Source organism: Megalops cyprinoides, chromosome 24 (assembly GCF_013368585.1).
Source record: "Megalops cyprinoides isolate fMegCyp1 chromosome 24, fMegCyp1.pri, whole genome shotgun sequence".
NCBI lineage: Eukaryota > Metazoa > Chordata > Actinopteri > Elopiformes > Megalopidae > Megalops > Megalops cyprinoides.
In genome coordinates, this window is record NC_050606.1 from 19,443,577 (window position 1) to 19,587,755 (window position 144,179).

Sequence of the window (144,179 nt, forward strand, 5' to 3'; positions counted from 1 at the left end):
TGCTATGCTGGCACAAGCAGTTGGAAGCCATGCCTGGTACAGCTCTGCCTGGTGGTGGTGGTTGGAGGCTCTTCAGAAGAACTGCAGGTGGTCAAACCTGGTGACTGCCTTTGGCCTCCCGAGGAGCAGTTTTGTGGGGTTCCAGGACTAGCTACGCTGGAGACAGCTGAAGAGTGACCTGAAGCTAGGCTGCTAGCTGCTGACGTTCAGTGGCTAGCTAGCTGGTTGTTTTGAGACCTGCCCAAAGCCTCCAAAGATGGGCTGACTCCTTCCTCTGGGGTCTGCTGCTAATGTGGTGGCAATAGCTAGTCAGAGTGACCAACCCAGTTGGCCTGGACATTAGCACTTCAGAGTGCAGAGGAGACAGTGGCCATCCTGCACAATGACAGCAGGCTCAGCTCACTTCACATGGCTACAATGTCCAGGGAATGAGAATGAAAGAGCTGGAGGATGAAGCAGTGGCAGTCATCTCTGGTATGAGTTGCTTGTCAGTGCCTAGTTAGTTAAGATGACAGCTCAACATGAACTCAGAGTTAATGTAGTTAATGAGTTAATGAAGTGTTAATGCAGATAACTTGGGTCACATCTGTTAAACTGCTGTACATTAAAAGCTAATAAGTTGGGTTACTTGGAGTGCGCCGATGTGTGTGGGGAAAGAAATCTGACTATCTTCTCCTATTGAAGTCCAGTTTCTAGCTGTTAATGCTGCGCTTCATTGTGCAACACTGTGACAATAAAAGACTCAGTTTTACCCTGGTAACTTTGATTCCCATCCATTTTTTGGTCCACGTTAACATACATGAAGGATGTTACTAAACTTGTAGCAATACCACTAAAACACTGAAAATTTTGTTCATATGACAAATACTGTTTGACATGGGGGTGAACTGCGAGTAAATTGCGACTGGATTGGGATTGAAATGTCATATCAAGCAGGCATTAGTAAAAATCAAGAAGTAACAGTGAGACATGTAGATGTAGATGGTGAATGTCAGAGTTACCGTAATTCTCATATTTATGAGCTACTGATCAAATCATTTCTCTATTCTTCTGCTGGTTAATTTAAGTCTCATGCCACCTTTTATAGCAGTGTCACGTTACCCATCTAATGGACAGATTGGATAATAACACAATTCCCTGATGGGACTTTTCCACAGTTGGTATCCTCCTGATAGCATGGTTGAGGCTATTGTATAAAGCATATACAAAAAAAGAATCTTTTTTCACTCCTTGAGCACACCTGTTCACAGGTGCTTAGTCTACAGTATCCCCACCTGCCCTCTCAGCCTTTGTGAAAACAGATCTTGTGGTTTATAGAAGGGCAGTCCCATTATCAACACAGGTCATGTGAGGAAGATGATATTATCTCTTACAAGGCTAAATTCAGAGTGTGACATCCACCAGCGAGGTTGAAGTCCATCATGCGCTTCCTTGTGTAATGGAGAGTGTCTGCACTCTTGAAAATATCTGTCAATTTTTCTATTCAAAACAAGTGATCTCAAGGAGAGTTTGTGCATGCTGTTGGGCCAAATTCAGTGTAAAGAATGAGAAGTCAGATTAAACACTACGTGTTCTTGCATGCGTGCTTGACGATTTGAGGAGTTTAAGACTATGTCCATGAATAGTTTGGTAACAAGATATTTCCAGTCTCATGATATTGGTTCACGTGTGTGTTTACGTGCAAGTGCATTCAAATTTCAAACTGTTTTCATAGCGTTTTGCTGTTATTCACAGAAAGGGATACACTCTACAGATAATGAATTATCAAGATATGCCTAAATGTGGCATTACTGTGTACTCAGTAACGCGAATCACCGGAACCTTTTGCTCTGTAGTCGTGGGGGCACGGGAACACGCTTCTCTGAACACGCTCTAGCGACGTAGCTAATTTATGTGTTCCCCTTTACTGCAGCAGCAGTAGCAACAGCGAGTACAACGCGTCAGCTAGCTACTGCTACCGAGTGGGGGGACAGAGGAGGGATCGGGGTGTTTTTTGTAATAGGAAACAGAATCCCGATTCAGTCAACAGTCGAGTGAAGAAAACCCACAACTACTCGAAACCGAGCCGCTTTCCATGATTCGGAGTAAGGGACAGGCGGCGTCTGAACAATGGTAAAAACCCGGACTGATCATCAATATACCGTTCTTTGCTAAAATTAGCTAGCATTAGCTAGCTAGCCTGTTCTTTTGCTTTCTGCCTTTGGTGTTTGGTAGAAGATGTTTTGTGAATAATCCTGACTCACCGAGTAGATGAGGAGGCCATGTTGTGATACTGTTAGGTGGTTTGCTTGCTAACTGCGGGTACCTAGTTATTAAAGACTAGCTGCCTCGCTAGTTAGTAATGCACAACGTTAGCTCGATAAGGAAGGATCTCTTACCACGGTTGCAGGCCTCAAACGCTAGTGAACTAACTACTTAGCTAATTAGGCGAACTACAGTTAACCGCATCTAGACCTATTTAATGTTAGCTAACTTGTCTAACCTTGGCATCAGATTGCTTTCTGGCTTGGTAGCATTAGTTGGTCTGTGTGGCTAGGCTAACGCTTGAAATTGTGAATGAGTAGATCCAAGGCAGACCTTGTAGTTAAACAACAAGCTATCGAGTTAGCGCCACAGCTAATGTAACTAGAAACCCCCGACATCGCTGCCTAAGGACCAGTACTTATTTAAAAGGAAATTTTTAATAGCTAGCATGTGTGCGTCCTCGGTTTATGCAACGTTGTTCAATTGTAACCACTTGTACCGCCAGCCAAAGGCCGTCATCGAGGGGAAAAGGGCAGATCAGATAGACATACGGTCGCCAGTATATAGCTTGCTGGCTACCGTTTATTTGAGGCTTTTACTCCCTTGTGATAGAATATCGTGTGGTACGTCTACTCTAAACAGTAACTAGCGACAGCTGTCTCACATTAGCTTAGCAATAATAAACATGCTTTTTATAAACGTAAAAAGTGGCAGTATTATTGGGACATTAACAACAACCTAGTGCATGCAAACACTGAGGGATACATATCAAGCCACATTTGCTAACAAGCTAGCCGTCACCAGCTACATTGTTAAAGTGATACCCGGAAAGCGTTTTCAAAGCGGATGTAATGCTAGCAGGTTAGCTTAGTAGTTAGTTGAGATTGAGTAGCCGTAGCCTTCGCCTGGGTTGAGGAATCTGGGCCTCAAATCTGGGTTTGTTTCTCCTGTTGAGATTATGACGCAGGTTTATTTTGATATGGTTTCATTGCGACACATTTAGCCGATGGTGCGGCGATCATGTCCCTAAAATGACAACGTACCAGTGCTCTGTCGTGCTAAAGCAGATAACCATATTGGTGTATAGTTTCCCAACTTCGTTCATGTAAATCTGAATGATTCTCAACTGGCGTATTTAATAGGAGGTTGGCAAACTTGCAGTCTAGCTAACAGGATGGTAGCTGGCTAACTCAGTAGGCGGGATTTTGTTGCTGACCATAACTTCCTCAATCACAGAAAGTTCATTGCCTCAGATGTTCAAATGAATGTTTAGTGTTTTGATTATGCAACTTGCTGTTTATTGCAATTATATGGTGCAGCGTTCTCGCTGCATTTTTTTCACGCAGGTCAAGCAGTTGCATTTTAATCGCTCTAAGGTGCTATGGTTGGGAGCAAATGAAATGCTGTCCTCCCTGTGTAGTAAATTGTATATGCTAATCGTCTGTAATCATATGACTTAATTGGAGCAGTCTTACAGTACTAACAGCACGCAGTTTGACAAGTGAAATGGATGGCAAACAAAACTACATGAGTTTAATTCCCTGGAAAGTTGTGTTCCTGAGTAATGTTTTGAAAACCAGCTTGGATCCACATCAAAACCATGACCAATCCCATTATGCAAGCTTGGTGTGAGGACCTTGGTGTAATTTAGTGTTTAGCTGGACATGCTGAACATCACAGGTTCAGATGTCAAATTGAGTATTATTAAGGTGTGCTTAAGGAAGCAACTTACCCCTGAATTGCTCATGGTAATATTCAGGTGTGTAAATACATAGTATGCAGTGTAAAAGATAAACTTGCCATTCAGTGTCATTTAAACTCGTATTGTATTATGTAAGTAAGATACATGCATCGGAAAACAACAGTGTTCGTCTGGGAAGAACTGTTTGTCCTTTGTCATTTGTGTTTTTTTTTTTCCTTTGTCATTGCCACCTCTGCGTATTTTACTCACAAGTCAAAGATTTCAGTGATAGCAAATATCTGAAATAGGCACACCTGAGCTCCTTGTATCATCTTACAGTAATTTTGTCACGAGCAACATGACACTGACGTTACATAAGCAGATACAGATGTAACTGAGTTGCTACCTTTGTTTACTGTGTTATCAGAGCCTATTCATTTTTTAGGCACAACAGTAGGAAATTTTAGGGTTTATTCCATGGGTTGCATAAAAAGTATGAATTTTAAGACCAGTAATAATATTGAATGAAGGCTCTGTATCATGACGAGAGACTGCAAATTACTTAGGTGGCCAAATGCTGTACACGTGATTATTAACTGAGAAATATTTGATTAATTGTCTCTGGTCTTTAAATGTTCTTCTACCATGTGGTCTTCTTAGGCCTTGTGGTAATTCATTTGGCCTCTTGGACTGCAGCCCATAGAGGTGCCCAAGGCTTAGAGGCATATCTCTCTTCATATCAGTGTGATTTACCATCTTCATTTCTTTACAGGATCAAGGTGTGACATTTGACACTACCACCACAGGTTACCTTGTCTGAGGCTGGTTTAGCAATTCTTTTTAATCATGTTTCCATTTGTGTGTGTCGTAACTAGTAACTATAGTTACTGAATAACAATAGAGACTTAATAATAACAATAATGAGATACCGAGATGCATTTACGTTACATGTAGACTTAGCTCATTACATTTACCTCTTATCCAGGGCAACTTACAAGGGTACATACAAGAAGGTAACATGCAAGCTATAAGATGCCAGTGTGTAATGATTGTCCTGGTTCTTGCAAACCCTCTCATAAGCTAAAGTGTGATCCATCAGTAGTAATGTGTAGATGTGCGTACTCAGCTGTGCTTATCCTCATCGTTGTGCTGGATGTCATCAGCCTGAACATATTGAGGCCACATCTAGTGCATGACTGACTGTTTCTGAGATAACCCAGAACAGCCTTTACAGAATGAATCCGCAACTGATGCTTTGTATTGACAAACGCCAGGTTTGCCATTTTGGGAGATGCGCATTTGTCCCTCTGTGTTGCCTGAAATACCCCAAAAGTTTTATTAATGGCATAATTAGTCTCAGTCATGGTCATAGGATGTGTAAGGTAACCCCAGTCCTGCTTTTTTATACACCTTAAAAATGTACTCTAGTATTCAAAATGGTATGTTTAAAATAAGTCCACATGAGTTTTGTGTATCAGGAAACCCAGGACATGTACACAGTACTGATTGGCAGCCTCGGCCGTGCCGTCTGGCCAGTTTGCTCATTAGTGGTAATATGCTGGTATTCAAAGAAATGTCGCTCTTTTCTGCTTCATTGATATTTGCCTTTGTTTCCAGAGCACTTAAGGTATTGGAAAATCTCCTAGGTGTCCTTGGCTGGTTCTTTCTGAAATCAGTGTGTGTTAGTCAGCATTGTTTGTTCACCAGCACATTCGGTAAGCATAACCCTTGAGCATTTTAATGACATCAGAGGTTGAGCTGGAAGAGAAAAACATTAGTTTGTATGTCAGTGGAGGATGAAATTCGATTTGAAATTCAGTGTAGTTTTGAAATGAAGCTCCTGGAGAAAGTGTTTACTTGTAAAGCGCGTACCAGGTCAGTTGCTCTTACGTGGACTCGTTAGATGCTCGGAGCATCCAGCCAGACGCTATTTTCTGATAGCTTTGAAGGTGCCTAGAGCCACTCTGGTTGACAGAGTGGTTGTTTCTTCCTCCTAGTTCTGAGATCGGCTTGCAGGACTGCTGTATGCCACGCTTGGGTTTTTGAAATGTGCTGACACCAGTTCACGTGGCTTCTTTCCCACCTGTCGCAGGCGTGTCTTTTTAAAAGCACAGCTCCGTAGCCCTTGTCCCCGCTACGCCCTCTCCTCGCTGCATGCGCCCATGCCCCTCTGAGGTCGAGCAGAAAGAAGAACGCCCCTCCGTCGGCCTCGCGGTGACCCAGTTTCTGGTGCGTCGCGAGGCTGCAGAATCCAGGTGGAGCATAGAGGCTTACACCGCCGACAGAGGCTCGGTCATGTGAACGGGGTGTAAATTATGCCTCCAGGTGTCTACCTCAGAGAGTGAACCAAGCGTGTTTTAATGGGCAAAGGTGCGTCATTGCTTTTTTTTTGTATAAAGGCCCAGTTGTGTCTTGCTTGAACAGGGAAGCGCGCTCCATAGCTCAAAGTAAGTTGTTTGTGAAGAGTCGTGGAAAAAAAAAATTATACGTGAAAACGGGAAACCCGAGACCAGGGTTTGGAAGGCAACCACACGCATGTCCTCTCTATGTAAGACCCAGTTTCGGATTCCTTTCGTTTGTTATGAACAGAAGTCCTCTCTTGTGCTTTTTTTTCCCTTTAACACGGCCTTGTTGTGGAATCTCAAACTGCTTATGAGGCTTGTCTCACCACAAAAACCTCTGCAGTCATGCAGAAACACTGAAGCCGAGAGAAATCCAGCCTATTAGAGGCAAGTGCCTGACTGACTGAGCCACTCAAGAGCACATGAAAAGAATTCTGCTAATTATCTGCCAGGCAGATAGGCAGTAACCGTGAATAAGGACTATAGTGGTATTCGTAAAGAGAAGCGTGCTGGAATGCAGTGCTGTGCCAGTGTAACCCCAGAGGGCAGATGAGCGTTCCTCTTCCGGCTGAATTAGGCACAGACTGCACTGTGGCAGGAAGCACTGCTGAACTGAATCTACAGGCCTGTGTGTGGATCCTACAGTTTGAGCACTGCCATCACCGGTCAGACCAGAGGGGCCAATGAGAGGAGTTACAGTCGAGGGTTCGGAACTGTATCAGGTCATGATCAGAGGCCGCTGTAAGCTGGAGAGTACGTTCACTGAGAGGAGGGGTTCAGGTGTTTGACAGATGATGGGAGCTTTGAGACTTTGAAATGGGACCTCAGGGTAAGTGAATTGCAGGGCACTGATAAAGCAGTCCTCCCTACAGTGAGACACGTCTGCTGAAGTGCCACTGAAGCATTTGAATAAATCATTCAGTGTAAGAGGCCCCGCCTTTAGCGTCCGTGCAACGCTGACAGGCCCAGTGTTGAAAGGAAAACCACATTTAAAAGCCTCATTTTGTTGACAATCATTGAGTGGTTGGTGCCAACAGCATTGCAGTATTGTATCCAGAGTATAGTAAGTGCTAAATGATAAACAGAATGATTGTGCCTTGACACCTCACTGATTCCACAATCATATTCCGCCTCTCCAGAGTACACCAAGTCTCATGGGAAGTTGTAATTAATTCAGATGTGCAATCTGTGTGCAAAACAGTTTTCAGGTTGGACCAGTACTGTAATGCACTTAACCCCATCTAAGATGCCAGCATATCTCTGTATAAGCAATCCATCTTGATGTTTGTTCTCGTGTGTTGGCAGTGCTGACAAAAGAAGCGTGCTTAATTCTCCTTTGGCGTATCCCTCCCTGCCTCCCAAACCATGGCTTTGTGGTAGCTCATGCTGTGAGGTTTGCATTGTGTGTCAGTGCTAGAAATTCCTAAGGCAGGCAGTTTTGTAGCAGGTGCATGAGACATGTTTTACAACATGGCCGCCAACGCAAAGTCCACCTGCATCCCATGAGGCTGCAGGAGGAGTTATGTATTATTGAGGCAGAAATGGCCAAGCCGTGGGACAAAGCACACTGTCTGACGTTTTGTAGGGAGAGAGTTACATCCAGACAGCTGGTGAGATGTAGAAGATAACTGACTGTAAGGAAATGGGGAATTTTTAATGCAGTCAAGCCCACCCCTTGGTGTGGAAGGTGAGGCAGAGTCTGTGACTCTGTGTGACTCTGTGTGACTCTGTGTGACTCTGTGTGACTCTGTGTGACTCTGTGTGACTCTGTGTGACTCTGTGTGACTCTGTGTGACTCTGTGTGTGTGACTCTGTGTGTGTGACTGTGTGTGTGTGACTGTGTGTGTGTGTCTGTGTGTGTCTGTGTGTGTCTGTGTGTGTCTGTGTGTGTCTGTGTGTGTGTGTGTGTCTGTGTCTGTGTCTGTGTCTGTGTGTGCGCACACGGGCTCATGCTGTGAGGGCGAGACATTAGTGTTGGTTCCGCAGGCAGGAAGCAGAGTTGTACTTCAGCTTTCGTCTTAAAAGGAAAGCACGTGCTCCATGAGGAAATAGTACCCTGTTTAGATGACATACTGTCGCAGGCTTTTTTAAAGTCCGCTATTTACGAACCATAAAAAGCCTAAATGTTTAAATGTGGCCAGCCTTTATCGGAGCCTCCCGCTTTCTGCTGTGCCCCTCGAGAGCGGTCTCTAGGGACCCAGCGATTGTGAAACCTGCTCACCCTGGCTAACCCGGCTCGTGCTTCACGGTAGGGGAGAATTTACGATGTTACACCACCTGTCTCTATCGTTGTTACCCCGGCTGCTTTTAACTGACACTAGATTAGCTGTAGGAAACGCCATGTCTCGCTCTCAGACGAGGAAGGGAGTAAACATTTGAGAAGTATTCTTGGACTAGGGATGTGTTGTGGGAACATGCAATGTTTGCCTTGTCACTACAACCCTTTTCCACTTGATGTCATGGCTGACCTATTTGTTAACTGTAGTGTCCTCTCCTCTGATTGCGCACCTCTGCACAGCTGCTGAGAGGGAACAAGTGTTCCCTCGCCATGTACCGTGGCTAGAGCAGTAGCAACCGTGTTTTTTATTTAGTCTGCAGCTGTCTGCATCACCGCAAAGTAAACTTCTGCAGTTCTGTGCATGTATGCACTTTTGTCACATTTAAATTCTTCTCTGTAGGTTTTGCCCGAGGTTTCCACCACAATGTTTAAATGGTTTCATGTTTCACTTCATGGTTTGTGGGAGTATGTCAGGTGAAGGACTGAGACTTTTTTTTTGTCAGGATATAGAGCTTTCATGTGTGAGCAATAATTACCTTAACGATGATATACGTAATGCATTCAGTGTAATCATTAGTTCCACTGTATTGACACAAATCTCTTAAGATCTTTAATTTTAGAGCTGTACAAAGAATCTATTTAGCTGTATTTTTCCTTTTTTCTGTGCTTTTCTTCTCCCTTCCAATTAGTACATTTTTCAGTGTCCACTCAATAGAAAATGTTGACAGAAAACTGCCAGTAAATTGAATTAAGTTTCCAGAGCTCTTGGTATATTGGGTGCGTCTGAGGATAATTTGACAGAAATTGAGATTGTCTGCCTTAGAATAGTGCTAGATGAAGCTACAGAAGCTCTTAAACTCACTCATCGGCTGTTTCGTGATTAAATGATTACTTACTTAGATAATTCCGAATATTTCTACAAAGTGATAAAAACCTTATTTACAAGATGATTTCTTGAGAGAAATGTGTGTTTGAAAGAACAATTGTCTAAAGTACAATTGTTTAGTAAAGGACATGACAAGTCCAGAAACCAGGGAGAATTGTACTTTATATGTTTTCTGTGTTCTTGTAGTAGGTAACTAAAACTAGCGGCTGCAGTCCACTGAGTTTCCAATGCAGTTCTTTCAAAGGACTTCAGAGGAATCTAGTTTTAATTAGTGTTATGAAATAGTTTCAGAAGGTATCATTTTGACATCTATGATCGCTGCAAAATATTTTCCAATAGCTCCTTTGTCAAAGTCTTGCTGCCTTTTAAAGCACATAACAAACAATGACCTATATCTTTACTGCTTGTTCTGCATCCTCTTTGGACACTGAGGCTGTAGAAGCAACTTTTTTGATTATGAATTCCTTTGAAGTAATCTAATCCCTAGTTTGTCATTGATCTCTAATGTTTGATCTGCTTTGGAACAAAATGTACTGAATTCTACTTTCCTGAGAAGTCTTTAGCTAATCATTCAATGTTAAGTGTGCAGGAATCTGTGTTTGTATGGTTTTTGCCTGCTCTGAAAATAATCATGCAAGATTGGTTTGGGTTAGTTGGGCTGTACATAAACGAATTCTTTCCGTTTAAGGGATGGGGAAAGATATTTTTCCCACAGCTTTTCCGAACATTCTGCTAATTAATTTGAGCTAGATAACCACATGAATGGAGGTGTTTTCGACCCTCTCGAGCAAAACTGTAAGCTTAGCTACATTAGAGAAGTTTTAGTTGATTGTTTATTTTTAGCTAGCTAGCCAGTCAGCTGCCATTCTGCACAGTATATAAACTGACATTACTGTTGTCTGACTGACTTGTTTTATCCTGGGCTTTATTGCTTGTATTGTTACTACTGTTTTGATTCTTATTAGAACTAGCGATTCATAGGTCTCCCACGTAACTCTGATGGTTAAGGTGCTCATTTGCAGCAAAAGCTCAGTGGCCCAGCTGCCATGGCCCAGGTTTGAGAGGGAACTCTCAACAGCAGAGCAAATCAAGCATCCCACTGCGCTGAAATCTGAAGGAAACCAAATCTGACAGGGGGAGCTAAATCTGATGCAACTCTGGAACAAGTGAGAAGGCGTCTTGTGTGTCCGCTCTCAGCGTATGCGTCTTCATAACAGGAGCATATATATCTGTTCTCCTGCGCCCTCGGCTCTGTTGCCATGGTTACTAGGGTTCACCTGGCTATAATGAAACATGGCAGTAATCACCCTGGAAATAGATTCTCAGTGTGTCTGACAAGGTGTTGTTTGGGACCGCTTAAATTAGTGCCTAAAATAAGTGATGCACACTTGGATGTATCACGGTCACATGTATGGATCTTGTTGGAATTTTTTTGGGGGGATTTTTTTAAGCGTTTGTGTCAAGAGGTACATGTGGATCCCCCTGAAAATGGTCAGTACTATGCTTAGCTAGACTAAATGATAAAATTATGTGGTCATCACTGCCCCAGAGCTATTGCCATCAAAACCAGTAATTAGACCAATGTAGGAATTTAAGCTTTTTGTTTTCAGTATCTTCAGAGTTGGTGTGCTTACCAGAGACTTTGGTGGTACGGGGTTCTGTAACCAGCTCAAATTCCTTACACACACACACACACACACACACACACACACACACACACACACACACACACACACAAACACACACACATATTAAAGGCCTGTTTCCTCTCCAGTGGGCTTTTGAGCTCATAGGCGGGCAGTTTGTTGTCATCTTGCCTTTGCGTAAGTGCAGCTGGGCCTCCTGGGGAGAGAGGGTCATGTCTGCTCTACTCAGTTCCTGTAGTCACCACAAAAGGTGGGTCTTTTCTGGCAAAGAGAGAGTGAGAGGCTATGCTTTGTCAAACCAACTGAAACATCGTTGTCCTCAGGTATTACATTTGGTGGCAGCAGTGGTAACGGTGGTATGTTTTAGACACCTCTCTGTAAATGGACCCCCCCCCCACGTAGGACAGACCCAGTGGACACATCCTGATTGCTGTGACTGTAAGAAGTTAAAGTAACTCTCCAAAAGGGCATCCCAATACATTAAACGGCTTCCTAGCTATACATGTTTAATAAATCCTGGGTACAAGCATTGTCTTCAGTATCAGTTTTCAGAGCTGTTACATTTCCGTTTAAAAAGTTAACAATATATCAGATCGTTTTATAAACCAGATGAATTGACCTACAACCGTTGTCCGGTTTTGTTTCCATTTCCGGCTTTGTTTCATTTCGATTTGTGATTGTGTTCCGGTCACTTTTCCGTAAGGTGTACCGGGTTGGAGTGTGCAGTAGTACGGCTCCGCTAAAAGGCCGAGATGGTGCCCTGTCCACTCCCTCTTTCAGGCGGTCGGGGTTCCGAAAGCGTGGCACTCTCAGCGTAGCTCTGCTGCTTCTATGCATAATTCAGCAGGCCTGAATAATTCCTCTCAGCACTGCGCCCTGCCCACCAGTGATACACAGCGGAGGGCTCTAGTGAGTGGCTTTCTGTATCTATATTTAGCTGGAGGAAAGCCCGCAACGGCAGGCCGTATGCCCCCTCACTCCCCCCCCCCCAACTGCTCTATATGAATCCTCAGGACACGGCGAAGCGTTTAGGGTCGAATCCCAGGCTAGGCGTTAACCTCTGCCATTCAGGGACAGCAAGCATCACCACACTCACTCACCAGTGACCTTCACACCCAGCTCTGTCCTTAGCGTAGGCCTGTCACCTCTGTTCTGTGCTGCGCTACCCAAGAACAGCAAGGTGGAGGTGTGGGGGGGTCATGAGTGCTAAAGGTCAAAGTCCTGTTAGTGCGGAAAGTCTGTCTGGGATTACGCGGAAGATGCTTCAGAATATCTTGTCATGTTCAACACTTTTAACGGCTCGTTAAGACAGATTCTCGCTCATAACTCGGCGGCGTCAAATTTCTCAGCCTTTGTTGAGGCCCGCTTTTGTCGAACAGCTTGTTGAAGTGGTGAAAAGTGATCTTGGTACACCCTTAAAAGTTTAATAAAGCCGTCGGTCAGGGGAAAGGGTGTCGCCTGCGAGTTCGATTTCTCAGTGTAACATTAGTAGTTATGTGGTGCCCCATAATTTCACTCATCTATACTTGTGTGCTTCCACTGTTTTGACCTCCATTATGTTGTGTTTTTCTGAAAAGTTTTTTTTAAATTTAAAGACAGTTAACCATCAAATCATGGAATGCAAAAGCAGCTTATTGAAACAGTTCTGAGCAAATATGGCAATATTGTTGGCAGATGATGAAAATAATTTGGCAGTGTTCCTTGAACACGTAGGCGAATGAATTTCCTAGGCTGCTGACTAGAATATACTTCAGTGTTTATCCATTTGAGGACAGCGAAAATATTGTTGCAGGAATCGGCACATCTTCAGTCAATTAAAAATGGCATAGTGTTCTGTTTACTACAGACAGTTGCATAATGGTCCTGTCAAACAAATAGGTTTGTCTTATCTACAACAGTGGTGGATTTTCGAGTTTAACAAGCTCTGATTGGGTAGCCATCTCCTGTCAGGTCATCTGAGTGTCGCTGGTTCATTAGCAACGCGACACAGCACCGGTCTGTCCAGATATCGCGACTCACGGCGGTGTTTGTGTTCCAGGTATTTGGGCGCGGCTGTCTCCCAATCCCTGCCTGACTGGTAACGGACCCTTCCGGAGGAGAGAGGATCCTCGCCCCCCCCATTTCCCCATCGGACCCCCGATTCCCAAAACGCTGTCCCCCATGGAGGAGTAGGTGTAACCGTTTCCTTTGAAAGATATTGAAAAGAATCAAACCCGGAGAGGAGGACGGTTTTGCAAGACGCTCGGGCGAGGACACGATGTCGTCCAACCGCAGCCAGAACCCGCACGGTCTGAAGCAGATTGGCCTGGACCAGATCTGGGACGACCTGCGAGCGGGGATCCAGCAGGTGTACACCCGCCAGAGCATGGCCAAATCCCGCTACATGGAACTCTACACGTATCCCACGCGGGGTTTGGGGGGAGAGGCTGGGGGATGAGCTCGCTTCACTTTGTCCACCAGCACTGAGAAGCCACACCAAGGCCAGGTGCACATGCCTCAGGGTTTCATAGTGCACGCTGGTTAGCATAAATGTTTGAATGTCAGCGTAAGGCTGACTAAATCATTGTATCATTGCATCATTGCATAAGCCTGGCATTTCTCTTAAAGTATTGCATTTAGGGCTGCTTCCCATGTCCTCCGTCTTACCATAAGAGCTTTCATGGAGATGGAGACTTCCATGGATCATGGAGACTTCAGAGTATAGAAGGTAAAAAAGGACCTTAACATGTCAGTGTTCAGTCTGTCAGGTGACTCAGTATGTTAAACCAACTACACGGCCAAAGTGTTACTGTTGCAGTACTGCATAGCTTAGCAGGTGCTCTTAGCTAGAATGACTTGCATAGCTTACAGTTTTTTTTTAAACATATCTTTACACAAAACTGGATATTTACTGAGGCCAATTAGGTTAAACACCTAGCTCAAGGATGCCACGGTGATGCTCCACTGGGGAGCTGAACTGGTGTCCTTTGCATGGGCAGTAAAGAACAGCAGGTTGCTGTAGTTGTTTGGTTTTTTTGGCCAGAGTGGCTACAAGGCTGTGGAGAGTAAGCGGAGTAAGCTGAGGCTGTATAGGTCAGTTGCCAAGGATGAAATGCCCCAACCTGGATTTGAACCTGCTGTTACCCCAGTTACCAAAGTGGATAGAGTAGATTACATTTTCACAAATACTGTATCATTATTCCAGTAATTAGGGTTAAGTACCACATTCAAGAGTTCACATTTGATGTAAATATATACAGCTTGCTATTTACTGAGGTGGTGTAGGTAAAGTACTATACTCAGTGGTGCTGTAGCATTTCCCCACGTGAGAGATGAAAATAGCATTTGGGTTTTAAGCCCAGGTCTGTAACCCTGGGAGTTGAACATAGAATGTTTGGGTTATGAGCCTGGGAGTTGAACCTACAGCATTTGGATTTTTTTTTTTTTGTTTAGTTTTTTTTTTGTACCACTAGATTTCATAGCCATGGAAATGGAGCTTTGTTTCTGACACTTTCTGGAATGGAGCACTCATCTGTATATGCACAGCTGGACAAATGGCTTGTGCAGTGAGCCATGCATTCCGGCCTCTTTGATGACTTGGTGTGTGTGTTTTCCAGGCTTTGCTGATCTGGGGTCAGCTTGTTTTCTCTGTCTGAGTGAGTATGGAAGTATCGGTGGGGTCATCTGATAATATTTAACAGGTTCAGCCCACTTTCACTTTGGAAGCATTGCAACGCACAGGAAAAAGGACAGCCTATTCAACAGCATCATAGGACACCCGGGCCATTTTCTTCAGTTTTATTAGTGGTTCTCCTCATGGTGACCATTTAACATGTATATCTGACTAAACCAACAGATAAATGTGACCCTTTTCTAGAAATTCGCACATAGCACCTGGAAAGTGAACCACAGGGAAAATTGTCCAACAGCAGCTGTTTTGGCGAAGCGTTTGAAGAACAGATTGTGGAAGCTAGAAGCTGGAGATGACTATGCAATCTTGCACTATGGTGAGAACAGTACACTGCTGTGGGGTTATAACACTACAGTGTATAGCAGACAGCGTCGCTAGGAGCACGTTAAGAGTCTGCCTACAAATGCTGGGCCAAACTGAGACTGCCCTGTAAGAACCCTCATGTATCATTTCTGTGTGTACTTCCCAACACGCCCCACACCGGTAAATGTTTTGCTGGTGCGGAGGCGTTTCCATCTCACCTCTGACCAAGCAGACGCAAACAGGACTGCGTGATATTTCAGCTTGGACGGCCATCGTTCCAGCCCCACGCTTCCTCTTGGTGACTAATACCGAAAGGCAAAGAACCTTCCTTTATGTATATGTGTTAAAGCTGTAGCGCACGTCTGACTGGTGTTACAGCAAGAAAACAGGGGAAACTTTAAGGTATGGCTTACACAGAGTGTGACTCATTCAATTTAAATATAAACCATGCTGCATCTCAGTTGCGCAATACACCAGCTCCTGATATATCATCGCATCCGAACGGGTTTTAAATGTCACTTGCATGTTTGGAGCCAAACACGGTCTGATAAGATTTGTTGTGCACATTCTGTGTGTCTGTATCAGGGCTGTTAAACGCAGGGGCCAACATCACTGCCAGAAGACATTTTTTGGCTTCACGGTGTTGATGGTTGTTTTTGTATGGGCGCTTACCTGCGGTGTGGAACTGCATTTTTTCCGTTGGGGTGTGTATGTGGAAATGTAGTTGAGTACGTCAACGGTAGCCTGCCTGTGAGGCGTAAAAACGACAGCTTCTGCCGTCGTGTGGAGAGTGCTGTCACTCGGCCATGACAGACTGTATCTGCTTTCACAGTGGACAGATGATGGGAGGGTTCCATGTCCCCTGTGCTTTTCACACGAGTCTCATCTAGTTACCTTAACCTGTCACTCAGACATGTATATAACTACTGCACCAGCGTGCACCAGTCCAACCAGGCCCGCGGGGGCGGCCTACCGCCCTCCAAACCCTCCAAGAAGACGCCCACGCCAGGGGGGGCACAGTTCGTGGGGCTGGAGCTCTATAAGAGACTGAAGGAATTCCTGAAGAACTACCTGACCACCCTTCTGAAGGTACTGTGGTCTGACTGTAGCGTTAGTCTTTGGGGCCATGTCAGTGTTCAGTTTGTGCTGCTGGGTCCCCCCCTGTTCTGTTGCGATGGATTTATTATCATTATAAGCAAGATGCTTATGTGTGGCAAGTGAATCCACTGTTCCCTGTCACTTTCTGTCTTTGTCATTCTCTCCCCTCCATTTCTCTCTTCTTTTCTCATTCTGTTTTTTCTTTCCTCCTCCTTTTCGCTCTCCTGCTCCTTCCACCTCACTCCTCCCTCTCCCTATCTTTCCTCTCCTGTCTCTGTATCTTTCTCCCCTCCCCCTCCTTTTCTCTCTCTCTCACCCCTCGTTCTCACGATCTTGTTTTTTATTGTTTGTGATATAAATACCCTGAGACACATGTCCTCTCTTTTCTTTATGATCTTTGGTTAATGTACTTTTCATTTTATATATTTTATATTTTACCATTTTATTTTGTATGTCTGGATGCTTTTATTTAAATAGAGGAGAATGAAGAAATATGTTTAAGCTTGTAGGAATCATTTTTGTTGTTAAATAACGCAGGCCTAAAAGCCAAGTCTCTTATGCTCTCTCACCCTCTCTCTCTCTCCTTTCTTCCCATTCTTTCTCCTTCTCTCTCCTTTCCTCTGTTCTCTCCCCCCTTTCCTCCCTTAGGATGGGGAAGACTTGATGGACGAGAGCGTGCTGAAGTTCTACACTCAGCAGTGGGAGGACTACAGGTTCTCCAGCAAGGTGCTGAACGGCATCTGCGCCTACCTCAACCGCCACTGGGTCCGCCGCGAGTGCGACGAGGGCCGCAAGGGCATCTACGAGATCTACTCGGTAGGGCTGGCGGCAGTGCTGACTCCGCTCTGTTCACCTTGCACCGGGCCACCGCAGCCAGCAGCGCCCCCTACAGGGAGCGTCTCCTCATTTCACTTTGCTGAGGCTTGTAAATTCTTCGTAAGCAAGCTTTGGAAGCGGACCCCCAGGCAAAGGGTTTGTTTGGACGGACCAATCGCACCGCCGCTCAAGCCTGGAGACGTCCAAGCAGACGCTTTCCCTGGGGTTTATCATGTCACCAGACTGCGCCCGGTGTGGTCTGACTGTGCTGTAATATACTGCGTGTGGGTTTATAATGGAATTATTTCCCGTTTCAGCTGGCCTTGGTTACATGGCGAGAGTGCTTGTTCAGACCGCTGAATAAACAGGTGAGTTCATTATGTAGATTGTTGTAGTGGAGTAAGTGAAACTGTGTGTGTGTGTGTGTGTGTGTGTGTGTGTGTGTGTGTGTGTGTAACCCAGACAACTACAGATATGAAATTTCATAATGAGTGATGAGCTAATATGGCTTTCTGCCTATCATGATACACATGGATAAATGATACTCAACACATTATATACATGGATAAAGACAAAAGAAGTACATGATTTTGCATAGGGGGTTATGGATTATGGGTTTTTTTTCCCCTTCCATGATGCATGTCAGCCTCCATTCACCATTCATGCTCAGAGCTTCCTCTTTGCTTCGTTGATTGTTCCTGTTGAAGTTTTTGTGCATAAATAAATGCAGCATATTGCACAAAACACATATAAACGTGGATGAACACTGCAGAAAGCATGGTACATGTACACAAGTACGTTTAGCCAAAACATAAACAACCAAGAGAATGGATCAAGAAATCAGCCTGTAAAAGCAGAACTTGAAATGCAATAATACAACTACAATTCTGGTTATGAAAAATAATAATAAATAATTATAGTAATGATGATGGTGGTGTGTCTCTGTCTCAGGTGACGAATGCGGTTCTGAAGCTGATCGAGAAGGAGCGTAATGGGGAGACTATCAATACCAGGCTGATCAGCGGGGTGGTGCAGTCCTACGGTATGCTGTGCTTCTCTTTCTGTGTCACAATCTTCCCCCCCCCCACCCCAAAAAAATCTGGAATCTAGACTTTGGGAAGTGTGTGTAATAGTGCGAAGTAAAGACAAAAGGAAGTGAATGTGTGAACTGCCGTGTTATTTGGGTGCACCCCTGTGTGAAAAGGCTTGAAAAGAGTCGGGAAGTGAGACTTTTGTGCTGTCCTGAACACGGCGTTCGCAGCCTCCAGTGTCTGACGGCGCTGTCTTTACCTCTTCCCGTAGTTGAGCTGGGCTTGAACGAAGATGACGCCTTCGCCAAGGGCCCCACACTGTCTGTGTATAAGGAGTACTTTGAGACGCAGTTCCTGGCGGACACAGAGCGCTTCTACACCAGGGAGAGCACGGAGTTCCTGCAGCAGAACCCGGTCACAGAGTACATGAAGAAGGTGTGTTATTAAGGGCTCTCGCTATGATGGTAAACTAACCATCTGGCAGGTGGAGTGTCTGATCCTAAGGGGTTATGAATTCCTGGAATCCCTTTGTCTCTCCTGGTCTGCGTCCAGATGTTATCTTTATCATATTTCCCATGATGCGCCTCAGCCTTAAAGCTTAATGTTTCCTCTTTTTTTGGCGATAGTTCATGCTGACGTTTTTTTTTTTGAAGTAGTGCATTGTCTGACTGGGGTGTCGATTCAGTTTTAACACGTACAAATTTGGTTGGCACATTTGGGAGCTAGCTGTAGGGGGGAAAAGTGATTTTTCCTGTGTGTGTGTGTGTGTGTGTGTGTGTGTGTGTGTGTGTGTGTGTGTCTGTGTCTGCGCCTGTGTGCATGTCTGTGTGTTTGCGTGTGTTTGCGTGTGTCTGCGTGCGTGTGTGTGTGTGTGTGTCTGTTTCTGTGTGTGTGTGTGTGTCTGCCTGTGTGTGCGCATGTCTCTGCATGTGTTCGTGTATGTCTCTGCGTGCGTGTGTGTGTCTGTTTCTGTGTGCGCCTGTGTGTGCGCCTGTGTGTGCGCATGTGTCTGCATGTGTTTCTGTGTGTCTCTGCCTGTGTCTGTCTGTCTGTGTGCGTGTCTCTGCCTGCGTGTGTGCGTGTGCGCGCGTCCCCGTGTGTGTCAGGCGGAAGCGCGGTTGCTGGAGGAGCAGCGCCGGGTGCAGGTGTACCTCCACGAGAGCACGCAGGACGAGCTGGCGCGCAAGTGCGAGCAGGTGCTGATCGAGAAGCACCTGGAGATCTTCCACACCGAGTTCCAGAACCTGCTGGACGCCGACAAGAACGAAGGTGAGGAGGCCCCGCCCTCAGCCCGCACCTGCCTCTCGGAGCTGTCCCGCGTGTCTCACCACCCCCCACCTAGCGTTGGGTGCCGAAGTGCTGAAGTATTTATACATATCTATATATTTAAGTATACTTTAAACTGTTAACTGTTAATATATTGTTCAATTTCAAGTTCAGAATTGCTTTAGCAATAAAAAAGTCGTTCTTTAATGTCGTCAACCATCGTTTTGTGCTTTTTTTTTTTTTAACCTTTTCGTAAGTAAATTATTTTATGCTATGTAGTGTGCGTGTTATGTTACATGGTTCGTTATGTTTTCATTAGCGTTATTAAGCTTCTCAGCTAATGACACCAGTGTGACCATACGTGCGAAAGGGTTAAGCATTGGTTTAGGCATCGGTACTGTTTTAAAAGTATCGATTTAGCACCGGTATCGGAAAAAACCCTAACGATACCCAACCCTACCCCCACCTCCCCCTCTGTCCCCCCCACAGACCTGGGCCGCATGTATAACCTGGTGTCCCGGATCACGGACGGTCTGGGTGAGCTGAAGAAGCTTCTGGAAACGCACATCCACAATCAGGGCCTGGCCGCCATCGAGAAGTGCGGGGAGACGGCGCTGAACGTAAGTGCGGTTCTCAGGGAGCAGGGTCACCCCACTCATTCGGCCCCTGCTGGGGGTACTGCTAAAGGCACTTCACCTGAGGGCTGTCTTTAAATATTCTGCTATGTAACACTGATACACTAATATCTTGCTATGCACGATAATACAGAGATTCACTGACAGACTGCACCCGCATGTGTTGGATAAAATTTACTTTAATTTTTTATTTAACCTTTATTTTACCAGGAAATGATCCCATTGAGATTTAAGATATGTTTTACAAGGGGGCCCTTGCCAAAACAGCAGTTAAAGTAGAACAGTTACAGAACGAACAGGGTTCTTCATTATACTTTATAAGAAACTGCAGTATATTTTAGAACTCGCTTTCCTGAAGAGAATTCAGGAACTATTTCCTCCTACTCCGATATGAAGCTGGAGAGTAAGTAAATGATAATTTAAAAAGATGCATCAGGGCTCCTAAATAGCTCAGTTGGCAAGGCTGGATTTTGTGCTGAGCCGTGTTTGAAACCGGCTGTATCTGCTGACAGTACCCCAGAGCCCACAAGGGCCCCCACAATGTCAGTCTGTATTGGTTTTGTTCTGCTGGGGAGAGGAGTGTGTGTGGTAGGTCAGCCAGGGTTTCCTCGTCTCGCTGTTCTCAGGCACCCTGTGATTCGTCAGAGGCCTGCAAGTTGCTTGGGTGATGGCAGTGGGAAAAGCACCTATCCTCCAATGACCGCCAACTGTGCTGTGATGCACTGTGGGACATGTAGTGTGGAAAGTGCCCACTGGCTATGTGTGGGTATTTCAGAGGAGAGAATTCAGCTTGCCTCAGCACTGCTCCACAAGTGCAGATGTTTTCACACTGAGGCGAGCCTAACGTACAATTGACAATTCCATAACAGGGTTACATAAAGTCAGAAAAGTATAAAAGGATGTGTGAACACGCCTGTGCTTATATCAGCAATTCTGCCTTTAGGCAACACAAAGGATCAAGGCATACAGTACAATATCCTGTTCTGTGTCACTTAACCAGGAACACGGTCCGACAGAGCAAGCTGCTGTAGCTCGTCTTGAAATCCAGCAGCTGAGTGCGTGTCGGAACACTGTTCAAACTTTGTGCGGTCCTGTGTGCCCTGGTGTGGTTTTGGCTTTAATTAGTTTGCAGGGAGGCTGTTTGAGGATAATTAAAGCTCCCCCATCCTCTTATGGGACCCCTCGCCGGAGCTCGCAGACGACGCCCCGCTCTATAATTAATAACTGTGAAGAAACGCTCCAAATTGCTACCTCTGCTCAGTGTGGTGGGTGTAATACGCCGCCGTCCCTTTAAGGGCTGGGTCTCTGCGCTGCTTCAGGTAAGCTGGCTGTAGCCTTTGGCCTCCAGCTGTGTACCTGTATTGGCATGTTGTGCGTTAGGGGGTTGTCAGGACTAGATGTGATCACCATCGCCCACAGTTTATCTACTAGTAGATTGTAGTTTGGACCACTTTTCTCAGACACTTTCTACAGAGCAGTTTACAGAAAGCAGACAGTGCAGTGGATATGTTGAAATTTTAAAAAGGGCAACAAATTTCAAGCATTTTTAAAGTCTCTTTGCGGTGCCATTAATCTTAGATCAATATTTTGAGCAATTATTGGCTAGAAGTTGGAAATTGATGCTCACAGAGCTATAGGTGACAGATCAAAAGTTTTTCCAGATATCTCAGGTTGTAAAGTGTTGAAGTATTTTTTTTAATCTGTGCAATTCAGATGAAAAATAAGTAATAACTGCCTGTCTAGTTACTTATCAGTGTGTTTTGGCTACCCAACGCAGGTTTCTCACTGGCCCAAGATAAACAAATGCTGGATCCCTACCCCTCCTCCCCAGATCTCAGGAAGGGAGCTCTACCACACAAAGTTCACGCATTTCTGATAATCTCTCCACTGTTCCCACAGGATCCCAAAATGTACGTCCAGACTATCTTGGACGTGCATAAGAAGTACAACGCACTAGTGATGTCAGCGTTCAACAACGATGCAGGGTTCGTGGCTGCTCTGGACAAGGTGAGAGCAACATCTTTTCTTTGCAGTCTTGTCTTCACCTTTTCCAGTCTTTCCATGGTCCGTGTGTGCATGAGAGTTGCGTGTAACGTCTTTGGTGTGTGTGTGTGTGTGTGTGTGTGTGTGTGTGTGTGTGTGTGTGTGAACGTTGCGTGTGGTGTGTTTGTGATACGCGTTTGTGATCTGTGTGTGTATGTGTGACACGTGACTCTGACTCTCCCTTGCTTCTCCCCGACAGGCCTGTGGACGCTTCATCAACAACAACGCAGTGACCAGGATGGCTCAGTCTTCCAGCAAGTCACCAGAGCTGCTGGCCAGATACTGTGACTCGCTGCTGAAAAAGAGGTGCGTCCGTCCGCACGTCCCAGCCAAACACAGGCCCGAAAAGGCAGGAAATGACACGCTGAACACCGGACTCCTTAGGCATTGAGCCCTTTTGTAGTTCTGTGTTATTGGAGGCCAAGCTGAGTCTAGTTTACTGACTGAAAAGTGCCCTCATTGAATCACCTGACATGTCTGATAAACTTCCTCACAAAGATTCAGTTCACTTCCAAGACATCAGTTTATGGCTAAATGCATGTGCAGACATGCACACACTCAAACTGATCAAGGCTGTCAGCTTCTGCCGGAAGACTTTATTGCAGACAGGCAAGGTCTGGTCGTAACTTGTTGCGTGTGTGCTTGTCTGTGTGTATGTATTTGAGAGTGTTGCCATACTAACCATGTTTATCCCTCCCCTGCAGCTCAAAGAACCCGGAGGAGGCGGAGCTGGAGGACACTCTGAACCAAGTGGTGAGTCTGAGACCACGCCTCCCATCCGCATCTGTCTGTCACTCAGCAGCGTTCTGCCATTGGTCCACCTGTGTAAGGGAGGAGCTTCGCAGTTCACGGTCATATTTTCGGGACCACTGAAAGCCGCTGTCCTGGCGTTTCTCCTCTTAATATCTCCTCTTCATTCCCTCTCCGTTAGATGGTTGTCTTCAAGTACATTGAAGACAAAGACGTGTTCCAGAAGTTCTACGCGAAGATGCTGGCCAAGAGGCTGGTCCACCAGAACAGTGCCAGCGATGATGCGGAGGCCAGCATGATTTCCAAACTGAAGGTGGCGCTGTTTCAGTAGCTATTAGCCCATTTAGCCCCCCTCCCAACATTTCACACACCTGCCATTCACCACTCAACTGAATAAGACTGCAGTGAGACCAGAGGATAGTTTCTTGTGATGGAGTTGAAGAAACCAATGTGACAAATGCACTGCAACTTAGCAACATTCCACTGAATGTAGTAGAGAATCTGATAGATTTGCTACAAATCTATTAAATTTGCATGAGACCCAGTTTCCCAGTTTCATTTATGCTGAATGTAAGAATAAGATAATGCATATTGTCTTGTCACACCTAGTGAAGTTTTGACAAATTACTTTCCACCTCAAGCCGTAGACTCTGATAGGTCAAGATGTGTAAATATAAAAGTTCAGTGATGAATAGCCTACAGACACCACGAAAAAGACTTGGGGGGGGGGGGGGAAAGAAATTTAGTTATTAGTGTTTATTACAGCTGTAAAATGTCATGAGACAATGTTTTGTTTCTTCATGACCCTGACTATAATGTCAGCCTGCGTTGTCTTAGAGTATCCAGTGTTGATCCTGACCGTGTGTGTGTGTGTGTGTGTGTGTGTGTGTGTGTGTGTGTGTGTGTGTGTGTGTGTGTGTGTGTGTGTGTTCTCTGCCCCTCAGCAAGCCTGCGGGTTTGAGTATACCTCCAAGCTGCAGCGCATGTTCCAGGACATTGGAGTCAGCAAAGACCTGAACGAACAATTCAAGAAGCACCTCTCCATCTCCGAGCCTCTGGACTGTAAGAGCTTATAGAGCTTATTCTGCCTGTCTCTGGCCTGGATAGTTACCCACTTTCGAGGGTCTTTTCATGCTTAGCTTTGTGTGTAATTCTCCAGTTTTTTGCTGTATGGCATCTGAAATTGCTCCCTTATAAAAGAAAAGCAGCTGTCCCCCCGACATGAAATATTCAGAACTCTGGTCTTATCAGACTGAAACCACCTTTTCAAATACATTGCATTTAGTTGCTTAGCTTTTGCTATTGTCCAGAGCAACTTACATTGGTTACAATTCTTAGATATTATCCATTTTAAGAGCTGGATTGTTACTGTGGCAATTGTGAGTTAAGTGCCTTGCCCAAGGGTACAACAGCGGTACCCCAGTCGGAAATGAAATGGCAAAGTGATGGATTATGAGCCCTGTTCCTTGCCACTACGTCACACTGCTGCCCTAGTACCGCATAAGTTTTGTCAGGACTGAGCGCTCTATGAAGCTTAACGTTTTAAGTATTCGTTATTAGTGTAGCGGTGCATTCACTAGTTATAGAAGCTCTTTTTTTTTTTTTTTTTTTTTTTTTTTAAATAAAGGATCGATATGTGTAACCACATTCGTGTTCCAGTAACGGTCACGTGTTTGTGTTCCAGTGGATTTCAGCATCCAGGTTCTGAGTTCTGGCTCCTGGCCTTTCCAGCAGTCCTGCACGTTCGCTTTACCGTCCGAGGTGAGACCCGCGGTCCTCCCCAGCGCAAGCGGTCAGGCGGACAACCGGCACATTTCTCAGGACCGTATGCGACCGCGCTGCGGTCCACCTCCCTAACTCTGTGTCCACTCTCCTCCTTGCAGCTGGAGAGGAGTTACCAAAGATTCACCGCCTTCTACGCCAGCAGACACAGCGGCCGCAAGCTGACCTGGCTCTACCACCTGTCCAAAGGGGAGCTGGTCACCAACTGCTTTAAAAACAGATACACCCTGCAGGTGAGCGGTCTGTCTGTAGGGGGGGACATGGAGCCCCAGCAGATCAGACTCCTTTTAAACTGGCTAAGAAACCGGTGAGGAAGTTCTGAAATGGGAAATTCCACCTCTGCATGCTTGCCATCCATTTTCCACCGACATTTGTATGAACATTGATTAAACGTTTAAACAGAGTCCCAGGCTCTAAGAAAAGTTTGTTGGGATGTATTGGATAAGGGTAGATGCTGCAGAACTAACCAGAGACAGACCTGGATTGGGGGTAGGTTGTTCAGCCATACCTCCCGGCAAACTTTCAGCAGGCGGGTGACGCTAGGCTTGGCTGGGTTTGATTGTACTTGAATGGGAGACCTTCTTAGCCGCTGCTGTCTGGTATCGATGGTTCAGTAAGAGGCAGTCCTCTCTACTCAAAGTGGAAAACCAGTGCTGCTGTGCATTGATGGGGGCACTGTGCTGTAGAAGGTCCTGTCCTTCGGATGAGATGTTAACCCAACATCCAGACTCACTGTGGTCATTAGAGATTCCATAGCACCTGCTGAAAGAGTTGGGATGTTAATCTCAGTGTTCTCATCCAATTTGCACACTAACTCTCAACACCTAGCCACTGTAAATGAGACATTCCCAGTTGACCCTCCTGATTAATAAGGGGATAGTTTCAGTGTGTCTCTGTGTCAGTAGTACACGGTCCATGTCTCTCTCTCTGTCGGTGTTTACCCCGTTGTCAGTGTCTGCCTGTGTCAGCGGCGCTCTGCCCTGGATAGATGGGTTGTGTCTCTGTGTCAGTGGTAACCTCTGTCAGTAATACCCTGTGCCTGTGGTTCGGCGTTGTGTCAGTATCACTGTCAGTGGTGCCCAGTTCTGAGTGAGCGCATGCTGTCTCCCTCTCCCCCCAGGCGTCTACATTCCAGATGGCCATCCTCCTGCAGTATAACACAGAGGACCTGTACACAGTGCAGCAGCTGACCGACAGCACGCAGATCAAAACGGTCAGGCTCGCACACGTTCACTCGGCCTTCATACCTCACGCACGGCTAAACCGCACTCAAGTTTATAATCTCTCTCAGGATGGCTTTGGTCTTCATACAGCTGAGACGGTCAGCCGGGGCCAGCTGTGAAGATAACGTGCTTCTACGCTTTGTTCCTGATAATGTCTCTTACAGGGATAGCTCTTCTCCTGTGAATACTCAAATACTTAAGTTTTTTTTTTTTTTTTGACAATGGACAGTGTTAGGTGGTTAATGGCTGCCCCTTTAACATAGAAAGCATAGGTCATGTCTTAAAATGGATTTCTGTAAAACAGGACTGTTTGCATTTCTATGATTCCTGGGATTGTTGGTTACTTCCTTATACACTAATTTTTTTTGTTTGTTTTTTTCATATAGGACATATTGGTGCAGGTTTTGCAAATCTTGTTAAAATCCAAATTACTGGTATGTATACTCATTTTGTTCCCATCTCTATGTAATACAATGTTTAAACAGTGGAGATGTTTCATTTATCAATTCAGCATGATATTCCTGTGTGTAATTTTATCTTTGTCCATAAGGGGGCTCTTAGGTGTCAAATAAACCATTATTTTATACCACCCAGATTGTTTTGGTTTTGAAAACCTTTCCGTGGTCCATAGCGAATCTGTTTAAAGACCCACTGGGTTTTATTTTGGACTGAACACACTTTTCTGCCTGCGCAGGTCCTGGAAGATGAGAACGCAAATGTAGATGAGGTCGAGTTCAAGCCAGACACCTTGATAAAGCTTTACCTGGGATATAAAAAGTAAGTTACTTGAACGTAGATTTCTGCATATGATTACTCTACTCATGAAACTTGGCAATTGCACGTGTAAAGACTGATCTGAACAAAGCTCCGAACGGTGTGGTTGGAAATATTATGTTTGAGTGTGAAAGAAATTTGGAGTTTCTTCTTAACTGAACTTGCGTAGTTGGACATTGGGAATGTTACGGATGGCTTATTTGTTTCGCTTTTTTTTCAGCAAAAAGCTGAGAGTCAACATCAACGTGCCAATGAAGACCGAGCAGAAACAGGAGCAGGAGACTACACACAAGAACATTGAGGAGGACAGGAAACTACTGATACAGGTACACACTCAAAACACACACACAAACACTTTGAGGGGGGCAGGAAACCCAGAAAAGAATGGGCACACGCACACATTCGGAAAGGACTGAGGTATTTGTTAGGTGTGCGTGCGTTAGTGCGTTTGTGTCTACCGCAGAAATCCCTGAGTGCGGTTAAAGCTGTTTGTTGGCGTGTGCGCCCCCTGCAGGCCGCCATCGTCAGAATCATGAAGATGAGGAAAGTTCTCAAACACCAGCAGCTCCTGGCGGAGGTCCTGAACCAGCTTTCGTCTCGTTTTAAACCCAGGGTCCCCGTCATCAAGGTGGGTGACATCCCAACCTCTCATTACCTGCACTGTACCGTTAACAATCCCAACCTCTGATGACCTGCGCTGTTTCGTTAATAGTCCCAAACTCATAACTGGCGCTGTTTCATATAGAGCAGTCCCAAGTTCTCATAACCTCTGTGCTGTTGCGTGCACGATCCTAGCCTCTATCCTGCAGTTCCATCAAAATCTGAATCTCTGGACTTTGGATTCTGTGTAGGTTTGCCTTATATTTGTCATGTTGTTGTTTGTGAAGCAGTTGAAAGTAGCATGTCCTTTATGTAGGATTTGCTTGTCATTGCTGCCATTACCAACAATATTTAACAACACGGTGTTTGTGTCTTTCAGAAATGCATCGACATCCTGATAGAAAAAGAGTACCTGGAGCGCGTCGATGGGGAGAAGGATACCTACAGCTACTTAGCATAATTTTTTTTTAAAGATATATATTTTATTTTATTTTTTTTTTTGTCGATGTGTCTCGAGTTAAAAAAAAAAAAAAAACGTCATTCCTTCCGACATTCTACCGACATCGTGAGGAACGCGAGCGATGGGCCAGCAGGGGGTGGAGCCAGGACAGGACAGGACGCTACACGCTCGGTCTCCCGCGGCAACCCGGCAGCCGGGCGTCCCTCGCCCTCACCCCCCCCCTCCCCCGCACCGCTCGGGGTAGTTGGACTCTCTCTGACCTGTAAATACAGACATGGACCTCCACCCCATAAGCCTAGCGAACGTCACAGATGAAAAAGTCAACTCAAACCCCCCCCCCCCCCCCTCCCTCCCAGCAATCAGGGGTTGCATGCCTATCTACTGCCTATCTGCATTTTAAGCCAACAGAAGTACCGAACTGTGAGCAGCCAATGAAAGACTGCTTTTAACAGTTGCCTCAACTTAAGGAAACGCATTTTAAAGTAAAGGAGGGGGTGAGGAAAAGTGACTCTAATTTCTGAACGCGATCATTGCTGAGTAGATGGGAGTTTGTGGACGGGCCCTTACACCTCTGTAATCCGCATCGTTACCCTGCTACCAGAAAACCATTTGTATAGTGTGGTTCATTTTTTAAATGTGTGTTAAATAAAAATGAAAGGTTTCTGTACAGCTCGGAAGGATCTGGATTGCTTGAATCGTGTGACCACTCACTGCGACAGTTGAAATCCTGCGTGCTTTAGAATTGCGCTCGGCTACTCTGACATTTAATGGGAACGTCTGAGAACGGCAGGGTAGCATTTTAAGAACAATGGATGAGATTCTAATGAACACAGGCCGTACGTAAAGATGTATTATCGAACATAGCCGAGTAACCAATGTTTATTATCAGGTGGTTTGTAACTGGTCTTGTGTTAAAATGGAAGAAGATCAGCATACAAATTTGGTGTCAAGTTTAGACAACCTAGCTACCTTATTTCTTACTGCAGTCTATGTATATATATTGAATGTAACGCTTTAGAAAGCATAGTTACTCCTTAAAAAGTGTCACAGTAGTCAGTAGTGACTGAGGGAAGACAATTCTGGAATGTTAAAGTTGGAGACTGCAGTGACCACAAGACTTAAAAATTAGCTAATACAGCACTATAACCTCATCAGGTCAGGAAAACATAAACTAAAATGAATTCCCTGTCATTTTCAATTTAACAATGTTGGTATGTATGTCAACTCAACAGGCTTCAAAGTGAAAAGGTAGATCTTCAAATCCCCCATTTAGATTTGCTGCTCACAGCCAGCTGTAAGTTACTATCTGCAGGCTAATGAGCCGCAAGCCTGCTACCTTGCTATCCAGCTGGCAAAATGGCAGGTCACCGAGATTAGCTTGCAAGCTACACCGCTAAGTAGGCAAGAAGCAAAGCTGGTCAGTTGACTTTGTAAAATGTGATGCAGTTTGAAAATGGCGAATTAAACTGCACTTGGTACCTTAGCTACCACTAGTACCTCAAAATGAGATCACACTTTAGATTTACAAGACTTGTGCAATTTGAGAGGAAAGTGTTCACCAGGAACACCTGAACTTTGGCGCACCTACACAAATATTCTGTTGACAGAATATGGTTTATGTGTTATAAGGAAGAGAACTGTCAGGATGCAAGACATTAATGTAATATACTGCTGTTGGATGTGCTTGCTTATGTGTTGCTTGCAGCCTCACATTACCACCACATATGCTACTTCTGTTGCATTTCACTGACTCTTCCTTGCATTTTGCACATGGATGTGACCGTTTCAAAGATCTCAAACTCTTTAGAATTTAGCACTCTTAAGAATTTAGGCGAGGTTTGTTATAGTGCTGGTCAGTTTGCATGAGCTAACAGCCCGAATTGCTTGTTATTTGGCTGAATTTTGATATGAATCATTTTAATGGCAGTCCTGCTTTGGAAAGTGTTTCTACTGACCTGTAGTGAAGGGATACTTGTATGAGTAGTTTGAGTATGAGTTTTGTGTTAGGATCAGGTCTCACACCAGTAGCTTCAAGTTCCAGTATTTATTATAACAACTTATTTCAACATTTCCTGTAAACAGAGAAATCGAGCACCTTTATAGTGAGGAAAACCACAATACCTGATAGGAAAACAAGGATTATCCCTAAACATGGTTTAAATAGGAAAGCCAACATTTAAAAGGAGAGACAACTTGTCTTGAGCTGTAGTTTCAGTACAAGTCATTGGTGCATGTAAGTATTCCATATTGACAGACTACTTGAGCACAACCCTTCAATTGTGATGCACTGTTGATTTTCAATAAGTTAAGTTTCCAAAAGCTAGATTTCAAAATTGTTTGAAAGTAACATTTGAATGTGTGTTAAATAGCTGGTGATTCGCACTCAGTTTCAGAATAGTGTCATTGCTTTAGTTTCCCATCTTGTGGACTCAAGATTCACGGCTGCATGATGCACGTCCAAGATATTCACAGCGTTACTAATTTTGCATCATTGGACCATACATAGAGGAACTTACACACCATTAGCTGATCTCTTGCCATATAACTGAATGAGTATTACTGCTCACAACTGTCTTTCTAACCAAATTGACTTCAGCATAGAATTTCTACACAGCAATTTGGTCTTAGGACAGTAATGAAGAAAGCCAAGTGCTCAAGAATACTTTTCACATTTTTCATCACCATTTAGTCTCCTGACAAAGATATTCCATATTTGGACCTTGGTTTATTGCCTTTTAGTTAAGATACTTTTCAGGCAATGACACATCTATAGCAAAACGACTACTTGGGTTTCACAATACAAACCTCGTGACATTAGGGTACGAAATGTACAAACAATTCATTCAACGGCAGTCTTTGTATGCATCTTCTACACATGCCAATAATCACATGTTGGTGCACAGCAAATTTTGTCAAAATAAAATGGTTGTAGAACTAGTAGTCACAACAAATGAATACGAAAAAAGCCACATTGAAATAACAAACCAAGATTTTCTACAAAACCTCCACGGTGGAAATTAAACATGGTTCTTAACAGCACAACATCACATCAACACTAAACCAAATTTGCAGATGGTTTTATTTCAGCCTTCATAAAGCAGTGGTAAACAGCGGTGAAAGTTCAAGTATTGCAGTTTGTGTTCAAATGTTCCATTGTTTCAAAAATACATCGCTGGTAGAAAAACAGATGAGCAGGCATTCTGAGGAAGTGGGGAAAAAGACCGTAAAAAAAAAAAACGTTCAGAGAACCACTGTTTGCTGGTGTGAATGAAACGAGAGCAGGTATCAAATAACCCTGAAAGCACCTGACTTAGAGAACGGTATAGAAACACGTGTGGTATACTTTCAAAAGTCCTGAAGTTTGGTAAGGCAGTGCTGTGGGACGTCGAGGCTCACGGAATCTCCATCTCCCTCTCGATGCCCACGTACTTGAGAGCGTCTGCTTGGCTGTACCTGGATACGAAAATTCATACTTGACACCACAGCAAGACCGAAATATTGTACCTCCTCTGGCAAGCCTGGTTTTCAAAATGAATGTTTAGATGAATTGGTCCATCTGAAAATTGACTAAAAATCTGATAGCTGTACCAGAGCAAACCCTTTTATAAGGAGGGCTTTAAAAGCCTCAGCCTGTCAAAACAAATGGTTTTAACTTTCTCAACATACCACGGTACCTCTTAAAAGTAGAACTTTTCAGAAATGCAGTCCTTGAATTAAAGTATACCATAAAACTTCCAATAATAGCCGAGTCTCCAATAAACGCGGGCCTCTTATAATCGCCGGTATGCGTGACCCTATCAGTGAAATAAACGCCTGCCTCAAATAAATGCCGGGGAAAATTATATTTATTTTTCGTGACTATAAAACGAAAGAGCAGTGGGTTAAAATAGTCACAGTAGTCCTATTTATTTTTGTGGCTGAAAAACGAACTAACAAAAACAATTTTTTACATTAGGCTAAATGAGGTTGTTTTAGTGAATTTATGCGTGTTCATCTGTCCACGAATTAGATTAAACATAAATGAACAAAACAAGCTGTCTTTCCGATCATGGTAGCCTAAATTCACAGTGATACTGCTATTCTTACAGACTGTGCTCTCCTATCATAGATTGCAATGACAATGTTTAACTTACTTCATTAGTGATTCCTGTTTGAGTTGCTACCAAAGAGGGCTCTATAATGTTTAAGTAGGCTACTTGGGGAAAAAAAAACATGGTGAATTTCCCTGGTCAGTTCAGCTACCAATAACTTGCAGAAGCCTGAGGGCTTTAGGTGAAATACACGCAGGTCTCTTATTATCGCTGAGTCTCCAATAAACGCCGGTAAAGTTAAGTAATTAAAGCAAATGAACGCCTCAGCATTTATTGGAAGTTTTATGGTATACATTTTACTTGGATCACAGATTTAACCATTTCAACAGTTACATTCATTTCACAATTAATCTGACAGTAAAAACTCTTCAGATTATTCCTAATACTGCAATGTGGAGACCGTTAGAAGAGAAATACTAGTTTAGCAACCTCACAGTTAAGCACAACTTACCTGTAGTCGAAGAAAAGCTCCTCACCGGTCTGTATGGCTCTCTTGGCAAAAATCCCTATTCTGTGATCTCCATTCACCATCATGACTGTGTCAGAGAAGGAGAATTAGTTACATCCGCACGCACACACACACACACACACACACACACACACACACACACACACACACACACACACACACACACACACACACACACACACACACGCGTGTGTGTGTGTGTGTGTGTGCGCACCACTGCTGTCCGAATAAGCCTGCTCTTCACACCTCAGGTGAGGTCTCACCTTTTGCATAGCAGTTGGGGTTCACCGAGTGATTGGCGAACCGGATCTTGTTCCCTTTCCTCGTTGCGTCCACCACAAAGTCTGCCAGAGAAACCCGGGAGGATTAACCTCTACGTTGTTAACCAGCTAAACTAAAAATGAGGCGATGTATTAAATGCCGCGGGCCAATGAGCGCCTAGGTGGGCGGGGCCACAGGGAGACGGGCGGTTGTGAAGACGGGAGCGCTCACCGTTGTTCAAGTTGAACAGGAAGCTGCACATATACTTATCATACACCTTCCCTCGGCGGTCTGCTTCATCCTGGGAGATGATCTGCGCAGTTCAAAAAAGAAAAAGCAAACTAAATCACATAAAACTGCCACGTGAGGCAAGCCGAGGTTAACGATAAAAACCACGCCACCTGTGACCTGGAACCCAACAGGCCAGCACGGAGAGACAGAAGGCCCCGTTTGAAGGCCCTCCTCCGACTGAGCGACCGGTAGAAACCGAAGCCCTGGACCCCGTAATAAATAAAACCGGAAGTTTTTTGGTGAACGCTGTGAGCGCTAAAACCACTCTGAATGAACAGCACCCACCTCCCCGCAGTACTCGGAGATGAACTCGTTCTTCTGGACCGGCTCCTTGATGAATATGCCCCACCCCGCGACGTCTGAGGGAGCCAGCAGGAGGTGCTAAATGTAGAGGGAGAGGGTGGGGGGGGGTTACACGGCGCCCAGACACACGCTCGTCCACGTCACCCCCGTGTTGCCAAGGACTCTCCCGTAACGTAACGTCTCTCCCGTTAAATCACACTGCAAGTCCAACGGAACATTTTCCGTTAGATTAATTCCGGATAATTCTTGATTTTTGTTTCTTGGAGAACTATCACGCTCACTTTCAGAGGCGTCGTTAAGGATAACCAAACGCAAACATTTATCTGCAGTCTTGCTCTCCTTTCTACAGCTGCCCCCTCAGCTTCTTGCCTCCCCACCCTCTAAAGCTACCTCTTCACCTTCTTTGCCCCCCCCCCCCCCGTACACTATCCCCTCACCATTTTGGTCCTCCTCTCTGAAGCTGCCCCCTCTGTATGCTATCGTCTCACTTTCTTGGGCTCCTTTCTAAAACTGCTCCTCACAGTCTCGGCCCCCGCTCTAAAGCACACCCCCTCTGTACGCTAACCCCCGCGCCTTCTCGACCCCCCTCTGTACGCTAACCCCCTCGCCTTCTCGACCCCCCTCTGTACGCTAACCCCCTCGCCTTCTCGACCCCCCTCTGTACGCTAACCCACTCGCCTTCTCGACCCCCCTCTGTACGCTAACCCCCTCGCCTTCTCGACCCCCCTCTGTACTCTATTCCCCTCACCTTCTCGACCCCCCTCTGTACGCTAACCCCCTCGCCTTCTCGACCCCCCTCTGTACGCTAACCCCCTCGCCTTCTCGACCCCCCTCTGTACTCTATTCCCCTCGCCTTCTCGACCCCCCTCTGTACGCTAACCCCCTCGCCTTCTCGCCCCCCCTCTGTACGCTAACCCCCTCGCCTTCTCGCCCCCCCTCTGTACGCTAACCCCCTCGCCTTCTCGCCCCCCCTCTGTACGCTAACCCCCTCGCCTTCTCGCCCCCCCTCTGTACGCTAACCCCCTCGCCTTCTCGCCCCTCCTCTGTACGCTAACCCCCTCGCCTTCTCGCCCCTCCTCTGTACGCTAACCCCCTCGCCTTCTCGACCCCCCTCTGTACGCTAACCCCCTCGCCTTCTCGACCCCCTTCTGTACGCTAACCCCCTCGCCTTCTCGACCCCCTTCTGTACGCTAACCCCCTCACCTTCTTGGCCCCGCGCTGGATGCTGCAGTTCTTGCAGGAGACGTTCTTGCTGTCCCAGTGCTCGGCGGCGCCGCAGGTGAGGCAGAGGTCGGGGTCGCACTCGCGCACCGCCAGGTAGCAGGGGCACTGCTTGGTGTTGCACTGCGCCTTGCAGCGGCAGCCGGGGAAGCGGTTCTGACCTGCCGCACCAAACAACAGCACAGTCAGCCCTCAGCTGAATCTTCACTCTATAGGAGCATTTTAATAACTATGTTACGTTACATTCCAGTGTTTTAGCAAAAGCTCTTGTCCAGAGCAACTTACATAGGTCACAGTTTTTCTCATGTTTATACAGCTGGACATTTACTGAGGAAATTCTGGGTTAAGTGCCTTGACCAAGGGTACAGCAACAGTGCCCCAGTGGGGAACTGAACCAGCAACCTTTCAGTTACAAGCCCTACTCTTTAGCACTGTGCTACACTGCCACCCAATATTAAGCTAAAAGAGGAGGGAAATTCTGTTTACTGGGCTTTTAAGCCAAACTTACAGCCTCATGCTAAATGTACAGCGGTAAAAGGGTCCGTGAGTGACACGATTCTGGGAGCTGAAGTGAAGGAGCACTTATTAGTCATTACCGATGCAGTGCCTTTCGCTTTTAGGTGCTTTGAGTGGAAATGTGCATATCTGCGCACTACATTTCCCACGAGTCCCATCACCTATGGTTCACATACTCACATTCAGAGCTGCACTGGCAGAATTTCTCACAGAAGTTCTGAGCTATGACACAAGGACAGGAGCTGTCGCAGGGCTGGCGGGGATGGTCACATGGCTGGTAGTTGTACACGTGATTGGAGGAGCCGTCTAAGGGACAAAAAGTTCTGCTTCAGTACAGTGCAGTTTGGAACTCAGGCAATTAACTCTAACAATAGTACCCCATTCATTTATTTCCTCTCATTTCTCTTGTGGTTTAACTTAACAAATGTACACATTCAGCCGTCAACTGAAAGTCAATTTCTCCATAACTTTTTGTTGCAGACTTATTCTTGCAATAAATGAGCAGCCCTTATACTTGAGAATAGAAGAATGGGAACAAACCTTTTTTCAGTTGGATTTTTCTGCAGTGCGTGGCCCACAACCTACAACAGTATGAGGAGAAAAAGATTAGATTTCTGTAACGGCACAGGAAAAGGTCCAATGAAAAAAAACTACATAAAGTTCAATGAATGCAGTAGAAGCTATTAAGAGTCTGCTTGGTTTATGTGGCTGAGTGTAACACTGTGACTGCAGGTCTATTTTATGGTCCTTACCTGTGTTTCCTTTTCTTTTTTCTTGGCGGTGTATCCACATCTTCCGCAGGCGCCCGTGCAATGATACTGGACTCTTTTACACGGAACTCGTAAACCTGAACATGGAGAGAGCAATGTAATTTCCAATAACACGATACTCCAATACTGCATCATAATACTCCAATGCTGTCACCTAACACTCCAAAGCTGGAACCTAATACTACATTACAAGAACATAACTCTCCAGTAATGAAACCCAATACTCCAGTACTGTAATATAATAGTCCCATACTGTAACATAATACTCCAATATTGTGTAGCTCACAACACTGTAAATTAGATTCTTTTCCAAAGCTCTGTATGAACCTCCAGGCATTTCTGTATTGATAATGACCACAGAAAGATTCAGTCTCAGTTTTATTCATGAAAATCAATAATATCACTTCTCTGCTGCTTTATGAAGGGTTTAAGGGTTTTTTTTAGCTTTTGAAGGTTTCTGAAGGAGACTTCATGAATACTGACAAAGAATACTCTAGAGTTTTGTTCATTAAAAACACAGATCGAGATTAATTACTTTGGATTAAATACTCGTATAACTGAATATTTTGTCTTGTCCCTAGAACAGACGTGACTCATACAAGCTCCCCCACTTCACACATGTTAAAACACAATAGCACGGGAGGTTGAATTTGGCACCGCCTCGCGGTCCGTGCGGGCCGGCACCGCCCCGCGGGATCAGCGCGCACCTGTCTGCAGGTCTTGGTGCCGATGAGGCGGGCGATGGCGCAGAAGTTGTCGTAGTAGGTGCCGATGAGCACCCTGAAGAGCGAGGCCTCGGCGCCGCTCCACTCCACGTTCTGCGGGGGCTCCAAGCTCAACTTCAGCTTCAGCTTCACGGGGGTCTGGCAGCGCGAGTTCGCCTCTGTTCAGCGAAAAGCGGGGTCAGACAGACACACACACACACCCCCGACAGGATACCTTCTGTGTTACTGACCCAGTCTCTCCACAGCAGGGATATCCTACTGTCTCTGGACCCAAAGATACTGGCTGCCCTCAGCTAAGCTGCTTCTTACTAGTAACAACAGCAGTATAGCTCTGATTCTTTACTACTACCTCTACCGGTATTGTTACTGCTTTTCCAAAGTCTTTTATAAAGATTTATGTGCTTAGCAGAATTTAATACTCAAACCTCAAGGTTGTACCTGATATTACAGAGTTCAACAGAGAAAATGCACAGAAGAAACAGGTACTAATCTATTAAAAATAAAAACTATCTTCGTTCACAGCTTTTCTCTTACCTGCTCATGCTAAATTGCACCCACACACTTTACACATATTTGCTTAGTAGTTGCCCTAATCCTGGACACACTGCACGTTCTCCCTTTAGAAATTCTGGTTACGGACCTTGCTAACAGGTAAAACAGTAATGTTCCACCTAGGAACTGAACCCGCAACCTTCTGGTTACAGGTCCAGCTTCGTAAGTGCGACCACGGTTTTAGGAGGAGGGCCCTTGTCACCTGAGGAGCTGGTGGTCTCGTCCCTTTTGTCGTCGTCGTCCCCCCCGGCGTCCCGGTCACTGTCGGTGTCCTTGGTCTCGGCGCTGACGGTCGGGGTGCTGGGCCGGCTGCTGCTGCCGCCGTTGGGGAGCCTGCCCCGGCGCCGCCCCACCGGCCGCTTGGAGGGCGTCTTGGCCCGCTCCCGGTCCCGCTCCCGCTCCCGCTCCGGCCCGGCGACGCTGGCCGGGTACTCGCCCACCATGCCATCCTGCACCGCGGAGCCAAACCCGAAAGAGCCTTACGTTCGAACACAAGGCTAGGAGGAGGCGGTCTGTCCTGCCCACAGCAGGAATCTGCTCTAAACACAGCCTGTAACTCAAGCTCCGACTGTGGTTTGGCACATCCCTGCCTATGCAGCTCTGAGATACAAAACGCTCTCCAGATTAATACAAATCCACATTCTCTTACAAACACAAAAACCCTCTTAATACAAAACCCCTACTCTCTTAATATTTCACAACGGCAACCAGACAGATTTGAGGGGAAGAGGGGGAGATAAGATAATAAAGCATGCACAACTGAGGAAATTTTTTAATCTCTGTCGATGGATAAGGCTTACCTGCACCAGGTACATGTAGCAGTCCATTCCGCACGGCTTGCTGTCCAGCAGGTTCTCCATGTTCTTGCGCTTGTACGTGTTAGGAGTTGCATGGAATGCTGAGAGGAAATGAGAAAGAACAAAAGAATTCTAAGGCACATTTAATTGAGAGATTTAGATATGGGGGAGAACACAGAACCGAACAAATGAGCTTGTCTGCACTTGAGCATGCGAGGCTGCTGTGCCAGCTCTGTTGAAAGATCCACCCAGAGAAAATCTCCATGAAGGTTAACAATTTCCAAACGGCTCGAAACCATCTACATGGGAACAAACACAATTCATAAATGAGATAATAATGTTAATAAGGTGGATGCAGGTTCCTCCGGTGGGAATGCAAGTATAGAGGAGGTGAATGAAGTTCCTTCAGTAGGAATGCAGGTATAGAGAAGGTGAATGAAGTTCCTCCAATAGAAATGCAGGTATAGAGAAGGTGAATGAAGTTCCTCCAATAGAAATGCAGGTATAGAGAAGGTGAATGAAGTTCCTCCAATAGAAATGCAGGTATAGAGAAGGTGAATGAAGTTCCTCCGGTGGGAATGCAGCTATAGAGAAGGTGAATGAAGTTCCTCCGGTGGGAATGCAGCTATAGAGAAGGTGAATGAAGTTCCTCCGGTGGGAATGCAGCTATAGAGAAGGTGAATGAAGCTCCTCCGGTGGGAATGCAGCTATAGAGAAGGTGAATGAAGTTCCTCCAATAGAAATGCAGGTATAGAGAAGGTGAATGAAGTTCCTCCGGTGGGAATGCAGCTATAGAGAAGGTGAATGAAGTTCCTCCGGTGGGAATGCAGCTATAGAGAAGGTGAATGAAGTTCCTCCGGTGGTAACGCAGGTATAGAGGAGGTGCCTTGGCGGGATACTCACGGTGCAGGAAGCAGTCGTACTTGAAGCAGCGCCTGCAGAAGAGCGTGTGGAAGGAGTGGAGACTCTGCTCCCTCTGCACGGACTTGGCGTTGGGGCCGTCGATGTTGGGGGTGCACTCTGGGGGGAGAGCGCCCGGCAGCTGCTGCTCCGTCAGGTCTTTGTACCTGCGCACGGACAAACGCACATCAATCACAGCATCTGTCTTTATACACAATGCTTTCCTGAAAAGACCCAGTTACCCAGTTACCCAATACGTCAACAGTACGGTTAATAAGTGATACTTGGTTCACTGTATAAACACACTGAAGGTTACCCCAGACATGGCATCAAGGACGAACAAAACTATAATTATCACTTTTAAAAAGCATCATAGGGCCCTATTTAAGGGAAAGAAGCACTCAAGTTCTCAGATACAGATGCTAATCCCCAGGGCTGTTGTCAAAAGGGCGATTCTGCATTTTACCTTCAAAAGAGCTTTTCCCCCAGGGCAAGGACACATACAATTTATACAATTTCATGTGCAAAAACTGAATACAAGTTAACCCTTTTGTGTGTTATATGAGGAATTTGTAAATTACTTAATTTATATTAATTGCAAAGAAACTCAAACATATAGCAAATGAAATGCAACACTCTGTGCAAAGGCACAAGGTATAACTTTAAATATAAACGGGTATATTTTGTATAAAATGTTTATTTTAAAATAATATTTCCATCTAAAACCATGGTGCATTTTGACTGATATGTCTCAAACAAAAGCAAGTACAGCAGCCTGCATGTCTGCGTGTCTTCATACTTCATACTCCTTACAGAAGGGAAACCCATCATCTTTAAATTCTCCAACTGCACACACAACACTTCCCAAAGCCTTTGACCTAAGCCTTAGGCTAATAAAACTAATTTTTTAAACTAGTGTCACACAGGTGATCACTGCAAGGGCTGCTGGCACTAAAAGCTCTCAAGGTGTTACAGATTGTGACGGTTGGAGTGATGGAACAGGCTTACTTTTCTCGAAGTTCCTCCGGTGATCCTTTATCTGGAAACATGGACGAAATCGCTTCAAATATCTTGTCAGAGGGAAACTTCTTTGAGTTTTCGCCGTTTCTGCCTGAAAACAAAAGATAAGGAGTTAAGCATAAGGAGTTAACTGCGCTATAAACACATTAACTGCAGGTGGGGGGGTGGTTCACCCTCGTACCCCCGGAGCAGCGGAGACGATCCTTCCTGCCATTGCCCACATCGTCTTGACCGTCGCACAGGTCCATCCTTTCCATCTTGTACTCCTGTTGCTCTTCCTCCTCTTCATCATCCTCGTTGTCGCTGTACTGAGTGAGCGCGCTCACAAGCTCCACGAAGATCTCATCGTTGATGAAGCCACACTCTTGCAAATGAATGAAACTCAATTAGAGGACACCGACATGCAAAAAACAGACACTCTGAAACATACCCTAATTCTTCTTAAAAGCGCAACACAGGCTAAAAATTATAATAATGTTAATACATATCTAATAATTTAACAGGCACATCAAAGTGCAGCTTGAAATATATTTCAAAGAGGTTTTCTGGAACAAACTGTGGGTTGTTACCAAAAACCAATTTCCCGGGTTTCATCTTTACAGAGCTATCTTGGGAATCTTTTTGGATATATGTTTCAATAAATCAGAATGAATACACATTACTGCACATTCTATCATTGCTGTACTCTTAAAATACAGATTTTTTACAAGACAAATGTAGTTGCAACAGCAAGACCAAAAATGCATCAAATGACCATAGGTATACAATCTCATTAAGACAGGATAGAACAATAGTAACGAAAAAGGTGCAAAAAGTTTAATTATAGAATCTGGTTTTCATTTTCATTTTCCAAAGTCTTCAAATAAAACAGCCAGAAATTAAGTGGCTGCAGCCCTTGCTTTAATGACCTGGCCAGGAATCAAGACACCCTGCCAAGACAAGATGGGTGGGTATGTACTAAATCACTGATTCTCAATCCTGCTCCTGGGGCCCCCCTGCTCTGCACGTTTTCCATCTTTCCCTGCTCTACCTACCTGACTGAACTCATCAGTGGCACTTTTAACTGAGCACACCTGATTTAATCAAGAGCTTGCACTAATTTCAATCAGGTGTGTTTGGAGCAAGGATAGATAGAAGATATATGCAGGACTGGGGGGCTCCAGGAGTAGGATTGAGAAATCACTGTACTAAATGCTTTTTCTGTGGAAGGCGCCCCAGCCAATGATATTGAAGCAAGCTACAACAACATTTAGACAACCTACAGTGACATCCAAACAAACTATACGTCCACTGGTTCAGGCCTACCCAGCCTGATTCTGTTCACTCTGACCAGAATTGTGTACTGACTTGTTCCATTCATCTTCATTTTAACAAAAAGTCTTATTATCATGTTGTTCAAAAAATACATTCTTTTTTCTGCATTCTCAGATATTAGATTTTTATTTTCTTTGTAAAAGCTTGCAGTTCTCCAAATTACAGTCTATGGAGAAGACCTTCTAGGTCCAAACACCATACTGAAGAGCCAGACTGTCAATCTGGCTCCCTGACTGCCATTTAATGCATATGTCATTGGCCTCAACAGGTTTCTCACGCACCTCCCTGTGACTGGGGCTTTCTACCCAAGACACTTTCCATAGGTTTTACTGCTTGTTTTCCGCAAAAACAACCTTGGGTGCGTGTTAAAGACTCTTACCTCTGTCTCCATGGACTTTCCCATCATAGTTTTTAATCAGCTCTTCAATGAAGGTTCCATCCTGGTCGAGGACCTCATCACCCATATAGGGGATGTTGTGCAAAACTGTCTCGTCCTCCACCTACACAGGAGCACAAAAAAGATGTTGCCCCTAAATTCCCTATTCTCAACCACCCCACCCTTGGATATAACAGTAGTCATTCATATTATGTTCTAAGTTCAAGATACAACACCAGTGCCAACAGGAAATTGAACTTGCAACCTCCAGCTTCCTTGTCCCCTCAAATGTCACTGAGGTGTCACTTTTTTTCAGTAAGCTGCTGGTAAACAGGAAGTAACAATGTGCTGTAATAAGACATCCACACTGTTTGACTGTATTCGAGTTAGATCAGGAAAAGAATAAACTGTAAACAATTTTTAAACTTGAAATGAATTCAACACATTTGATAAAATATGAGTGTCAATCTACATGGAGAAACAAGTGAGCTCTAAACCCAATTCAATTTAGTTCCCATGACAAAGTCTCACTCATCCACCAAAGGAGGTTTTCTACATTAAGAGCAGTTCAAGAAGGTACAAAAGGCTCAGAAAGGTATAGCTATAGGTATGAATTGCCATTACCATGAAGTTCTGCTGTAGTGGAGACCAGGAGTACATTACAGGTACGGAAGCCACGGCATTCAGGGTCTTCAGAGGAATGACTTGCTTTGAAAACTCAGAGAACCCGCTTCCCACGGTGCACTGCAGGAAAAGGTCAGCAAACTGGTAGGATTAGCGCTCTTTTCCTCCCCTCTTCTTACACCAACATTAGCCGTGCGGGGAATGAATGGTTACGGTAGCCTTATCCATCAAGAACCACTTGACGCTTGTCAAGAACTACAGGACTGTGAACTGTCCATAAAATATCACTGCCATTTCAAAAATGCAGCCTAATTAAATAAGATAAGATTAAAAGTAAAATTACCAAGTAATGTTGGTATAAAAGAAAAACAACATACAAGCAAACCAAGGTAATCAGCTACAGGAGAGTCCAAGAACTCCCACAGGAAAAAGAAAAGCTCATTCAGTTCCTCAAACAGCAGCAGACAAACACAAGCATTCATGGCTGAACAATTACAGTCTGCACACAAATGACAGTGGCGCAAATGCACAAAGCACTTTCAATCTGTGATACTGAAACAGGCCTGCAGATTTTACATTACTGAAGTCAGAAACATGTCTGCTCTTTCACAGTTTGAAACGGAAACGAATTCATTTCAGAAACTCCATTTTCTAACTTCTATCATCTAAATCACATCTCTTTAAAACAGCACCAGGTACAGCTGTGGCAACAGGGATCCACACAACTGACAACATAGCACATTATAAAAGGAGCAGCAAATTGGGAGTTCCTAACCCTGAGGAATTATAATGAAGCTACACATTGTGTGTTTAACACAGTATACATTAACCTACAAATTTCAAGAGCTGACCTCTCTGGGGTTGATATCTGTGAGTGCTGACCTCATTGAGGGATTAGTATCTGTGAGTTCTGACCTATCTGGGATTGATATCTGAGTGCTGACCTCATTGAGGGATTAGTATCTGTGAGTTCTGACCTATCTGGGATTGATATCTGCGAGTGCTGACCTCGTCGAGGGATTAGTATCTGCAAGTGCTGACCTCTCCGTGGGATTGATATCTGTGAGTTCTGACTTCTCTGTGGGATTAACGTCTGTGAGTTCTGACCTCTCTGTGGGATTGACATCTTTGAGCGCTAACCTCTCTGTGGGATTAATATCTGTGAGTGCTGACCTCATTGAGGGATTAGTATCTGCGAGTGCTGACCTCTCTGGTCCCCCGTAACGAGCTTACAGGTGCCATGATGTTGACGGGCTGTATCCTTCGCTGCTTCCACTCCTGGTTGAGGATGTCGGTGCGATCCATGATCTTCTGCCGATTGGAGTTAAACATGCTCTGGGCAGGAAACAGGCGCCGGAGGGCAGAGGGGACACAGTTCAGTTTAGGGTTAGGGAGGGTAAGGGTAAGGAAGGGAAGTGCAGGTAGACAAGTCCACACATCATACAACACCACATAAGAGCACACTTGAAGAAGGAGGCGAAGAGTATTATTGGGGAGCACATTTGGGACAAACACCGCATTCACATTCCTTGACTTGTGACAAAGCTCTCTCTAATATAGCACCTGCCACATGTACACTGTGTCATGCTCTGGTCAAACTCTACAGTAAACAAAGGCACTACCAAAATTATATTAAAAAGTGACCAGATTTAATAACCGGTCACCTCATCCCAGATTTCTGTGGAGCGGACGATACGACGGGAGTGCAGGAGCAAGCCTCACCTTGACCTCATCGGCTCTCCGGAACCTCTTGAGCTGTCGGAGGCGCATGTACTCGGACTTCACCCTCCTCCTCCAGCACACGGGGCCCTTCTCCGACCTCTTCCCGGTCAAGCCCATGGCTGCCCTGCAGAGGGAACCACGACGCAGTCATTACATTACATTCATTCAGCAGACACTTATCTACAGCCACTTCCAGCACAAAAGAACATAAATGTATCCTTTCAAGCTGAATGAGCAACAGTGTCAGAACAGCCTAACAACACTCCCAGACCAGCGAGTCTGAGCATAACAGTCTTCAAGCTCTGCCACAAGTTAACTTGTGCAACCTGACTAGACAGGGGAGGGAAGGCAAGCACACACACACTACCATACATCACAGTCACTCGATCAGAATGCAAAACACTTCATGTGATACTACATGTAAAATAAACAGAACGTAATACAAGTAATAGAAGTAGCAGGTGTTAGGGGGTGGGGACTGAGGCGGAAACCGAGATGCAGTCGGAAGAGGGTGGGTCTTCAGCCTGCGTTGGAAGACGCAGTGATTCCGCTGCAGACTGAAGACCCACATTGTGAACACACAGGGCCTTTCTCCCGCCTCTTTCAGAATGGCCGCCGTGTAGGAACACCCATACCGCGACCGCATTCTGAACAGCAAGAGCAGGAACGCCAGCTAATCCAGGGCAACCCAGCATGCTCAGTAACACTCATTGTGGCGTTTTTCAAGGGACTTGGGGACTTTTCCCAGCAGCAGAATTTCTACAGCTAAGCATGTAGCTGCTCTTTCCACTAATTCTGACATCACTGACAGTTTCACATCCAGCAAGCCAGTGAAATCAAACAGTGCTGGTTTCAAACTGACAAGCTGAAGAATATAACTTCAAAGAGAAGAAGACACTGAGTGTTGCTTATCTAACCATAAAGCCCCTTTTCAAACTCAGTACTAAAGAACCACGAGCGGTGATCAGACATACCTCTTTTTGCATATGAGCACAAGACAATGGGGCATTACCCAGCAGTGCCACCAAGAAGCCATTGGATATATAGCTTGGGAAAAAGCACCATTCAGCTTGCACATGACTACAGAATAAAAACCAATCATCTGCATTACAGCATAAATGATAATAAATGAGTAAGTGGTTAAATATCTACCGCTGTGAGACCCCAGTCTTTCTAATATTATGATTATTGGCACTTTTATTATTAATACCATTACTGTTATTCTAAGAACTATATTGAAATAGCACATTTCATACATGGTCATGCAGCCCAGCAACACAATAAACCCACACATATTAAAAGAACATCAAATAAAATATATATGAGCACTAATAAAAAATTCACGACACAATAAAAGAAATAAAGGCACAAAAAAGCAACGAGCAAAGCATATAAAAAAACAAAAAACAAAAACACATGAAGATGAAGTGGAAGATGATTAGTTTTTTTTTCAAAATCAGTTGAAAGCAATCTGGTAAATGTTTTTAAAAAGCTAAAAACACACATGATTGGAACTCTGATTCAGTCTGGGACATGGTTCCATTATTTTTGGGCATGACAACAAAAATAGGCCTCCCCACTCATCTGTGATTCACTTGTACAGCTGGAAGATGCTCTTTGCAGGGTATATTGAACACAATCCTAGTATAGGCTTATTCATAGTAGATTTACTAAGGCTTATGTACTAATGTGTCAATTTTAGAGTAGTATGCACATGTACTGCAGTATACACACTTTTTGCATTTACAATATACATTTCTAGTTCGTTCAGGCTCCCAATGCGGCAAAATGTGACATCGCTAAATACACAACAGAAGAAACATATGTTAAGGGTGTTGTGGTTGTCAGCTAAAAGAACTCACACTGTACAGACCCAGAGGACCCAGATTTTGAACCTGAAACGTATCTGAGGGCACATTATCACTCAACACCATCACCATTACATAATTCTTCTAGATCTAATGATTCATCTGAGGATGAAACAGTTGTCCTACATCCTTTGAGCAGCAGCCACAGAAGCTCATACTGGTGTGAATAGAGCCAGCAGTGTAGCTCAGTGGTAGGGAACAGGATTCGTAATCAAAAAGGTTGCTGGTTCGATTGCCCGCTGGGGCACTTGCGTTGTACCCCTAGGCAAGATACTTAACCCAGAACTGCCTCAGTAAATATCCAGCTGTATAAATGGATAACATGTAAAATAAATAAATAAAAAATTGATTTATGTAAGTCACTCTGCTAAGTGACAATAACGTAATGCCACGTGAAACAGGGATGTAATGTAACACATCCATTCATATGAATGCATCAGTACAAAAGTAAGAATACAGCTGTATCAATTTTGCATATGCAAATCAATCCATACCATTGCTTTTTTTTCTCATTTTTATTCATATGAATGCAACAATGTGAATGAAATGTGAGTGCTTGCAACAACCCTGGTTATCTTTGAACATTGAGGATTATTCCAATGTCTTACAGTGACCTAAAGCTTAGACACTCTACATTTCTAGAAAAGGCATAGCATAATTTTAAGGTTATGTTGAATCATACTGTATTAAAATGTATCATACTGTGCTGCATTCTTAAATATATTCCAAAATATAGTTGCTTAGGTGTCAATATTGTTAGCGTATAGTTGTTACGGTTTACACCATTAGTGTGACCAACCCCCAACCGTAAACATCAAGGTGAAAAATTATGAGGAACCATCCCGGGCTTGCAGTACAGGTATCAACAATCTCATCAAACGTCTGGGGCATGTTTGTCTTACATGTAATACAACACAACGGTACTGGTGCAAGTTGGTGTTGCCAACTACAAGAGAAGCACGACACACACTTATTCCCCAAAAGAACTCGCATGGGAACTTGCCACACCACACGCAAGGGATCGACTGAAAAGCCTTCACTTGTGCAATGGAGAAGTATGGATTTGAAAGGCAAGCCAGAGACCCAGAGCCCAGGTCCAAACGCCAGATGCCACCGCAGCTGAAGTCACAAAACCTAGGGGACGAGCGTCATGCGTTTCGGGATTACAACACATTGCGCGTACAGCACAAAACACGACATCCCATAACATACACACAAAAAAGAAAGGGTGACAAAACAAAAACATCTTCGTATGGTTTTGTTCGGTTGTGGTTTTTGGTAAAGTACCCTGTGCTACTTGACTCCTTATGGTTTTTTGCTTGTGTAGTATTCTACCTGACCTGTATATCGCTTTGGATAAAAGCGACTGATAAATGAATAAACCTAAATGTACTTTGGCAATGTTTTACCCTCGCCGTCTCATTGCTGTTCTCATAAAGCCGTCACTAATAAACAGCTTTTTACGCACCCAAGTAGCCTCTGGATCATCAATCATGCATAAAATAAGATTTGGTCAAAAAAATGAATTAGTAGTATGATCCAAAGGGAAACTAACTTAGCTATACTCACTGGGCTCGTTAAGACGCTGGTCCTGGAAGAGTGTCAAATTTTCGGGTCTACACGTAAGGGTTAATCTTTAGCGTCTGTACATCAATTCCCGCTAATAGTGTCCCATGTGTCCCAAGGAAGACCTGGCAACTAAGACTAAGTGAATACGCAACTCAGCAGCAACGGCAAGATGAAAATGTATTTTTCAAGATGAGATGGATTTTCGTTTCTGCACAGCAAAGTATGCACACCTGAAACACGCCGTAATCGCAGAATTGAATATCATAATATCTAGATATTCAACGAGCTCATCGGAAACGAAACATTCACTTGCTATCTGACTGCATAGTTGCGAACCAGCCACGACTGCAAATGCAAGCCATACAGTATTTAGCTAGCAGCCAGCTAGACGACTTATTAGGATGATCGATTCGTCAAGACGACGTCATAAAATAGGTGGCAGGTAGCTCGATAAGAAGCTAGAAAGGTAACGTTGCAAGCGACAACGTAACTAAGACACAAGTCATGTTTCAAAATAATTTCAGCACGTTAACTGTATAACTATGCAGCTATGCAAACTTTCATCTCGACACAAGATCGGCTAGACTGTCTTGTTATCAAATTATTAATATGTAGACAACAGGTTAGCAAGCTAGCTAACGTTAGGTAGTTGTGACAAAAAGACAACTGTCTAGACACATTTGCTGAGCTTGACCCCATTTGCCACTGTATCTGGCTAGACAGCAGGCGATCTCGCTAGTTACTTGAATTTCTATACGGGTAGCTATAGCCTGATAGCTAGCTATCTGCTGTTCGTACACGGCACTTCGCTGGCTAACGTTACCTAGCTTACTAACGTTTACACACACGTAGCTAGCGACATAATGGGGTCAGATCAAGTCAGACATAAGGGACGAAAAAACTTCCGTTGGTGTTCCTAGCTGGGTAACCCAGCCAAAACGAATCCCTGTCGACAACCAACTGTCAGATCTTCATCGAGCAAACTAGATCGCCAACATCGCTCCTAAAACAGAGCCGACTGCCAATTCAAATGAGCAGGCTGGTCTAATAAACACAAATAATGCTTGTGTCTACTCACTAGCAGACAGCCTTTTTTCGGGTGTCTCGATTTCAGTTTGACAGACAGCTAGCTGGCAAGCCAGAACATCGACAATAAATTGAGGAACAGGAAGCAGGGCAAGTGCTTAGTGAATCAGAAGATGCATTGCCTGGCATTCCCTACCTGCTAATTCGACTGTCCTGTCCTCATCCACTGATGGGATCGTTCAGCGAGCCTCCCGCAGCTCCAGATTAGTGAAAGGGGAGGGGGAATTTTTCCCTCAACGCGGCAGTGCCGGCAAACTAGCGCTGGGTTTTTATTAAAGGGCACCCGTTTCTCTATTTTAGTCTATTTGACAAAAGCATGTAAAAACTCTCAATTATGCCGATCACAGAAATTAAACACGTAAATGTCGCCCGCGTCTCACCCAGCATTTATTATCCGTCGCTTGTAATCGTTTCGGTAACTCTGTCGGTTCCTTCCTTCTCTCTTACAGTACCCGCCTCTCTCTTCAGAGAGCGCCAAACATATAGACCAATCAGAGAGGCCAACACTCAAGAGACTGCACGCCATTGGATGTAATTATCTGAGCGCTACTAGAAAATTGTCCAATGAAAAACGGCTTCGCATCGGGGGCCCAGATTGGGGGACATGTGGTGAAGTTCTCTTTGTTCTTGTAATTTTGAAAACACTGAGCAGAGAATAGTTTATGGAGCCGTGGCCCTACCATACTCCGTCTTCTAAAGTACACACACAGTACTTTCTGTTGTGATTATTTCCGCTACAGTAGTTGTATTATCTGCTTTATTCGCTGCTATCTAGTCGTTGAGCAGTCGTGGCTATCCCGCTACTTATAAATAACTAGCCATAATAGCTAACAATCTCGCAGTCTTCTAACGTTAGCTATATGGTAGCTCGCCAGGATGAAGTCCTAGCTACATCCCATGCAACGATTATTACAGACTGATTTTAAATTGGAGTATTATACCATTGACTTGCTCGTTTCCTAATAAGAATAGCTTGCTGGTTAGCTTGCCAGCTATTAACATCTTGATGAATAGTACCCACATATAACGGTAACTGGTACTCTCTACGATGGTACTCTATAGATGTACACAAATAGCTGGCAAGGTTTTTAGCTGGCCAGTGAAAGGATTCCATTCAATATCTGGCAACCACGACAAGCATTATGATGTAGTCGTGTCGGTTACGCTTTCTGGCCTGCAGCCATGTCTCAGGTCAACGGGTTTATTAGGCCACACCCACTTTTAAAGGGCAATAACCGATTTTCGAATGGACTGTAACATCCGTTGACAATACTGTCTGCTACGACACGCATGCGAGAAATACAGATAAAGCAAAAATCAGAGATTTAGCCACCGCTATTCACAAAAATGTAAGAACTCACGGAAGGACTTTAATAACCTTGGACAACCACAAATGTCTGATGAGACTGAATAATAATTTGTTAAGCATACAATGGATATAAATGCATAAACATTTAAAGGGATTACAGCTTTATCTTTTAACCACTGTGGGTACAAATGGTTACAGCCTAATTGTAAACCAAATCAGTCTAGGCAGACATTCAGGTTATGATTAATATTTCCAAAGCAATGTGACAAATTGGTTTGCATCTCACAAGCAATACATTCTGAAAATCAACTGTGCAGATTATGATTTTCTTCAACCCACAATTATAATTATATATTGCCTGTACTCTGCAACACCCATACATTACTAGCTTGGGTGGTGCCGTGATTGCAGGGTTCATATTCCTGTCCATCACCAACCAAAACATTTAGTTTGCAAATTGAAGAGGCAAAATCCATATCCACACTTAGGTTTCTAATTGAAATTGCATTCATGTGAACATACAGTTAATGATAATTTTTCTTCGCACAAGCGGATAGCAATACCAATACCTGTTTCCTTTATTCATTTTCACACTTCTGACTAGATCTTGTCTCTTTTATTCAATTCAGTGTTCATTTTGGTGTCAGCCTGCAGAGTGCTCTGTGATAACTGCGGTGTTCGCTGTACCTGAGGTTGAAGTTCAATCTTTTTGTGACGTCGGAGATTGCACAGAAAGTAAATTGAGCAAAACAAGCCTGCGAAAGTGTATACAGCATCGCCAACCACACTCGCCTTCAGTTTGTTTTTTACAATCTTTTATTTAAAAAGATTTAACAAAATATACTCCGCTGACAAACAGTGCAAGATTTTGCTTGGACGCAAATGAGTTGTTACGATCTTAAGGAGCGCCTCCAGGTCTACCTAGAGGTGAACTGCTTGAGGGAACCGAGTACTGCATCTGCTCATGTTTCTTTAAAAGTCCTCAAAATATATGAAAGGCATCAAAGTTCATCCTTCGCAGACAACTTTGACGCATGCTTTTCAACAAATTTGCTCAATGCCTCCAAGTCTCTGTTCCCGCCCTCAAATTTGATGGGGTTCTGTTTGTTGTTGCTAGGGGCGAAGTAAATGGTGGGGAACCCCTCTACTTTGTAGCTGTCGTTGGGCACGTCGTTCGCGGTGGTGTCCATCTTGGCGATGACCAAGTTCTTCTCCTGCTTGTATTTCTTCCCGAGGGCCAGGTACTCGGGCTCCAGTTTCTTGCAGTGTCCGCACCAGGGCGCGTAGAACTCGATGAGGACGTCCTTCTTTGTGTCCATGACGACCTCGTCGAAGGTCTTGCCCACCACCACCTTCACTGGCCCTTTGTTGCTCTTGGGAACGGGCTGAGATTTGATGATGGGCTTCAATTTGCCTGTAGGAGAGGAGCATTCACACTGAGAACTTCTAGCACCACGTTTAACAAAAAACAAGATGGGACATTTATATATGTGATCAAAGAAAATTAAAGTTACTACCTTCCAGTATGCTATGGAATATTGTCCTTAAACTAAAATGTCATTTTTGATTTTGTTTAAGTAATTAAAGTATTAGTTAAGTATTTATATAAATATATATGATTTGTTAAAGTCAGTGACATACAAACTCAAAAGAAAAAAAACCATAGATACAATGACAAAAAATGTATTTGTTGAAGTATAAGATGCAATGCATGTGGACTGAATTAAACACGATCAGATTCTAACCACTGTAAAACTAGGCACAGTTAAACTTTCCACTTCCCCAAAGTTGGCAATCAATGTTAGAAAAAGCCCACCTTTTTTGAAGGCCATGACAAACTCCCTCAGCACATCAGAGTCAAACTCCTCAGGCTCCATGGCAAACTTCTTCCCTCCTTCTCCGAAAATCCCAGCATTCACCTCCTCCCCACTTTCACTCAAACCCAGGCTCTTCAGCTCGTCTGAGTAGTCTTCCTCATCAGCTATGGCAAAGGTGTACTCTGGGAAATCCTTGGCCACTTCCAGTACCTTGTTCCTCCAAAATTGAGTAGCTACAGCAAAACAGATATGCAATTATTACAAAGCACCTAAAAAGGTTTACATCAGCAAGTAAAGGGGTCAAGAAAAACTGAAGTACAATAGTCACATGAGGTTCATTTGAGGACACTGTAGTTCACATGTAGCTGTAATTTTAGTTTAGAAGATGAACCCCTACCGACTCTGTAGTCAAAGCTGAAGTCGACTCCGTAGTACACCACAACCAGCGGCCGACCTTTGTACCGTTTGGCATCGTTGCTGGTCTTTCTGTGCCCAACTAAAGGAATACTGTGTTTGGTGAAGAACTCCTTCACTTCAGATGCGGCAGTGGAATCCTGTCAAAGAATTCATTAGGAGGCAGCACTGAGCTCACAATGGCATAATTTTATGTCATATGACGTGGGCAAAGATTCACATATTCCTGCAATGTTCTTTCCTCATAACCTTGAATCAAAGTTACTTGTAACCTGTGTTTCTTACACATTATCAGATTCTGGAATGAAAAATTAAGGAAGAACAAAGAACTAGTGATTCATATATGGGCACAAATCACATTTCCTGTCAAACACTAAAGTGCACGCATGTGTGAACCATGAAACTTACTTTGATTGTTAATACGTGGTATTTTGCTTCATATTTAGACTGGAATCTTTCAGGATGCATCATGACCACTTGACCAGCCGAAGCTTTCAGAAATGCAGCCACATCGCTGTTGAATGTGTGCCTGAACTTGAAGTCCTCTCTCAAGACATTACCTGGGAAGCAAACACACACTGACTGACACACATCCCTGTACAGTCCAGGCTGAGCACTTTTGCTCGAGGAAATAACAGAACCAAACTCATGACTGAGAAAACGACTAAACTCAAACACTGCGGCACAATGTCAGGCCCATCTCTTTAAAGCTATGCAGGTACTTACAAGCTTCTTGGTAAACTTCATACGCTGCGTCCTGGTCGCTGGAGAAGACGCCAACAATGACCACGTCATCTCCATCTTTGATAAATTCCTGGACCTGCTTGAGCGTGTGGACCAGTTTCGAGGGAAGTCCAGCCTGCTCGCTCATGTAGTCAACAATGCCTGAAAAGGAAAAGAAAAAATTAAATTTTCAGAAACAATTATAACACCTACTATAACATATCTGTCCTTAATGGAATGAAGGCTGACTCCCAATATAGCAGTGTATTTACAGTGTTAAAAAGGCTTGCAGGGTTATGCAATATGTATCGTATATGTCCCAGGGAGGGTCTTGTGTTTTTATTTTCTCCTCCATTTTTTATATTTCCCCAATATATCCACTCATGTACATAATTATATAAGACCTAAAACATGCATACTTATTTTGACCTCTATACTGTATCTCACCACCATCTGTCATCTTTCATAAGGGCATTTCCTATCTGTGAGTAGAAATTTCTGTAAACACTGATCCAGGAAAAGATTTGTAACCTTAATCATTATAAGCTAAACAGCAAAACTGGTCCTAGAACAAAGCTCGTGGGCAACTATAGAATATTCTGGAAACTTCTGGAACCAAAACAGTGCCCATAAGAGTATGCCGAACTCTGTATATCTATGGCTCTGGCATCCCCCATTTGAAGCAGACCACTTGGACTTCATATATGGTTTCAGTGAAATTCACAGCAAACGACAGTTTCTATAACCTCACTGCGAGGAGTAATGTGCACTTTCTGGGATCACAATCCTTGTATTATTAAGCATTTGTGAGGACGGAAGGGTGACACATTTTTTCCCCAATGACACAAGGTGGATCACATAAAAACATCTGTTGCTAAAGGGAGGGTCATTACTTTTTATTTTTCAAACCAGGTCAGCATTGGGCCAACCCCCCCGTCCCCTATGAAAAATAATCAATACCTGATCATACCGTTTTTACTTAGAATTTGTCATTTTCAGAGCATGACATTAATATTAAGCTCTCTGTAGAATGTACACATTTGAACATTCACTTGGATAACACATTTGCCTAAATGTACTGTATCAAACATGTACTAAAAGGTGAGGTATAAAAGGGTGTTTGACAGAACATTTGGTCCAGCTGAACACTTTCCCTGGGTTAATGCTGTTCAATAAACTCTGAGGGAGGTTAAAATCACATGCTTCTCATAAACCAGAAGTTTTATTGTGATGTAGGACAGGACTCGAGTTTTTAAATGCAGTACTATGAAAAATCAGATCCACCCTGTTGAAGACCTACCATACTTTTCTCTCGGTCCGTTGTACTCAAAAGGTTTGCCCTTCCTGAAGATTTTGAGCGTCGGGTACCCAGTCACGTCAAATCTGGACGCAATCTCGGACTCTGCAGTCGCGTCCACCTTCGCCAGCGGGATGGGGGGAGTGCGTTTGCTCAGCTCCTGTGCAGCCTTCTCATATTCCGGAGCAAGGCGCTTGCAATGACCACACCTGGAGGGTTAAAGGTCAAGCCCGATGACATCAGCATGACGGTTTACAGCCAGGAGCAATACCAGTGGAAAGCACAGCCATGGTAGATCCATCTCGTGATTTACACAACTCTGCAAATCTGATCTGCATCGTGAGCCGTGAATAAAAACAGATCTCTCCCTGCAAGTGTGACAGCCTGGAGGTTTCTTACCATGGCGCGTAAAACTCCACCAGTATAATGTCAGCGTTATTGACCACATCATCAAAGTTGTCCTTGGTCAGCACCATGGTGGCTTCTGGTGGGGGTTTCCAATCTGGTTGGGCCACTTCCTTCACTTTGGACACAATGGCTGCAGAACAAACACATCATTAGAGTTTAGCCAGAGTGAATAAGATCACAGTAACAGTACCTCATCAGCTGTCATTTCACATCTATTCCACGCCATAGAGATGGACCTCTTGGGAATTCCAATGCAACTGAGAAACTTTGGCTAGGACTAATACAAGAAGCTGTTCTCTCGGATAGTGAGCAACACAGAATGGGGCATTGCAGTTAAGCTACTTAACCTACAGGGACTCAGTAAATACCCGACTGCACATATGGATAATATGTCATATTACGTTACATTACATTACGTCATTTAGCAGACGCTCTTACCCAGTGCAAATTCCTAATAAGCGCATCTCTATGCTAAGAGTAGTTATCAAGAAGTATTACAAGAGGTCAGTAAGATGCTGAGTTAAGTGATAAACTAGTGTAGAGTGCTTTTTTAAAATAGAAAATAGGGATAGATAGGATAGATAGAGATCGGCAGAGAGGAAGGTAGGGTTATTTAATTAACCCTAGACTGCTGAGAAAATAGTGCAAAACAACAAAATTTCTTTAAGTACAAATTAATGTGAAAATGTACTAATGCTGTATAATGCATAATGGACAAATGATTTCCACATTTAAAGAAATATATTCCATTGCGTTCACATGCAAAAATGCCCCACCTTTACAATGCAGCTCAAAAAAAAAAAAACACTCATGTAGTATACTGATCTGACTGGAAAAAAAAGTAATATGCAATATAATGTGACTGGGCAATACCTTGCTCTGACCGGTCACCATCATAATCCACTGGTTCCCCTTTCTTCAGGATTTTGATGGTGGGATATCCACTGACCTCAAATCTGCTTCCAAGAGAGCTCTCCTTAGTGGCATCGACCTTAGCCACTGGGATAGGCGGGTCATTTTCTTTAAGCACCTTAGCGATTTTCTCATATTCAGGAGCAAACTGTTTACAGTGACCACACCTGGGGATGACAATGCCGTGCACAACAACATTAGTTTTAGGAATCAAATAGAAGGAGTTGTGAGGCAAACTCAATACCATGGATAAAGGTACATATGACTCTACAGGCACATATGAGCCATTTTAAAAGGCTGATGAAAATTACAGCAAATGGTGACACAAGTCAGCAATAAATCTGTATATTTAGTTATTTCGTTAGTTTACACAAAAACATGAAAAATGGAAATGCAGATAAGTGCAGGTAAGAAACCTTTTGGTGTTTCTTACCACTACAACTACACCAGACTGGAGATAGAGGCAAAAAAAATATCTGGTTTAGCAGTGAATTTTTAAGCAGTTCTTAAAAACTTCCAAGGGAAATTTTTGCAGAGGTGACCATTCCATAGCAGGGAAACCCAATATTCAACGGAATACTGTCTCGAAACTGAGGAAGTGGTGTTTTTATTATTCTGAGTGATTGTATATTAATGAATCTGAGCTGAAATGAAAACTGAAAGCATTTTGACATGGATTTCTGAAGGAGCAAGACTTCACAAATAAAAATATTAGTTTGAAATATGATGGGGTCAAAAACAGACATAAGCCTTAATTTTTGAAATGAAGGCAAACATTGTTCATGAAAACCAAAGAAGATGGCTATTCATGCAAATCTTATGTGAAGACAGGGAGGCACTACACTACAGGAAGTGAGGAAAAGGATAAATTAGTTTGTAATACAGTGTTAAGGATATCTTTGATCAAGGTACTATCACTATATAACCTAAACAGTACATTACTCAAAGAGTGAATTATTAATTATTATTATTATTATTATTATTATTATTATTACTAAAGAAAGTATGCTTTTTGCAGCAAAGTTTCAGTGATTAGTATATATAGAAGCTTAGTGGAAGGTACTTAAAGTACTTTAAGTACTACTTAATTTGCTGACTTTTGTATCGTCCTTACTTATGTTCTTTCATGCAAAACTATATATACAGTATAACATGTTCGACTGTAACCACATTAAGGTATTCATGAACTCATTATTCGTCATTATCAAACTCACTCAGCTTTTTATCTACATATCTAAATATCTACAGGATATTAAAATATTTGTGCCATCAGCGAACAAAATATGTGCTCGATTCAACTGCTAACACTGGGCCAAGAACTGAATCGTGCGGAACACTGATATTTTAGCGTCACTCTTATTAGCGTTATTAGAAAAAGCAGGTACCTTGACTTGTGAACATTTCTCTTTTCAAGGGGAATATTAAGTCAGTATTCGTTGAAGAGAGTTCTTACCAGGGCGCATAGAACTCTACCAGAACGGTATCCTTTCCTTCAATAAAGGTGTCAAAGTTTTTATCTGTAAGTATTAACACCCCGTTTTCTTCTTTGACCTCCGTGCTATCACCGTCGTCATCATCATCATCGTCGTCGTCATCATCATCATCATCGTCGTCGTCATTGCTCTCTATCTCTTCGGCTGCATCGTCTACAAAACAAATGGCATTTGGAGTCGGACCACGTTCAACGTCAAAGTCGCCCGCACTACGTGCAGTATCGGCAGTAGGAAGCCAGCTGACGTTACCGGTGTACTCCAGAGATCACTTCCATCCGTGTGTTTCAGTTAATAGTATTAGCTAAGACCCATTAAAATTCCGCAGCATGCCAAGCTCCGAAATGCTAGAACTACGAGACGTTCAATGGCACCTTGAGAGGAAAGGAAAGAAGTAGCGAGCTTATCTTATCTGTCCTGCAAAACAATCCCGTGAGCGAGATAGCTCTTACTTAACTAGGCCAATTCTGCAACATTCCTTCACATTCCGTGCATATAGTTAGCTAGTGTCTACCTCACGTTTGAGAACAGATTGACGTGCACAGGATATCATGGATCTAAAAGTTTCGAAAGCACAAAATCGAGTACAGTAGAAAATGTGTACTCTTTCCAATGTCATAAATTTGCAGCTGGCTAGCTCAAGGATCGTAACTTATGTTCATATATTCAACCGTGACTTTAGTCGCAGCGGAATTAGAAAACGCAGATTTAAGTCAAGTGCGTAAAGCGAGAATGACTTACCGTCACACCGCGTTACTGCTAGAAGCTGTGCTAAACCCAGCAACACAAGGAGTAAAAGTGCACTCTTCCCTTTCATTGTATTGACTGTAATTTATTCCCTGCAAGATGCAATCCGAAAACTTCTTAATTCAGTTTGCAAGGATGACACCACTGTGAAAAAACAGAAGTGCCGCTCTGTATCAGTTCTTAATCTTTTCTGAGGTTTTAAAGGTCCCTGAACTCGAGGCAACCCCTCGGTGACTTTTCCAAACAGTGAGTTGGTTGATTGGCTACCTAACCTTTTTTATCAAACACTTGGCATGTCTTGTTTGAATTTAGGGTGGTAAACTTGAAATTATCTGAGTTGCCACAGTTTCATTGGCTTTAAATGACTGTTTTCCACCAATCGTACATTGCCACTTTATTCGGGACATCGAGCACGTTTAGAACCGCCATTGGCTGTTAAAGGAATAACTGAGATCTGATTGGTCAACATTTGACAAACACTGTAAGAGGAAATGCGGTGTCAAAGAATGCTCCAGAGTGAGTATAACCTGTACGGCAGCTGGAATTGGGAAGTTTGGGAAGTAGCTCATCTCCATTATGCAATTACGGCCACATACTTTAGACGCAATACTGATGTGAATATAGAAATACAAATATTAAACCGAAAGTAGGTTTTTTTTCCCTAAACTCGTGTTTGACAAGGCATATCACCAAGTACAACAGCTACAAAAGTGACCTAATGTCGTTCAACTAACATTTTTCATATTTTCACTTATTCTGAGAAGAAAAAATATCAGTGTAACAGAGAAGGAGACAGTGACGTGAACCTTGCATATGAGACCCATTCTGGAGAAGAGAAGCCACCTATTTGATTTTGTATGTCTTTCAGTTCCTTTTTTGTAGTTGCACAGATAATCAGAGTATATCTGTGGTTGTAGGGTGCCTTTTGATGATGCCAGGTAATTCAGTAAAGTCAGTGTAATGCATCCTGTTTTTCAAGATTTGTTTTGCAACAGTGAACAGCCCTCTACATTTATAATGGACAATATTCATTGTACAGTTAACATTTCTACATCAATTCCCTTTAGAAACATTTTTCCATGAATGATCCCATGATCCCACTTATGGTTAAAACCCCAAAATGTTGTGGACAAAGACAAAACTTCAATCATAATTAACACTTAAAATAACATCTTTGAGTTTAGAAATGTAGTCAATTTTATTTAACCAGAAAAGAATAAGTAACAACATTAATCGTGTTTGCATTATGTATTCTTTTTAAAAAAACACACTGATTTGTACATATTTCCAACCCCATTTTCCCTTTCTTAAGTACAGACTCAAAGTAAATCCTGTTTAACCATAAATATCACATTTTCTAAGTCCCTAAAATGCTCCATGCCATAAATGGTAAAATTATTCCTCTGAATTAGAACAGTCCACTTGCTCAACAATGCCTTAACATCAGGAGGACATATTTGCTGAAATATGTTCTCCTGCAGTTCCACGCATTAAAAAAACCCACTGCGTTAAGTCATGTTACCATTAATCTCAAGAAAACAAGAAGGCTGGTTTCAAGGCCGGTTTTCAGCACACTCAGATATCTAGTGTAAGGCTTTTGTCACAGATTTAGGACGTTTTAATTTAACTAGCAAGAAAAAACTCATAGCTCACACTATACATTAGGATATAGAAGCAACTCAGGTTAGATACCTTCATGCATCAAAGGTGTAACAGTAGTGTTTCATAGTGGATTTGAATCTATAACCTTATGGGTACAGGTCCAGGCCTTTTCTGTGTAAGTGAAAGGCTGAACATAATTTCAGAGTGGACTCATAAAGGAGTAATGAATTTAACCCTAGGTGTGACTTCATATGTCTTTGCAAAGGATACATAATTCATGTTTGAGAAACATCCAAGCAGTGTTTGCTCAGTCACTCTTAAAGGACATGAGTGCGCAAACATAGCTCACTTAATGCAAAGCAATAAACCTGCATAGAGTGTTGTCAGTGTTCAGATGTATTTGCAGCAGTATTCAACAGCTACCAAATTTAGGCAATAACTACTTCAGGAATTTTCACACAAGAATTGACCTTGATGACTTCACTCCTCCTGTCGTTTATCTACCCACCTCAACCTGTGAGTTTCCACCAAACAGACAGACCGTATCTTGAGCTATGTTTGCAGTCTGAGGACTTTGGGTTGTGTGGCTGAGCATGCTTGTTCCAGGCCCATGCCACTGGCTATGGTTATAACACTTAATCCACAGTGTTATATCCCAAGGAGTTCCAAGGGCAGTAAAGACAGCAGTGTGATGTATTTGTCTGGAAACTGGATTTGTAAAGAGAAGGTTACAAGTTCAAAGCCCACCTTTGTGGAAGATATCTTGCTGCAGAAAAAGTTAAGGATGTGTACTAAGTACACACATGATGTGTATACATCTTTAAAGATACAAGTGGCATATTGAGTCTCACATTCTTCAGTTTAACTGCATAATTAATGCCCAAGGAAATTATGGCACTTTATGGTATAAATACAAATGCCACGCACTCTACACACAGACTCACTCCCTCTCTCTCAAGTCGCTTGAATTCCCTCTACTACTGTCTGTTGCACTGTTCAAAAACAGGAGCAACACTAATGATAGCAAACATGCATGTCTTAAAGAGGAAATATAAGCAGAGGAACACATAAGAACATTGTGTTTATTTAAGATTTATACAAAATGAATATTTTACATTGAATGCATTCCAAATGAAAATGGTAAGCACTTGTACCATTTACCTTTCAACATACAAGGGATACCCATCTGTGGTGGCTTCATTGTGTTCATGTGTCAGTTGGCTCTTAATCAGAAGTGGCCCCTGGTTTTGAAACTTACTGCACATGGCCTTGCTGGGCTTCCTGATGTCCACACGTGCGTGGGCCATCACCCACAAGCTAGCTGTATATTATGAGAAGGTAGCAAGTTAACTAATCAAATCAGCTAATTTTTGGCTAGGCAGCAAGATAAATAGCTAACTTTCTCCCTATCTCAGCTGGTACTTCTGTGCTTCAGTACATAGCAAGCTAGCCCAAACAAGTATTTCCATAAGAAGACATATATATGCATATGCTTATACATACGTGTATATTGTATGATATACATCTAATTTATAACAGCGACAGAAAATATTAGCAACCCACATACAGCTGTTTGTATTTATATAAACAGGTGTTTGCAATGGATTAGAGATTTCTCTGCATTTTATGCCACTGACCAGGGATCAGTGGTTTGAGCTGTCTCTGCCTATAACACAAAGAGTTATTTACCATCAGCTTCAACCCCTCACTGCGATGGTTACAGACATAGGATAGAGGTAGACATAGGTCACAAATGACAGCAGTGTGACATGTAGATTATGGGTAGCCACTTGTATCCATCAGTATTTGAGGGAGACGGCCTATGATTGGGGAGGGGAACAGATGGGAGGGGGTTTTGGTAACCGGGTGAGGCTGGAGCATTGTGATCTGAGGGCAGGGCTCCAGGTGGTGGGAAAACATCCCTGATGGTCTCTGTGAAAAGTGTGTGGAGCAGGAAATGGTAGCACATGTACTTTTAAAGTGTGTGGGCTATGTTAGGGAGAAGAAAGAGTTATTTTAGTGGTTGGTGAATATCAGAGTTTCGTCCTACTCTCTGTGGATGCTTTTGGGACCACGTGAAAAGAAATGTAGTGTGTTCTCCCTGGTTGCACCATATATTTGGCGTCAGATGACGCCATAAACATGTCTTAAAGGGTTTGCATCCCAGAGTATGAGGCTGTCCCGGCCAGTGGGTGGCAGCAATATGCTAAACAGTGTCTTACTCTGCCATGAAATCCTAGTAGTAGTAGTTGAAGTAGAAGAAGAGAACACTTTGTCGTGAGCATGAAAGAGCATGTCAGTGTGAGCCGCAATGTGCAAGTCTTCGTCAATTTTGAGATGGAATTCACCGCACTGTAGCTGAAGAATGAAATTGTCTAACTACTAGCTAACTACTCCTCTACCATTTTAACTACATTTAGACAACTGTGGACTTCGGGGCGTAGCGGTTTTCCTCAGTCCCAGACACAGATATCTAGCTATCTAAAAAGTGAAATTAGCCAGCTCGCACGCACTAACTAGCAAGCAGGTTGCTAACTGGATACGTAAGTTAGCTAGCTAGCTGATATGAAATGATTAGGATAAATACGATAACACTGACGTATAAAATGATTACAGCCAGCCCATATCCGCTATCTTAGCACGAAAGTTCAAACGGAGGCGCCATCGGTACGGCGTCATAAAGTGTCCCCACAGAAAATCAAGTCATACGAACGGGAATCATTGTTACACTTTTCAGTTCCACAGGAAGGCGCACTTCTTCACGTAACCACGGGTTATAGATTATATATGTAGTTTTTGAGATACCCTAGGTGTTAGCATTTATGCCCTGATATTATATATATATATATATATATATATATATATATATATATATATATATATATATATATATATATATATATAATCATACTTAAGAAATCGGCTTTTTACAAGATGGTTGTGTGTTTTTGCACACATCTCATTTTAAAGAAATTATTTAACATAACTTCTGTAAGTAAATATCCAGCTGTATAAATATATTTTGCAAAAAGGCTACGTGAGCTGCCATGGGCAAGAGTGTATGCTAAGCAAGTAAGTAGTGATAGTAATTAAGCCCCAATGTCATAATAGTGGCAAATACATTTCATAATAAAAAATATACTTTACCGACAATAGACTTGTTACATCATTTGAGGAGATTTCTGATTATCTTTGAGTTGTTAGCAGCACGTAATTGAGACACATAAACATAAACAAACACTCTACGCAAATATAATACCTTGGAGAAAGCGCCAAGAATTACTTTGGGGATCATTTCCATACAGTGTTATACAAACAGCCTGGCATGCTGGCCCCTCCCCAATTTCCCAGTATCTAACCTCACTCCTCATACTCGCCCCCCAACCACTGGTGCTATAAAGGTACAGTCAGTTGATATCATTAGGACAGGTCATACAATATTCTACAATATGCTTACACTGTTGTTACACATGATTGCCACTGTGGCATAAGACTTATTCCACCTTTTTGTGTGTGTAAGAGCTGCACAGAGAAAACAGACTTCAGTGTCAAGTCAGAATAGATTAATTTTAGAATATTATGGGACACAATGAAAGCAAAATGCCCTCATTTTGGGAAAACTGTGCTTCAGATATAGGAGCTTAAGAGACACATGCCAGAATGTGTTTAGTAGGAACAGAGGCACCACTCTCCATGAAAGCACTTAAGCAGGGTTTATGCACACATGTGTCAAGTCTGAATCAGCCCAATACCCTGTAGTACCCCGCCAGTGATGGGTGTCATTACTAACGTGTAGAATCAGCATCTGTCAACCCTCAGGCACTCAGAGCACTGGGGGGCCTCCACACAAAAGAACAGAAATGAGCAACACCAAGAATGGGGACTGCCTCACTTTCCTGTTCACCCAAGAAGAAAGAACACACTTTTTAACTGCAGTTATGAGGGCAAATTCGGACATATGAAAATAAGGACAAATATTAGTTTGATTGAGGAGAGGCCAGTTCTATACAATATAACAGAAACTATACAGCAACAAATTCATAAACTCCAATCTCTGGCTTATTTAGTACTAGCCAGTTTAATGTTACCTGTCCCACATTAGCTAAGATAGTTATGTTACTTAGCTAAATAGTAAATTGAGATAACACTATTGTTTCTTATGGAGGAAGAAGCTAATGTCAGGTGTTTACTAGTGTTTACTATCTAGTCTGAAATGTCTCTCTTTGGACAAATATGGCTCTTGATTATACCTATGCAATGGTAACAGTTTAATAAGGACAAAAAATATTGTAAATTGAAAATGTGAAAATAAACATTCCAAAAATAACTCACAGATGTATGTAGTCTATGCACTTTGGCTCTCTTACTCCATAAAGTCTTACCTGGCGACAGTGGCTCAGGAGATAGAGCAGTCAACTGGGGATTGGAAGGTCCCTGGTTCAAATCTGGCTCATCCTGGCAGAGTATCGAAGTGTCCTTGAGCAAGACACTGAACCCCCCAACAGCTCCCAGTGGCTAGTTGGTAAGCCTGTATAGCAGCCTCTGCCACTGGTAGGTAGATGTGAGGCATATAACTGTAAAGTGCTTTGAGTACTCAACTGAGTAGAAAAGAGCTATATAAATGCAGTCCATTTACCTGGAGATATTAAATTTATTCACAATAGAAATTGTCAGTACTCCCGCCTCCTAGCCCTGCGCTTTTGGTTTTTTTTTTCCTTTTTTTTCTCCTTGTGTTTCTGCCCGGCCCTTCTCTCCGCCCTGTCTCCGCCTTATTACCTGCGCACCTGCATCTCATCCCCTCGTCGGTCTGTCCTTATTTATACCCTGCTCGCTGTGCAGTCATTGCTAGTTCGTCTCAGTGTTTTTTGCCTGTTTCGTCCCCGCGTTTTCTTTACCTCGCTATTCTTGTGATTTTCGACCTGCCCGTTTTTGACTCCGTTGTTTGCCTGCCGCTTTTGCTTAGTTTGCTCGATCGTGCCTTCCTGTTGTCTGACCCTGCCCGTTCTGACTATCCCGCTTTGGATTTGCCCACGGACTGCTTCCCTGGTTTTTGACCCTGCCTGTATTCTGGTTTTTTGATTCTGCCGTGTGTTTTTTCTCTGCCCTCGCGTTTTTTGGGGTCTGCGACTGTGTCCTACCCTGTGCTGCCTGACAGTACGAACTAGCCATCATGGACCCAGCAGACCTACCTCACCTGAAGGCTGCACTGGAGCTGCAAGGTGCGTTGTTGGGGGGGCATCAGAACCAATTGGACGCCATCGGTCGATCCCTGGAGAGCTTCGCGACCAACCTAGCGGGCGTCACTGCACAGCTGCAGCAGCTGCAGCTCAACCTAGGCAGCCGCTCCCCTTCCCCTCCGTCCGCAGCAGCCTCCCTACCTGTCCTGCCCGTGCCCCCTAGCCGGGAGCCCCGATTGCCACCTCCGGAGTCGTACGCAGGCGATCCGGGAACCTGTCGATCGTTTCTGTCCCAGTGCTCCTTGGTCTTCGAGCTCCAGCCCTCCACGTTCCCTACTGACCGTGCGAGGATCGCGTACGTCATCACCTTGTTGACGGGCCGAGCCAGGGAGTGGGGGACTGCGGTCTGGGACGCCGATGCCCCCTTCTGCCACGTCTACACCGCCTTTGCCGAGGAGATGAAGAAGGTGTTCGACCGCTCCAGGCACGGGCGCGAGGCCGCTAGGGAGATGCTGCTGATCCGCCAGGGGCGCCGGTCGGTGTCGGACTACGCAATCGATTTCCGCACCCTGGCTGCTACCAGCGGTTGGAACACCGAGGCTCAGTATGACGCCTTCCTCCACGGTCTTGCAGAGACCATCAAGGATGAGCTGGCCACCCGGGAGCTACCCCCCAGCTTCGACGCTTTGGTGGAGCTGGCCGTTCGTGTGGACCAGCGCCTTTCGCAGCGGCGAAAGGAGAGAGCTGTCGGTGGACTGCCTGGTTCCTCTCGAGCCTTTCCGCTAGCGCTCGCATCACCGAGCCCCACGCCCCCGCTTCCTGCCTCCCCGGAGCCGATGCAGGTCGACCGCACTCGCCTGTCCCCCGCCGAACGTCAGAGGAGACTCAGCACCAGGTCGTGCCTGTACTGCGGGCAGACTGGTCACTTTGTGGCGACCTGTCCGGTAAAAGCCGGCGCTCACCCGTAGCGAGGGGATTACAGGTGAGCGTTACCCCTATCTGCCAGTCCCCTGAAATCCGCCCCTTGTTCTCTGCCTCCCTGCTCGTCGGGGATCGGCCTCATGCGGTCTCTGTTTTGATCGATTCAGGGGCCGATGGGAGCTTCATTGACGCCGACCTGGCGGCCCGCCTGCGTCTCCCCCGCATCCCGCTGCATTCACCTCTGGAGGCCCACGCCATCACCGGAGCCCCGCTGATTCGCATCACCCACGCCACTCCCCCGGTGAATTTCCTCATTTCTGGCAACCACCGCGAGGCGATCGTGCTGCACATCATCGACTCCCCTCAAGCTCCCGTGGTTCTGGGTTACCCATGGCTGGCCCAGCACAACCCCCACATCGACTGGGAAGGAAACAAGATCCTGGGCTGGAGTCAATTCTGCCACTCCAGCTGCCTTCGCGACGCTCTGGTCCCTGTATCGCTGGTTGCCCCAGCCCCTGAGGAGTTCCCGGACCTGTCGGCTGTGCCGCCGGAATACATGGATCTCAAACCGGTCTTCAGCAAGTCCCGCGCTACCTCGCTGCCCCCGCATCGCCCTTACGACTGCGCCATTAACCTCCTGCCCGGTTCATCTCCTCCTAGGGGCCGCCTGTATTCCCTGTCTGCACCGGAGACCGAGACAATGAATAAATACATCCGGGAATCCCTCGCCGCCGGCATTATTCGTCCGTCCTCCTCACCCGCCGGGGCCGGGTTTTTCTTTGTGGGCAAGAAAGACGGCTCCCTCCGTCCCTGCATTGATTATCGGGGCCTCAACGCCATTACGGAGAGGAACCGCTATCCCCTGCCGCTTCTGACATCTGCATTTGAATCGTTACAGGGGGCTACCGTTTTCACGAAACTGGATCTTCGTAGCGCCTACCATCTGGTTAGGATCCGAGAGGGGGATGAGTGGAAAACGGCATTCAACACTCCATCTGGGCACTATGAATATCTCGTTATGCCATTCGGTTTAACTAATGCCCCTGCCGTGTTCCAGTCCCTGGTAAACGACGTCCTTCGCGACATGCTTAATAGGTTCGTGTTCGTTTACCTGGACGACATCCTCGTTTTTTCCCGTTCCCCGTCAGAACATGTCCAGCATGTCCGTCGTGTTCTCCAGCGCCTGCTGGAGAACCACCTGTACGTCAAGGCGGAGAAGTGCGAATTTACCCGTAGCACTATCTCCTTCCTGGGTTTCATCGTCACGGCAGGGAGCATACAGATGGACCGGCAGAAGGTCCAGGCAGTGGAGGAGTGGCCTCGCCCCGCCTCCCGTCGGGAGCTGCAACGCTTCCTGGGATTCGCGAACTTTTATCGACGCTTTATTCGCGACTACAGCACGGTGGCAGCTCCCCTCACGGCTCTAACATCGGTCAACAGAGCGTTCGCCTGGTCCCCGGAAGCTGAAGGGGCGTTCTGCAATCTAAAGACCCGTTTTACCTCGGCGCCCATTCTGACTCAGCCTGACCCTGCCCGGCAGTTTTTGGTGGAGGTGGACGCTTCGGATGTGGGTGTGGGAGCAGTCTTGTCGCAACGCTCATCGGCTGACAACAAGCTCCACCCCTGCGCCTACTACTCCCATCGCCTTTCGCCCACGGAGCGTAATTACGACATCGGCGACCGGGAGTTGTTGGCTATCAAGCTGGCGCTGGAGGAGTGGAGGCATTGGCTAGAGGGGGCGAATCTGCCGTTCCTGGTGTGGACAGATCACAAAAACCTAGAGTACATCAGGACGGCTAAGCGCCTTAACCCTCGACAAGCCCGCTGGTCCCTGTTTTTCTCCCGATTCCACTTCACCCTGTCGTACCGCCCGGGAGCCAAGAACCGTAAGCCAGACGCTCTGTCCCGTCATTTCACCCCTGCAGATGAAACCCAGGAGCCCGGCACCATCTTGCCCGCCCGATGTATCGTCGGGGCGGCGCATTGGGACATAGAGACCACCGTGCGCACCGCTCTCCAGACTGAACCGGGTCCCAGCTCCTGTCCCCCTAACTGTCTTTTTGTTCCCCAGCCAGTTCGTTCTCAGGTCCTGCAGTGGGGGCACTCCTCGAGACTCGCCTGCCATCCCGGTGCTCGTCGCACCGCGGCATTCATCAGTCAACGATTCTGGTGGCCCACCATGGCTAAAGACATCCGGGACTTCGTAGCCGCCTGCTCGGTCTGTGCCCAGAATAAGACTACCACCCGACCACCCGCCGGCCTGCTGCAACCCCTGCCTGTACCCAGACGACCCTGGTCTCACATCGCCCTCGACTTCGTTACCGGTTTGCCCCTGTCTGACGGTAACACCACCATCCTCACAGTCGTCGACCGTTTTTCCAAGGCTGTTCACCTTATTCCGCTGCCCAAACTACCCTCCGCCAAGGAGACGGCCCAGCTAATGGTGAACCATGTATTCCGTTTGCACGGTCTGCCCACCGACGTCGTGTCTGACCGGGGTCCCCAGTTTGCTTCTCATTTCTGGAGGGCGTTTTGCAGGCTACTGGGCGCCACTGTCAGCCTGTCGTCCGGCTTCCACCCCCAGTCTAACGGCCAGACCGAGCGGGCGAATCAACAAATGGAGACGGTGCTACGATGTCTGACGTCCCAGGAGCCCACGGCGTGGAGCCAACACCTGTCTTGGGTGGAATACGCCATTAACTCCCTACCCTCTGCATCCACGGGTCTGTCCCCCTTTCAGTGCTGTGTTGGCTACCAGCCGCCCCTGTTCCCGGCCCAGGAGGAGGAGGTCGGCGTACCCTCGGCGGCGGCGCTGATACGACGCTGCCGCCGTACCTGGAGACGTGCTCGGCTCGCGCTGCTCCGTTCCACGGCCCGGATCAAGCAGTTTGCTGATCGTCACCGCTCCAAAGCCCCTCGCTATCGCCAGGGCCAACGAGTGTGGCTCTCCACACGGGACCTTCCCTTGAAGGTGGACTCCCGAAAGCTGGCTCCTCGTTTTATCGGCCCCTTCCCTATCGCCAAGGTTATTGGTCCTGCAGCGGTCCGGCTCAGGCTCCCGCTCTCCCTCCGTCGCATCCATCCCACGTTCCACGTCTCCAAGATCAAGCCCGTCATCCGCAGTCCTCTCTGCCCTGCTCCCCGGGCTCCGCCGCCGCCTCGCCTGATCGACGGAGCGGAGGCGTACACTGTGCGCCGTCTGCTTAAGGTTCGGCGCCGGGGACGTGGATTCCAATACCTGGTGGACTGGGAGGGCTACGGCCCTGAAGAGAGATGTTGGGTCCCCGCCAGAGACATCCTGGACCCTGCCCTCATCCGGGACTTCCACCGCCGGCACCCTGGTGCACCTGCTGTTACGCCTGGTGGCGTTCGTAGGGGGGGGGGTACTGTCAGTACTCCCGCCTCCTAGCCCTGCGCTTTTGGTTTTTTTTTTCCTTTTTTTTCTCCTTGTGTTTCTGCCCGGCCCTTCTCTCCGCCCTGTCTCCGCCTTATTACCTGCGCACCTGCATCTCATCCCCTCGTCGGTCTGTCCTTATTTATACCCTGCTCGCTGTGCAGTCATTGCTAGTTCGTCTCAGTGTTTTTTGCCTGTTTCGTCCCCGCGTTTTCTTTACCTCGCTATTCTTGTGATTTTCGACCTGCCCGTTTTTGACTCCGTTGTTTGCCTGCCGCTTTTGCTTAGTTTGCTCGATCGTGCCTTCCTGTTGTCTGACCCTGCCCGTTCTGACTATCCCGCTTTGGATTTGCCCACGGACTGCTTCCCTGGTTTTTGACCCTGCCTGTATTCTGGTTTTTTGATTCTGCCGTGTGTTTTTTCTCTGCCCTCGCGTTTTTTGGGGTCTGCGACTGTGTCCTACCCTGTGCTGCCTGACAGAAATGGTGTACAGCACACCTGAAATAACATACAGTCTTTGCTTTTGGAGCCAGTTATTGGTTGCAATTGGATTATACATGCTGGTAACATTAGGGCTAGTTGTAGTCGTTACTTTGCGACAAGAAGTTGCCAGCCCTGAAATGAGCATTTGATGGAGGGAAAAGCAATCGTGACACAGTTGTGTTTTGTCATGAGGAAACATAACACACAGAAAACAAGTTTAATGTTGCATAGAAGATATGGGTACCATTACAGCAGCATGCACATCTCCATCTATCGCACTATTAGTTATGACCTAATTAACACATAGCACCCATTACTGTATAATTCCAGTATTACCATTAACAATCTCATTTCACTACAATTTATTCTTCTTATTGCAGAAGATGCTTTGCCACTTAAACCAACAGAAATAATGACAAACAGCAGAATCGAGGGTGATGACCATAAACACACAATCACACTGACACAATGTATTTATTTGTAAAAGGATTGTATAGCGTTGACAAGATAATTGCTGTACATTTAAGGCACTGTAGTTTGTTAGTTTTGCATAATTTAATTTCAGTTTTCACTTCCATAAGCTTCCTGAGGGACTGCTAATGTGGCTGTCAACACAAGTGGTACCGTCTTCATTGATGTCAGTGTTGGCGCAGACTGTGGATGGGGCAGGTCCAGACAATGCTGTTGGTAGAGTTGGACTGGAGAGTGACACCATCTTCCATCCACAGTGCTCCCCAAATCTTAGGGGGGGGGTTGACCATCCCAAGCCTGGTGTTCCTGCTGTCTTGAAGCCATTTAACATCACGGAGGATGTCTCTCATGGCAGTGTTGCAATAACAATGGAGCCACTGGTCCCATTACAAGTATACAAACTCTCAATGTGTAAATCAATGCTTTTTAAGGGTGTGTACCTTGGAATTCGGATTGAGGCTTATCCTGAGTCCTCCAGACTCCATCCTTAGGCCAGTTTAACTCTGCACAAGCCTGACATGGAGCAAAGATAAAATTAATGTCCTACATTGGTGGCCAGCATGCCTAGTCACAAGGCTAGCATAGGGGAAGTTCAAGCTCTGAGGAGTTTGGACCTTCTAGAGAACCTCCAATCCTTATATACTTCAAGTGATGCCTTGAGCAAAGAGCAGCAGGAACACTTGACTGCTTTGTTGTAGCGGGTTAGACACCTTTGCCGCTAATGACACAGACCATTTTCTCAGCAATTACACGCAGTATTGACAAAAGCACCATCAGACCTGTGCACTAACCTGCCCTCAGAACACCCCTGGGGTTCCAAGGAGAAAAGGAAAGCACCTTCAAGCTGGTCAAAAGAAAACTTATGACCTTACAGCAAAATTACGGTTGTAGGTGTTGGTTGTAGATTGGTTAGTTTATGTACAACACAGAATGCAAAATAAAGGCCTCAACCCCAAACTCCACGCACTATGGACAGGCCTCTTCATAGTGAGTGCATGTCTTTGCCCTGTCCTGTTTGAAGCCCAAGGTTGGAGAAGAAAGAAAATCCTGCACCATGACTGCCTGCTTCATTGCAGTGATGACGTGATACCTTCGTGGAAGCAATTGAGGCACTAAGTCATGCGCTGGCACGTTGCTCCTACGGACTCACCTCAACATCCCAACAATGATGAAACCCCTAAGTCAAATACAGCCCTCTGTGATCCAAGTATCAGAAGTAGTGAAATATGGCCTATAAGAAAAACAGACCAAGCACAATACAAACTGCCAACCAGCTACCTCCCATCATTGCTCTCTGTTGAAAATGAATAGGATGAAAATCACACCAAAAGCAACACCAAAAGATGCACACGCAGAAAGAAAACCCCACAGTGGATGAGCAAAGCCCCCTGCTCATTTTCTGAATTAAAAGTGAACAGTATTTAAAAAAGACCTTTGTGTGGGACCCAATGTTATGCAAGAGTACCTGCTGAACTGAAAATGCCTTGCAATATTGCTTGAGGAAAAAGAAAAACCCAGTTGACTATTTTCTTTATACGAAAAATGGAACAGACATTAGCAAGGAGATTCTATGAAAATCTCCCTTCTCGAAAGCTGTGTAAAAATGGATAAAGGATAATTAATTCAAAATTTGAATAAACAAATATTCAGTTTTGTGTTCAAAGCAACTAGCATCTTGGTTTCTTTTTTCAGTTTCTTCAAGGTAAAAATCCACTGTGGCTGTAAAACATTGTGTTACTGTGAAATTTTGGAGAAATACATGACTATGTCATTTTGTTTGCCAACCCCTTCCTCAGACAAATGCCCCTTCCAGCTGATATTGAGGAGAGTGGATCTGGCTGTGTTATTTTAATGTAGTCACTACTGTATGGTGTCATCCTTGATCCCGTGCAATCTAACAATAAAAGTTCCAGACTGAAAAAGCAATTCTTTAACATTTACATTTACATTTATTTATTTAGCAGACGCTTTTATCCAAAGCGACTTACAAAAGTGCATACAGCAAGTATAGCGACAGTACGGGGACAGGATGTGTACAGTTCCACAATGACACAGTTCTCAGCTGAGAGCAAGGTCTGTTTGAGGACACAGTACTATTAGATTTGTACAATTACAGCCTATAGAGCAACTAATATGATACACTTTCAAACGGCAAACTTCAACAACTTCAAATGGCGCAATGAGCGTCAGGGTAAAGGCGGCAACAAGAAACAATTTAAAAAGCACAATTTAAAAAGCACAGCAATTTTTACTTTCACACCAATCTGGTGAGTACCTTGCTCTTTAGTAGTGTTGAAATGGTCGGTTTGGTCAGACAGAGGCTGAGAAATGACCAATGTATCATACACAAAACTGAAGTTTATGTCACCGGTTGATAATGGCTGGTTGTTACAAGCAATGTAATAATTTCTTGGTCTCTGCACATCAGGCAGAGTGACGGGTTATTTTGGAACCATAGCTATCCATTCTAGACATCCATTCATCTCTCTAGACGCTCTTTCAGGGTGTCCTGGAATGGTGGGTTGTCTAGGCCCCACAGCCTGTCTACGGGTGTCCCTCAAGGCTCTGTATTTGGCCCGCTCCTCTTCTTTCTTTACATGCAATCTTTCAGCTCTGTCGTCTCCTCCCACGGTTTTTCATATCATTTCTTCATCGACATGCAACTCTTCCTGTCATTTCCGCTGACTGACACACAGGTTTCTGCACGTATCTCAGCTTGCCTGAAAGATATTTCACAGTGGATGGTGGACCACCGCCTGAAGCTGAACCTGGCTAAAACTGAGATGCTTTTCTTCTCATCCAAGTCCTCCCCGTTTCAAGAATTTTCCCTCAGCCTAGACTCTACAAGCCTTACCACCAATAACACTGTCAAAAGCCTTAGTGTAATGCTTGATAGCCAACTATCCTTCTCCTCTCAGGTGGAAGCAGTGAGTCGGGCATGCAGATTCTTCTTGTACACCATCAGAAGGATCTGCCCTTATCTCACTAAGTATTCAACACAGCTCCTAGTTCAGGCCCTGGTCCTCTCATGTCTGGACTACTGTAATTCCCTCTTTGCTTGCCTTCCTGCCTGTGCAATCACACCTCTACAACTAATCCAGAATGCAGCTGCATGACTGGTCCACAATCTCCCCAAACATAGTCAAGTTAGTCCTCTCCTCTCCTCACCTCACTGGTTTCCTGTCATCGCTCACATCAAGTTCAAAACCTTGGTGCTGGCATACAGGACAGTGAATGGGACAGCCCCTTCATACCTACAACCCCTCTTCAAACCCTATGTTCCCTCACGATCACTGCGCTCTGCATCTACAGGGCAAGTGCCTGTCCCAATGAGACGGGGTTCTAAGACATGAAGTTGTGTTCTTTTGTACATTATGACTGCATGTCAGAGAGAACACTGGGATGATAATTTTGTATGTAAATTTTATTAAAGGAGCCCCTGATTAATTGATTTTATTATTGATTCAACTATTGTATTAATTGTAATTAATTGTGAATCTATAAAGATTAATTTCACCTATGAACATTGTTTCATTTTGACATTCTAAAACAGTTTCTCTAAACTTAAGAAGGAAGTATGAAAGAGGAACTGTTATAATTTTGCAACCAGATGGTTTTGTGGCTTCAAACCCCAAACAACTTAAATTACAGTCAACTTCACTGAACAAAGTATGTAAACAGTTTTATCATCTTTTTCATCCTGTGTATGTAGTACGTGTGTTAGATATCTTACATTGCAATCAGGAAAACATTTGCACACATGACCATTGCAAAAATGTAAATAGCTTGGCTTTTCACCATGTGACTTCTTGTAAAAACAAGATCCAGTTCTCTGCTTCATATATTTTGAGACATGGCACCATAGTACTTTTTCCATATGGTATGGCAATGTCCAAATGTTTTTAAGTTCTGGCAATGAGGAAGAGGGTGTTATTCTTTTCCTTGTTGCATTTTTTTATATCAATGTTTTCATTTGTTTCTCTTAATATATCTATTGTATTCTTCTGTTTGACCATATCCTACATCCTGTAGTGATGAAATATAAAAAAATAAACATGTGAGATGATTAGTCATTGGACATGTGAAACCCTCTCCCATTCCCATTCATAATGTAGTTTCCTTTTTCCCTCATCTGCTTTTTAGTCATGTCACTTCTTGTTAAGAAGCTCCAGGTTTTTTTTGCTTCACGTATTTTATAATTTATGGTGGTGTTCCCCCTTTGTCATACTTGTAAGAACACACATTGCCAAAATATCTAGAAACAGTCTAAATAAAACTAAGACTTATCTTGTCATTAATGGAACCAGAAGTACCTTTAGTGAATAAAGTTGTTTGGCCAGTTTGTCTGTCCTGTTGAGGCAGGAAACGCCTGATGCTTACTGATGGTGATATTGATGGGTTTTCAATGGGAGCAGACTTTGGTCTCCTCTACCAGGCATGATTATTGTCACAGATTATATGTCACAAAACTCTGATACAATCACTGGTTTCTTAATGCTCTGCCTATCTGTCTATATTGTAAATGTGTTAAACCCTGCTAGCTCTCACGGGAGACTTCAATATCCAGCTAGAGAATCCAGCTAGCATTAATTACCATCTCTCAGACACTGCCCAACAACCCTCTGACCACTACTTCTTTTACTTTGCTCCTCCCCTTGCCATTAAAACATCTACTACCTGAATCCAATGTCAGTCAGCTACTGTTATAACCTGTCTCTCTTCACCACATTCTTCCACTGTCATTTCCTTCCTCCCCTGCCAGTTTACTCTTGCACACTCTCTCCTTTCCTCCCTCTGCATCTCATACACAGTACTTTCACTTATCTGGCCCACACCCTCTCCAAACTGTCTTGCCCCTCCTGATCTCCTCCAATGGTGACCGCTAAGTATTTGCATAAAGGCATTCACCTACCAGGCAGCGAGGAAAACAACTCCCCCTTATCCCCTGTCCATCATCAGACCCCACACACTAGGCAGGTCACTCTGTTCTGTAACCCCCCTCCCCTGTTTAGCCCTGTCTTTTCTGGCCCTGATGTGGTGGAAGAAGCTTTCTGTAGTAGTCAGCAGCAGAATCACTGGTCATCTTTCATCACACACTGAAGTCCCACCTTTATTACTGTACCATATGTTGTATTGAACTAATTAATTACTGTAGCACTTAACACGAGTTATCACAGCATAGTGTGATGGAATGACACATCTACATGCATGGACGGTTGCGTCCCATATATACTGTTGTTTCTGCAACTTATTAGATGCACTTTTTACCCTTACATTGGCTCTGGATCAGACTATATGCTAATTGACCACAAGCAATCTAATGTATCTTTGTTTATGTTGTATAACTATCACAGCAGAAAAGGTAAAAAGAGAAATGGAAAAAGAGTTACAAAATGAGGGTACTTAAGAGGAAACATGGTTTTTACATGAGTGTGTAGTGGGTATGTTTGCTGGAAGAAATAACTGACCAGTTGAACTCAAGAATAAGAGAGCAGCAATGCCAGCAATGTTAAAAATATTTTTCATGACAAAATATTGACAGAAAGGTGCATTCATCATTTTACTTCATTTTCTCAGGTCAATGGGTGTTGACACATACAACATTATTACTGTCCACTAATAGTAATAACAAAAATTTTAGACAACAATGCATTCAAAACTTGACATCCAGAAAGGCTGAGCCCAACCCCACCTGTACCTGAGTGCTACAAAACAATTATAGGCAATTTCACAATTTAAGTCACAATTTAACACTGTATTTAAGGCACTATGACCCCCAATAATGAGAATTAAGCCATGGCAGCAACAACAATTCCGCAGCAACAACTAGTTGCAGAATATACAATTAAAAACACAGAAATTGTTACCAAAGATAAAAATAAGTTACATATATGTTAATATAGGAATATAGCGAATACAGATCATGAACTATAGTTAACTTCACTACAATAGAGTATGAAAAAGTTTCTTCACATAACAATTTATGTTTTACAAGCAGGATAATCTTGGAAACCGTAGCTCTCCTGGCATCCCAGGTCAGCTTCACCAGAATCAATTAACCACCAGTGTCATAAGTCTCTCCTGTTGAAGGTTCACCAGCTTCACCTGTTGCTGTGATTTCTCCACTCACTGAAAAACAAAAAGTTCTCTCTGATTGTTGACTTATCTTACACTGCTGAATATTTGAGAACTGTAGTACAAAACTACAGGCAATAACTGATTTCCTTGTTGGTAAGAAGTAGTAAATGGGCAATGTGAATATCATTTGCAGATATGATTTTTTTATAATTGTACCAAGTTGTTAATATATGGGAAACAAATGAAGAAAGAAAGTGGCAGCGGTGACCATGTTGGAAAGCTGTGAGTGTGAGTGTGAGTGTGTGTGTGTGTGTGTGTGTGTGTGTGTGCAGAAGCTGTCATAGGAGTTAATATGTAATTTTTACACAGTAAGGAAATAAACTAGCAAGACCAAACTAATCAACCTTGTTTTAGAGTGCCTGACAAGCATTTCTTGGTATGATGGTTGTGATTTTTTCTATACCTGAATAATCCCGTAAAATAATTTCCTCCATAAAACCAGTTACTATATTATGTTGCACTGCAGTTCTGTCTCCCACTTCATGTGTGTAGGTACAACTTTTAATAGTGTTCTCTAATGCAACAATTACATGAGTCATTAACATGGCTCGACTGCTAGTTCAGTAAAATCTGGACATACGTTATATTTTCACATGTAAAATTAGCTCCAACACCACTGTAAAATCTACTATAACAAGACAGTCCTTTCAGTTGAAACCGTAATTTGCGAATAATCATTTTGAGAAGCTGGCCAAGTAGCACTAATGTGTAAGCTAAACAATGCTGCAGTCGGTTTATATGACAGTAATACAACTCTATCTAATGCAAGTTTCCATCAGTTCACATTAACATCACTATTAATGTATTATTATTTTACTTTTGTCTTTAACTGTCACTACGTAACTGCACTTCACAAGAATTAACCGATGCAAATATACTCAAAAACTATTAAGCAAAAAAGTTAGCTAAATAGCCTCACAGGGACAATGACAACTCCCAGGTTTTCGCCATGATAACCTGACCTGCAATGGGTTTACTTAATTTCCCTACAGCACGTGGCCAGTCCTAGCAACTGAATTAGATTTCATTAAGGCTCTTTGTCAGGTATTACGATCCCAATGTATGAGTCTTGAGGTGTTTTGAGGCTTCCAATGGTAGCCCTTATGTTCTCTCAACTTTCACAGTCAACTGCTGACATCTTCATTGCCATGCTATCTGGCTGTGTAATTCAACAGTTAAGCTCTTCATTTGTTTGCTGTGAAGCTTGATAAAATGTCCTTTGGTATTGCCTGAGTCGATGAAAACAAGGTAACTAGCCAGCTCAAGCAGTAATGGGAGAGCTACAGACAGAAACTTAAAATCGACCTGTTTGCTAAGTGAGACTTCAGTGCTTGTGTTTTCCACATCAGCATCTGCAACATCTACAATCCCTTTAGGCTACAAAGGTCTTGCCATTTTGCACATTCATACAAAAAACCCTGAATATAAAAATGACAATATTAATATTGAATATACAAACATCAACCATACTCACTGTCAGGTGGCAGTTGTCTGCTATCCCTTTTGCTATCCTGTTTGACAAGCATCCGATTGGTTTCTTCTGCCTTCTCTATGACTTGAGTGATGTCATCACTCTTATTGTTGAGAACATACCTGTTCCCACATTTCTCAGGAGGCCGTTTTAAATCATCCCCTCCATTGTACTGCCCGACGGTTGTTTGTTGGCCAAACATCCCTCTGCCAAGAATTGTACTTTCTGTTGAGCTCATGAATCCTTAAATTCTCCTCAAATTCTCTGCTCTCTCTGTCAGAAATAAATATAAATACTGTTTGTATTATGATTTTAGCCCCCAAGAATAAACAGTTGGATTTGAAATGCTTTCTGCAATAGAACAGTTAATAGAATAAAGGGGAGAGTACTTCTTAGCTAGCAGAATTGCTAAGTGCATCAGTAGTTTGTTGAGACTAAGACATTATAACTTGCTATACTGTCTTTCAAATTGAGTTAATAGAAAACAACTGTGTGTGTTTGTGTGTTGAATTTGTATTTCTTTGTGACTAATGTTTTTATTTTGCTGCACAAGATAATTCATACGAAGTATACAGAGGCATTACCCTGAGCAGACAACCCTACCATCATACCCACCAACCCTGTACTGGTTCCCCAGTAGTGGAATGAACTTCCCACAGGGGTCATGACAGCAGAATCACTGACCATATTCTGATGCAGACTGAAGACCTACCTCTTCAGACTGCATCTCAGTTCCATCTCAATCCCCGCCCCCTATCACCTGCTTCTTGTATTACTTCATGTTTATTTTACATACAATATGGCAATGTATTATGGATTCTGTGATCTAGTGACTGTGACATACGGTAGTGTATGTGCTTGGCTTACCTTGGTTTATGGGCTGTCTAGTCAGGTTAGCACAAATTAATTTGTGGTAGGGCTTCAACAGTGTTGTGCTCACACTCACAGTTCTGGGAATGTTGTTAGTCTGACATGACAGTGTTGATCATTCAAGTAATTTATAATAAATAACTGTTTATTATCGGATATTTTGTTGAAACCATGTTATTTTAGGTTCACAAAATTACATAAACATTGTAACCATGGCCTAAATTTAAGGTATTGCTTAGTGAACAATATTACTTGCTAATGGGAAACAAATTTCTCTGATTTATCTATTTCGTTTATCTTACACATATTCTTTGAAAGGGAAATGTATCCTGAATTTCACATAGCTCTCTTTACTCTCTGTACGTTTGGCATTTTACAGTGGCAGTGGAGTCACACGTCTAGTTTCAGAAAAAGGAAGCAAGCGATGCCTTTGTCTCGCACGCTGGATACAATGTACGAATATATCAAAATATTCTGTTTGTCAAGAGAATGTTATTAATAGACCAATACAGTTGCGGTTTATAACTAAATTAAATGTATGATTTTCTTGCACTCAACTAAACAAGTAAAAAATGAAGTGAATAAAGTATTACATAAAGTAAAACTCACCAGCCGTCGCTATTGCTGTTTTTTTTTTTTTTTGTTTTTTTTTTTTTTTTTTACAATTCTTCAGTCTGTCAGTGATCCTCCTCTCAAAAGTCAAAAAGGAACAAATATGCTATCAAATAGGGGGCCGAACTTAAAGGCGCGCCCGTATAAACGGGTTGTTCCGTTTTTGGGACTCAATGTTAGTTTATCAGCTCGGGCAAACTTAGAAGCGGAAAATTACTTGCGGTCGCTTGCACCCTGGACAGCAGAACGTAGCCTACATATATCCACAGCTCCGCCCAGTGGGTTTAACATCGCACATAGGCCTACTGTGAAACGAGCCACAGTTAAGCTAATAAAACACCGCCCATGTTCTACCAAAATAAGAGAAGATTACATTTTAAGCAAGGATCCACCTGTCTGTCTGTATCAAGTCAATAACCCAAGACTCATTTTACAAATTGCATAAAATAACTTCAACAAATATTTATAATTGAAGCCACGAAATCGTTTATTCAGTCATTCATAATTTGAAAACCCTTAACGGTGAATGTCACATCTTTTTCTTAATGCACTTTATATTATTTTGAAAAAGTGAAGTTTAAATATGTTTAACTGTTTAAATATGACTACAACGGCCAGCACATACAATCAGCCATTTATTTTTTCCTCTCCGAAAACCTTATTTGTAGCCTATTAAGTGCTTTAAATTGTAGAATTTGTAGGCTGCATAACTCACAAAATAACACGTGCTTACTTATTTTTCATACATAGGGACAGTGGTCAAATATGTTCATACAACTATCTTGGCTTTCTGTTTAAAATCAAACCATGAATGAAATAACATAATTCATAGCCTATTTAAAAAAAAAAAAAACTGGTCAATAGCAATTGACCAAGTAGGCGAAAAATATTTTACACTCTTCTTCATCTGGTTATAATGAGTTGGCACACTGAGTCACTCCACAAAAAGTGCCTAAAATCGAGCTTTCTTGTATGCCAAACACAATTTGCAATTAGAAGAAAACTGCTGTAATTAATTGCACTATTCGTTTTTAATGGATGGTGGTCGTTATTTTTTACACTCGGTTTTTGCATTTCTAACTAATGTAACAAATTATGTCAGAGCTTCCTAAAACGTATAGCTAGTAGCCTGCGCGTTTTATGTCGTTGAACGGATAGGTTGTCCCAACTGTCATCGCTTTTCAAACATTTTGGTCAGAAATATATAACGTGCACATTCCGCAACCAGCGAAAAGCTGCGCGAAGTCACATCACGTCATGCCTTTCCTGACGGTAAATTTGTCTGCGTTTGCAATTAACTGTGTCAAAGTAACAGTGTAGCATCTCATATGTAACCCTGGGACTGAGGTGTGGATGTCATTTATGATTACCTGACATTCCCCGCCTTTTCGTTGTTCCTGTATGTAATACCCTTCAGGTATAATGCAAGCTGCGCCACCCTTTCAAAGGGTAAAGGGAGCTCCGTAGACCCCTTTTTTAATGAAGAGGCTGAAGTCTTCAATATTATAAAAGGAGACAATACTTTATTATTACAGTCCCAAAAGGTTGGATAAGAGCAATAAAAACACGATATCCACACACCCTTACACGTTACACTTCCCACTCGGCTCCGAGCTAGGCTAGTCTCAAAATGTCATACCTCCACGTGGTGCTCCTGCTAGAAAAAAAAGGGAGAAGTCACTCGTCACACGTATATATCTTTATAGCATACTACAAGTGAAATAAGATGCACGCAAGCAGAATGTAAGGGACATGCAAATAAAGCCGGTAGTACAGCAAAGCAAACGCAGAATAAAAATATACAGCAAACCAAGCCACAGCAACTTCATTTATAGCTGCATGCAGAAGCCACAGAACGTGTTAGCCAGCAATAGCAACGTGGGAAATGGTTAGGCAGACATGCAAAAGTACCGTAAAACTAAAAATAAACGCCGAGGCGTTTATTTGCTTTAATTACTTAACTTTACCTGCGTTTATTGGAGACTCGGCGACAACAAGAGACCTGCGTTTATTTCACCTAAAGCCCTCAAGCTTCTGAATATGCAAGTTATTGGTAGCTGAACTGACCAGGGAAATTCACCATGTTTTATTTTTTTCCCCAAATAGCTATCCTATCTCATTCGCTCATTCGCTTCTAGCATTGCAGATCTAGATCTAGCATTGCAGTAACGCAAGACAAAGTGCAAAAACGTTAGCTAGCTAGCAACATGTCATGAGATATGCACATCAGCTAACGTATCTGACAAGGTAGCCTGTGTGCGCCATTAATGCTATGCTAGCTAACTAAGTTTTAGATTATGCGATATTTACATTTATGTGACCGTGTAATGCCAAATGTGTTGGCATACGATGGAGAAACATTAAATAGTAAAGTAGTAACCAGCTATCTAACAAACTATTGTTTAAAAATAGCAAGTGAGTGAGTGGGTTACATTTCCAAAAAATTAACTACATTTAAAGTCCGTCTACTACCGTCAGAGGACAAAAGCACAGCAGGCCGTTGGTACAGATGAACAGATATCACTGTCTTGGTAGCAGAAACTCCTTTCCCAAGCTGTGTCTGCGAGCCAATAGGAACGCTGCTTTAAATTACGAAAAATTTAGCTCGAAATAATTAAAATAAACAATATAAGTCGCAAGTTAGGATCACCATATAATCCGGAAATCGATGGTAAACCATAAATCACTAGAAGTACTTTAAAAAGGCGTTTTAAAATTGTCTATGACTAAAATGAACGGGGAATTTCACTTCCGACACCTGTATGACGTAGCCACCTCGGTACTCTACTGGTGTGCTGCTTGCTGGCTACATATACTGTACAGCTTTGCGTTGGGGTAGGTGTAAGAGAGCGATTACTTGGTTGGGTTCCGGTGAGTTTCCGCTACTCCGTGCTGTGTTCGCAGCGTGTAGCGGCGTTAAGGTGAAGGGAGTCCTGCAGCTCTTATCCATTTCGGTGCCCAGGAGTTGCAGCGAAAGCGAGCAAACACAGCTTGGGAAAGGAGTTTCTGCTACCAAGCCAGTGATCTCTGTTCATCTGTACCAACGGCCTTGTGTATATTGCCGACTGCTGTTCTTTTGTTTTCTTGTGTTTATTTCTTTTTTAGATTTGCGTTTTAAATTTAGCGCCGCTAGTGTCTGTAGTAGCTATTCGATTCCTCCGCGAGCTGGGTCCGCTTATGGACTGAGTTCACAGCTGCGGGTAATCAACCTTTTGGATTGTGAACCACTTCCTAATGCTTGCTGGGGGGGGGGCTGCTTTTCTATTATTTTCTATTCTATTATCAGCGAAGCTTTCTATGCCTATAAGTGTGCCCTGTTCTGTCTGAAGCTCCCGTTTGCTTACCCCAGTGTGGCCTCCTGTGGTTTAATTTGCTGTAAAGACTGCTGTAGAAGGTGCTCACCAACCGGTGGCATTATCCCATTGTTTGTAGTAGAAAATAGACATAGGAAATAGTCTCAAATTAAATTGGAGGTCATTTGTTATTCCTTTGATGCCAGTGTCTGCTATACTGAGGCAGTGCTCCCCTTTGCTCCCAGATAAGCCAAGGGGTGGCATAGTCAATTTTCTCCCTACCACTGTACTACACATAATTATAATTAACTTTTAAATTTAAAAACCTACTCTGTTTAAACAGCTTTTCTGACATTTTCTTTGTAGTGCACAACTGTATTCTGTATTTTTTGTATTATAATTTTGTATTTTGTATTTTTTCATAATGTTTATTTGAGAAATCAGAATGTACATGAATAGTCACTTAGCATTTTTTGTGATGTTTTAAGGGGTGATGTCCAGGTACTATGTAATGTTTGTGATAAAACGTTAATGTTGTATTCAGAATAACTGCATTTAGTTGCACAAAAAAATAAAGGTTGGGTTGTTAATGGAGTTTTGGTCAGTACTTCCTTGCTTAGTGGTGAGTAAATTACAAAAGTTTGAAATCACCAAAGTTTGCCTTGAATTTAAGAAACACAATTATTGGAAATGAAATTATTTTTAAGAGTTTTGCATTCATATTACGCTCACCTGTAGCTTTCAAAAATCAATGTAAGACAGATGTGGGATGGTTGCATTTCCACCGCATAAGAAAGGTCAGCTGTTTTGTGGCATCCCACTTGCTTTGTGGTTGCTCAGGTTACATAGGCTACAGTGCAGACAATTTATTAACAAAGGATTGTGTTATACAGCTAGGGTTACCCATACACAGTAACTTGGTAACAGTAATCATAAATTTGTAAATAACATACAGAACAAATGATTATATATCGATGAACGTATAAGTACGAGGGAATGTTGAGAATAATGTAAGGGTGGGGTTTAATCTATCTGCAATGTACTCATCCATTATGATCCAGTCTAAATGAAATAAAAATGTAAAACTTCTGGTCACCTGGGTGACCATCCCCCTTGTTTCAAGACCTTGGACAGTTACCACCTTTACTCCAAACAAATCTGCCTCTCCTGGAGAAAGTATAAATAGTCATTCATTGATTTTATGAATGTTTCTGGGTTTTAGCTCTGACCCAAGTAGCAAAAAACTCAAATTTTCACATATGTCCAAAATATAATTGGCTATACCCTAAAACCTACCATCTTTTAGAGCAGATTCACTATCTAGCTTGTAGATTCAGAGACAGAGTGCCTTTTTTACCCACCTAATTAATGCCAATGGAACTTTATGGCATTAGTACCTATGCCACCCACCCACTCCCACACCCACACACACACAGGAGTAGCATAAAATCCCTATGCTCTTCTCTGTTGTACTTGTCAAACACAGAATCAGTACTGGCTACAGCTAACTTGCATGTATTACAGGGGAAATAAGTATGAGAGTATATAAAGTATTAGAATACAACAACATTCATTATTTATTTAACATTTACAAAGAATGTATATATTACATTGAATGCATTCCAAATGAAAAAGGTAGGCACTTTCAAAGATACCATTTACCTTTCATCATACTCTTGTTGGTGTACAAAAACATGTACGCATGAAAGAAAATTAAACCACTAATGTGATTGATTAGTAAAACTAATGCTCCCACCCCATCCTCTACCAGGCCATGGGATGTCCTGTGCTTTACAAAAACTGACTGGAAAATGTACAGTTCCTTGGTTTGTTTCGGTTTCAGGGCAAAAATATGTATTTGAACTGGATGGAATTAACAGTGCAATGACCATAATGAGATCCAATCAAGAACAAAGTTTCATAAAAGACCAAGGCGGGAAGGAGAGACTAAACACTCCTTGGTACATTTCAACTGAAGTAAACCATTTTTCATACCTGTAATCCCCCAACTTCTGCTTTGATTGACTATTCTGCCAGGAATGGGAGGCAAGTAAGCATCCTAATAACACGTGCCAAACGCGTACTGTTTTTCAGCCCAAGCTAATTCTCAGGTGTCCACAGTCCCAGAATCCTCTTCTCATGCCACAGCTGGGATGAAGTACTGCAGAGACACATCCTCGTGCAGCAGAATAAAGTGCAGCATCCTCTCACTGACGATATCTACATGCCAAAGGGATTACAAGACGCTAATCAGTCATATGGAATCAATACCCAATGTTAACAAGGTGCTTACAATTAATTACACCATGCCTTGTACAAATAATGGATTGAGATTAGTTGAGGGTACGTATTCATTTCCAAAGGCATGGCTGAAACATTTTAATTCACAGCTATAATTTAGTCCCATCAAAAATGGCTGCATTGCAGTGCAAAATCAATACACAAATGGGAATTTAAATTGCTAGTCTGTATACAAGCTCTGCGCTATAAATAACAATGTACCCTGAATCTGAAGCAAAGGCTCCTTCATAGGTAATGTGGCAGGTGTCCTGACTGGCTGACGCACAGACACGCCTTTTTCATATGCTTTGTCATGGCAGCGGGTGAACTGTTAAATATAATCAACAGCATGCATTCATATTTAACGGCACCACTTATCAGTGGTATTTCTTTCATCGTCAATTGCTGCAGAGTAGTGATCCTTTTAAAGAAAATTTGCATTCCTCCTTTAATTGTACCTTGCTGAAAGCAATGCAAGTCACAATCAAAGTTCAGAATTAATATGAGCTGGAAATGTGGCTGCCATTATCATGACTACTGCATTCTCATTTTAAAAAAATGAACATACAGTAGCTAATACAAATGTAACACTCTGGCAGACCTTGTGGAACTAGAAATGAAATTAATCGAAGTTCAACTCTTCGGTTAACCACACAAGACAACCATCTGTGCTGGCTTCACCGTTTTCACGTGCGAGTTGCCACGTGATCACAAGCGGCCCCTGGTTTTGGCACTTACTGCACATGGCCTTGCTGGGGTTTACTTGCTGGCTGGTAAGGAACTGCTGCAGCTTCCTGATGTCCACACGTGCGTGGGCCATGGCCTCGGGAACCCTATCCTGGCTCGGGCCGCCCTGGGAACCGTCATCACCTATGGAGAGCCAATCGAAGCCACTGTAACACCCAGGTAACATTTCATACAAATCTCAAGTTAAAAGAGACAGAACTACTCCAAGAAACTGCGGAAGATTGCCAGTAAGTTATTTTAACCATACAGGTGGTGCTCGCTTGGCATTTAGATAAATAGCCATCAAGCTAACTGTATATTTTAGCTAGCTAGCTAAGTTGATCTAATCAGATAGCTAAAATGTGGCTAGGCAGCTAGGCAGCACGCTCCTGAGAAAGAGGAGTTGGGTAAGGAGGGTGTAGTGGGGCGGTCCGGAACAGCACAAACATGCTCCCAAATAACACCCTCAGCCTCTGTCCACAGGTATGCAGTTATTGGATGTAGAATATGGATTCATTCCCTTACACATCAAATTTACCACTCAGACTGGGACATGGCCACCATTAACGAAGATGCTAAAAGCAAAACCTACCCCAGGAGGGATTTCCAAGGTCTTTGAAATGAGTGGAGACGGAAACCAAATCCGTTTCAATCTTCAGATTCATCTCACCATTCTGGTTCGCCTCCAGCACCTTAGAAAAAAAGGCTCTCATCAGCACTTTAAAGCAAACCCAGTTAGACGCATCAAATATTGTTTCATCTTTTATGTTTGAACATGTAACAGCATTTCCTAATTTTTAAAATGTCCACATTTTTTGCTATCTTTGAAGCCCAATATTTTAGAACTTTTTCCAAAATGTTTTTGCAATGTTTACTTCCTGTCACTCTACTCACCATGTGATTAGAAAGATTCTTCATTCTGTCCACAACATTCTTCATTGTCTTCAAAGGAGGCAGGTATATACTAACCTATTGAAAATCACATTTACCATGTTGGTAATCAAAGCACCTGGAAATGACTAATCAAATGGGATGTATAAAACAAAATGTTCACGGATTAAAAATAAGTTGGAATATTTCTTCTCAGGCAACACATCACTGAAGAAACAGGCCTGCATTCATGCACTCCCACAGGGTCCACATTCTGTCTGGGGACACATATATGGGTGAGGATTTGGCCTTGCAGTACATGACAAAGCTCCACAAGTCAGAACTTCACTGTTGGGAGCCTCTGTCAACAGCTTTAAAAACCATCCAGCAGAGCAGACCCCCATGACTCACGTCAAAGTCAGGAACGCTGGGCTCCTTGAAGTCTTGCCAAAGTCTTCTGGGAATGACGTCAACTGGAATGTCATGTGTGACAACTCGGCTGACGCTGGACAGTGAAGGCTTCAGAGAGAAAGAAAAGAGAAAGATCATGGTACATGTTCCACAGCAGGCATCTTTACCTTCCTTATGCTCTGAATACATCTGTGTAGAATCTGCAACAAAATCAATGTTATCTTACGAAAATGTTAAGGACTACCAAAGTCATTCATATAGCAGTATACTTTATTTTGACCCAGCCACACTCCTGTGAGTGGAGGGAGTTAAACATATACTTATGCATTGCAATTACACATCTATTTTAGTGCACTGTGATTGAAAAGAACCGTGATTAATGAGTGAAGTGCAAATATCATCATCATCCACCAAAGTGGTTCTGTCTAGCGTGACGCCACGGAATTGTAGGAACACCGTTTTGTTTAAACTACCGTGACATTTTTTTTTCTGTGCACTGTTTTTTGTTTCCTTTTAGTCAAGGGTATGAATACATGTGGAAGGCACTATAAATATATAACCTTACTTTTCTATACTCAATTTTCCCAGGCCCAAGGTCTGATCCGACCTTACCTTAGTGGCCGTCTTCTCCCCCAATTCTACCATGTACTTAATTCTAATAAATAAAAAACTGACAATACGAGCTACTCCTCATACCAGTTCGGCAGCCAGGGTCAGACAGGGACAATGTTTCTTTGTAAGCTTGATCTTCAGAGACTTGGCATTCTGGGCCGTTTTTAAAGCCCGGGCCAGATTCTCCGGCAGGAGCTCGAGGTAGATCTCGTTGGCCTCCGCCGATACTCCCTCCAGTTGAAATTCGTCAAAGAAGTTCGCCTGGTTAAATGTTTGAAAGCGAAAGTAATTGCAAGAGAAACTATGACACAGTCCGAGGAGCGAGACCCAATTCCACATTTTCTACGTTAGCTGTTTAAAACAGCACAATACTAAATATGCATGATCATCTACATTAATTTTGCCTCATGGTTAATCCAAATATAAAACTGCATGTAAATGAAACTGCTCAATGCACAAATAATTAGACGAGTTGATAGAACGTTTAACGCTAGCTGGGCTAATAAAATACTCAGGAATAAAGAACGGACTTCACCTGCGATAACTCGCACCACATACTGACACCACCATTGGCCACTTTGTCAGAGAGCATGAAATATATGTTGTCAGTGGTGAGACGGAAGGTGCACGTCTTCGTCAATTTTGAGATGGTATTCACCACACCTGTGTGATTACAGAAACTGTCACTCTCTCTGCTGAAGAGCAAAGCTATAGCTAGCATACGAATTTACTGTAGCTAGTTAGGGTAGCTAGATTAGCTACTGGTATCCTATTTTATGTAGATCACATTTCGACACCTCAGACAACTGCAGAGCGTTACCATTTTACGCAATTGCGCATAGATACATATATTTCAAGATAGCTACGTAGCTAACATCAAACGATCAAGACATACACTCACGTGTAAAATGATTTAGGCAGCCCACGTCTACCATTTTAGCTCGAAACCTCATTTTACAATGGATTATATCTATAATTTACACGCAAAAAATGTTCCGTGAGAAACTCTACTGTGAGGAAACTTTAAACAGTGGCGCCAACGGTACGACGTCATTAAACGTCCCCCCTAAAACAAGACTTTCGAGCGCGTACCGCGCACTTGAAGTAACTGTTACAATTTTCATCTCCACAAGAGGGAGTACTTCTGCAAAAAAAATTAGTACGGGTTATTCCTCTAAACTCGAAAACGCTGTAACGATCACTGTGACTTTTGACAACGAATTAGACAACAGCAACCATAAACGTGACCATTAACGCAAATAAATGTGGGTAAAAGTGCGGTAGAGTGATTAAGAAGTCTGGCTAATACAAAGACAGCTACAGTTGCTGGCTGCAACGATACCGGTAGGCTGCCTAAAATGAATGGCTGCAGTCAATATCAACCTTTATAACTGATGGATGTATGCAGTCCGAGTTGCCCTGGGGGCTTTTGGCTTCGCAAATAATGTTTAAGAACACAACATATATTTTAAACAAACTGACTGTTAACAGAACTTTGCGTGTTTTTCATATTGCATGTTCCATCTTAAATAAGGTGTGCAATATGAACTAAGCAAATATCCAGCTGTATCAATTACGAAATACAGGCTAAACGTAAAGGTTAAGTAAGCTGCCGTGGGCAAGAGTGTATACTAAGCAATATATTATGATAAAGACAGCCTCAATGTCATAGACTAATTCATGCAAACACGGTTCATAGAAATAAAACGCTGAGCTGGACTGACTCTAGCATTGTTTGGTCCTTTGGGAAGATGTGTGGTATAATAATGAAGCTGTTAATGAGCTAGCCTAGATAAATCTTTGTGGTCTGTATTTATTTGGAAAAAAACGACGCCACATGTGTCCCAACTGAGACCGTGCAGCATCAAAATGTGGTCGTTTAAGAAGCAGCTAGTCTGAATCTCCGTCTCGTTTATCCTTATGCAATAATTACAATTGATTTAAAAGGACAAACATTTTGTAGACGTAGCCTGCTCTCAATGTATGCCACGAGTCTATTAACTTTTGGATAGCCTATTCTAAAACAGCTCACAACAGAAATGGTATACAGCTCATCTGCACAACATACACATAAGCATCGCATCTTCTTAGAGAACGCACTTTGATGCCGTGCAGGTGTAGGCTGTTTGATTGTTCGGAAGGCTGAAAATGGGACTCCCCTTTGTCCTTTGCGCCTTCTGAGAACAGAGTCCGTCGAAGCACGCCTAGGAAAAGCCAGTGTTTATTTCCTTTGCTTTGTGGTTTCCTCTCCGAGTTTCCCTCTGTGTATGAGAGAGAGAGAGAAGGAGAGAGAGAGAGAGAGAGAATGCGAATGAGTCGACCTCTCTCAACAGCGCAAGTAGGGGGGCGCTTGTCTTGCAAACGCACGGCCGAGCCGGATGCAGTTGGCGAGCTCCGTTCCCAGCGTGTAACTTGACATTCCTTAATAGCTGAGGATAGACAGGGTACCGCTGAGCTCCATGTGAAAGGGGGCTACATCGACTCTGTGATCTGCTTCAGTGACACAAGACAGCGATGTTACAGCTGGAACGTAAAGGAAGAGTCGTTTCTTCGCGTTATGGATGAATAATGTTTTTCCACAGACATTTATTGGCGAGCTGAAACAACATTTTTAAGAACAACATATGAATGCCAAATCCTGTCAAATCGTTATGGATAAAAATGTGCTCGTTGTATTCAAACTATTTGTTGTGGGGATCTTAGGTAAGTGACGTATTATTTTATTATAACTTATTATTTAATTATTAATGCTGCAAATACCCCCATAGTTACGCGCAGAATTATTAAATAACATTTCAAGTTGCCAAACCTTGATATAAGGAAAAACTAAAACTTTACCCACTGCAATTATTTATTGATAAGCATGGGAGCTATTGAAACATTTCCAAGGAAAGTGGGTGTTTTGAAATGATTCATAAGTTCATTAATAGCCTATATTAGGCTTTATTAAATATAATGATTATGTATGGACATCTTTCCAATGAATACATTTCAAGAAACAGGTAGTGTACTTCTCTAATTGAACAAATGTCATATTGCCATATTACGTTACCTTTAATCTACTGTAATACAAATTAGGTTATATATAACTCATTTGTCTATTCAGTGAGTTGTTAAAATGTCTTAAATACAGAGTAAGCATTGAGTGCGATTCTGGTTACTACTTTACTGGTCAAATGCTGCTCTGAGAGATACTGACAATTTCAATAAAACTTTAAATTTGAATTACATTTTACATCCTTGTTTATTTATGAAAAATGTATGACTGACGTAAGAGTTCCGATAAAGCTCTGGTAATGTAAAACAGTTTTATTTAAGACTTTTAATCGCATCTACAACCAAAGCCAGAAACCATATCATCCCTTTACAGTCAAACTGTGACGGGACGTAATCTTTAGGTGATGGCAAGTGGCGTGTCAGAATAGATTATTGACATTCATGTTGTGATTGATAGGTTTTGTCAAAAGAAATAAAGTTAACGGAAAATACTTTTATGGCTTTAAAGGCAGTACTTGAGACAGATTGTCTCAGTTTCTCTTGTCAATAAATAGCTCATGTATGGGACACATAAACTCTTAGGCAGCCCACACCGCACATCATTTCTTGAAAGTGGAAGCAAGTGTTTTTGTCTTTAGTGTGTGTGCTTAGTCCGGTACTACGTTATTGCCAAAGCTTGTAACTACCAACGTTGAAGTATGCTTCGCTGAAAAGAATTCTCACCAGGTTAACACGATCTTTTTAAGATAGCAAACCAAACATTCGTGTGTGCATTTCATCATCTTGGGTTTGGGTTAATGAGTTTCATATTATCTGACTACAGCGTGGATAGACGTATCCTAATTATGCAATGCCGTTCAATGTATGAATGTATTCCGTTCTGCTGGACCAACTGAAATTGTAGTAGCTTCCTTAATTTCTCCTTGCTTCACTCCCAGTCAAATCTAGTCCTCAACTTATATCGTTGATACCTTATATGAAAATGTTCATAGTTAAAATACGTCCCTTTAAAGGTGCATGATACATCATTTCTTGAAACGATCGATGGACTCACTTGACTTGTACAGGAAAGCTAGAGTGACCTCTCAGGGCTTAAAGCATGCTTACAGAGCATCATTATAGAGAGAACTACGTTCTCTCTAGTTCCCAAGACTTCAAAAAAATCTAGCTGTATTGGTGGAGACAATTAGCCTACAGAATACAAAAGCGCACGTTGCCATACATGCCTAATTTACTAAGCGGAAGGCTGATTCTGACTTTAGATGCGTGCGTGTAAACCCCAATTCTCCTTTCCATAAGAGTTGCACACATCTGTTACCATGGCGCGAATGCAGACATGTGCAGTTGAAGTGCCCACATTGATGCTGCGCGTTTCAGGCAGACCTTGCCCGAACGCGTCGACGATGTATCTCGTTTTTCCATTGTACGCGCAAGAAACGCGAATAAATAGTGCGCCATAGTGGTTCATGGTGTGTAGCAACAACATTATTGGTAATTAGTCAGGATAAATGCAGTGAAAAGGAACATAATTGAAATTCCTATTTCGCAAATATTGTTTTAAATGTCAATTCAACGCATTTGATAACCCCACACAATAGTTAATGAAACGATGAATGTTTATTTTCTTTAACAATGACATAAAATTCCCTCTAATAAACTATCTATAAACTCCATGGGTCATGTAATGATAACAATGAGTTAATGTATGGTGACAAATGTCCTCTCCTCCAGAACAGTGTCCCCATCACTGCACTGGGAATTAGTTTTTTTTTTTAGTTTATTTTTTCTTCATGGCTGTATAGAAATCCTTTTTTTTTATTAAAGAACTTAAGGAAGTTCTCTTATTTATTGTGTCATTTCGAAAACAGACATCCAGAGATCAATCAAGGTCATCTTCCCATTCATTTGATGTGATGTAATTTGATTTTGCAAAAACATTTTCCACTACTCCTGTTGAGGTGCAAAGCTGGTCTACTTTTGGCGGAGGGATGTGACATTTTCCATTGGCTTTTATGAGCAAAACGTAGTCCCTCAATAGTGAAAACCATGTGTGGGTATATAACTGCAGGAGACTTTCACCATTCATGGATCTGGTATTTGTGGTTTTGCATATTTGCACCAGGCAGCACTCTCTGTTCCCACTTCAGTCTTTAGCCGCTTCCTCATTTGTTCCGGTACAGATCGGCTAAGACCAATGCACAGCAACCAAGCTGAGATTCCACTTAGCTTCTCCATGTCACAGTGTTCTTAAGCACAGGACAATCAAGCTGCTCTTATGTAGCTCTTGCGGACAATGCGATTGCGTAAAATCCATGCATGCATAAAGAAACTGTGAGTCGTTGACCACAGGAAGAATCTTGTTGCATGTTGTAACATATAGTTTGTTTGTGTCTATGCAGTGCATTTGCTGTATCAGCATTCAATATCCATTTGTTGACACCTCAGATTTATTGTTGGTTTTGTGGATTCTGATATCATTCTGGAAACAAGCCACAAATATTGACATTGTAAGCCTTGAATGTGTAATTTGCAACACTAGCCACAAATGCAGTGATGATTTTAAAATCGAATCCAACTGGATTAGAACATTTCTCGATGCCACCTGCTACCTGCTAGTAATTCATAGAGTTTAGATGAACTGTATCAGCCAAATAAGCCATTCAAATAAGTCATAATTAATTACCCTTGCAAAGCAATCAAAATATGCAAAACACAATGATCTTTTGCATCTGTTGATTTATCATTGATTAGAAATCTGCTGTCATATGTTTAGATCAGTTTTTTGATTTTTATTTCATGCAAATTGTCAGTCCATGGTCGTTGCACCTTGCTGAGTGGTCTTGCTGATGGAAATGCACTGCCTTTTATTACACGCTTGTATAAAAATGTGATTTTGGATGATGTATTTTTTCAAGGGCAATATTTATGCAGAAAAGCACATCTGTCTAATCATGAATCACATCCTTCTTTTCCCTGTGTTTTGGACAGAGATTATCACCTGGTCCTGTCAGTTTAAGACATTGCTTTTTGTGATTCTAAAGATAGGTCTTATCATCTTTTGTGTGTGTGTTTTAATGAAATATATGCACATTTTGCAAAATAAGTAACATTCCTCATATGGAGTATACTAAGTTGCACACACTCATTCAGAGAAATGCTTCTTCTTCATACATTCTTGTTTCATTTCCTGACTGCAGAAGTTGTCATGGTGGGATGAGCCTGGGGTACAATTCATGATTCCAAACATTACAGTATTAGCATTTAGACGACACTCTTATCCAGAAAGACTTACCTAGGTTACAATTTTTTTGTTACCCACTTAAATTGCTGGATATTTACTGGAGCACCTTTGGGTTAAGTACCTTGCCCAAGGGTACAACAGCAGTGCCCCAGCAGGGAACTGAACCAGCAACCTTTCAGTTATGAGTCCTACTCCTTACCACTATGATACACTCCCACCAAACAGAGCTGTATAGGAAAGAAAAATAATTGAATACTGTTGATTGTAATATACAGTTGATTGTGGTCGATAAAATAGATTTCAGTCACCAGCAAATCAAACAAATCCCCCAACAAATCCCAAAAGTACTTGAATACTTGTCCAATTATCGCAGCTGTTAGGTAAATCCATCGTTTGGCACTCTGTTCGGTTCAGAGGGAAGAGCGCCCCCTGCTGGCCCAGCAGCATCACGCTGCAGCCTAGCTCTCTGAGGAGGCGGTAACCGAGTACAGCCTGGCTTAACTCCCTCCGTCAAGAGTAGGGTATGCTACGGGGTAGTACGATGAAGACATCAGAAAGCGTATAAACAATAACGACAAAAACATGTTTGCATGCCACATGGGCTTGTTTTGTTAAAGCCCCCTCTCTGACTGATGTGATCGCTGCCCTTGACTAATTGCAAGCATGGAAAAGGTTTTTTCAAGCATGTGATTTCAATTAGTGCCATTAAGTCACAACTCAATGACTGGCACACATGGCTCCGGATTATTCTGCATTGCCTTTGGGTGACAGTGCTGTTTTTCGGAGCCGTTGTGAGTCATAAACACCTGTCTGGCCTCGTAGTCTGTTGTGAAACGTAGAAGGCCCCCAAAGAGAGCCAGTTCAATTTAATGAGCCTGTTAAACTAAGTAAGCACGTATTCACATGTGCACACACGCACCGCCACACACAATAATACGCAAAAACGCACGTATGGATGCAAGGACACATCTGTGTCAAACGTTGAATCGCTGACAGTGTGTCTAATGGTCTTAAAAAAATGGAGAGACCCAACGAGTCAAACAAGGACACAACACGCCATCCCAAAGTCCTCTCCACGAGTGTGTGGAGGGGTTATTCTCTCTTTAGTTTCCCATCGGGCTCACTATCCTCGTTTGGGACTAACGGAAAGATGCGGGGGATGAGGGGGCACGGAAACAGAGGTAAATGGTCTCCTTTGGATTTAACAGATCCCCGCACGCCGGTCCCCGCAGCTCAGGTGCGAAATCGACAGCGCGTAGCCCAAGACGCTCTCCATTCTTTAAAGGGCTCCCCGCTGAATGTGGCGTCAGCAGCCCGTTAATTCATTTCTCCTGCGCCCAGCAGTGCGGAAAACGAAACACGTAAACGGCAACGCTGTGCCAGTTACTGTGATGTCATTTAGGCGAAAGGAACAGATTCATACCTTCATCTCCCTGCTCGGGCGGATTGTTTCGTTATAGTTTACATATTACTGGATCTGAGCCCGTTCCTCTCCGGGTGTTTCCTAGTCACTCCGTCCCACCGTTACTCTCGCGTTTTCAGGTTCAGTCTAAACATGGTACAATAATTCTTTAATTTTGTATGACACAATAAGTGGAAAGTTGTTGGTTCCACATTAATTAATGATTTTTTTTTTGCTAATTTCGGTGTCTGCATAGCTCAAAGTTTTTTTCATCCTTTTTGTTTGCTGCTTAAAGACAGCGTTCAGCGAACGCATATATTCTTATTGATTCGTTGAGGATGGAAAGTTCAGAGCACTGTTCTACTGCCTCTCGTCAAACCTCTTACTGACTTCTTCCCTCCCCCCCTTCCCTTCCCACGCCCTTGAGTTCTGCGTTTAATTAAGCTGTTATTTATCACATGATCACAGGCCCTCCACATTATTAACACGATTTACTTAACAGGAACAGAAACAATAAAACTGTCCAAAAATGGACAATGGATAAATGTATTTGTTTTCGACTTAAGAAATTGAAAATATGTTACTAAAGCCTAATTAAATTGTACAGAACAAACGTAGAATGTTTTTGAATTGTGAATTGTACTCCAGAGAATGCCAGGGTCATCTTTATTTGCTTCCCCTCTAGTTATTATTTTGTAAATCCTCCTCTGACAAGGATAACACTGACAAGATGCTTCCTGTAGTATTTTATGAGGATCTGGCAGTCCTGAGTAGGATTTCTACCCATGTTGCTCTGAGACCTAGGATGGAAATTCTTTACAGGTATGCTGGTTATTGGGCAAACAAAGATGGTGGACGATGATGTCACTACTTGACAAATGCTGTTTTACTGATGTGATTTGGCTTAAAAGAAGCATTCACGCAAAAATGGGCAGACACCAGCCTTTCAGGGGATACTGGGTCAGTCTTTAGTCAACTTTAGTAAGCCCATGGGCCATATTTGTCTGCGTACGTGTATCTAGCCATAAGCCAAGTTCTTCATCACTGTAGTCAGTTCTGTGTGTGTGAGGTATGGGTGGCCCGCAGTGAGCCGGAGTTTGATATGCCTGCATTGAATGTGACCGCCTGTGCTGCTGTCAGAGGCTGAAGAGGAGGGAGGAAAGCAGTCCCAGCTGCAGAGAGTGTCCCCCCCCCCCCCTCACGGAGCAGCCAAGGCCAGAACCCCGATGAGCAGATCCATTCCGATCCGCTGTCTCTCTCCGAACAGCTGTTTGCAGGGAGAGATGCGAGGGGGAGGCGATCCTGGCATGAATCCCGAACTCTGGTAAATTCCCCCTGACCGAACTGCACTGGGTCAGGGCTGTTCATCGTCGCTAACGTTGTTACTCTACTTTGCTGGCAATACAGGAAAATGAATATGGGGGGCGGCAGTGTTGCACAGCGGTAAAGGAGTAGGACTTGTAACCGAAAGGTTGCCAGTTCGACTCCCCACTGGGGTGCTGCTGATGTACCCTTGGGCAAGGTACTTAACCCATACCTGCCTCAGTAAACATCCAGTGGTATAAATGGATAACATTATAAAAAACTGCAACCTATGTAAGTCACTCTGGATAAGAGTGCTTGCTAAATGCCAATAATGTAATGTATATCCATTAATATGGATATACTGGCTGTGGCTTAACTGATTGAATTGGAGGGGCTATTCACACAGGTCTGACCAACGGTTGGATTATCTACCTGGAATTACATCCGGTGGTTAATTATACCAGACCACATTTTACATTTATTCATTTAGCAGACGCTTTTATCCAAAGCGACTTACATAGGTTACAGTTCTTTACAATGTTATCCATTTATACAGCTGGATATTTACTGAGGCAATTGTGGGTTAAGTACCCACAGGGTACAACAGCAGTGTCCTTTCGGTTACAAGTCCTGCTCCTTAACCACTATGCTACAGTGCCGCCCGTGAGAACATAAGAAAGAGTTAACATGGCGCTTTGAGAGGAGAATGCCTCCCGCGTCGTGTTTTCGTTTCATTCAGGTTTCTCGTCACTCTGATCGCCGTGTTTATTTCTGTCTCTTTTCATTGCGACCGTCACGCTAACACCTCTTTCCTGTCTTTGTTTTGCGAGTGCAGTTGTGCCTCGTGTTCTGGATGGGATCCTTGGCCATCCCTGTGTTTCCCCCTCCGTTGTCTGAGCCAAGGCTCACTCCTTGAGAAGCACAGAAAGGGCAAAGGGGCATAGCAGTTTAGGCATCTGGTATAGCAGTTTAGGGAAATGCCATAGCAGTTTAGGGAACTGCTATAAAAGTGTAGGGAAATGCAATAGCGGTTTGGGGAGCCGGTGTAGCGGTTTATGGAATTGGCATAGTAATGGCATATTAGTTTAGAGAACTGGCATAGTAGTTTAGGGGGCTGCCATAGCAGTGTAGGGAAATGGCATGGTAGATTATGGAACTGATATAACAGTTTAGGGAACTGGCATAGCAGTTTAGGCAAGTGGCATAGCAGTTTAGGGAACCGGCATAGCCATTCAGGGAATTGGCATAGCAGTTTAGGGAATTTGCATAGCAGTTTAGGGAAGCGGTATGGTAATTTAGAGAAGTGACATAGTAGTTTAGAAAACTGGTATAGCAGCTTAGCAAATTTATATAGTGGCTTATAGTATAATAGACATAATAGTTTGGGGAATTAGCATGGTAGTGTAGGGAATTGGCATTGTTACCATACACATGCTATGTTAGAGTTGTTAAAACTGACTTGTTGCCATAAAGCTACAGGTTCAAACCATTGTGGGGCACTGCTACTGTGTCTTTGAGAAAAGTATTCACCTTAAATATCCTGCTTTCAAAATTGATAATGTATAATCTATCATGTAAAAATATAAGTCATGTAAATCGTCTTACATAAGACATGTCTCTTAATGTTGCTGTGCTAAATCTCTGACACAGATGCATAAGATTTCTAGGTGTAATGTTAAACCCCAGCTGGAAGACAGCTGATAAACAGCTTATATATCACTCTGCCGTGATTAATTATGTTATTATGACAGGATGATCTTTTGTTAAAAATATGGCCCATGAGCTTACCAAAGAATCAGACTGACCCCAAAAGAGAACGGATTTAGAGAGGGCTGCTGATTAGTTCTGCTTGAAATATTGGTTCTGTTTTCCATTCCAAACAACCCCCTCAGATGCTGTGCCTTGCAGGCAGAGTGCCTGACAGGTCTTTAAAAGCAAGAGGTCTATTACCAAAACACTGCTTTCTTTGAGTGTTTTTTTTCTCCACTTTGCTGGTAAAGAGTAACCGATTTCCTGGGAGAGCCACAGAAAAATGTCATTGAACAGCATAAATTCAGGAGAGATGGAGAGGCATCCTGTCCTGAATTGCTTCCTGTCCAGTAATTTCTGCTATCAAAGCTTTTAGTGCCTGAAGAAGTATTTCTGTTTGCAAATCCTATGTCAACTTGTGATACAAAATTTGGTTTTTGTGGCACAGTTTGTTTCAAAGGCACAGTTTGTGCTTGATAATGTAAATTTCAGTCGTCTACAAAACTTTTTTTGTACCAGTAGGTGGAATGCATGCAAGCACAACTTTATAACTGAATTCTCAACATCAGCACAAAACGGCTTTCACCAATATTGGTTTACCAATCTCATTGTAGAAAATGTTTTAAATAGCACCCATGCCATATCTGATGCCATAGCACTCTTCAAACATTCACAGCACCACCAAGTATGGCTTTACATAAAGCTAAACAAAATACAACATTCACTCTTTTCTACAAATTCATCCATGGTTTTAAAACTAGGAAATTTAGCATTCTAAAAATCAAAAATCATTTTACATATAATATGAAACATGTTGGCTCATTTTGAATTCAAGTAAACCCATACTGAGAAAATCCAACATTTTGAAGCAGAATATAAACTACAGCTGTAAATTACTAGCTAGCTAACTGTATCATATTTGAATCATAAACTGGTGTAAAGAGACCTTTACTTACATAACTTTGGTAAAGAACTTAATGATTGATGGCTAGAATGCGGAGGCTTGGTGCAGAGATGGGACAATCTCTCTGATCTTCAGAAAAATGGATTTTTATTATTGTTTTCAAAAGACATTCTGTTAAAATGCACCACCACCCCTCTTCAGTAAGGCCAAAATATATTTTTTTCCCTACCATCTGCTGTCTGAAAATAAAAATATAATTTGGCACACTTCACTTCGTAAAGTGGAGTGCCTGCAATTTTCTTTGTGGGGCATCTGGGGCATCAGAACCCCCAGCTATGATAAGCCTATAGATTGTATTATTTTTCCAGTTGAGTACATTGAATTACCCTCCCTCAGATGGCTTGACTGGCTCTGGCTGGCTGCTGTGTCATTTCATAATTTTTTCCCCCGAGATAACTTTTATTTTCTCACCTGGAACTTTATCTTAGAAAAATTCAGATGCCTACATATTCCAGAGAGACCACAGCCAGAGCCAGCAGATAGGCTGTTATTTGCCCTACAGTTCAGCAATGCAGCTGCTGCTGTAGTGACAATCCTGTGTAGCTGCCCATTTAGTCGGTGATGGCTTGAAAAATGAGACATCAGTGTAACATCACATTGTCATTTAGCAGATGCTTTTATAGTAGAGCAATTGTATTGTGCCTTTAACAAATCAGCATGAAATGTTATACAAAAGCAAGGACATGTACATGATTCAACACTGACTTGTTGAACTGTTGAAAAAAGACTTCAACTTTTGTATTTTAAATATTATCACACCTACATCCAATGCATTTATGCAGGTTTTTGTAGATAACAATAACAGTCCCCATGACAGCATTTGAACTGGTAATATTGTGACTGAATGTGGTTAACTGAGTGTTACTAGTTCAGGATCAGAACCACGTCCTACCATTATTACTGGATGAAAGTGGAGACCTGGAAGAGTTCATCCACCCTCTCTATAGTCCCACAGTAAGGGTACCCAATGTCTGACCATCCTTACAATCACAAGCATCCAGAATGACACTGCATCTTAACCAGGAACAACCAGAACATGTGATGTATTTAAACTTGAGATGTCCAGGATGGTGTTATATTTTAAAATATGATATCATCTTGCCATGTAATTGCTGTTATTGTGGAACTATTTTCTGGACAGTAAAGACACATTTTCTCAAATCATTTATCACACTTACTGGGGCAAAATATGCATTAAATAGATTAGGATGTGCACACAATGTAGTGTTCCTTACATTAGAGCTATAGGCACAGCCCTGCCCAAGTGGTTGAATGAGTGCACCACATTCATAGCCCCCCCCCCACGACATCTGCAGTCCTTTCCAAGCAGGCAGCTGAGCTCTGCCACTCGGAACTTGAAGGGTTAACAGAGTTTGCGCTCTGCAGGGTGCTTGTGATTGCTGACTTCATTTCTGTTTGTACCATGTTTTCTAACTGAAGTATAATGGAGTTTTGATAAGGAATCTGGGCTGAAAACTGGTCTGAGGCACTGCTTTCATACCTCTGAGTGAAGCGCTTAAGCTGAATTCGCCAGAGTCAAATATTAAAAAAGCTTGTGAGCTATGTAATTTGCCTTGTATAATTTGCAAATGATGCAAATAATGTCATTTGACAGCTCACCTAAGTTATTGCAGTAGCTTGTTTTAGCTCTTTTTCAAATAATATTTTAAAAACAGAGGAAACTGGAAATATGCCTGACTTGTAATGCAAATCATCCCTGTATTTAAAACTGTAACAAGGAAGAAATAGGAGGATACAGACAAAACCGAAACCATCAACAGGACCAATTAGTGCGTATGGAGGTTGACCCCAGGGCCAAAAAGCTAACATCTTAATGGTTTCCCTGAAGTTTCCCTTATTATTTCCCTTAATTATTTCCCAGAAGTCTCTTGAATAAAATAATTGTAATGTTTATATGTCCCTTATGAACATACAAGCTGGACAGCTCTGGTCAAGCGACAGCCAAGTGAACCTGTCCTGCCCCAGCTGAACAGAAGACTGTCATTCAGGATAGAAGCAGTACTGGAAACATGACTGTACTGTAGCACTTTCAGTATAGATACAGTCAATACAAATACTGAATTCCTTCAATCCTGTCCGATGTAATGAGTAATAAAATTCAAAAGTTAATTGGTATTTAATAAAATGATTGACGAGATAATTATTCAGAAAGACAGTACACCTTTGCCTTATAAAACACTCATTGATCCATTCATTGATCGCTTAGCATGTTATCTCCAAAACTTTGATGTTCCTCTTTACCACAATTATTGATTGCCCAACACCCTCTCATGACCACTGGCAAAATCATTCTGGAAAGCATATACTTGATATTTCAGTCATTAAAAAAATATTATATGTTTTTGTGATTTAATATTCACAAAGAATAACAGCAGGTCACTTTTAAAACATGAGATTAGTTTCAGTCTTTGAGAAAATTCACCATACATTTCAGGACTCAATAGATCTCAACAGATAATAGAAAATAAGATAATAGAAAAAACGATAAAAAACAGACCTTGGTAGATCTGCTGACCCACAGAGCATCATGACAGTAAGAATCCCAATCCCTCTGCTATTTCATATGTTTTCTAAAAGGAATGTTACATTACTGCAAAGTACACGGGGCAAGTCCAGACCACACAGAGGCTTTGCCTGAAGCAACTGCCATTTTTCAGTTATTTATGCTAATTCATAACATAAGAGCATTAGCATTAGCATACAGCTCATTGGTATTCATTAGGCTCTCTTCAGACATCTGCAAGAGTAATGACCAGCTTCATTTATGTGGTGCTGCTCATACTTTAAAAACAAAAAAATGGAAAATATAATGCACTTAACAGTAAGAAGCAGGGCTATTTGTGTATTAAAGCAATTACAGTAACAGTCAAAAATAAATGTTCTAAAGAAAAATATTAAATAGGAATAATAAAAAGGTTAAACCATTTAAGATGGCCATAAAAACAGTAATATGCATATGAGTTGACATATGTAGGACTGAAACAATCACTGAGTCATGTTTGGTCTTGAGGGATGCAAGGGTTTCTGACTCCAGAACAAATCTTGGAAAGATACTTGATGATTTAATAACTCTGTGCGTGAAGATATACTTTCTTGTGCTGGTGTGGAATTCTCCTTTATTGAATTTCAGTAATGCTGGTTGGTTCTGTTGAAAAAGCACCTTTGGTCCTTTTTATGAATTACTTTTAGTAGTTCGACCATAGACCTTCTCAGCCTTCTTTTTTCACTGATTTGGATTCTGTACTTTTGTGTCAAACCTGTCAGCAAAATATGAAGGTATTGAAGCTGTGTGAGCGACCTTTAGCACACCTGTCTATCTCTTCTTTATGCTTTCTTCCCCTTTATGCAACCCTGTTTGGAATTGTCAGTTGTACATTAGGCTTGTCTCACTGTGTCATCGTCTGCACTCATACAGGAGAAATGCGAGATGAATGCAATCCACTGATATACTCGCGTGTGCAGCCAGTGACTATATGTTTTGCACTACAAGTCCCACAGTGCACCACTACAAAGCAGATGCCAACTGGAGGATAGGAGCTCACCACTAACATAATCTAAGTGACTTGCAGGTGCTTGGTGAACCACAAAGAGCCTGAGAGCAGTGAAATGAGGAAACCCTGGCTGACCCCCCCAGGCCTTGCTAACTGAGCCACTTGGGAGCCCATACTTTACCTCTTTTATGAATATTCATAATGCCAGTTGGCAGTCAGTCGAGAGACAAATATCTCATTTAGGAAGAGGCAGAGGTCCTCCCCCATTTTAACAGATGCCTGTTTACTGTCTTGACATTATGCAATGTTGATGAGTCTAGGCTGCGCTGTTGTAATCAGGCACTCCTCACAACTTAATACCTTTCTGAAGATGTTCTGTCACTGCAAATCGCTTACTGATGATTTTTAAATGTTCTTGTATCAATAGGCTAATGGTAAGAATCACTAGTAGTACTAATACTTAGTAGCATTAGTATTTAGTATAACATAGTATTTTATCAAAGCATTTTTTACCTCTCTTTATTCCATTAGCCTCTTTAGTCCTGTTTGTGTAATGGCAAAATAACAACAATATTGTGATGTCATAAAGCACAAACATTGTCTCTTACCAGTTATCTCATTTAATGTATCTCTTCCAAAAATCTTTTAAAAGCATCACTGTATTTTTGCTCCCCTTCCCCTTAATTAAAGTCTCTACCAAGACTACCAAAGTGATTCACAGCCTGACCTTTGACCTTGCTAATGTCACATACTCCTTATCAGCAGCAGAACGTTGACATTTCACAGTGTGACCTGTTCCAGGAAGAGGCTGTTTATACAAATTTAAGACTATGATGCAGCACAGAACGTCCACACTCACATGACCACAGGTCAGAGGTCAGAGGATGTGACACTAGAAGGTGAACGTTCCTTAAAGACGCAGTGCCAATTTCTCATGCCTTTTTATTGGGTAGCTGGTCTCAAGAGACCTGGAGGCAGCCATGTGTTTGATTTCAGTGACTGTTGAAGTGATTAACTCTCATGAGCTGAGGAACATTTTCTGCCTATATTGCAACTTGATATCGTAATGCAATATCTTAATGCAGTTTTATTACATTTTTAATCAGTATATGATATATAACAAGTTTTCATAAAAGAAATAATATACTGTTGAGAAAACACAAGAGGAAAGACAGGAAATGAATGCAGCCACACTCTGCTTAGCTGCTCCCAATTTATTATTTATTATTTGTTATTATTTGTTGCTTAGCAGATGCTCTTATCCAGAGTGACGCACAAGATAAGTTCATTTAACAATACATTTACATTGTTGGCATCAAGTACACACTCTCATCCAGGGTGACATGCAAGATGAGTACATAGGTTATAATAAAACATTTACTATGTAACAGTGTATTTATCATGAAAGAACATTGTTTTGCCCCACTCCTTCCAAAACCTTGATGACTCTCTGTGGATTCAATCTTGCACATCTTGGGTGGTTTTATAAGAAAATTAAACCCAAATGAAAGTGTCTGTTTGGACATACCAAGCATTTTTGAGCTGGTGTGCATTTGAAACCATACCATACCTACCATACATTTTCCCTGGGTTTATTTTAAAATCTTTATTGGCTTGGGCTTCAGCTTTGGATTCCAGTCAGACGTACCTGTTTGGTGAGAAGCGTAAGGGGGAACTGCTGATGCTTTTCAGAGAACGGCCCCTAGACTGGCTGTAATAGACAGGAATTAGCGGAGTTCTCTCAGAAACAAAACCCTGGGAACGGTCCCTCTGAGGAGCATTCATTTTGAACCTCTTCCCCATGGAGTGTCAAGACAGCAGCTTTATCGAGCTGAGAGGTCGCCGGGTTTCTGCTTTGAACATGCCAACATCCTGACACAGGAAATGGCTATTTTTAGAGCGCCACACATCAGCAGCGTTCCTCCCCTAAACTCGAAACGATACCGCCACTGTTGCTGTCGTCTCTTCTGTGAGGAAAAGCTCCTTTAGCTTCCTGATTTTAATTTCTGAAATTGCCCCTCTACAGGGTAAAACTGTCATCAGCAGCTGAAGGGAAGGTTGCCTTTCTGTCAGTGAAGGGGGAGATTAATAACGTCATGCTGGTGATGTGGCATTGGAGAGCGCTGTAGTACCAGCCGCACGGTAGGGGTCTGGTTCCTTCAAGGCCTCCCGCGGTGTGTTTGTGCCACCTTCTCCCTGCTGTGTGTTTTCGCAAAACAAGCAGAAGGACTGAAAAACAAACCTTGCCTTACCTCACATCTGCACGGTGAGAAAGCACGTTATCGGGAGTGGTGTTTGTTTTCGCAGCCCGCGTCAACGAGAGCCAACAGGTTGTGTAACACTGTCAATATCCATACAAGCCTTCCAGCGTGTCGTGAAGCAGGTTGGTGAGGATCAGAGGTATACAGTGAGCAATGGATGATGGCCTTCTCGGCATTTCACAAACGCAAGCATCAGTTCATGAAGGACTGCTCCATTCTTACCCCTCCCAGCCAAACCAGCCATCATATCCACTCATAACCAAACAGGTCACGCCCATTCCAGTTGCACAATTCCCAGCCAAACCGGCCCTGTCCATTCCAGTTACACTAGCTCTTAAGCAAACGGGCTATGCCCATTCCAGGTACACCAGCTCTCAGCAAAAAAAGGCTATGCCCATTCCAGTTACACTACTCCCTCCCAAACTGGCCACGCCCACTCCAATTACACAAGCTCCCAAAAAAAAAAGACTATGCCCATTCAGGGTATAGGCCCTTCCAACCAAACAGGCCACACCTATTCCAGTTACACTAGCTCCCAACCAAACAGGCTATGTCCATTCCAGTTGCACCCACTCCCAACCAATCTGGCTATGACCATTCCAATCACATTCACTCCCAGCTGCACTCAGCACTCCAAAAATCCCCTCTATCAGTTGCTCTGTCCCTAGACAATCTTTTGATGACCGTCCCTGGAGTAACAGTCCATCTTTGCCTTTTGAGCACAGATTACATCATCATTAACTTACTTGTCTCTATCTATAAATATCCCTTTAATACAATATTACATGTACGAACAGAAGTGCAGCATAATGAATTCAGCTACATGTTTGCAGCAAATAAGTCCACAATGCCATTCTGTGTGTTTAGGCACTGGACTTCTCCCCCACTTGAGGAGTGTTTTTTCGGAAGTTAGTTTATTTTGACCAAAAAAAAAAAAAAGGAAATGAGAGTGTGGTCTGTCTGGTCTGTGGAGATGAAACATGTTGAAATTGAGGATGAGTAGCTGTTGGTTGTGTAAGTATGAGGTTCTGCACGTACTGTATGTGGATGTGCTAGACTACTTGTATTGGCTACCCATATTCTACACTATACTGCTCTATAAGCCAGTTCCATTCGACAAGAATATGCATCTCAACACATGCATTTGATTGTGATTGGACACAGTATTCTGGAAACATTGGTAATGATTAAAAGCCTCACATTTAATTCGGTTTGATTTTGTAGAGACTAAAACTGAGATCACCTGTGGGACATGCGATGTATCCCAAAAACAGCAGCTTTGCAGTAACAGATGTGCCTACAAACTGATTCCCTGATTTTGTCTTCCAGTGAACACCTTGATGGCAAGTGGGCTGTCAGGTAAGCATTACATGACAATCAAAGCTTTTCTCCAGTACATTTCCTTATTCTGTGCTTTTAAGATATTGTTCATTTTATCAGTTGTTCTGGACTTCATTTGATTTTTTTAACATTTTTTAACATAACAAACTATTTATGGTTATTTTTATGATATTCAGCGCATAAGTTTTACTGCAGTGATACAAAATCATACAAAACTTGTAATTAAAATACTGAATTCTATGTTGTTATGTTATTGGCAAGTCTTGTTATGCATCTGTTGAAAACCTATTGTTACACTTTTTTATGGATTTTACTGCAGTTGCAGAAACATAAGATTATATATTCTGAATGTGAATATTATTCATGGCTTCTGTTTGGTTAAGCCTGTACCGTCACTGCTGATAACCTGGAAGCTTCCACCAGACAGCAGGGTTTCCCAGCATTCACTGCTTCTCTCGTTGTGTTGCTCAGCCACGGAGCACATGTACGTGTTGCAGTCCGGGAGACCTCAAATGGACCTGTGCAACGAGACGGACCTGCTGCTGGAGATGGAGGTGTGCTCGATTCATTTTCGGCTGGACATGGCACGAGTCGACCCGCAGTATTGGTGTAACCTCACGCACATCATCAGGCAAGAACTTACCTCTCCTAAACATTCAAAAAAAAAAAACCCCAAAACTGCAGCACAGTGTGGTGCAGTGGTATGGAGCAGGGCTCGTAACCAAAAGGTTTCCAGTTCAATTCCCCACTGGAGCACTGTTGTTGTACCTTTGGGCAAGGTCCTTAACCCACAATTGCCTCAGTAAATATCCAGCTGAACAAACTGTAACCTATGCAAGTCACTGAAAGCATCTGCTGGATGACAATAATGTGATCGGTGAAGTCAAACAGCTGGCAGGACCTGGAAATTCAAGACTCAGGAAACAAACTAATGTGGCTTGCATCTCAAGCACAGCCCATTGGGCAGAAAGCAGTAGTGAATTAGTGTTGTTACTAGAATGAAGAGGACAATTTATTTACTTTTCTGGCAGCCATCCTTACTCTGATTGATGTCCAGAGTGTATAAGTGTGAAGTGCAAATGTGGAGCCTCAGATCCTAGTGTTTGTGGTTTTGGTCTTCGGTCATATGATTACGAATTAAATTCATAATTTTTTAATATGACATTTCTACAAGAAAACACATAAATACCATGTTTTTAATGTACTGCTCAATTGTAAAATAAGTTCTGTCAAATGCAGTTGTTAAAATAACAAATGCAAAAAATCAAATTGCAAAAGTTTCCCTGTTGGCAAAATAATACCTATTACACTAACTATACACAGGTAGTCATTTCATATTTAATAGATTGTTAAAGGTAATTCCAAATGTATCTAAGATTCTTTTGGGGCTTTTCTAACTAACAATATTGATGCTACTGGACTACAGACTGAGCAAAGATAGGGCATGGCTTACATAACAGAGAGCACAGGTGTAAACAATTACTAATCAACACAGGTGAAAGACATTAACTAAATGAGACATTGAGAACACAGGAAGTTATGTGGCCATCTGCTGGCCACACTGGGAAGCTGCATTCCTGACAATTTTATATAGTACATTTTGCTGGGGCAATTGTTTTGTGTTTGAAAATGTGTATTTCCCCTTTCATTCATACACATGTACATCAGACTTAAGACAGAGCAAAAAGTGTATGACCATTATTATTGGTTTGGTACTCAAGGTTACAGCCATGCAGGATTCAAACTAAGATCACAGACTTGGCCTTCGACTAAGAGTTGAATATTTCAGTGTTCATTTTTTTCCCCCGACACTTACACAACATTGCAAGTTTGGTGATCACAGAACTCAATGTGTGAAACACAATGCTTGCGTAATTTCATCACTCAGAGTTATATGTGCAAAGAACATTGTGTTTGCATTTGACTGGGCAGGGACTCAGTTACACAATGGCCTTCACGCCTACCACATGCAGGAAACAAAAGCTCTGTTTAATCATTGAAATTGTGATCAGTAATTCTTCTGTCTTCTTGCTTCTCACAACTGAGTGGCTAATAAAATAATAATAACAACAACAACAGTACTACTACTACTGCTACTACTACTAATACTAATAATAATACTATAATCCTACTACTATTACTACTACTACTATAAATAATAATAATAATAATTTTATTGCACCTTATCACACACAAAACAGCCCTAAGTACTTCACACAGATATAAACAAAAAATAAGTTGAACCGCAAACTAATAGACATAGCTGAGACAGTAATAATAAAATGAGGTAGTCAAATAATGGAGCGGTAATAAAAACAACAAGCAAGATAGATTAGAAACAGAGATAAAATGCAAGCCATTGTAAAATGAAAAGTTTATTTAAACAGCGTTAATGGATAAAATGAAAACCGCAGAACACTAAAATACTAAAATGTGATCATCCAAAAAGCCAACGTAAAGAAGTGAGTTTTCAGCTTGCTTTTAAAATGTTTGATTGCGCACTGTACATAGTGTTTTACCACAGCGTTTCTCAGTCCGTAACATGATAATTCAATTCCCTTCATTGTTCTGCACAATCGGTGTGGTGAAAGCCTCAGAGGACTTCGACCGCAGACCTCACAACAGAACAGAGTCTGTTCACAGACTGCTTAGCACCCAGCTTACGCAACGCAGAGGGGCAAATGTGGCTCTTCTTGGTTTGGTTTGGAGAGCAGATAATGTCTCCTAAAACAGCTTTTACTTTAGCAACTGGGATTTGTGGGAAGTGCGTTTGTGTATGAAAATAGATGAGTTATTGCATTAGCTGTGCTCTTTAGGCATAATATTAGCTTTAGTCTGAGCAATTTGTATGGCTTCAGTCATACCAAAAAGGAACATTCACGTGATAGATTTCTAAAACCATGTTTGTGCATATACAGCAGTGCAAAACTCATGAAATAAAAGCTGCAAAGTATATATTAATGGGGACTGATGACGTACTTATCTGTAAGTCTGTTGAACATCTTACCTAACATGGGATTTAGAGTTAAGGTTGCAACATACACATAAGATATGTTACGTGTTGGCGAATTGAGCATCTGAATTATCATTAAATGGGATGTTATAGTTCCTGTAACATTTCTGATTACCTCATTTGCAGACAAACAAGTCTGCCATAAATGTCTAATCATGAAGATTAGTGATAATGTTTCCCTTTATGCATGTGTGCATTAAATCGTAGGACAGAAATGTAAATGGGTTATGTGGAGGTGTAATAGGAGTGGCCATCTTGGATGCACCCACGTGGCATTCATAACCTCAAGCTCCTGCTTAAGTTGTCACAGTCCCTGTCACACTCTTCACCTCTACTGTCTTTCACTGGAGTTCATGGTTAAAGGACAGCCATGATCCTTCAGCCATGATCCGTCTGTCCATAATGTCCATCTGACAGTTTCCCCAGAAAAATTTTCAAATGCTTACTAAGCAAAACTTAGTAAACAGAAATCCTTAGAACTTTAAAACCAGTTTCCAACGTGTGCTGATTTATGAATGTAAAATGTTAGTGGGAGCAATTATGTAGTCTTACATAATGTGGTAGAAGTGACAGAGTTGTAAGAGCTGAAGAGTCTGGTGAAGAAGAGCATATGTTTGAATTCTGACTTTCATGCCTACTCATAGTTTGGAATATGTAGCCTCTACAACTACTGTACTACTTCTATCACACCTCTGTACTACTACTACTACAACTATGACTATTACTACTACAACTACTACTAATAAATAATAGTTGTAAATCAGAGAAAAGAGATGAACCATACAGAACAAATGTGAAACACAAACAAGACAAAACTCTTACAACGGTGGCCTGACTGGCTTTTTGCTTTTATTATTACAATGTAATATTACTTACTACAATGTCATAACCTCATGGCTGTAATGTAATGCAACCCTTGTTAGATACAACTTGACCTCCAAAGGGAATGAAGTTAGCATGGGTCTGTGATAGGACTAGCAGTCTCTGTGTACAAAAGAGAATTTGTAATAAACGCATGCAGTTTATATATAAATAACTGCAGTAATGAATTTGAGTCTGATGGAAAGGAAATCAATAATAGTAACTTCAACCGAATGCAATTACAGTCTTTCTCTATTTTGAATTGGAGATGGGGTTATGATCACTATGCGGGTATCTCCAGGCTTCACTGTAGACCATCGATCTGTAATTATAAGTTCAATAAACACTATGAGACAAAAATATTTAAATAATTTCACACAATGATCAATACCTTGGCCCTGTTATTGATTGATACAGGCTTATTACCTGTTACTACATAAATAATCCAATATACAAATGGTTCCTTTTTCTGTGGTTTGCACTCGTTCTGAATCTTCTGGTTGTTTGGTTGAAGTAAATGTCAATGCAATTCACTCTCTTGTGACCCTGGCAGCTGTTGGCACACAAAACAGACAGCAGCCTTAAAAAATATCACAGTTGGATGCCAACTCAGGCTAAACCCCGTAACATTTGTCAGTAGCCTAAATCCAATGGTACACTGCATGCTGAGTACTGTCTCCTACATGAGCAATAACCAGCTGAGCTAGAAGAAAGAAGAAGAAAATTAAATAACATCCTGATATTACTTTCCTCATTGCTTACTGATTTAATGCTTAAATTCACTTGGTTCAGCCTTTAAATCTTGAATTTCTGACTGCTTCTAACATTTGTGTTCCTCCATTTGAGGAAAAGAGCACTTACAATGTTGCCTTTATACAACGTTACCTTTTGTGAAAGTATTTGAAAGCATTAAATATGGTAAGTGCAGTTTCATCTCAACAAACCATTTTGCTGAAATCAAAACAGAACCGTGTCAAGCTGATAATGGGGACTGGAGCTCTTTAGAACATATATTATCATTTCCATTTCGATTCCGTCATTTCAGTGATTGAGTTGAAATTTAGTTCAGAAAATTAATTCAGAAAAATGATAGGTGATTTTCAATTAATTAATCAGTTCATTTCATGAATTGACAATTGAATTTCATGCCAGATCTCACGTTCATCCGTGGGTTGTATAATTGGCTCCAGTCACAATACTGTGGTTTCAGTTTAGACATTCAAATTTTCCCAGTTTGCTCCCTACTCAGGCTGAGTCTTTGTATGAGTTCATTCTTACCTAATAATTTATTTAGTGTTGCTGTATTGTCTGTATTTTATGCCAGTCTGGTTAGGCCTTTACATGTGACCTGATTCAGTAAGGCTTTGATTAACAGCAGCAAGAGCCATTGTATACAGTTTCCAGGTCTGACAAGTATATATAAGTACCAAACCCAGCTGTGCTGGGTACACCTGCCTCTGTGAGATTGTGCCTTCTGGGAGTCTGTTTTGTTCCCCATTTGACTGTGGGTGGAGTACTCATTGATGAAGAGATTAAGTGGAAATTTTAAACAGGGTTTTTGGAATGCAAAGCGGAACATGGAGCTCCTTTTCCCAGGATTCTTATTGACTCCTTTCAAAACAAACCAATATTCCTGTAATTCAAAAGGGCCCCTCATCTATTACGTGACACACATTTACGCGGAAGTTATTGTGATTTTTTTTCCCATTGAGAGTAAGAAATAGGAAAACATCTGAGAATAATACGTGCTACAGTTTGCCAGTATTATATTACGTGTTTACGTTTTACTCTAGTCTAACACCCTAGAAGAGTATAAAAGGGCATCAAGATTCCTCAGAGCAGATATCAGCTGTTACCTTTCATCAGATTCTCATATATGAATCTAATTTGTGTTTGAACAGTAATCTCTGTTGTGACTGTTTTTTTATTGTATTTATAGATTAAAAAATAAAAATACTACAGTAAAAAATACTAAAGTATATTACTGTAAAGAAAACTAGTCATCCAAAGAAAGTATAGCAACAAGGTACAAACCTTGCCATAAGTTGCTTAGTAATCACTGAAAATTATAATATATGAATTATTCTGCACTAAACAATATATGAATCTTGTTTACAGAGCTGGATAACCCTGTTGCTGAAGTGCTACAGTACTGAGTGCCATTTGTATTCTTTTTATTTAACCTGTACTTTGCTGGGTTAGACTTATTGATATTTTTTTTCAAGAGACAGCTGGCTAAAAATAGCAGCACGTGGCATTTTGGACAATGGCACTTTTACAACATAAAACACAAAGCTTTAAAGGCTATAAGTTAGCTGTAGATTTTCTAGGTCTTCCTGTACTGTGGGCTACTGAGTGCCAGGAGATTGTGGTCACTTGAAGTCATTTAATCTAATATCTAACTGTTTAGCTAAGGGCGTGGCTGGAACAGAAACCAGAAACATCTTCGACTGTCTTGCTTAAAAAGGTCACCATCATCTGATTATTCAGCATTTCAGTGTTTATGTGAAGCTCTCCATTTTCAAAACACTCCAATAATGGTGTCCAGATTTGCTCTCAGGAAAGTGCGGTTATATCCAGTCTCAATGTGCTTAACAAAGTAGCATTTTGCATTGATCTTAGCGGCATGGCTCTGCCTAGGCAAATAGCAGGAAAGTGTGGGTTTAGACATAAACCCACCTCAGGACTGCAGTGTGACTGGCATCCTTACGTAAAAAGTATGCTTTTCCTCATGGTCAGTTTCAAAGCCCAGATTTACCTGATAAGTATTAGATATTCATCAAAACTCCAAGAAAACTGATCATGGAGGAAAAGTTTTAAGGTTGATTTTATAAGAGTGTAACAAAGGGAGGTGGTCAGTGTAATTGTTGTTGTACTGAGGTATAAAATTCTTACCTATGGCATCAAACTGTCCCTCTCTCTGTGTGTCTCTCTGCCCACTCCTTATAGGGAATATGACAACTTCTCTGCCTGCACTGAGGCCGGAGCCATCCACCTGGGCTGCTACTGGCCCAACCCGCTGGTGGAGAGCTACATCATCGGCATCCACCGTGACTACTTCTCCAACTGCACCCTGGAGCGCGTCGTGTGGGTGGACCCGCCCGACGACACGCTGGCCGCCCTCATTGTCGCCCCCGTGTTCCTCACCCTGGCCATGATCGCCCTGGTGGTGTGGCGCAGCAAGCGAGGTGACGTCCTGGCATGAGTTCCCCCCCCGCCCCCCACCCCGTGTGTCACCACACCTCCAGGAGGGGCATATGTGGTTTGTGTGGGAGGGGCGAGAGTCAGGCTGCAGTCACTCAGTCATAAAGAACAAATGCGTAATGTCATTAATCCCAGCATGAAAGACTGAAAAGGTCTGAAGGGACTCACTCTTTCTGTACATATGCTTAGACCGAAGGCAAATCCACGCATTAAAGACATACATCTCTCTGCTGTAAGACTGGACCAAAGAGAGTTTCATATCAGCAACTCGGCTCTTAATAACATCATAATTTATTTGCTCAGCAAACATGCTCTTTAAGGGTGAACCTGTATAACTTACTTTTTAATTGTCCATTTATACAGTTTTTTTTTTTTTTTTTTTTATGAAAGCAATTCAAGTTAAAGGGAAGAGCCCCAACTACCTGTGAACTGAATATGTAAACTTTGTGTTATAATCTCAGTTGCTTGACTGTTGCATCGTTACTGCAACGCTACAACACTGGGACTTCAAATGCAGATGTTATGGTGAAACTGCATGCTGATGGACAGTAAGCTGGAGAATCATTAGATGCATTTAGGCAGTTTATGGGGGCCATGGACCTGATGCAAACCTGTGGGTGGTATGTAAAATAGTACTGTGTATAGAAACATTACTGAAACACGTACTGTACTGATATTTCTTTGTCTGTTGTAATTACACACTCTCATGACTAGCACTGAAGGCTGCGTTTTTATATATGTTAGGATTCAGCGTCCCAGAACAGAAATGTAAAATGGTTGGTTATAGAGGAAATGTTTCAATGTTCATCCTGAAATGGTGAGTCATCTTGAGTATTCTCTGTGAACGTACCCCCTGAGTGACCGCCCTCCCCACAAGCTCCACACTCGGAAAGACCATTTGTCCGGAACATTGGCCAAGAGTTACACAGCAGAGCATCGATTAACCAAAACCCACAGACCCACAGGACACAAGCATGATGAATGAACTGTGTGAAGACCCCTGGCCCTGGCTTGGGACCAACACCACTCTGGAGGACTGATGATGTCACCATTTGGAGAAAACTCAAGTCCGCACTGAGCTCTGTTACAAAACACCCGCAGAATAGCCAAACAGGGGCCACCCAGCTAATGCTATAGAGGACTCCTATGAAGACCTGTTGCTTTTACCAAGCATACAGAGGCAGAGGAACAGGAGGGTTTCATGGTATTCTCAGGGGTGGAATCTAACCTTTAGGGCTGAGTAGCATTGACTAATATTACCATTACTATTGGAGTGTGCTGCAGTTGCTTTCAAGAGATGTGTTAAAATGTTAGTGTGTAACTTGTACAGTGTGTACAGTTTCCCCTAGTGAGTAAATGCTGAAGAGTGATAGATCACCATTACACAAACACGTGCTGCAGGGTTCAGTTGAACTGGCACGATAGTTCTATGTTATGAGAGCCTGTAAATTAACTGTTATATATACTTATGTTTACAGCTGAAATAAAAAGCAAAGCTTTGTATCAAAGTGAGATATGAAAACATACTGGGAATATTGTATTTGCATTTGATTGTAAGTCTTCAAAATGAAATAAAATACTATTGCATCAGAGTTGTATATTGCATTGGGGTTTAGTACTGTAGTTCCTCTGGGGTGCATGTAGGAGCCCAAATGAATTATAGTTAAATACAGTATATACTGTATGTATACGTCTTGCTGTTGAATTCCATTATTTATACTTCAGTACTCCTAGTTATAGAAGTGCTTGGAGGACAGATAGAATGTCTTCAAAAAACATAAACCAAAGAATATTTTGTTGGACCTACCAAAAATCTAACACCCTTTGTAGAGTATCCACTCTACATGAATGCTTGGCACATTCAACAAAAAACTTTCCCTGAATTTAAATTTCAAATGCTTATCGTCATTTAAGCTTCAAATAACAGTAAGACAAATTACCTGCAGCTTTACAGTACTCATGGACCGACCCTTGGACTCAACCATGCTTCTGGTAGGGACATTCAATGGACACTAACCTATAACTTTCATAAAAAATTACTGCAGCTGAACTTGTCTTGGTTTTGGGCCCTGTATTAGGCATCGGACATAAAGTAAAACAAATCATGTGTGAAATGACAACAGGACAATAATGAGCCTTATTTCTGCCTGGAGAAGCAGCTGTGTGGTGAGCCTGGTCTGGTAGTGCTGTTAGCCTGGTCTGACACTGTTGCTCATCTAAATTGAATGGATACACATATGTTCTATTGTGATGGACGTTGCTCTGCATAAGAGTGTCTGCTAAATGCATGTAATGTAATATAATGTGTATGATGTTGAGAAAGGAAGGCATGTGAGGGGTTCTGAGAAAGCGTGCGGGATGACTCCTCAGAGCCGAAGCTGAGCTCCGACCGCAGGAAGGATATACAACTCTGTTTCCCAGAGCAGGGAAGAATTCAAGGAAATGGGCCGGCTGTGGCGCTGGCCAGCATAGCCACGCTTCCCTGCTGCTTATTGTTGTGACCGCCACAGAGCCCGTCAGAGTGGCACACCCCTGCTCTCGTCTTTCTGTTTGCAAACACATGTTTTTTTTTAAATGCTGCTTACATCTTTAATGTACCGTGTGAATGCTGTTGCTGTGTGTGTGTGTTTCTGTCTTACAGGTGTCTTTGTGTGTGTGTGTGTGTGTTTTGCTAGTTGTGATAAATGGATGGTAGTGATTTTTTAAGGAGACTGATATTTTTGGCCACACCCTTTACTTCTCAGACTCAGGACCTGAGAATTTTGGTGCCATTCCACAGTGGTGAAGCCAGGGCTGCACTCTGAAGGCTGCCATTAACGAGTTGAACTTTATTGTATTTAAAATTTGTTTCATTGAGTGCGTTGAATCATTGAATCTTTTTTATGACAATTTTAAGACTTACCATTATAATCTTCATTGTGTACTCCCCTCTTCTATCATTGTTTGCTCCAGAGCACACTGCCTGCTCATTTAAGGTGATAGGTAACGTTAAGCAAACTCTCTCAGTTATGAACTTTACCTAGATAGGAATATACAAATCATGTATTTTCGTAAATCTGATGCTCAAAAAAGGAAGAAAACAGAGATGCAAAAGCAAGCATTGGTTCCAATGGAAGATCTTCACTGCCAGAACATTTCTGAAGAAAACAAGGGACAGTTGTTGAGCAGCATGCGTATGCAGGTGGGCCTAGGCCTCACTGTCACATTAGCATCGATGTTACCTATACTGAGTTGCCGCCAGACAGTAATGTTAGCACTGCTGTTAGCACTGCCAGACAGAGTGCTAAGCAGCAAAAATCACCCAGCAGAAGGAGTAGCAAGAGCAGCTCCCACAGACTGGACAGGTGAACACTGCTGTGCTCTGTGGCGAATACAGCCAGACAAATTTGGTGATAGGCAGAACAACTTCAGAGGTCTACATAGCAAAACTGAGATGAACGATTTAGTCTAACATATACCAGAAGAAGGCAGGTCCTCTCCTGAATACCCCCTGCTTTCAAAATTGGCAAATGGGCAAATGAAAATTAAGCAAGATTGGCAGACATTCAGTCAGAGTAAGGGGTCCTTGCAAAGTCTCAAGGTGGGCTACGTAGCAAAGAGGGCTAAATTTGAAGGCATCAAATATATAATGTAGTAGAAGGTATGATAATCTTCCCAAAGCACATAGAAGTGACTCATTACAGCGCTGCTGCTGGAAGTGGGGAAACTTGCACCTTGCTGGTTGTTGCACAGGGATTGATAGCCAGCATGAAAGTCAATCACACAATCAACCTTATTATTAATGTCCAGGAATTTGTCATTCAGAAGGAAAGCGAGCGCCCTTGATGACGTTCACAAAGACCGTTTCAAAACCCTCTTGCCATGTATTCACCTTACATTCACTAAATCTAGCAGCTGGAGTCTACTGTAGTGTCGTGTCACATAATTGCAATGACTCGTCAGTACATGCTCTTTACTGGCAGCCCAGATCGATGGTCACTGGGGGAGACCAGGCCTTCAGCAAGGGCAGGTCAAAAACTACCTGCATTCAACAATGAGTCAGGAGTGACTACAACTTAGCCATCTGTTGACAAGCTGTGAGACAGGAAGGCAAAGGACATTAATCAGATAGGACCTAAATCTATCAATTTGAGATTAGAGCTGCTCAGATAGTGGTTATCATGTAGTGTGTGTGTGTGTGTGTGTGTGTGTGTGTTTGGGTTGGGGAGATGTATTTGTGTGTGTGTGAGAGAGATGGGGAGAGGCAGGGGACTCAAACACAGATATTGCCTGAAAATTCATTGCTACGCCCCAGGGTGAAGCTCCCATCTGTATTGCAATCCCACACTGCCTACACAATCCCACACCCTCCACACTGCCATGATCTGAAAGCCCAGCACAGCTCTGGCCCTACACAGACACACGCACACACACACACATACACACACACTCACACACACTGCACCTCTTTTTAAATGGCAGAGCTTTGATTCCTCCCTTCTCTCTGCTGACAAAAGCTGCACCTGTCTGAGCCCAGTGCTGTAGACACCTACATAAGCAGAGACACATCTTCCTCACAGAAACACAGCCCATCTCAGGGGTTTGTCCTTCCCAAAGCCTTGAGGATTAAATTTCACTAGTCAAGTAAAGACATTTCTTTGGGGCCGATATGACAGGTAAGTTTGTTCATGTGAGGCTTATGAGACATTGTGCTTGTGTTTTGTGGTGGGAAACAATGTCTCATTTCAGGAAAGTGTAGACCGATTCACCCACGTGGATTGGAAATATTTATCTGCTCTCACCACCACCCCTATCACTTAAAACTGTCACTTAAAAAACTGTGGAATACATTCTGGCTTTCATACTACTACTGCATAATTAATCACAGCTCAGTCATAATAGTGAACTTACTCTTTAGCTGTGTAACAACCCTCCTGGTTTTGCACTGCTGTAAGCCCCTCATATCTAAGAGAAATACAAAGGGCTTTTCCATCTGATCTGTTAAATCCCTGGAGATCACTGTATAAGCTCAGTCAAAGGCGAGACAGAGAGTTTATTTATGGACTGTATTCAGAACTGAGACTCTATTGGGTGGTGCATCCTGACTTGCCAATACAAAGGGAACAGAAATCAAAAGAACCTTTTTTCCCCAATGTTCTTCACCTTCAGCCATTTCTTCCTGTTTACTAAGTGATTCACAGTGTGCCAACGCAAGTTCACAGAGATTCTGTGTAGCTTCCTGAACAGGACAGTGAATCTGAGACAATTCTGTGGTAAATGTTAAAAAAGGATATGAAAAACTTCTCAAAATTATGTAAATACGTAACACACTGAAATAATCTACAATAACAGTCCAAATGAAAGTATTTGAATTTAATTATGCGTGTTAAGAGAAGCTTACAATAACTCACAAATACATAAATAAACAAGAAATCAAGTATTCCCAACAGTAACCCCACATGAACTCTAGATTTAGCTGAGAGGAAAAAAATCCCAGAATTCCTTCCTCTGAGGACTGAATTGTTTCCACAGGATGACCCATAGGACGGCTGAAACCACTTTTTTCCGCCCCTCTGGGTCTAGACAGACGATTCCATTGGTGGGCAGGACCAACCATGGGCCAGCCTAGAGGTCTGATACTGCACTGTGACCCAAATGAAACAATAGATTTGGGAAAGGACAGTGTTGCCTCATTGGTGCCTCAAGCTCAGACCAACAGACCCCCCACAGAGCAGACAGTGGAGTCTGGAAACAGTCGAAGAGAATGCTCCCATGACCCTCTCTTCAGATGGTGTCACCCATTTTGTAACAGATTAATGCCACAAAAAGTACATAGAGAAAAAAGAATTCCGCATTCAGTGACTGTAATGAGACACCAGCTTAGTCTTTTTTTCCAAGCATTTTACAAACCAAAGGAGACCCCCTGATACACATGATAAGCATTTGAAAATGAACTGAGGAGAAGTGTTTATTTGTACAAACTAAGCACACATCATGTCAATGGCCCTTAAAAGTGCTCGCTACACATATCCCTTAAGCTTTAATGCATACAGAAATCTTACTGCCTATTTCCCATTTCAATCATTAGATGTAGCCCAACATACTTTATGTCATCTTATTTAAGCCTCTTTTGTACTGCTCAATGTTAAATTGACCTGTTTTTACACCCCAGCTGTTACACCTAGTTTTACCTGCACAGCCCAGGGGTATTAAGTAGGTTCATCCATATCAGAAAGTTACTTACCTTGCTGATATAAATCAATACTCTTGTTTGGGTAATGTGAGGCCCACTTTTAACGGCATGGATCATTTCACTGTTACCCCAGTCAATTGATCAAATTTTATTCGCTACAGTACACTTTTACAATGGAAAGTCACAAAGCATTGAACACCATTTTTCAAAGTTAATACAAAAAAAAAAGCAGAATAGAATGAGATCCCACAAGAAACTTGTGGGATGTCGCACTGAACTTGAGATAATTCAGAAAAAGTGTTATTAAGACGTATGAAGTCTGACAGATATGCAGATGTACATCCTGAGCCGAGACAGAATATTTTAGATCAACAGCCTCCAGTTAGTAACCCGAACAAATAAAAATAATGTATAATAATGTCCTTCACATGGCATCACAGGCCATTAATTCCTTTTTCCCTCTTCATGATCACTCATTCCTGGGTGCTACAATATATCACCAGTCATAAGTTCCTAAGAAAACCACAGTAGCACAGCTATAAAGACCACTGGCCACAGTGTGTACTGCGATGGATTTTATTGTATACCTGTTTGATGGGTTGTAAAAAGACTGATATTATATCACACAATATCAGTCACTGGAACAAGCTATGTTAACTCATACATTCCACATTCCCTTAAAAGTCGACATGTCCTTAACATGTCAGAACAACAATTAGGGAAAATGCAAACATGAGAACATAAGAACACATGTGGAAAATACCTGAAAATGAAGGTTAACATTTGCTTTGAAAGTACAAAAAAAAAAAAAAAAAAAAAACAGAAGAAAAGAATAGCCAGAAATACAGCCTTTGTGTAAAGTTGACTGATAAAATTTTCTGAACTGATATTCCTAAGGTCAGTGAATTATTTAACATTTGGCTGTCTGTACAGTATAGGAAAGCCTCTGGAATGCTGCAGTGGCCAAGGTCTCTGGCGTTTCCGAATAAAGAGGAAGACTATAGAGGGACACTTGTGGAATAAGGATTGGATTCTGAGAAAGGTTCTTAGGACAATGTCTCCCTACCGATCTACACTCATCTGTCTAAGACTTTGCAAGTTAGCACGAGAAGCATAAAAAGCAGTTTGGCCTTAGGGTGGTCCGTATAAAAATAGCTATAGTAGCTGTGGTCACTGCACATTCCCTGTACATTGTATATGGCAATTTCCCTCTTCTTCTGTGCCAGTAGCACTAAAAGGTGACACTACTATAAGCTTGCTCTGCATGTGGTAGTACAATCACAGGTTTCAGAAACCACACAGGAATACTCAAAACTATTTTTGAGTGGAATATACAATTCTACATTTGATTTCCACAAACTCAGATAAGCCAGTGCATATAGGACACCATCTGTCAGGAGACAATGATCACGGTATTTTAATAATTTAATCAGCTCGTCTGTCTTGGGTATGTCAGATAGTCAGGCTTTCCTGAGAGTTGAGCAATGGTGGGAGGGGTAGGCAATTGTTGCTAATTTACTTCAATGCATAGTGCATCTGCTCTAAGTTAATTTTGGGTTGGGTGCTGATTATTTGAGTTTTAGCTGTTCTCAGGTGCCGCTAAGAGTTAAAACTGTTGTCCCATTTGAAACAGATTTTGTAGAAGTGTGATTAATACGGAATGATGTACTACATCACATCATGTCTAAACATTACCTATGTGCATAGACTGAATGTCATGTTGATCTAACTCCCAAAATGGTGTCCATCTCTCAGTTATATGGTTAGTATCCCTGGTAATTGCTTTAGGCATTGACTGAAATGTATTTAACAGACAGCTTCATACATCCATATGTCTAAATTATAAGACTAGGAGGGCTGAGTTGCCTGTTCTTGTTATACTGTTCTATGATTTTACATCTATTAATACTGGGAATTTGAGCAGTTGGTATTCATTTCCTGCCTTTAAATGGTATTGTTTGAACACTGAAATAAGGAATTACTTCAAACTTGAAACAAGAATTTACAACATAATAATTCATATAACCAAAGGGATACAAAATAACTGAGATTATTCTGTACTGTTGGAAAGAAATAATAACTTTTGATCTGAAGCCTAAGTGCAGGGTGGAACAAAATGTCCACTCAACTCGACCCCAAATGAAAGCTCATTTCATCTCTCCCCACCTCACTGAAGAATGACTTGAGCCAGAACACATAATCATTTTAAATGAAATGTACACAACTCCATACAAAAGTGAATTAATGGCACTATCAAGCACTCAGTAAGGAATCAGACCTGTTATATGGGGATATGATCGATTTGTGACAATATTACACTTTCACTCAGATGTATTCTCTGGCAGAATTTACCTGAAAAACACATCAGTGATATTGAACTGTGATGGAAGGAGCACAACTGAAACATTTCAGAGGGTGAAAGGTTGACTATTAGAGCTGGAATGTCTTACACAATAATCTTCATATTGTTACATTCCTTTCTTGTTCTTAGGTTATTGTCAGGTGTTCCCAGATTCTGCTGAGGTAAACTATACGCAAACACAACTTGCCAAAAATGCTTATTCCTGCAATCCAGTTGACTCTGCTTCATCTTTCCCATGGGAATGAAGAACAAACTTTGGAATGTAGGCTGAAGAATATACTGAAATGTGTAAAGAGCTGGCTTTTTGCAGCTATTTGTTGATGACCACAACTATTATACTCCTGAATTAAGTGCTTAACCTGAGCAGCTGCACTAAATGGCTAACTGCCCTAAATGGATAACATGTAAAAAAAATAAATATATGATCCAAGCATATTACGCTTTATCTGAGGGTAGGGGGGAAATTCCTAGGATGTCATGCAAACAGATTAACTGTGGGATGTTCAGGAGTGAGTCAACTGAGTGTGGAGTCACAAAAACCCCTCAGGTTTTCAAGTGCTTGGATTCAGCTCACACATTATCCTCATACTTACACCTCATAAGATAAAACACATGTAAAATCATTCCAACAAGGCAGGTGGCTCTATAAAGGAGCGTGCCTGCTCCTCACTATAGTGGAAACATGCTAGACAGTTCAGCACACAGGAGGGACTCCAGGGGAAATTTTATTATTGTAGCCAGGAAACGTAATCAATATTATTACTATGTAATTTTTACCATGGCATGTTTTAACAGTTCCAAGTGCAGATAAGTATCAGTAGCATTAGCTTACCATTTACGCTCTTCTGTCCATTCTATCTGGGGATAAAATACAGTCAACTCCTAATAAATGCATATGCTCAGGACTGCTGGAACTGTTATACATTTAACCGAAGTAAGCACATAACAGGAAAAGTTAAGTCAGAGTGTTTACATTTACTCATTCGGCAGACGCTTTTATCCAAAGCGACTTACACAGGTTACAGTTCTTTACAATGTTACCCATTTATACAGCTGGATATTTACTGAGGTAATTGTGGGTTCAGTACCTTGCCCAAGGGTACAGCAGCAGTGTCCCAGCAGGGATTGAACTAGCAACCTTGCGGTTACAAGTCCTGCTCCTTAACCACTATGCTACACTGCCGCCCAAGTGAGATGATCAGCATATTATGTAATAAAACAAATATGTAAGTAACACAAGTAAAACTGGTATGTAGTTATCAGGACTTCACAGTGGTTGATGACTACTGTAAGGTTGTATGCTCTTTTTCTTATTCAAGGGTGTGTCTTATCTGCTGAATGATGAACACTAGGTCTTTTCAGCCTAAAACAGGCTAGTTCAAGTTACACCGCAATTACAGTAATCTGAAATAAAACATAATGACTTCAACATCCCTCAATGAATTCAATGAGTACATAAATCCAGCTTCCCAAACATATTATTAAAGATCCAATCAAAACTAAACAGGAATAAAATGACTGTGTTAATCTGTTTCCCAACAGTAACACCCTTAACAACACAAAAGCAGGAAATGATCATTCCCTTACCATGAATTGCGCTTAACACTCCTAAGAGATTCTGTTTAAGTTTATCATAAATTTACTTGGCAGTCATCCTTATCCATTATGACTTTCAGAGAATCAGAAAACACAGGCACCTTATATCAATCATGAGCACTTGTGACACCTTCGTATAAATTTAAGTTCAGTTTAAACGTGAACAGCTCAGCTATTATACACGTGATGTACTAAAAAGAACCCCTTTCAACTTTTGATTTAAATGGTTTATTAGATTCATTTGGCCAACACTTATCCAGAGTGGCTCACAAAAGTGCATTCAATCAGGTTAGGCACTAAACTGCACACATCATTAATCATTATTATCATGCTTGAAGTGCTGTGCCATTGTGGTAAGCATCATCACAATGGCAATAAGTGGCCTCATAAGGCTCACAACCTTAAACTATAACTGCAAATTCCCATGCATCACGTTTGTATCGCCACAACACATTTTCCACGTTAAGAGAAGGTTAAACATTACAAGGTTTTCAGCTTTACGATGAACCCTGCCCTAGAATGCTCTTGCCATTTATCAAGTAAATGCATAGACTATTCTCTGATTATGTCTCTGAAACATGTAACCTATCCATTTATTAAAGGGGGGGCTGTCTCATTTCACAAGGAGGTTGAAAATGCCACAAGATTTAAAGGAGACTACTCCTTCGCAAGACTTGCTGACTGCTTTTCTAGGTCATGTTACTGGACTGTGAACATCTGCTACAGGTTCATTGTGGGGTGAATTTAGAGAGTTATTACATTATCCAATAAAAAATTGTGTTAATCTGTGGATAACATACTTGACTTGACTTAACTACTTGATAACATAACAATTTATGTTATTGGTTAGACATTTTTATTATGTCATCTGGCTGTTTATTATATTATCTGTTCTTTACTGTGCTATTAGTAAGAAGTTATTATGATATGAGTCATCAGTTGGAAAATACATTTACAGTGAAGAACCTTCTGGACACCCCAATCACTGCAGGGGAGCTGAATGAAAAACTCAAGGCCCTCAGAACAAGAAGAGTTAATCAATACTGACATAGTGAAACACTGCAGCCCAGAATTACAAGAAGCCTTACTGAAGCTCCTCAATGTTCAATTGGATTTTTCCCTCCGACCTGAGGCCAAGACACCCACATGCAAGAGTGAAGACAAAGTAAATCCCAACAACAACCAAGACACCTGTGTAAACAGCAGCCTAATTTGGGGGAGATTTTCTGAAGAACCATTACTGATACAGACCTTCTTTACTGAATACAGTGTCTTTGAGTAAGAGTCAGATTTCTTTATGAAAACAGTGTGCCTCTCACTATGTGTAAACCCTACATACCGCAGGGGTCATGTCTTCTGACAGGGTGATGTCGTGTTGGTTCCCAGCTCAGATGGTTAACTCCTTGACCCCCAGTGGAAATTCCCCTCTTGCCACAATACCTTCAAAAACAAACACATCCACCAAAAAGGAGAAATATTTGTCTTGTTCCTTGAATAAGTTTGCCAAGGACCATTTCTTAAACTCCTTCAAGGAGGAGTTAGGGGTAATGTTTTTCACATCATAAAATCAATGCACTCGAACAGCAAATGTGGTGTGAAAATTGGAACCAAAAGAACATATTTCACTCCTCAGTCTCACTGTGTCAGTACTGCGGCGTCGTAGCCGGTTTGTTTTTGTTTTCCCCGGCCATGTGCTTTTGTTTTCTGTGCTCTCGTTCGCCTGCCCTGCCCCTTGTTTCTCCGACCTGTGGCTTGATTGCTCATCTGTTTCACCTGCCCGTTTGTTCACCTGTATCTCGTTTGCTTGTTAGCTTGTGCATTTATACCCCGTCTGTTTCCTAGCTCATTGCCAGTTTGTCGCAGTTAATCTGTTTTGCTACCAGCTATTACCCCTTGTGATTATTCTGCCAGCCTGTTTATTGATCTTGCCTGTTACCCGACCTCGATTTTCGGATCCGACTTTGTACCGTTTGCCGTACTTTTCTGGTTTTGGACAATGGCTGTTTTGACCTTGTTTTCTGGACTACCCCTCTGGACTGTAATAAATTACTTGAGCATTCGCCACCTCTGTCTGCGCCTGAGTCCCTGCCTGAGTCCTGACATACTGGAGTGAGAGTGGACTATAGCCTGAGCTCAGTAGTCTTCAACATCTAAATTAATGTATTGGCCGTGATGCTGGAGCAGCCTGCAGCCTCTGGACTCACTCTGCACTCTGGACTCACTCTGTTCTGGGCCATTGAATAAATCTCTAAAACAAGCAAAGACAGAGTGCTGTTGAACCCTGTACAGAAGATATACATTGACAGAATATCTGGTAACAGTTAGAAACACAAAGCAGAGACAGACCTTGATTCTGACTGCCTCAATGACCACAGCCATTGAAAAAGACGAACACAGGCAGACATGGCCAGTCGAGACAGTCAGACTCACTGTCATACAGGTGAGGTCGATACAAAGACACACTTCTTTCTGCACAAGAAGTGCGTTTCTGTACTGTCAGACAAGAGCAACATTCTTAACATTATTTTTTTCTCCAACCCCAGTTTACTCAGAGGTGGTTGACTCAGAAAATATGAAATTGGAAGAGACAGTGAGTTACAGGGGTTCAGTGACAATTACCACATGGACATGGAGGTCTGGATGGAACTATTTAAAATACAATTTTGCAGTGACTCTGAGTGAACTTTTTGTTGAAAACAGGAGCAATTTCTCTGTTTGTCAAATGACAGCCAAATAAAGGATAAAAGATGCAATGCTCTCTGAAAGGATATTACTGTTTGCTTTTTTTGAGGAATCAAAGAGACCGAATTGTTTAGCGTCTTCTGAATCATCACACGCTGTAATGACACCCTGGAGTTTTCTCTTAATGGGAATCTGGAACCAAATGTGATATAGCAAGAATTAGTCCCATCAGACAGATAAAACAGCACACATCAGAAGACAAGCTGGAAACTTTTGACCTCGTAAGATCAATCCTTTTTAGAAACACAAGCACATTTATGCAAGCAGAAGGGAAATGGAGCTCGGATTTGCCTGCAGTGGTGGACATTCCATATGTAAGACAGCCTCCTTATCATCCTGCTGCCAGTTTGACCTTCTTCATTTTTTTTAGCTCCGAAGTGAGTAATTAACGAAGACTTGTAATGGAAAAGCATGAATCATTTACTGTAAAAGCCTTGGAAGCAGCCTTGTGTTACTCAGTATCCTTATGCGTCATGGAGCATAAAAGTAATATTCCCTCTTCGCCATGATAATTATGTACTATCACTATTGCTTGAAATCGTAAAGTTTCACTTTTGATGCAGGTCCATCCATGGGAAACTGTGTTCCCTTTGCAAGAAAGACATGTTTTTATCAGGTATCATATGAAAAAAATGAAGGATAATCTGGATTATTATACAGCCAAGTAAACAACGACCAAGAGAGACAATTATAATGCTGCACTATCACTTTTGAGAAATTCTTCATGAAATGTTAATAAATGTATTAAAAATTAATTTTATTAACCATAGCTCTAAACCTTGATTATATAGCGCATGCATTCATGATACATGTTTCTGTAATAATGAACTAGCTCAAGTGCATTTCAGCCTGTTTACATTTTTATTGAATCTACAGTCAGATATGGTTTACTAGATATAATTACCCTACAGGAATACTGCCTACCTCTGTTGCAGGTTACCAGTCCGCTAGCCTTCATAGCAGTGCCACTATTTGCATTCTTTCCAACCAAAGGTCACAGGACATGGATAGCTACAGTATGAATAAAATCCATAGTTATTCCTAGAAACATACACATAACGTGTTGGCCCACCTCTGGCCTTAATGACTGCTTCAGTGCCTTTTTGAAGACTGTCTACTAATTTATGGTAGAAAGCTGGTGGTATTGTGCTCCACTCCTCCTGAAAGCATTATTAAGATCCACTACTGAGGAGGGCTGTCTTGGTCTTGCCCTAATTCTGAGTTGCATTTCATCCCAAAGGCATTATGTCAGGTTGAGGTCTGTGCTAGCCACTGCAATGCTACTTTATTGTCCTCTTCAAACCACATGACGCCGCACCCATTTTCCTCCAATCACATGGAGTGCCCTTTGGTAGGACAGTGTGTAAGACCACTTTGGTAATTCTGAAAGAAACATTCCCCGCAACATTGTGGGTTACTACAAACAACGGAGAAAAAATGAAAATGCAGGCAATCATAACACTGTTTATTTCATCTATTTCATTGCAGAAAAAATGCCATGTCTATTATGCCAAGTCAAAACAGACCTATATTCCTAATAACAGGCAATTCTTCAAACAAACACATTCACATCTGCAAAACAACATTTGACAGAATTTACCACAATATGAGTTGACATATATGTTTTTTCTCCAATACTGATCTTACAATAAAATGGTTGTCCAGTTAGTAAATACATACACATCATCACAAATGTACCACAAGAACAGATTGAAGCCATTGAGCAAATGCTGAATTAATACCAAAAATCTAAGAAGTACTGAAATTCCATTCATACATGTACAGCCAGAAAGTCATCTCAGACCACATGCTGCAAATGGGGAAAATGAAGTGAAGAAACCTTTACTAAGCATGCCGATTAGAGGATTACTTAAGATACAGAAGCATAATACTGCAATACTCTGGTTAAGGTGCGTGCCTTGAGCACAAGATGAACTCCAAGGCCAAGGTTCAGACCGAGTCATGTCACCAGCCAACCGTGACTGGGAGCCCACCAAAGCAGTTTAAGTCGACCTTTGTTCTTTGATAGGAATGGGTATGTCAGCTTGTCTTACGACTTTCGAGCCTAACAAAATTGCCAGAGGTTAAACTAAATAACTTGGTGCCATCATTGTTCCAACTCAACATTTGACTCCTTCTTTTTTGTCTTTCATATGCTCCTGCCCTCCTTTTCCTTTGAGGAAATCTGCTGCAGTCACCAAAGTTTTTCTTTACCATGTTGATGAAATGCCATTGTACCCAGATGCTAGCTTACACACTCTTTTAGATGTAATATAACTACATGTTAGTAGTTAGTCACTACATAGTCACACCCTCCTCACACCTCCAACTCATTAATGTTGCTTTTCCTCAGCCCGTTTACCATTTGCACCGCTGTCTGTACCTTGCTTTAGGCAAAATACTACCACTACTTTAGCCCCACCTCTTTTGACTTCTATGATGCATCTGAGGAACTACATTTATGCTATAAAAATCAGGCACATTGCATTTGAAATAACAAATATATATATATATATATATATATATATAATCCCCCCCCCCCCCCCCCCCCCCAAACCCCCATGAGACTCCTGCACCCCTTGTTGAAATTAGAAAGAGACAAACCCGATGCTTGAGCCAAATAAAATAAAGCTGTCCGTATCACAGCGCTGGGAGTTCATTTCAAACATATGCAACAGTGTCATGTATCGATTTCTAACATGCTAACAGCGTTCCCCTATGGCAACTGCAAGGCCCTCTTTGGCTAGCTGTGTTCATAATAAATACTAACAGATTGAAGGTTTAGACAGCCCATAGCCCCTTGCTTTGTGTGTTTGGGAACATGATCCGTTGAAAAAATAAGACTGTCAGCACACTGCCACACTTTTGGGAATACTAGACATTCTGGAAATACACCAAGATCTGATACTATACTGTTTTTTAGAATTCCCGTTCCAATTTTTCAAGGCAAAACTCTGATGTGTAGAGAAAAGAGAATGTGGCAATAAAGCCAACAAAAATATTCATCCTGTTTTTAGTGATGCAGTGAATTATTATGTAATAGTGCAAAGTAATAAAGGTCTTAAAGGTCTTAAACCTGAAATCTGAAGAGACAAACAAGGGGTAATTTCTGATCCCAACCTAAGCATGGAACCATATATAAAACATCTTACTGCAGTCCCTTTTTACCACCAAAGAAACGTAGCAAACGTATAACATACCTGCCTCATCTAGACAATGCTAACAGCTACAACTATAATTTTACAACAGCAAAATTCTTCTGAGAGGGTAAGATGAAACATGAAACAGAACTAGCTAACTACTCCTGTCATTCATTCACTACATTGGCTTTCAGTATGCTTTAGATTTGATTTTAAGATTTTACTGCTTGTAAAATCAGGACAGAAAGGATTAGCAACACAATACCTTGTTCAGCCGAATCTTGCACTCAATTCAAAAGACAATCTTTTATTTCTTTCGGGAGTGGAACATAAAAGGCAAGGACAAGTTCCTTTTAGTTTGTGTGTAGCACTGCTTTAGAATTCAAAATAATAAATAAGCATAACCCAGCTAAAAACTAAGATCAGAGTCATTGGAAATGAGGCCCCAGGAAGGACAGCCCTTATCAGCATAAATATTCCTGCGAACTTCAAGCAGTCATATGCAAGAAGTCTTTGCTTAATATTGTCCTCAACAACATTGTTTCAGTTAAAGTTGCTAATCTAATTGTACCAATGTTTTAATATACAATATGACATTAAGCTCTGAATTCTTGTGTTGACGTTTGCCCCAGGCTAGCAGAACATCCATATATGGCTTTTTGAGTAGAGGCAGATTTGTGTGGCATGAAAACTGTGCATTTTTTTGCTACTTTACATTACATTATTGTCATTTAGCAGATGCTCTTATCCAGAGCAACATACATAGTTTACAAATTTATCGATTTATAGAGCTGGATATTTACTGAGGAAATTGAGGGTTAAGTAGCATGTCCAAAGGCACAACAGCAGTGTCCCAGTAGGGAAGTGAACAAGCAGCCTTTTGGTTACCAGCCCTGCTCCTTACCACTACACCACACTGCTGCCCAAGATTTGGCTGTTATGGAACAAGGTATTGTGGTGCTAAACCGTTACTTGTGTCAGAGGACTACACATTTTCATTCCTGCTACTGATCTTCAACCTTGATAAGAAAAGTGCGATGATTTGTCATCTCTCAAAGTGCAGGAAAAAATGAACAAGACTGTTGTGACCTTGCTTCCTGATAACACAGCCAGCAGCCTCTGCCCTGACGCCGCTGCCATCACCTTCCGCCTCGGTACATCTCTACATACGAGCCGAAAGCCACATGCTACAGCACACTGGGGAGGGTGCTCGCTGCTTATGACAAAACGCGCAACGCCTGGAACAGCCCATGTGCCACTTCCCAGAAGATCATGCCTCCAGAAAACTATTGCCAAGTGGTGTCTGTTTCAGATGCAGAAACAATTGTTCAAGGGAGCACAGAAAATGACAGCATGACGGAGGCACTCCCTGAACATGCCAGATAAGAGAGACGGAAGAGACAAAACGGCACACTATCCACCCGATGAAGCCGGGCAGAACCGGGTGGCGTGTTATCTGTTGAAAAAATACATCCGTGCAGTGCTCCCTTAAAGTGTCACAGCTGCCTCCAGAGATGGACAAAAGCATCAACAGCTTCCCAAGGCACTTGGTACCAGAGGAGATCATTTGCAAAAAGTAGAAGGGTCATGAGGTTCTCAGTGAGCCAGTGCTGATAACCTCAAAGGCAATAATGCTAACACTAATGCTGGTATTATAGAGGGTGAGCTTCTACATATTTAAATTAAGGAAGTTATGTTTGCCAATTTTTGGTGATAATTAGACAAAAATAATAACAGTAATGTAGTTGTTCATTTTCAGACATTTCTCACTACCGTAGGATGTGTTACAATTGTGAATGCACAAATGTTTTACAAATGTATTGCTTTTAAGAATGGAGTGTCAGTGCCCGCTATTTAACCGTTTCACGCGTACAGTCACACTGGTGTGATTAGCCCTTTCGCGTGTATGGTCAAACCAGTGTGATTAGAACACTAGATTGGAAACATTCTAGCTAACGTTAGCTTTGAGGAAACAGTGATTTAACGTTACAACGTATAGCAAATGCAGCGGTGAAAACTATGAGAAGCTTAATAACGCTAATGAAAACATAACGAACCATATAACGTAACTACATAACATAAAATAAATCATGTACGAAAGGGTTAAGAGGTCATCTTCTCATAACTTTACACTTGTGCCTTGTTCTGTTTGCTCCAGATAAAAAACACAATTAAAAGCAGAGAAATATATTATAAATGCTGTGTAATTCATACATTTCAAAATTGTCCATTACCATTCTTAACACATTTTTGCTGCCTCACACTACTGTTGGCAGAGTGATTGAAGCAAGAGAACAAACTAAATTTCCCAGTAAGTACAAAGTGTTTCAGGCCTATCTACACTTTGAGGTCTTAACCAGATAGATTTGCACCTTCCTTCAGTTGTGATAGCAGAATTCCATACAAACGGGGTCTTCAGAATGCCTGGTGAGTCCCTAAAACCATGGTCATCCATCAGGTTCTGGGCACAGCATGTTTAAGGCATTGACTGTTCCACGCATATTTTGGAAACTTGTGTCCCCGCTTTACAGTGAGTGAAACAGAAAATCCACCATCAGCACCAATGTTGAAAAACTTTGGGAGACAACGGCAGAGGTAAAAGCAAGCCATGGTGTGACAGAGAACCTTCACCTATTACCCTAAAACTTAATTGATTAATCATTATTTCCTGAAATGTATAAGCATCCTTGTTTCTCTAATTTCAGCTTCATCAATGAGTGAGCTTACTTCAAAGAGTTGCATCCAAAACATTTATTTGTTCATTTTTATTCATCTGTTCTTGTATGTCAGTCTGTCTGTGTAATTGTAGGGGACCAGCCATTGGTTAATGAGACACACCTGCCTAATCAGAGGTACATTAAGTGCAGATGAGTGGCCACTGCCAGAGCCAGAGGTGGTTTGGCTGTGTGCTCAAGGCTGGTTCTTTTGTGTGTTGGTTTTTAAATATAAAAAAAATAATAAATGACTGGGTTTTTTAACCTTTGCTCTTTCTGTTTAATTGGTTGTGTGAAATGTCAACCAGATTGGTTGACCACACACTTGGCTCATCACAGAGTGAGTTTTTCTGGTACTATAATAATAATATATGACAAGATATGAAATAATCTTCAAAAAACAATTATACTTTGTTCACTTGTTGAAAAGGTGTTTGCTAAAGTGAGAAATTTAAATTCCTGTGCTGTACCTTTTTACTTCTCAGTCTAGCAACTTTAAAGTCAGCATCAGAAAGTTACATTATTAACTCATTTATGCATAGATGACTCAGAGAATCCCTTCATCTTGGCCCTAAGTTATGATTTTTAGGGACCTGGGATTTGCCCCAACACTCGAAGATCAGACATGATTCTAAACACAGAATGCAAGGCCTATCTGGGAGTAAAAGAGAAGCCTGCTGATGAACATAATACCTCTTAAGATGATGCAAGATGAAGACCTCCTCTTCATTTCCTAAGGTCATTACCCTTTGACACCATCAGAGTTCTGAATTTCTCCTGAACTTCATATTCTTATAGTTCCCAAACCAACATAGCTTCCACAGATCCTTTGTTATAACAACATATAATTGAACATTTTAATGGTGTCCTTTATTAAATGTCCATCAGAGCCAATTGTAAAGGGCAAATGTCTGACATTATGACATTCTGACATTATTTTTGTAGAACCTCAATACGGACTTACACATCAGTTTTTCAGTTAAAACGCTTCCCTATCTGACATCAAAGAAAATGTCACCTATTTTCAGGGCTTTGTCTGGGGTTTATGACATGGTGATGATGTCAGGGTATAAAAATTGTGATTAAGCAGTTATTTCATCAAAATTTGACAGTCTCCAATCTCTTTTTTAAGTGTAGTTTTGGTCAGAATGGGGTCAGATCACTTTCACAGCCATAAGTCCTAACCTTTTTGCACATCTCCCTTTGTATACTGGCAGGGCTGAACCCCAGCATAATAAGAAAAGGTGTTTGCCATGGGTGCCGAAAGGGGCAGGGTAGCCCGAAATAAACCCTCTAATCCATCCCTTGGCTCCCCAACTGCCCTGTGACCTAAGATGATACCACTGCTTTCCAGTTACCATTTTTCCCCCCAGTTGGCCCTAGTTTTTGTTTTATGTTTTATATTTTGATGTTGTGCATTTTCGATAGGTATTTTCGATTGCCTCTGGAAAGCCCATTATGTTCAGCACTTTGTGACAGTTTCCATTGTGAAATGCACTATAAGAAATGAACTTTGATCGATTGAAATACACAGCATACCGTCTGATCGCTGTGTGGTATAGAAAGCCAGCTACTACACCACAGTCTCGCATGCTTCCAAAGTAGGTGCTGTGCTGGTGGTGGTCAGATCTACAGAAGAGGGAGAGGCGAAACTGCTGAGCAGAGCGGTAAAGAGGTGCATTAAACTCAAAAGCTGTCAGATAGTTTTTAATCAAACCTTTTGAGTCAGCAAGCTCCACGTCCAAGTAAAGACTTGAGCCATGAAGTTCCACGTTCAAGTCATCAAATCTGTGACTTCAGTTGCACTCAAATCCAGGTCATGTGACTCGAGTCCATGTCTCTGGATGAGACTGGCTGCACGACTTCTACATTGCATTACCACCATGCTAACAGAGTGCGGGCCAGAGTCTGTATCCCAATGAGACAAAAACACATTAACAGCTCATACTTTATCTTACAAAAGAAGAAAAGAAGCCCAAGATATGTATTTTCTTAGCAGATACCCTTGTCTAGGATGACGTAGTTACATAGCATACATATTTTCAACACATTATCAGTTTTTTTCCAGGTGGATATGGTAATAAAAACATTCAGGTTACTGTAGGTACCTCCCACCCCATCCACCTACACAGGGGCCCTGTGTTGATTCATGATAAACGACCCGTGAACTATTGAGTGATAAAAAACACATGCAGATCTGTTTCTTTACTATCACTTTATGCCTGTAGAACATACCTTTCAAACTGTTTTTCAGTCTAAAAACAGAACTGGGCTGTTTTGATACCTCACTGCAAGAAAAAATACATTTAAAATGTGTGTGTGTGTGTGTGTTGGTGAATATATGTTTTATTTCTTTATTGATGTGCTACCTGGATTGCACTCTGTTGCGTGGAGCAAAAAGATTCACAGAGAAATATATATGCATTGCTGACAACGGCGATAGACATAACAATACATGGTATAGCGTACAGCATACAATAAGTAACACACGTAATTCATATGAATGAATTACAAAACTTTGATTCAGACAACCGTATTGCTTCTGTTGTGCCATCTGAATTCAATTATTGCAGCTGAGGAGGGTTTTACTGTATTGAAAGTCACAGTGTCAACTTTTTACAAGATTCAATGTCAGTTACATTTCTCGTGCATTTATTTTCTTATAAAGCATTATTAAAAAAAAAAAAAAAACTAAACTGTGGAATGCACAAGTTTCTTGTTTAGGCAGCAACATCGCTGAGATCAAATCATTTTGAAACAATACAAATTACAGGTTGTGCATTAAACACAAATTTAGTTTAACCCGCTGCAAGGTCTTCAAGTCAATCAGTTCTGCGCACGTTTGCGCAAATTGGGTCATCTATGTTAGTTCGGTACCACTCGTCGGCTTACCCATGTAGTCCAGGCTGGTCATGCGCAGAATCGATCCTCTGGAAATTAGATTTGATTGCTCCATTGCAGGCTCACCTGTTAAGATCGAAGGGTCACTGCCAGGTGCAAAGTTGGGCACACGAGCCGCTCGTCTCCATCTTTTTCTGTCATCTGGTTGCTTCTCCTCTCCCCGAATGGAACCTACGGCTGAAACTGCTACTGCGGGGGTTCAAGTCAAGGATGATCTTTCTGAAAAGTGTCAGAAACTATTTATCGAGTTTTTGGAGGAGTAAGTTGTGATTTGGTTGCCCTAAGAAACTTAGTTATTATGTTTCGCTGACGCGAGTGGCCTCTTTACTTGAAACTACGTGGCAGCCGACCATTTTCCAAAGCATTTCCTATTGTTTTTAAAAACTGTTAACTTATTCGTCTAGGTTTCAGAACCAAAATGGGGAGTTAATGTATCTACCTGACGCCCAGGAACTCATTCGACCCGAGAGAAACACTCTCACTGTGAGCTTCACCAACATTGAGCACTATAACCAGCAACTTGCAACTACGATCCAGGAGGAGTTTTACCGGTAATATTAGATTGTGCGTCTGTCTCTGCTGCATGCTTTGGTTAGAACATGACGATTTTGTCTAATGTTCGTACAACGTGCACATACAACTGTAAAACGCGGCGTTCTAATATGCACTATAGACTAATTCGGCCGTTTCCAAAGGCGATTGTTTGAATTGCCTGCCTTTGAGGTTAATTAGTTAATTGACGTAATGTGTCTGTAGTCCTGATAGTATATGGGTGGAGTTATCGTTTTCTATCCACCGTGTATTGATTAATTTTAACGTTATTTTGAACAAATCGCGAGGTTTGAAACAGGAAACGCCTTCCTCTTTTGCCAGGGTCTATCCTTACCTCTGCCGAGCTGTGCGCCACTTCGCCCGCGACCATGGCAATATCCCGTCATCTAAGGAGTTCTACGTGGCCTTCTCAGATTTCCCAACAAGACAAAAGTAATGTGATCGAACGTGATACCAGTTAAACTGAAATTATGGCCCATAAATCGGTACACCAAGTCAGTGGGTCTAATAAATGATAGAACAACCCTAAGTGCACAAGTTTTGTGACGTGGAGGAAGCGCATGTTTTAGTCCCAGGTTTTCGGGCCTCAGATGTGTGTGTATGCATGACCACGTCTTCTGCAGGATCAGGGAGCTGTCAACGGCTCGAATCGGGACACTGCTGCGCATCAGCGGGCAGGTGGTTCGGACCCACCCCGTGCACCCAGAGCTGGTGAGCGGAACATTCCTTTGCCTGGACTGCCAGTCCGTCATCAAGGACGTGGAGCAGCAGTTTAAGTACACCCAGCCGGCCATCTGCAAGAACCCCGTCTGCTCCAACCGCCGCCGCTTCATGCTGGACACCAACAAGTCGCGCTTCGTGGACTTCCAGAAGGTGGGTGGGTTTGGTTTTGCGCCTGGCGGTCCCCCTCTGGTCGCGTAACTGATGTAACGGCGGCCGTGTTGTTCCGCACGCAGGTGCGCATCCAGGAGACGCAGGCGGAGCTGCCGCGGGGTGCTATTCCCCGGAGCGTGGAGGTGATCCTGCGGGCGGAGGCTGTGGAGGCGGCTCAGGCGGGGGACCGCTGCGACTTCACCGGCACTCTCATCGTGGTGCCCGACGTCGCGGCTCTCGCCGTCGCAGGTGACGTCGGATTGCTTTCCGTGTCCAGAAAAGCTCGGGCAGCATAAAAACGCAGTCCGCCCCATGTAGTAGTTTCCCGGGATCCGTAGTCGAAACTCATAATGTTCCAGGTAGGATTTTAAAGAGTGATTTAGACAGGCTACATAAAAAAATGAGGCTAGATGGGTCGAGCAGTCTGTTCTCATAGTTAAATTCCTCGTGGTGTTATGTCCTGTTCACCACTCAACCTAACTCTGCACCTGCATGGCCAGCGCTGTAATTGCAGGTGGTGTTGTGGATAGGGTCACACTGTGGTCACTGGACCCTGGAGTAACGGGGTTTGAATTCCACGTTGGATACCACAGCTGTACTTGTTTGAGAGTTTCACCTCACAAGGCAGCTGTGAAAGCTTTTTGCAGAATTTTTCAAAGAACAATAAAAAGCATTGTTTTTTCTTGGAATAATGTCTGCTTAGCTGCTGCTTTTTAAATCATTAAATGTGGATATACAGCATTTTTGTGAAGGGTGTCCAAAGAGCTTTCCAATGAGAGAATTTATGACAAACAAGTAATCAAGTCATGATAAAAAGTTTATTGTAACATTTACAATATTTTACAATATTAATAGTATACGGGGCATAAAGGAAGAAACTTTTAAATACTGCAATAGGAAATGAGTAGAGTTATATCCATCCATATGGCTGCAGGTAATGTAAATGCACTGAGTGAGGCAGAACCTGGCATGGCATGGCACCTTAACATACCCCCCCAACTGTCATCTAGGGACCCGGGCTGAGACCAGCAGCAGAGTGACGGGCCGGGAAGGGTTCGAGGCAGATGGGGTTCAGGGGCTCCGAGCTCTGGGAGTGAGGGACCTATCCTACAGGCTGGCCTTCCTGGCCTGTCATGTGGCCCCCACTAACCCCCGGGTGAGCCAGCTAGCATTATGGCACAGCAGACAAGGATCTGGACCTGTAACTAAGGCTACCTGCAGCTATCACTGTCATAGTTTGGTGTATGGTGTCTCAGCTGTATTGACTGGATAAAATAAATGTATGTATGTATGTATGTATGTATGTATGTGTGGATAATGTGTAAATTCATATGTATGTCTATGTGGCATGTGGCAGTGGCTCTCTGGGTAGCTGGCAGTCTCTCTCACACACATCTATCTTTGTCTTAAAGAGAGCAGTGAAGGATTATATATAGGTAAAGAATCTCCTTAAAAGGCACATAGTCTGAAGTGAACATAAAGCCAAGCAGTGTTTGGTTGCATGTGTCGTGTTTATTGATCTGTCTTCTAAGGGCTTTTTACTTTTTACATTTAGTCGTACATGTAATATCTTTGGTTTTTTTTCCTAAAATGTAAATAATTCTAAGCGCTAGTTAAGTGTTCCTAGCTGTGTTGTTGTTTGAGTTTTCTGTGCCTCTGGCATGAGATTCTGAGAGGATCTCTGATGTGCTGAGCTTGATTTCCTTTGTTAGTTCGGTGGAAAGGAGCTCCGGCAGGAGGACCAGACGGCTGAGAGTGTGAAAAACCAGATGACTGTTCAGGAGTGGGAGAAGGTCTTTGAGATGAGTCAGGACAAGAACCTGTACCATAACCTTTGCACCAGCCTCTTCCCTACCATTCATGGTAAGATGCCGCTTTCATCCTATGGAGTTCATCAGTCGTGATTTTGCGGAAGTTTACAGTTGGTACTCCTTTTGTCCCAAGCAAGATTTCAAAATCTAATCAATAAATTATGAATCCCAGAGCACTACAGTACAAAATTAAGAGAGAAATTTGCCATGTTCTGTAAATCTCCTTTCCATACATCACAACATAGTAATGATATTCTTGTGTAAATTCTATATGTGCAAATGTATTTTTGGGTCATATTTGATTTCATTAGGTTTTTGTGTAAATTATGTACTGTACATATACATACAGACTAGGGTCCAAAATTATTGGGACACCTGGGCATTTTGTGGTTAAGTGTGGATGTGTCCATGTAGCTATTAGTTTTATCACTCGAACCTACAGTGCTGGCCAAAAGTATTGGCACCCCTGCAATTCTGTCAGATAATGCTCAATTTCTCCCAGAAAATGATTGCAATTACAAATGTTTTGGTAGTAATATCTTCATTTATTTTGCTTGCAATGAAAAAACACAAGACAATGAAAAAAAAATTAAATCAATTATCATTTTACACAAAACTCCAAAAATGGACCGGACAAAAGTATTGGCACCCTCAGCCTAATACTTGGTAGCACAACCTTTGGACAAAATAACTGCGAACAACCGCTTCCGGTATCCATCAATGAGTTTCTTACAATGCTCTGCTGGAATTTTAGACCATTCTTCTTTGGCAAACTGCTCCAGCTCCCTGAGATTTGAAGGGTGCCTTCTCCAAACTGCCATTTTCAGATCTCTCCACAAGTGTTCTATGGGATTCAGGTCTGGACTCATTGCTGGCCACTTTAGAAGTCTCCAGTGCTTTCCCTCAAACCATTTTCTAGTGCTTTTTGAAGTGTGCTTTGGGTCATTGTCCTGCTGGAAGACCCATGACCTCTGAGGGAGACCCAGCTTTCTCACACTGGGCCCTACATTACGCTGCAAAATTTGTTGGTAGTCTTCAGACTTCATAATGCCATGCACACGGTCAAGCAGTCCAGTGCCAGAGGCAGCAAAGCAACCCCAAAACATCAGGGAACCTCCGCCATGTTTGACTGTGGGGACCGTGTTCTTTTCTTTGAAGGCCTCGTTTTTTTTTCCTGTAAACTCTATGTTGATGCCTTTTCCCAAAAAGCTCTACTTTTGTCTCATCTGACCAGAGAACATTCTTCCAAAATGTTTTTGGCTTTCTCAGGTAAGTTTTAGCAAACTCCAGCCTGGCTTTTTTATGTCTCTGGGTCAGAAGTGGAGTCTTCCTGGGTATCCTACCATAGAGTCCCTTTTCATTCAGACACCGACGGATAGTACGGGTTGACACTGTTGTACCCTCGGACTGCAGGACAGCTTGAACTTGTCTGGATGTTAGTCGAGGTTCTTTATCCACCATCCGCACAATCTTTCGTTGAAATCTCTCGTCAATTTTTCTTTTCCGTCCACATCTAGGGAGGTTAGCCACAGTGCCATGGGCTTTAAACCTATTGATGACACTGCGCACGGTAGACACAGGAACATTCAGGTCTTTGGAGATGGACTTGTAGCCTTGAGATTGCCCATGCTTCCTCACAATTTTGCTTCTCAAGTCCTCAGACAGTTCTTTGGTCTTCTTTCTTTTCTCCATACTCAATGTGGCACACACAAGGACACAGGACAGAGGTTGAGTCAACTTTAATCCATTTTAACTGGCTGCAAGTGTGATTTAGTGATTGCCACCACCTGTTATGTGTCACAGGTAAGTAACAGGTGCTGTTAATTACACAAATTAGAGAAGCATCACATGATTTTTCAAAGGGTGCCAATACTTTTGTCCGGCCCATTTTTGGAGTTTTGTGTAAATTGATACTTGATTTGACTTTTTTTTCTTTCTCTTTTGTGTTTTTTTATTGCAAGCAAAATAAATGAAGATATTACTACCAAAACATTTGTAATTGCAATCATTTTCTGGGAGAAATTGAGCATTATCTGACAGAATTGCAGGGGTGCCAATACTTTTGGCCAGCACTGTAATTTATGGTGTGGCGAAAACACAGTTACACGTTTTGGCAACTATTAACATTTTCAAAACATCTGTTTATGTGATTGGCACATGATTGCCTGATGACTACCCTTATTTCCAACATTTTAATGTTGTTTAATGTTGTTCTAGGCCATATTCTAAGTGTGTGTATGTGTGTGTGTTTTAGGTTATGTTCTGAGTGTATACATATTTTTGGTCATATTTGTTCTTTGCAATTCCAGGAAATGATGAGATAAAGAGAGGAATCCTCCTGATGCTGTTTGGAGGCGTCGCCAAGACGACCATGGAGGGCACTTCTCTGAGGGGGGACGTCAATGTGTGCGTCGTGGGGGATCCCAGCACCTCCAAGAGCCAGTTCCTCAAGTAAAGCACTGTTCCCAGACCAGTGGAGCACAAGAGAGTACCACTCTCATCACCTTTTCATGCACCCTTAATTCAAGAATCAAAGGACGCTGTTTGACGATTTGACTCCAGTTTGACTTGACATTTACCATGAAACCCTCAATGAAAGGGATTCTTTGCCTGTAAAAATGAATCCCAGCAGAAACGTACATTTCAGTGGCCCTTGAAAGGACATGCTGTAAATGATCAGACAGACACTTTCCCAGGTTTTATTCTGTGACAGAATCTCTTTAAGGCATCTTAACATTAACATTATCTGCTTGAGAGGGATTGGGCTGAGCTTTTTTTTTATCATAAAATGCAGTAAAACCAGCCCTTGTTCTTAAGCATTGTTAGTCAGTGGCTGTGCAGAGAATACTGGGAAGATTCTGCTGTGGCACAGAGCAATACAAGTGATATTCATACTGAACTAGAAACTGTTTTTCCCTTAGGAGAGTTATAAATGCATAGAGCAACTTCCCAGTATTCATAGTGGCAGCAGAGACACTTTGATTTTTCAAGACCGTGCTTGACACAGTCCTGGATTCACTGCACTACATAGACAAAGCAACAAGCCTCGCTGAGCTGAATTGCCTGTTCTCATTATTAAATGTCTTACATCCTCATGGGTAGCTCCTGATATTTTGCCACCAGGACATGCTGTCATTAACCCCGAGGTGACTGTTAGGTTCTGCTGAACTCCCCTCTCCCTTGTCCCACAGGCATGTGGAGGACTTCGCCCCACGGGCGGTCTACACCAGCGGGAAGGCCAGCAGCGCGGCCGGGCTGACGGCTGCCGTGGTGAAGGATGAGGAGTCGCACGAGTTCGTCATCGAGGCTGGAGCCCTCATGCTGGCTGATAATGTAACCGGGGGAAGGGAGCAGATCTGACATGGTCACCATAGCACTTTCTTTTCTCAGAGTAAACATTTCAAAGCAAGCATTCCATTCTTTCTAAATCCTGCTCCCTTTACATTAACATTTAGCCATTTAGCAGATGCTCTTATTTAGAGCAGCTTATAAAATTCCATTTAATAAGCTTTGGCTAAGAGCCGAGCTGATGCTAAATGATGTGTTACAATCTGATATTAGAAGTCATTTAGTCATTGATGTCATAACGTAACATACCACATTTCAGTAAGTACTATAGAACGTGCAAGTAAAAGTCCAAGGATTTAGCAGATGTCTTTGAGGACATACTATGAATGTTCAGACTTAATTGAACCAAGATACGGTTTGGAATCAAAAACGTAATGCTTTCTTGATTTTTTATTTATTTTTTTTTTTGCTAGAGCTTAAAGGAAAATCGTCATGACTGTTGGGTCCGCTGAATGTACAGCTTTTCCGTGTCTTCAGTGAAAAAACCTTCCGTTTGGTCTTCCCAGGGTGTGTGCTGCATCGATGAGTTTGATAAGATGGACCTGAAGGACCAGGTGGCCATTCACGAGGCCATGGAGCAGCAGACCATTTCCATCACCAAAGCTGGGGTCAAGGTGGGCCTGCCCCTGCCCCCGGTCAAGTGCTTCGCATAGGATCACTGCAATTTAAATCCGTTCAGCAGGGGTGATAATCATGCCAGGGACAGCAAAGGGCAACAATCCAGTGCTTTACAACACTTTTTAGCATTATAACAGTGTTGATTCAATGTTTCCCTCAGGTTACTCATGTAGTGTGGTGCATTCCACTCTATATCTGTGATCAACTCTAAACGTCACAGAATACAATGTCACTCTCCAGTGTCTCCTAGCAACCTAGCAACCTTCCCATGATATCAGATGGGAGGCCCAGACAGTGGCTGAACTGTTTGCGTGTGTGAAATCCAGGCCACGCTGAACGCCCGCACCTCCATCCTGGCAGCTGCCAACCCAATTGACGGCAGGTACAACCGGTCCAAGTCTCTGAAGCAGAATGTGAACATGTCCGCCCCCATCATGTCCCGGTTCGACCTCTTCTTCATTTTGGTGGATGAGTGTAATGAGGTAATTGAAAGGGTCATAAAAAGGTCTCTCTGGAGGACTCAATGCAGTTTGCACCAATGATGTCACACCTCTAGAGTATGTTCATGCTTCTCTGTTTAAAGGATTTATCACAATATCTAGAATGTGACAAATGGCATTTGGTTACAACTACTAGGACATAAATGCAAATTTCCTAAAAACCTCCAAAAATTTAATAATTTTCATTTATAGTTGTCAGATAAGAATGGTTTTGGTTTTCATCATCAGGTCACAGATTATGCAATTGCCCGGCGTATTGTGGACCTCCACTCAAGAAACGTTGAGTCTGTGGAGCGTGTCTACGCCACTGACGAGATTCAGCGATACATACTCTTTGCTCGTCAGTTCCAGCCAAAAGTGAGTGGATTCCCCTTCCTTCCCATTGTATTGTCCTCTCGGGGCACTTTCCTCCCACGTTCACATGAAATTGACTCGAAGAACTTCATTTTTTTCTGCTAATTGGTAGTAGCTTTGCTTCAGACAAGTAAAACACGAGGGAGTTTGAATTCTTTTGCAAATTCAACTGTGTGGTCTGTGGTTGGCTGTGTGTTTAAAGTCAGCCAGAATTCTACTGTTTATCTGAGTTCGGTTTGCTTGCTGTTCACCTGAAGCAGAAGGATGTTCAGAAGGATGTATGGATGTTCTAAAAATATTCCAATGTTAAGTGCTGCGCTGTTGTTTCTCTGTGTATCATTGTGTTTCCATCAACTACCTGCAGTAAAGGGAAACATCAGGGAAAAGGAATGATAAAAATCACTATCTGGAATTAACATGTCCTTTTGGTAATGAGGAATGCATGCAGCTGGCAGCTGATTAGAAGTTAAAACATCACTTAACTAGACCACATTTTTTTGACTTTTTTGATTATTTTGTTTCCAGCTGTACCTGTGTTTGCTTTTAGACTGCTTAAATATCAAACCAACACCACAAATGCACCTAAATCAGTTCCCTACAGCAAGAGGCTTTAAGTTTGTTCCAGCTGAAACTTTATAGTAATTGGTTCCATAGTTTTGATCCACGTCCTTGTGTAATGACATCACAGTCAAGGTTTCACATGTAGCTCCCAACGCACCTAACCACACTACCGCCAACTAGATACAGCTACCACCAGAAAGGGTTCTATTTGTGGATGGGCCTGCACTGCCCTCTGCTGACCAATTTGTGAAATGATCGGCAAGCTGCGGACACATGGAAATCTTTCACGAAGTCTGAAGTGACAGAGGTATCAAAAAATTCATGGCTTCACCCAGATGGTCTTCGAGAAGGATTATTGTTCATCCAGTTTTCCAATACCATTCCCCCTCACTTTCGTTCCAGCCATATTGCCACTGTAATGTAATCTCATGGTTGTCTACCTTGATAACCCTCTCTATATACATGCACAATTAGGACATTGACACTGGACACTGAAACATGGCGTTTTTGTCTCCCCCTGTCTGTGGGGGGTGTGCTCTGCGGGTTCAGATCACGCGGGAGGCGGAGGAGTTTGTGGTGGACCAGTACAAGCGCCTCCGGCAGAGGGACAGCAGCGGGGCCACGAAGTCGGCCTGGCGGATCACCGTCCGGCAGCTGGAGAGCATGATCAGGCTGTCCGAGGCCATGGCCCGAATGTACTGCTCCGACGAGGTGAGTCGCTGCCTGCAGTGGCCAGGAGGGGGCGACGTCACAATCCCCATCCTCACAGCCTCCCAACACATGGTGGACATAGTGCACCAGTCTCTCTGAGAGCCTGTGGGTTCTGTATGTAAAGTCATATTTTTTTGCTTCGACTCCAAAATTTCTGAACTCAGTATCACTACAGATCTGTGGAAACCAGTGGTTGTGCTACCACAAAACAAGCTTGCAGTGGCTTCACATTATAGCATGTTGTCTTTTTCTGAATTGCAGACATGAAAGAGCATTGAATTTGCTAGTTTGAATGTGTAGGGAAAGTGCAACGACCACAGCAACTGTAACTATTTATCTTTAGACCATATTGAAGCCAAACTACTACTTGTGGGTACTTGGGAACCTTTAGCCCAGTGAAGGAGATGTGATATTTGGCAGGAGACGATGCCTCATAGTGACAGGAACAGTTCTGTGTAATCAGTGACTCTTGTTTCAAACAATCATAGCGATTTGCTATGCAAAGGTTTTTGATTCATGCGAGTCATTAGTCATTCGTGATTAAAAGAAAATGGTAGCTCCACCAGCAAGCAAAGCACAATCTGAGTTTCACATCAGTACTGTTGTCATCGTGCAGAAATGAACCGAGTCTACTGTTTTTGTTTTTAATCAAATTCTGAAGGAGGATTTTTTAAAAATATGTCTTTAAAATGCAGTGAGTCCATATCCACTGTTCTGGTTAAGTACTGAATATAGAAATACACTTTTTTTAATATGAGGACTGGTTTCCTCTGAACAGGTGTTATGTTTAGTTCTGTGGTCTTTCCCAAAGTGATTATTGTGCCACATGAATAATTCATTGCTAGTTTTGTACCTCTAAATTCCGGTGTGATTCTGCAGACACACTCATGCAGCCAGTCAGCTCAATTTTAGATTTAATCCTG

At 42.5% G+C, this 144,179-nt stretch overlaps 6 protein-coding genes across 8 annotated transcripts in view; 3 read left to right on the forward strand and 3 right to left on the reverse strand.

The window, feature by feature from the left end:
• The first annotated feature begins 1,875 nt into the window (after positions 1-1,875).
• On the forward strand, positions 1,876-28,205 carry LOC118771228 (cullin-1-like). The gene is made up of 22 exons (XM_036519159.1): positions 1,876-2,112; positions 13,116-13,474; positions 15,962-16,139; positions 16,797-16,964; positions 17,282-17,332; positions 17,916-18,006; positions 18,267-18,430; positions 19,102-19,264; positions 19,751-19,881; positions 21,796-21,903; positions 22,139-22,245; positions 22,644-22,692; positions 22,871-23,002; positions 23,634-23,751; positions 24,374-24,450; positions 24,573-24,704; positions 25,592-25,684; positions 26,081-26,128; positions 26,389-26,471; positions 26,689-26,794; positions 26,983-27,096; positions 27,448-28,205. The coding sequence occupies exons 2-22, from the start codon at positions 13,335-13,337 to the stop codon at positions 27,526-27,528; spliced, it is 2,334 nt and encodes a 777-aa protein (XP_036375052.1). The 5' UTR covers positions 1,876-2,112; positions 13,116-13,334; the 3' UTR covers positions 27,529-28,205.
• Positions 28,206-29,739: 1,534 nt separating this feature from the next.
• Positions 29,740-48,429, reverse strand: LOC118771051 (histone-lysine N-methyltransferase EZH2-like). Of its 3 annotated transcripts, none has more exons than XM_036518916.1 (20): positions 48,140-48,429; positions 43,481-43,604; positions 42,992-43,093; positions 41,759-41,878; positions 41,138-41,258; positions 39,626-39,808; positions 39,433-39,535; positions 38,428-38,591; positions 37,528-37,625; positions 36,930-37,176; positions 36,158-36,333; positions 35,433-35,527; positions 35,221-35,261; positions 34,861-34,986; positions 34,147-34,325; positions 32,926-33,021; positions 32,581-32,662; positions 32,352-32,432; positions 32,071-32,155; positions 29,740-30,981 (listed from the first exon to the last, which is right to left on the reverse strand). In XM_036518916.1, the coding sequence occupies exons 2-20, from the start codon at positions 43,595-43,597 to the stop codon at positions 30,921-30,923; spliced, it is 2,277 nt and encodes a 758-aa protein (XP_036374809.1). In that variant the 5' UTR covers positions 43,598-43,604; positions 48,140-48,429; the 3' UTR covers positions 29,740-30,920. The 3 variants fall into 3 exon arrangements, with proteins under 3 accessions (XP_036374809.1, XP_036374807.1, XP_036374808.1); XM_036518914.1 differs by having other exon boundaries at positions 42,965-43,093; XM_036518915.1 differs by having other exon boundaries at positions 42,965-43,093; positions 48,384-48,412.
• Positions 48,430-49,674: 1,245 nt separating this feature from the next.
• On the reverse strand, positions 49,675-57,436 carry LOC118771196 (protein disulfide-isomerase A4-like). The gene is made up of 10 exons (XM_036519105.1): positions 57,115-57,436; positions 56,337-56,529; positions 54,845-55,050; positions 53,963-54,101; positions 53,567-53,772; positions 52,270-52,428; positions 51,952-52,103; positions 51,527-51,683; positions 51,129-51,362; positions 49,675-50,726 (listed from the first exon to the last, which is right to left on the reverse strand). Exons 1-10 carry the CDS (start codon positions 57,188-57,190, stop codon positions 50,314-50,316), a joined length of 1,935 nt encoding a protein of 644 aa, XP_036374998.1. The 5' UTR covers positions 57,191-57,436; the 3' UTR covers positions 49,675-50,313.
• A 26,097-nt stretch (positions 57,437-83,533) lies between these two features.
• hus1 (HUS1 checkpoint clamp component) lies at positions 83,534-87,471 on the reverse strand. Its single transcript, XM_036519373.1, has 8 exons — positions 87,353-87,471; positions 86,987-87,114; positions 86,536-86,712; positions 85,840-85,947; positions 85,453-85,527; positions 85,151-85,250; positions 84,571-84,702; positions 83,534-83,772 (listed from the first exon to the last, which is right to left on the reverse strand). Exons 1-8 carry the CDS (start codon positions 87,402-87,404, stop codon positions 83,690-83,692), a joined length of 855 nt encoding a protein of 284 aa, XP_036375266.1. The 5' UTR covers positions 87,405-87,471; the 3' UTR covers positions 83,534-83,689.
• A 1,378-nt stretch (positions 87,472-88,849) lies between these two features.
• Positions 88,850-112,318, forward strand: LOC118771279 (receptor activity-modifying protein 3-like). The gene is made up of 4 exons (XM_036519229.1): positions 88,850-89,154; positions 105,212-105,241; positions 105,695-105,854; positions 112,047-112,318. The coding sequence occupies exons 1-4, from the start codon at positions 89,076-89,078 to the stop codon at positions 112,300-112,302; spliced, it is 525 nt and encodes a 174-aa protein (XP_036375122.1). The 5' UTR covers positions 88,850-89,075; the 3' UTR covers positions 112,303-112,318.
• A 21,774-nt stretch (positions 112,319-134,092) lies between these two features.
• The window catches only part of mcm6l (MCM6 minichromosome maintenance deficient 6, like), a 12,162-nt gene continuing 2,075 nt past the window's right edge, over positions 134,093-144,179 (forward strand). The window contains exons 1-13 of the mRNA XM_036519227.1: positions 134,093-134,187; positions 134,333-134,479; positions 134,802-134,912; positions 135,104-135,353; positions 135,437-135,602; positions 136,364-136,509; positions 137,066-137,216; positions 139,474-139,615; positions 140,356-140,497; positions 141,019-141,126; positions 141,457-141,612; positions 141,859-141,987; positions 143,095-143,256. Of these exons, the coding sequence (XP_036375120.1) occupies positions 134,093-134,187; positions 134,333-134,479; positions 134,802-134,912; positions 135,104-135,353; positions 135,437-135,602; positions 136,364-136,509; positions 137,066-137,216; positions 139,474-139,615; positions 140,356-140,497; positions 141,019-141,126; positions 141,457-141,612; positions 141,859-141,987; positions 143,095-143,256 (1,905 nt within the window). The remainder of the gene's footprint in view (positions 134,188-134,332; positions 134,480-134,801; positions 134,913-135,103; positions 135,354-135,436; positions 135,603-136,363; positions 136,510-137,065; positions 137,217-139,473; positions 139,616-140,355; positions 140,498-141,018; positions 141,127-141,456; positions 141,613-141,858; positions 141,988-143,094; positions 143,257-144,179) is intronic.

Excerpts from the sequence above, each read along its gene's own strand:
- LOC118771228 (XM_036519159.1), top strand. The coding sequence starts at position 13,335 with ATGTCGTCCAACCGCAGCCAGAACCCGCACGGTCTGAAGCAGATTGGC. Across the intron at positions 13,475-15,961 it reads CGCTACATGGAACTCTACAC|ACATGTATATAACTACTGCA; the intron begins GTATCCCACGCG and ends CCTGTCACTCAG. Across the intron at positions 24,451-24,572 it reads CGTTCGCTTTACCGTCCGAG|CTGGAGAGGAGTTACCAAAG; the intron begins GTGAGACCCGCG and ends TCCTCCTTGCAG.
- LOC118771279 (XM_036519229.1), top strand. The coding sequence starts at position 89,076 with ATGAATGCCAAATCCTGTCAAATCGTTATGGATAAAAATGTGCTCGTT. Across the intron at positions 105,242-105,694 it reads GATGGCAAGTGGGCTGTCAG|CCACGGAGCACATGTACGTG; the intron begins GTAAGCATTACA and ends TGTGTTGCTCAG. Across the intron at positions 105,855-112,046 it reads AACCTCACGCACATCATCAG|GGAATATGACAACTTCTCTG; the intron begins GCAAGAACTTAC and ends CACTCCTTATAG.
- LOC118771051 (XM_036518914.1), bottom strand. The coding sequence starts at position 43,597 with ATGGGCTTGACCGGGAAGAGGTCGGAGAAGGGCCCCGTGTGCTGGAGG. Across the intron at positions 41,879-42,964 it reads CGTTACGGGGGACCAGAGAG|TGCACCGTGGGAAGCGGGTT; the intron begins GTCAGCACTCGC and ends CTTTTCCTGCAG. Across the intron at positions 32,156-32,351 it reads CCCCAACTGCTATGCAAAAG|TCATGATGGTGAATGGAGAT; the intron begins GTGAGACCTCAC and ends TCTCTGACACAG.
- hus1 (XM_036519373.1), bottom strand. The coding sequence starts at position 87,404 with ATGAGGTTTCGAGCTAAAATGGTAGACGTGGGCTGCCTAAATCATTTT. Across the intron at positions 85,948-86,535 it reads TGACCCTGGCTGCCGAACTG|CCTTCACTGTCCAGCGTCAG; the intron begins GTATGAGGAGTA and ends TTCTCTCTGAAG. Across the intron at positions 85,251-85,452 it reads AGAATCTTTCTAATCACATG|GTGCTGGAGGCGAACCAGAA; the intron begins GTGAGTAGAGTG and ends TTTTTTTCTAAG.
- LOC118771196 (XM_036519105.1), bottom strand. The coding sequence starts at position 57,190 with ATGAAAGGGAAGAGTGCACTTTTACTCCTTGTGTTGCTGGGTTTAGCA. Across the intron at positions 54,102-54,844 it reads TGGTGACCGGTCAGAGCAAG|CCATTGTGTCCAAAGTGAAG; the intron begins GTATTGCCCAGT and ends TTTGTTCTGCAG. Across the intron at positions 52,104-52,269 it reads TGAAGTTTACCAAGAAGCTT|GTAATGTCTTGAGAGAGGAC; the intron begins GTAAGTACCTGC and ends TTTGCTTCCCAG.